This window comes from Phyllostomus hastatus, unplaced genomic scaffold, assembly GCF_019186645.2.
Source record: "Phyllostomus hastatus isolate PE091 unplaced genomic scaffold, TTU_PhHast_1.1 phas_scaffold_78, whole genome shotgun sequence".
Lineage (NCBI taxonomy): Eukaryota > Metazoa > Chordata > Mammalia > Chiroptera > Phyllostomidae > Phyllostomus > Phyllostomus hastatus.
This window is the reverse complement of record NW_025334041.1, coordinates 97,931,161-98,075,339: the sequence shown is the minus strand read 5'-3', so window position 1 is coordinate 98,075,339 and position 144,179 is coordinate 97,931,161. Positions and strand designations below refer to the sequence as shown.

The 144,179-nt window shown below is 38.2% G+C and overlaps 1 protein-coding gene and 1 non-coding gene across 2 annotated transcripts; both read right to left on the bottom strand.

Moving 5' to 3' along the window:
- Positions 1–44,029: 44,029 nt before the first annotated feature.
- On the bottom strand, positions 44,030–44,174 carry LOC123812206. The gene has a single exon (XR_006784497.1). It is a non-coding gene; the product is annotated as a U4 spliceosomal RNA (small nuclear RNA).
- Positions 44,175–59,726: 15,552 nt separating this feature from the next.
- Positions 59,727–124,868, bottom strand: EFEMP1 (EGF containing fibulin extracellular matrix protein 1). The gene is made up of 11 exons (XM_045827694.1): positions 124,754–124,868; positions 123,414–123,501; positions 119,031–119,079; positions 118,447–118,860; positions 76,248–76,370; positions 72,368–72,487; positions 71,270–71,389; positions 69,381–69,500; positions 63,352–63,475; positions 63,073–63,268; positions 59,727–60,350 (listed from the first exon to the last, which is right to left on the bottom strand). The coding sequence occupies exons 2-11, from the start codon at positions 123,495–123,497 to the stop codon at positions 60,189–60,191; spliced, it is 1,512 nt and encodes a 503-aa protein (XP_045683650.1). The 5' UTR covers positions 123,498–123,501; positions 124,754–124,868; the 3' UTR covers positions 59,727–60,188.
- Positions 124,869–144,179: the final 19,311 nt, after the last annotated feature.

Below are 144,179 nucleotides of genomic sequence, written 5' to 3'. Positions count from 1 at the left end.
ACACTATCTTATTGCAAAAGAGACATGGACACAGGGAGAAGTGACTCCTTGAGGGGCATGATTATGATGATTTACCACTTCAGGAGAAATTATAAATACATATTGATTTATAAGATTCCAGCAGCCTGAATTCCTGAACTACAGGAGTAGGAGATCCAGAATGATTAACTCATTAAACATACACATATTGAGAACCTACTTTGTGTTGGCCCTAGGGAATTAAAACATATAATCCCTTATGGAAGCAAGAAAAGGGATACTTTATATTTTTTGTCTTCAGATGCCCTTTTGGATTATGAAATGAGGCTTCTACATAAACAAACAAAGCAACAAATATCTCTTGATTGCCTCCTGTGCTTGGAATTCTGCTATTTATCCCCAAGGAGCTTTGCTAGGAGAGAAATGTAGCAGCTCCTGTGAGTTATTGAGGTTCTCTGCAGATGTGCCTATTGGATCTGGCACTCGTGGCCATAACATCTGCCCTCTAGGTGTTTGATAGGGCATCTGAGTCCTGTGTGACTCCACCTGCCTTTCCCATAACACACTTTACCATATGACAAAGATGCCAGGAGTGAAGTCTTATGTCTTACAATAACTGGAGTATGTGTCAGAAGGAGGTTATGGAATTGTCTGTTTGTACTTTATGTGCAGAACACAGTATTGAACATTGGGTCACACAAACTTAAATAAGATGTAAGAAGGGAAAGTACAAAGCATCTGGCCATCCCTCTCATTTGAAAGATAAGAAAATTGAGACTCACAGATGTTAAGTGACATGATCATGTTAAAATATCTATTTAGCAAAGAACTGCACCTACAGTCTGGGAATTCTGACTTGCTGCTTCATGTTCTTTCCACTGGTGCCTGCCATTTTAGCACATCATATCCTTAAAGAAATAAATAATAATATCTAAATTTTATTGAGAATTAATTAAGTGTGTGCCAAGCAGTGTGCTAAACATAGTTTCCTCAATGAATCTTCATAACAACTGGAGGAATGGATATTGTTAGTTCACCCATTTATAGAAGATGAGAGCTTAAGTAACTTTCCCAAACCCTCAAGATTAAAATTTCAGAGACAGGTTCTCACCCAGGAGTTTGTATTTCAGAGGCTGTGTTCTCAAGCATTGTGCCAGTCCTACTCTGTGAATGATGGTGTCAGTACTGAAAAAGCCAGAGGAGGTTGAGAGCCTGCTGAAGTATCATGGACAATCTTTAGGTACTGAATGAGGAACTGTGCTGGAGACAGAGGACATGCACCTCTGTGGGGTAGAACACAGAGTGTGGCCCATGGTAGAAGCCTTGGCTGAGTTTATTGAATAAATGTCCAAATATCCCATTTCCTGGTGAATAGGCAAATTAGTAGAGTGCACATTATTATTAGAATTTCTCTCTTGAATTGCAGACATTGCTGATGAGAGTCTGGTCGTGAATGAATTTAATCTAACAATTCTATGGCATAGGTAATAGATGCTTCTGTCATATGCCACTTTAGAAATGACTCATAGTTTTGTGGAACATTCATTCATTCATTTGTTCATTCACTTACTGTTTCATTCAAGAAATTGAACAACAGTTATATGCAAAATGATACTGTATTAAGTACTGAGACATTTCAGGGCTACTTTTGGAAGTGGTCTCTACCTTTTAGCTTTGATTATGTCATCCTATTTATCATGGCTCATAGTCCCTGTCTCCCTCCCTCCCTTCCTCCCTCCCTCCCTCCCTCCCTCCCTCCCTCCTTCTTTCCTTCCTTCCTTCCTTCTTTCCTTCTGTAACAACTGAGGTTTACACATTATTATTTAAGTTCACAGCACAAGTAAAATTAGAAGGTTATATATCTGACATGATTTTTGATCTGATATTTTTCAAAGGATCTCAGAAAAAATAAACACAAATCTGTTCTTGGTCAATTTGAAGAAGAATTATTGTTTTATTAAGTAAATTATAGCTAACTGGTAAAAAAACTCTGATACATAATGGCTAAAACATGAAATAAGTTTGTTTGTTGCTCATGTAAAAGTCCGAGTCAGTATTTCTGGGAAACAGGTGGTTCTCCTCTGAGTGGCAATTCAGACACTTAGTTCCCCTCAGCATTGTCACACACATCCACATCAGAACAGGGAAGAGCATCACGGCAGCCCCACATGCTAGGTTCTGACCAGCTAGAAACGGAAGTGGCACCCACCTTTCTGTTAACATTCTTTTGACTAGAACTCAGTTACATGGTCAAACCTAACTGTGAGGGAGCCTGGAAAACACATACTTCTGATGCCCAGAAAAAAAAGAATAGTTGAAATCCCCTGAATTATTTCATTTCTTTCATCATTCACTAACCCTTCTTTAAATCTACTTATTTTCTTGAACTTCCTGTAAATATTTATAAAGATTTTCATTTCATAAAATTAAGAAGTAATATTGTCAAGGTTTTTAAAATCATGTTCAAGCCTTCTGTTTTATTCATGAGAAATATGAGGTCCAGAGGGTTAGATAATTTGCCTAAGGTCCCACAGCTTATTGGCAACAGAGCTGAGACTAGATCTCAGAGGTTTCTTTTTTCTTTTTTTAAAGATTTTATTTATTTATTTTTAGAGAAGGGAAGAGAGGGAGAAAGAGAGGGAGAGAAACATCAGTGTTTGGTTGCCTCTCACATGCCCCCTGCAGGGGCCCTGGCCCACAACTCAGGCATGTGCCCTAGACTGGGAATTGAACCAGTGACCTTGTGGTTCACAGGCTGGCACTCAATCCACTGAGCCACACCAGCCATGGCCTCAGAGGTTTCTTGATATCAATAATATCTACCCATTATCATCCCATTATTATCTATTTATATTTTAGCCCCACCCAGAACAGTTTTGTTGAATTCATTTTATAGAGGGCCTGATATGAATATTATTTATTTATTTAAAATTTAATGTAATGTAACTTAATTTTTCTTGGTCATGGAGGTTCTCACTGTAGCCTTTAGATGGCACAAGTTAGCTAATCCAGGCCTGTTTTGTAGCTATAGTAACCATAGAAAGTTCAAGCCAAGTTTGTGGAAAATGGAAGCACTGGATAAATAAAACACTGGATAATAATTTAAACGAAGTAAACGTGTTATCAGCAAAGTCTTCCAGCATTTAGAATGAGTCTTCTGAATGAGTCTTTATGAACAAGAGTCACATGTTTGGAGTTTTTCCAGGGGCTCTCTAATTATGCCAATGTCAGGAGTCCCAGGAATGAATGACTCCTGGGATAGACTTTGGAATAAGAACTGGAATTGGAGAAGGTTTTCTGAAGCGGATGGAATATAAATCTGTGAGGTAGGAGGCCTCAGTTTTCCACGAGTCCTCAAATATTCAGGGCAAATTTTCTCTTTATTGGCTATGCTACTTGTTGTGGATCCTCATGGCATTTGCTAATTATTTACCTTACCAGAGTGCTCTGAAGACTTTATGATGATGTCAGCAAAGCATTTTATCACCACTGTAGGATGGTGCTGCAAAAAGGTGTTATAATGCTATGCCCTTGTTAGGTCTGTAGCAATTGTTTGTGGAATTGAATTTTCCCTCTGATTTTCTTTTCCTCTTTCTTACTCCTGGAGAGGTTGTAAGCTCTTTTCCTAAGGTGTCAAGGAAAAGTGGTATTTACCCTGTGCTTCTTATGTTAACCAATACTCCTGTAGCCAGTGTGAGGAATCCTAGGCAAATCTACCTTTCTCCTGACGTCTAATTCAGTTCTAAAGACAGCAGCAAAGAAACAAATCATATACAGATGAAGCAATATGAAACTAAAACACTGAGTGACTATTTGAATAATTAGTCTTCCTGTTGTGAGCATATGCAAACAACAATTGTATACACCAAATAGATGAAAATATGTTGAATTGAGGAAGGAGATGGTAAAAATGCTCCTCTGGCATTCAGTTAAAGAGGATGCTGTTTGGTTTCACAGGCTCTAATTTTCAAAGTTCTATGATTTTGGAAAGAGTGTTGGAATCTGAATTAGAGTTTGAATATCCTCATTTCATTTTTTTATGACAATGCCAGTTTACAGGTTTACATAGTAGTATGAGATTGGCAAGGCTAATCATTGGTGTTTCTGGACTCAGCATGGTGGGTCCTCTCTCATTTTGTGTGATATTTTCACTCTCTGCTCACTCTCAGTAGCTATAGTCTTCTTGTTCAGTGACAAAACTCAATCTCTCAAACTTTACAATAAAGTACACGTGACTGATGCCAGCCTCCCATGTTCCTGATTTCCACCAGCTTTTCTTCACCTAGTCTCAACTACCTCCTAAGCTAAAGACATAAAGTTAAAGAGATGTACTATTTTTGTACAAATTTAAACATGATCATTATAAAAAGTCAAATGGTATAGGTAAGTACATCCCAAATCTCATCTCCCAGAGGTAATCACTACAAACACTTTGGTGAAGATTTCTTCCTTATACACATATACATACAAACATGTGCCCAAAAATGGGATATGAAGCTTCCAGGAGGAAGTCTATTCCAACAACTATGTAATTTGCTTTGTGTACCAGTGAGACATCTTATATAACAGGGTCATATCTTAAAGGACATTGTATTCAATTATCCTCTGTGATTTAATGACATCTGTCTTATAAATATACTGAAATACAAAGGCTTATTTCTGATGATTCTCACATTAGAAAATGGTTGAAGTTATGACTAGAAATCCATTTGGTACGCCTTCACAGGTTTTGGTAGGAGAGAACAGACACCTAGTTTTTGCCCTTAGTTCTCCTTTAGGAGAGATAGCAAGTGTGGTTCCTACTGACTACACAAAGGAGAAGAGTTAGAAAATGTTGGGTGTGATTCACTGAAGTGACTAGAAACATCTATGATTCTAGTTTATCAGTCACTATTATGTCTCTTAAAACAGAGTTTTATATCATGAAACTATATTATAGCTTCACCATTTCCTATTAAATTTCAAAACCATATATTTTAATATGGAGAAGTCTTTTGTAGAACATAGAATTCTGTACATCTGATCTCTTGAATATTTTTTACTTCTTGAAGTACTTGCCAATCACTTGTCTTTCAGGCTTAGATTCATTCTCTCCCTTATTCTTATAACCTGGACTCACATTTTTTGTTCTTCTTTCCATTCTGAAGAATAGGGATTTTCATTCAAGTTAATTGGTTGATTACATAATTAAGCCAATTAATAATGTGCCTAGTACACTGCCAGGCACTATAAAGGTTATGAGAAGGGGTAGTGCTGCTTAGTGGTCTAGCACTTGGATTTTGGACTCAGGCTGCCTGGGTTTGCATACCTGTCTGACTAGCTGTGTGTGTACGTGGGCAATTTCATCACTGTAAAGTGAGCATGATTTGATATAATTAATTGAGATAATCTATGTAAACCACTAAGCACAGTACTTGGTACATAATAAAGTCAATAGCTATTATTATTTCGAATTCTTCTTTATTATTTAAGAGTATTAAACACGAAGCCTATCCTAAGGAAATTATCAGTTTGACTGAATTAATATTCATATACAAAACCACCAAGAACAGAGTAAATCGTAAAACTGAGTGATATAGATCATGATATTGGCAATTAAAGCTATAACTGAGGAGGAATTCATGGAGGATGAATGAATTTAGCTGAACCTTGAAAGGTGGGTAAGTTTCAGGTCTGTAAAGAAGAAAGAGAAACAAGATTCCCTTATATAGACAGTATGTGTTAAGTTTATTATTTTTAATTAAATTTTTTTTGAGTAACAAGAGACTTGGGATCCTTCCATGTTTTATGGACAAGCTGCTTCTAGGGCTAGGTTCTGGCAAGACCGGGAACACTATGGCTTCAGGTTCTCAGGATTTGATGAATTTGTTCTGTGGGGATTAATAGAGTACATGAATGAGTAACAGAAATGGTAATTAAGCAATATGATAGGACAGACTGGCATAACAGTGATTAATGGGATGCCTCAGGTGAGAACCAAGGCACAAAGGCAGAACTGAGAGCTCTTGGTGTACCAGAGAAGTATCATTAATCAGCATTACATCATGCTTGAGAGTCGTTTATTGAAATTATAAAATAGGTACTTAAAATAACATTAAAAGCACAATTTTAAACATGCACAACTGATTTTAGTGAAGTACTATGCCAGAAATAAATTCCAACCTTCCAGAGGACTGTACCCCAAGTAAAAGAAAAAAAAGTTGTGCTCCTCAAAGCTGAAAGTATCCCATTGACACAGTGTGGCCCTGCCAACCTTACCTTCTTAAAACGGTTCTTTTCATTGGAAACCACAGTAGAGACCAGCAAAAACAGAAATGAAATCTTGGCAGCGCCTCTTCCTGCCTCATGTGCCTTGTAATGTCAACCCAGCTGTCAGCCAAGGCTGGCTGTTTCTTCCATGCTAGATCGCCAGGGAGAGTGGAAAGGAAGGGGTTCTGGACAATGCACAAGCATCTCTTGAATATGGGATGATCTATGGCATCTACATATCAAAAAGAAAAGATGGGATGTGGGGGTTGATAAGGAAAGGGATCAGTCCTTTCATCTTGAATGGCTATAATGGGGTCATTGAAGTGAGGGTACAGTTCAGCGTCAAGCACTGAATATCAGATGGTTAGACAAGAAGTCAACATCTTTTAGAGCAGATTTTCATTGCTAGTTGGGTATCTCAGAATCTAGGGAAAAGCTCAAGGTTTGGAGAAGGCTTTTCCAAAGTGTCTTTGGAGAGGTGAAGGCAGGGGAAGCAATGTAGTACAGAGCTCATGCGTCAGTCAGGCCCAAGGATCCACCTAGGAAGCTGGCAAGGTCTCATCTGTCACCTACCCACTGCCATGGAAGGCCTCCTCCCCTCAGTTTGAGTACCCCCATCAAGGGACTTGATATTGATTCATCAGAAGTATTTAAATAATTTGGAACTTACTTTTTCTCTTTTCTATTCAGAAAAAAAAAAATTCAAAGCCGTGACTTCACACTAAAACAAAACAAAACAAAACAAAACAAAACAAAACAAAACAAAACAACTTTCTTCTCTTCCCCTATTCTGGTCATATGGATTCAGATTTCTACCTCATTGGAACTACACATATTTTAAAAACCTTGCTTTGGCCCTTGTAGTGAGTTGAATAATGCTCTTGACTGCCCCCAATACTCATATATCTACCTAGGACCCGTGAATATGACCTTATTTGGAAAAGAGTCTTTGCAGATGTAATTAAGTTAGGGATTTTGTGATGATCATTCTGGATTAGGATACACCCTAAATCCAGTGACAAGTGTTCTTAGAAGAAAGGAGGAGACAAAATGTAAGGCAGAAGACTCAAGGAAGAAGTCAATGTAAAGAAGGAGGCAGGGACTGGAATAATATGTCCACAAACCAAGGATGCCAGGAGCCACCGGAAACTAGGAGAGCGGCATAGAGTGGATTCCACCCCCACCCCGGAACCTCCAAAAGAAATGAAACCTTGCTGACACCTTGATTTTGGACTTTTGTCCTCCTGAAGAGAGAATAAATTTGTTATTTTAAGCCACCAAGTTTATGGTAACTTGGTACAGTGCACAGAAAGCTAGTACAGTCTTGAAGAGCTTGCCTCAAGAAGCAATTTTGAGTTGAAGGGGTCCAGGAACTTCCTAATTTGCTGACCTTAGTATCCAGTGATGACCCTCTTCATCTCACTTCTGAAGTCTGAGTTTCTGGGGTGAAGGGGGCAGAGAGCTTTGTTGTGGATGAATGTATGAATCACTCATCCCCTAGTTTTATTGCGGACTGCCATGATACTTCTCTTTTTACTGAAATGAGTGGAAGCTTTTTGTTCCACAACTGATGCCAACCAGCTTGCTAGGAGAGCTGTCAAATCATATGAGTTCAAATAAATGTTTTGATGAATATCTCAATACTATCTAAAAGCACAACGTTTTTAAAATCATCCGTCGTTAAAAGAGCAAGATTCTGGAAACCACAGAAGAGTGCTCTGAATCCTGGTCTCATGAATTTATTCATAAAAATTTATAAGCACATTCAGGGTCTCTGTCTTTCTGGCATTTATGTTCTCTGAAGTCATCCCATTTAGTTCAGTAAACTTTACTTTACTTGGTTTACTCTTTCTTCAAGTTCTTCTCAGTTGATGTATAAAGATCCAGACATCAAAATTGATAAGAAAAAAGGATGACAATTTGCTTTACAGAAGGGCCTTTTGATTTGTAAAAGGATTAAATACATGGTTTATTAATTTGTTTGAAAATATATTTTTGTTGCAGACACTGTTCTATGCACTGGGGATACAGGATTGAACATGGCAACCTTCCTACCCTCAACAAGGTTACTTTCTAATGGGAAAGAGGACACTGAACAGATAAACAATTATATAAATTAATAAACATATAGTATAATATCAAATAATAATAACATAAAGAAGCCCCTCTTCCCACAGTACCTGGACATATTTTGACCTGATATTTCTATCATCTATGACTATTATTTTTTTCAAGGAATCTTGCATCCTCTAAAGGCAACAACTTCCATTTGATCTGCTGATTTCCACTTTTGAACCACCTCAAATCTCTCCAGTGGCCAACATGTTAGTTCTAGAGCATAAATCATGTTATTTTTCTCCTGGCTTTGGCCTTCGGTAGCTTTGCTTGCACTTGAAATAGAATCCAGACTCCTTCAATGTCTTACATTATTTGGCCCTGCCAACCTGTAACCTTGTTTCATTATACTTGTCCTTTTGCTCACTTGTTCAGCCACATTGTTTTTCTCTCAGTTCTTTGAGTACACTCAGGTGTATTACAGGTAGCTTCCTCTATCTGCAATACTTTTCACTCCTTTCCCCTTTAAGTAGATCCCTCCTCTTATTCCTTATCACAGAAATCTATCATAGATTAGAAAAGTATATTTATTTGTTTGGTCCTTGCTCCCTGCCAGTCTTCTCCTGACTTAGCTAATCTGAAACTTCATAAGGGCTGGGATTACAGTTGTGTGTCTAGAAGCTAGGCAACATAGAAACTATAGGCAACTATTTGTTGAGTGGGTTTTTAAAAAAGGAAATGCACTAGTGAATGATCTCTAAACTTTGAATAAATCAACCCATTGCAAAGAGTGCATTACTTAAATTATTTTTATATTAAACTCTATTGCTTTGCACATTTATTATTCTTCAGTCGTTTTGGGCCTACTTTTATAGGTACAGAAAAGAGAATGTTTACTAGAGTTAGGGGATTTGTTGCCTTCAGAGGTACTTTTGTGTTCCTTCTTAATACCAACATGTTGGTTAATAAATAGAAGATAGCCATCTAATAAATATGACTGGCTGTTGATTATATGTATCACTGATAAAATCAGAGATGCTGAGATCATACTTCAACATGTTCTACTAACCAGGTCTCCAGTTTGTTACTATTCAATCTGCCAGTGATCTTTACACACTAAAGATTTCTGTCCCCAGATGGTTTCATCTTCCTTTCAATATGGAAACTTTGGGGGCTGTTAGTGCTACTTGAGGGAGGAGGTGACCCCAAAGCCAGGTCCTCCCTCTTTGTGAAGTCAAAGTTAGAGTTGGGCGCTGTTTCACACCCAATAGGTGCCAGTGCTGGTGGTTCAGAAATGTCTGGCAAAGTCCCTACCTCCTAGAAGGAGCCTTGGGTGGCCTGGTGTCACAGCTCCACTCATGCTATAGTTCATCTCCATTATAAATTAAGTAGGACTTTTTTGACTGATCTGGAAATCTATTAGCACTTCATGACATTGTTTTATTATTTAAAAAATTTTTAAATTGATTTTAGGGAGAGAGAGAGAACATCAATTTGTTGTTCCATTTATTTATGCATTCATTGGTTGATTCTTACATGTGTCCTGATTGGGGATTGAACCTGCAACCTTGGCATATTGGAATGATGTTCTAACTAACTAGACTACTCAGCCAGGGCCATGACATTGTTTTAAATGAAGAATGTAATCAGACGGCCAGATAAAATTTCAAGGAAAATATCAGGACTTAATTCACCACAAAATAAGATTGAAGTTCACTTTTTAAAATTTAAATTATATTTTATTGTTTATGCTATTACTGTTGTCCCATTTTCCCCTTTGCCCCCTTCACCCAGACTAACCCCCACTCCCTCAGGCAATCCCCATACCATTGTCCATACCCATGGGTCATGCATATATATTTTTGGCTACTGTATTCCCTATGCTGTCCTTTACATCCCCATAACTATTCTGCAGCAACAAATTTGTACTTCTTAATCTCTTCACCTGTTTCCTCCATACTTCTGAACCACCTCCAATCTGGCAACCATCAAAATGTTCTCTGTATCTATGATTCTGTCTATGTTCTGCTTGTTTATTTATGTATTTATTTATTTATTTATTTATATTAAATTATTGATAGATATGTATTTATTGCCACTATATTGTTCATAGTTTTGATCTTATTCTTAAAGAAGAACCTTTAACATTTCATATAATACTGGTTTGGTTGTGATGAACTCCTTTAGTTTTTTCTTGTCTGGGAATCTTCTTGTCTGTCCTTCAATTTTAAATTATAGCTTTGATGGGAAGAGTAATCTTGGTTGTAGGTTTTTGCTTTTTATCACTTTGAATATTTCTTGCTATTTCCTTGTAGCCTGCAAACTTTCTTTTGAGAAATCAGCTGACAGTCTTATGGGAACCTCCTTGTAGGTAAATAACTGCTTTTCTCTTGCTGCTTTTAAGATTCTCTCTTTGTATGTAACCTTTGGCATTTTAATTATGATGTGTCTTGGTGAGGACCTCTTTGGGTTCATCTTGTTTATGACTTTCTGTGGTTCCTAGACTTGTATGTCTATTTCCTCTACCACGTTAAGGAATATTTCTGTCATTATTTTTTCAAATAAGTTTTTAATTTCTTGTTCTCTGTCTTCTCCTTCTGGCATCCCCATGATGTGAATGTTGGTATGCTTGAATTTATCTCAGAGGCTCCTTACACTGTCCTCATTTTGGGGGCAGTTATTTCTTCTTGCTTTTCTTGTTGGTTATTTGCTTCCTTATATTCCACATCACTGTTTTGATTCTCAGCTTCATCCACTCTACAGTTATTTCCCTGTAAATTGTTCTTCATTTCAGTTAGCGTATCCTTCATTTCTGAGTGGTTTGTTTTTATGGTTTCCATTTCCTCTTTTATGCTGTTGAAGTTCTCTCTGAGTTCATCTGCTCTCTTCCCCTAAGTTTGTTGAGCATCCTAAGAACTAGTGTTTTGAATTCTGCACCTCGTAGATTGCTTGCCTCCATTTTGCTTAGTTGTTTTTCTAGTTTTTTTGTGTGTGTGTGTTGATCTGTTGGGGGGGTTGATCTGTTCTTTCACTTGGGCTTTGTTTCTTTGTCTCCTCATTTGGGCAGCCTTCCTATGTTTGTTTCTATGGATTGGGTAAAGCTGCTATATGACTCCCGGGCTTGGTAATGTGGCCTAATGTAGTAGGTGTCCTGTAGGGTCCAGTGGCACAGCCTCTCCTATCACCTTCACTATTTTATCCACTGGAGAGGAACAGAAAGCAAATTTTTGGAGTTACTAGGCCAACTTCTAATACTTAGTCAAGAACATTTGAGTTTTATATTTTCTAATTTTTTTGTAATGAAACAATTATTTTTATAAGAAAGGAAAGACATACAGGGAATACAATGGCATAACCATAATTAATGATATAAGGACCACTGTGGTAGAGGCGAGGGCAGGGAATGTACACACTGCTGGGAATCACCTACATGTGACTCTGTCAATCCTTGGAGGAGCTCTTGGACTCAGCCTGAAGAGGAATGGACCTGGTCACTGATATAATCTCTCTAGCCTCAGCTTTGGTCTCTCTCTTTGGAAAATGGTTCTAAGTCTTTTGTTGTTGTTGTTTTATTTTCTCCACCTCCCTCCCATTTCCACCCCCCCCCCCAGTTTTGTCCATGTGTCCTTTATACTTGTTCCTGCAAATCCTTCCCCTTTTCCCCTGAAATTCCCTCCCCTCTCCCCTCTGGTCACTGTCAGCCTGTTCTTAATTTCAGTGTCTTTAAGTATATTTTGCTTGCTTGTTTGTTTTGTTGATTAGATTCCTGTTAAAGGTGAGATCATATGGTATTTGTCTTTCACCGCCTGGCTTATTTCGCTTAGCATAATGCTGGAAAATGGTTCTAACTCTTGAAAGCATATTCTATTCTTAGTTGGACTGTACAAAGGGTGACCAGGGAATGCATTTGCAGCCAGGCTTGGAACTTTCAGATTGTTATGCAAAAACCAACTTTGACCTACTTTCCCCCCACCTCATTTCTATTCTGCTCTTGTGGCTTCTGAAGTACAAACACTGACATTTTGCACTAGGCTTCCCTTTTTTTCATTACTTATTCTAGATATTCAGAAGAGGATTAAGTGAGCCACATAAAATCCTCTTCTGGGGAACCCACTGCTTTACACATGAAAAGAATTAAAATATTAATAGCTTGCATATGTGTGGCACTTAGCAATCTACCAAGTGTTTTCTTTTTTAAAAAATTAAAAAAAAATTAAAGGTGGTAAATACACATAACACAAAGCTTACAATCTTAACTGATTTGGGTGTATAATTCAGTAATAATAAGTATATTCACATTCTTATGCAATCATTGCCATCTTCCATCTCTATAACTCTTCTCATCTTGCAACACTAAAACTCTGTACTCATGAACAATAATATGTTGTGTTCTTATACATTATTTCATATTTCATGCTCTTCTCTAAATGTGGGAGGCAATGTACTATCAGCTCAGTAGTGCACAGTGTTAATGGGAAAAGCTCTCGAATAAGGCTATTTGGTTCAAACTTCATCATCAAGTATTAACTGTTAATGATAGAGCCTGCTTGATCAGCTTGTTGTGAGGATTAAATGAGATCATTTGTAAAATGTTTAGAACATTGTAAATACAAAATACTGGCTGCAATCATCCACATTTTTCAGATAAGAAAAGTAAGACAACTTGAGCAATTTGCCAAAACCCACAGAATTTCTAAATGGCAAGTGGAAACCTGAGCTGTGGTCGATTTGGTGTTCTTTCTTTTATACCTTTAAGAATTAATAAGTCTCAGCTCATTACCAACACAGACAGCATGTAATAATCCAGACTTTAGGCTAGCAAAAGGAGGTGATTTTCCTTGAGCTTTATTTTACATTTTGACTTCACAGACAAGGCCTTGTAAACTTCCTTATCAGCTCTAGAATCCCACGGGAGGTACCACACAGCCTGGCCTTGAGGCATGTTGGGAAACCAGGACAGCAAAAGCTGGGAGGAGGAAACTAGAGGAAGTGTGGGTGAAGGTCAAACAGGAGTAAGGTGAATGTAGTCTAGCTCTAAGTTGGCACTGGAGGCTCAAAGGGAGCTTCTTATGGGGGCCTGGCATAAGAAATGACTTTAAATTGCAGAATAGCAATAGTGAAGGAACCAGGTAAAGCAGGGTTATGTTAGAAAGCCTGTCTCCAAATAAGATAGGCAGGGGACAGGACTTTCGGCAAGATGGAGGCATAGGTGGACGCACCGTACCTCCATGCACAACCAAGATTAGAACAACAACAATTTAGAGCTAGAATAACACCCAGAACTGATAGAGAATTTATCTGAATGGAAGTCGGACAGCCAAGAATTTGAAGTAGACCCGTTCATCCAGACTGGTAGGAGGGGCTGAGAGGAGGAGTGGGCACCGGTCACGGTGGGTGGAGATCGGGGAGAACTGGGCGCATAAGGAAACCGGGAGTGCGTAAGCCTTCCGGGAGGCAGCCGTGGACCCTGAGTATACAAGCGGCGGCTGGCGGACCCAGTGAGGTGGCATTGTGGACCAGGGCAGAGCGTGCAACCCAGGATCCCAGAGAAGGGACTGAGATCCCAGGAGAATGGAGCTACCACCATTGTTCCCTCCTGCCCCCGCCCCCACCCCTGGCCCCACCCCCGCACCCCCACATACAACGTCACAATCTAGCGACTGGGGTGCCCAGCCCCAGTGAACACCTAAGGCTCCGCCCCTCACCGTAACAAGAGCAACCAGTCCAAAAAAAAAGAGGAGAGAGAGAGAGACATGTCTCCAACAGAAGGACAGGTCAGTCCCCCAGGACTCATCCTTTTGAGTGACTAAGAAATAGCCAATCTATCAGATGCACAGTTCAAAACACTGGTGATCAGGAAGCTCACAGAAGTGGTTGATTTTGGGTGCAAATTAGATGAAAAAAATTCAGGTTACCATAAAAGAGATGAAGGAAGATGCACAAGAGAACCAATAGTGAAGGGAAGGAAACTGGGACTCAAAATAATAGAGTGGACCAGAAGGAAGAAAAAAAAACAACCAAACAGGAAAGAATGAAGAAATAAGAATTCAGAAAAAATGAGGAGAAGCTTAGGAACCTCCAGGACATCCTTAAACATTCCAACATCCGAATTATAGGGGTACCAGAAGGGGAAGAGGAAAAGCAACAGATTGAGCACGTATTTGAACAAATAATAAAGGAGAACTTCCCCATTCTGGCAAAGGAAATAGACTTCCAGGAAATCCAGGAAGGTCAGAGAGCCCCAAAGAAGTTGGACCCAAGAAGAAACACACAAAGGCACATCATAATTACATTAGCCAAGGTAAAAATGAAGGAGAGAATCAGCAAGAGATAAGGGGACAGTCACCTACAAAGGAGTTTCCATCAGACTGTCAGCTGATTTCTCAAAAGACCTTACAGGCAAGAAGGAGCTGGAAAGAAATATTCCAAGTCATGAAAGACAAGGACCTACATCCCAGATTGCTCTATCCAGCAAATCTTTCATTTAGAATGGAAGGGCAGATAAAGTGCTTCTCAGATAAGGTCAAGTTAAAGGAGTTCATCATCACCAAGCCCTTATTTTAGGAAATGTTAAAGGGACTTATCTAAGAAAAGAAGATAAAGAAAAAACATGTATAGTAAAAGGACAGCAAACTCACAATTATGAACAACCACACCTAAAGCAAAACCAAAAGAAACTAAGCAAACAACTAGAACAGGAACAGAACCACAGAAATGGAGTTCATATGGAGGGTTAGCAACAGGCGAGTGGGAGGAGGAGAGAGGGGGAAGAGGTACAAAGAATAAGTAGCATAGAATGTAGGTTGAAAATAGATAGGGGGAGGGTAAGAATAGTATGGGAAATGTAGAAGCTAAAGAACTTATAAGTATGACACACGGACATGACTAAAGGGGGGGATATGGGTGGGAGAGGGTCTACAGGGTGGAGGGGAGTGAAGGGGGGGAAAATGGGACAACTGTAATAGCATAATCAATAGAATATATTAAAGAAAAAAAAGATAGGCAGGGGAATAGGATATATTCCAGACCCAAGTTACATGTGTGTGTGCCTAATCAGGTACCTGGGATATATAGCAGGATTCTCTCCTCACCTTCCTGCCCGACTCTTTGTACTAGTGCCCTGGGAATGTGAGAAAAACAGAGGAACCTTTTCTACCCCAAGAGAGGCTAGGAAGAAGAGGAAGAAAGGTGATCTGATCACCTTATAGTTTACAGATTGGTGAGAATGGGACAGAAGGTCTCCTTTCGATGACACCATGGAAGTGCCTGAATCTTTGGCTCTGAGGCATGAGAGCTCTACCAATTATTTCCAGATTCTTCTGGTTTAGGGATTTAAAGCTCTTGGTCAGCATTTGTAAGCATGAAATGGGGGTAGTCATTACATTGTTGGATGCTGCCTTTAGAGCTGGCATGGGGCTAGGACAGTGTAGGAGAGGAGATGTTACAGGAAAGCCTTGCAAGATGAGCTACATACTTCCTCATCCCATTTCCTATTTTTCCCCTGGGATCAACTTTGACCCCTTCCCCCCTTTTTCCTGAACTCGGATATTACCTTCCTCTTCTCCATGGCACACTCTTTGCATATAAGCATGTTCAAGTCATTCATATGATTAAAACAAACAAACAAAACCAGTAAAATGACTTCTCAACTTCAGTTCCCTATCCCTTCTGGTTACTGTTTTTTTTTTTATTTTTAAAAATTATAGTGTACATTTAATACTATTTTGATTACTGTCCTTTATTCTTGCCTCTTTTCATGGTTGTGCTATTCAAAAGGGGGGGGGTGTTTCCATTTGCCAGTTACACTTCCTTACCTCTTAGTCTCTCCCCAATGCACTATAACCCGGCCTCTTACCTCCTCTCTTCATTATGCTTTTCTACAATCCCAAATCCCATGGCCACTTTTTCTCCTTCTGATGATAATGACTGGGTCTGTGTTTTCCACTGTTCTATTCTAATTTCCCAGTAGCACATGGTAGGTGCTCAGTTAATATTTGTTGAATTAAATTGACCTCTCTGTAACATCTGCTACTTTATAATTCTCTTCTTCCTGTTTTTTCACAGGCTTCTTTCTTGCTCTCCTTCCTTGTCTAATTCCCTAACTGTGAGCAGTTCCCAGGGATCTGTCCTTTGGCCCCTACTTTTTTCACTCCATAGACTTTCTCTGGATGATCTAATCTAAACCTGTGGCTTCAACTGTCTACTCTGAGATAATGACTTCCAAATCTGTATCTGAAGCTCAGATACTATATTCTAAATGCCTACTAGAAATCTCCAACTGAAGGTCTGCCATATACCACAAAGACAACATTTTCAGAACTGAATTCATTATCTCTTTTCTCTACCTCCCTTATCTGTGCTTGCTTAGGTCAGGGAATGATACTCACCATGTACGCAGTTGTATAAGCCAAAAGCCTGGAGTTTCATTTCATTCCTTGTTCTTCCTCATCTCTCACATCTCATAAGTCATGAAATCCTACCAATTCTATCTCTTTAATAGCGCTCAGGTCCATCTCTTTTTCTCTAACTCCACTGCTGTCACCAAAGTTCGGGCCACCATCATCTCTCCCTCCATTAAGGAAGTGGCCTCCTCATTGCTGTCTTTGGCTGCTGGCCTTCCTTGGTGTTTTTGCCTTGTTTTCATCCTGCTTGGCATGGATAACTTCTAGTCATCCCTGAAGTTTCACTCCAAGTCACTTTAGGAAACTTTCCTGACTAAGCCCTCCCCACCCCTGAGCCCTAGGATATATTGAGTGTTTCTATTATATGAGTTCCAAGCATTTAAATCATCCTATTATAATTGCTTATTTAATTGCTTAATTGTCTAACTAACCCACTAGATTGTAAATTCTGTTTTGCACTGCTGTATTTTCAGCCCCTAGCACAGAGCTCAGGGCACATAGTTCATAGTAGCACAAAGTATATAGTAAGTAGGTATGCGACAAATATTCATTGCATAAATCAGTGAAAAGATTCTATAAACTGAAGAAACACCATTTTGTAATTCATCTAAATATACACAAGATCAGTAGTTTAGCAAATAAATCTATGGTGTGTGTATAAATGTCCTACTCCCAGTTCGTGTGGTTGATGAACCTCAACTATGTAAATGAAACCTTATTTTCCAAATAAAAATATTTAGTATGAATTGCAGTGTCATAACTTTTGGTGTTCATGGCAACAAGCAACTGCAACAAACAAAATTAGCAAAGAAGCAAAGGTAACAAAACCTCATTTATTCATCCAAATCTTTCCTGTTTAACTCTGCAGTCTTAAGAGTTCAACAAATCAACTGCAAATTTGGTAAGATTCATTGCTTTCCAAGTCCATCTCACGCTCGGGCCTCTTTACTTGTCTCTTTCTGCTGGGAAACTATTTGTCTGAGGAGTAGCCCAGAAAATACTTTTTTCAATGTTAATTACTCAAAGATTAAGAAATGTAAAATAAGAATTATGTAACAGAGGGTTTGCTTTGCTTCTGGATTACTGGGTAGTGACCATGCCTACTTATCCCTGGAAATGCTCATGATGATGTTATTTTATGAATGATAGCTTTTCTTCTTGTATTCCTATGAATAAGATACTAATTTTAATTTTCTTATCCCCATCAATTAAACAGCTTTGTCTAAACCTTCCTGTCCCTGTAATTAAAATTTTGGATTATTTACTATGTATACTGCAATGTGAGAATTGCCAAAGCAGTAGATGTGACCTGGGTCCTCAATCTCTTTGGGAACACTTGACCCAGGCCTTCATGAAGCATGTGGGACAGGAAGTAACTGTAACTAAAGCCTCATTGGCCAGGGTTCCTTCCTACTTCCCACCAACTGGTGTTTTTGGAATTAATATGATCACTTAGATTGAAATTAAATTTGAGTACCTTAACAATGAGGGTGAGTTTATTAGCTGAAAAGCCGGGAGCAGTCGCTTTCTAGAGTTGCAGTACCTAGAACAATTGTTGTATAAATATTTTTAGATTACTACAGTATGTATATAAATCCATTTCAGTATAATCACTGTATTCTTTTTTCCTTCTTTCTTTTTATACAAGATTAATGTTTACCTTTTTTATTAATGTAATATGAGCATACCATTGAATATATAATGTACATATACTATATAAAGTTTTAACATAATAAAACATATATGTATATATAATTTATACTATATAATTGAATTTCTTATTTCTTTTAATCCTCACCTGAGAATATGTTTTTTATTGATTTTAGAGAGAGAGGAAAAGAGAGAGAGAGAGGCAGACAGACATTGATGTAAGAGAGAAACATAGATCAGTTGATCAGTTGCCCTAGGTATGTGCCCTGACTGGGAATTGAACCTGCAACCTTTTGTGTTTGGGATGATGCTGCAACTAACGGAGCCACCTGGCTGGCTAGGGTTATAATTGCATTTCTTATACAATTTCTTAGTTTTTTTGGAACTAATAATTATTTTATATTTTCATTTGCTTACTTTTTATATATTTTGAATTGTGATTGATTCTTTTCTATAAAGTGGCTCTCAATACAGCCTTCCACATGATAAGATCTATAAGATAATCTGCAGTTTTATATTATTTTCTTTCTAGAGAAATCTGTCCTGTTACCTTTAATCTTCCCTTTTCATTCAGGATTGGTTGCTTTTTATAGCTATTATACATCTGTTTACTAGGATTCATTTTGACACCATGCTGCTGAATCTTTTCTTTTCTGGGTTCACTCCTTCATTTTAATGGGGCACATTCTTCAGTAGCTTCCAAAGAAAGGGTGTGAAGGAGTTCGGATGAGACTATTTGTATGTCTGGCAATGACCTTATTTTACCCTCACATAGGTAGATGGTTAAAATTATTTTTCCTCAGAATTTGTCTTGGTCTATTTTTTTATTTTAACTTTTCTTCATGTATATGGAAATTTTTGGCTATTTATTTATCTTTAAGAGTAAGGCATTGCCAGTACTCTTATCTTAAAGATAAAAGTATAGCAAATAAAGATAAGAGTAAGAGTAAGGTGTAGCTCAGTGGATTGAGTGCCGGCCTGTGAACCAAGAGGTCACCAGTTTGATTCCCACTCAGGGTGCACGCCTGGGTTGCAGGCCAGGCCCCCAGTTGGGGGCATGTGAGAGGCAACTGATCGATGTATCTCTCACACATTGATGTTTCTCTCCCTCTCTTTCTTCCTCCCTTCCACTTTCTCCAAAAAAAAAAAAAAACAAGTAAAGCATTCAAAAAGGTTCAGTGCTTGGGGTTCCTTTTTTTGATTGGGGCAAGAGACAGTGAGGCTGATGAGGTGAGTGGAGATGGACCGGGAAAGGCTGTTTTCAAGCAGCCAACTATTGGTCTTTTCAATTCTGTTCTTTTTTGATTTTGTTTATTGTCTCTTTGGGATTTTAAAAATTTCATTTGAAAACTTGTTTAAGTTTGTTTCTTCTCTCTCTTGAAAAGAAAGTACACAAACCTAAACTAATGTTTACTTTTTAAGTATGACTGATATCTCACGTTCTTTATCATTCTCTTGATAATTTAGTTTTAAATTTTCTTTTAAAAATAATTTATTTGACTGGTAGCTATAATTTCATTTCATTTTTTTCTTGCCTTAGTTTGTCAAATTTTCTTTTATGTATGCTTTTGCTATGCAGCTGCAGACACATACAGTATTACTAGCTCTCATTGTTAGTTGGTATTTTCACTACATAGTAACTACATTTCTATTAATAATGTATACTAAAAAGTCACCTTTGTTGACTACCAAGATAATAACCTATCTTTCTCTTGTGTCATACAGAGGTGACAACCAATGGTTTGAGACTTTTCTCTTTCTGATTTCGAAAAGAAAGGTTAATGCCGAATTACATTTTCTTGGAGAGGTAGTTCAAGAAAGCTGATTTATTTTTCTTGCTGTGTGTACTACATCTTATACTATAATATTAACTGCCCTTTGATGCATGATTATTGTACTCATTTTACAGAGTACAACAGAGTAAACAGAACCAAACTCACATATCCAGGGCCAGTGTGGCCAGGATTTAATTCAGGTCTTTCCAACTCTCCAACCTTTGCTTTTCCAACTCAGATATTTCTGGTGAACCTTGTCTGGGTTTTTGCATGTAGCTCTTCTTATTTCCAGGTAAGATGTCCAAAATCATTCCCATTGTGACACTTTCAAATGTCTTCTTAATACCTTTTAGGATATGAAGGCACATTTCATTATCATTTATATCAAATATTTATTGTGTTCCCATACTGCTAAGTGTGGAGGATACCAAGAGCTCTAAGCTAGACTTTTCACTCAAGGATGAGTGATACATAAAAATATCAATAGCCTTTCAAACTAGTACTGATTGCCTGGAAGTTTGTGAATTCTTATTTTTTAAATGATAAATACTTGAAAGTATAATTTTGGGGGGGTGGCGAGGGGAGCTGTCATTCTTTGCAGACTTTTTCTGAGTGAAACTGACTTTCTTTATCCAGATAGTTTTGTTTAGATAGAAATTTAAGAAAAATATTTTTCTAACATTTCACCAATGCTGGCCTTTCTGGTTTTCTTTATACCACTGTTCTTGCAGGTTAGATCGTACAGCTCCACGTTTCAGGTGTGTTTAGTCCTGCACATTGTTTCTATCGCTCGTCTGAGCCAATGATCTTGTTTAGTGCAGGGTTCCCTTGGCATCACTGATTCTTTCCTGTGTCCTTCCAGGCCTGTTGTTTTAAGATCCTTCACTTAAAAAAAAAGTTTCTCTAGTTGAAATCAGTGGTGCCCTACTGGCAGTAGTTTTTCCTTCCAGGGAACATTTGGCCATGTTTGGAGGAGCGTTTTTGGTTTTCACGACTGGTGGTGGTGGTTGGGGGGCTGCTATTGGCATCTCGTAGGCTGAGTCTAGAATTGCTGCTTTGTCTTACTATGCACAAGACAGCCAGCCCACCATAACAAATGATTCTCTGGTCCAAAATGTTAATTAGTAAATTCTGAAATTAACTAAGTAAACAGGAATACTTTACTGAAGACATAAGGCATATGTATTGTTTAGCCGTAAGTTTGAGAACTTCTGGTTTAGATGATTTATAAAGTTTAGGGTACTCACTTTCTTTAGGTGAACAATACTTCTAGCATTAGGTATCTCCTATAGATTCCCATCAGAGGCTCATTTTGAAGCCCTCCTTTCAGTTTCCCCCAGAGACTCTCCAAAATTACAATGGGCACTTTTTTGTTTGATGGAAAACAAAATACAGCAGCCCCCTTTTATGGTTGCAGGTGTTTACTTTGGCACCTAAAACAAGGCTCTCACTCGAGGCATATCTAATAATACATTATTTATAAATCTTAACTATTGCTTTTTTTCCCCCTATTTACTCAAGGGACTTCATAAATCAGTGAATAAAGGAAGGTGACTGCATTTATAAAGTGAACATAATAAGCCTTCATTTTAACTTGGATTTTATCCCTGTTATTGAATGAAAAATATATTCTTAGCCATGTCTCTTTAAGACTTGACCATTTTAAAGGTATTCTCAGCATGAACACACCATGGCATTTGCTCAAGAACTGATTTAGCATGTGTGCTGAGAACTCTCAGGTTGAGAAACTAAACTAGGTCAATTTTTCATTCCCTCTGATTGAACCTCAAGTACTAATAAACACAATAGCATGGGAACGAGGATATTTTTGGTTTGGGGCTTGGTTTGTAGCCTTGGTGAAAGGTAGCTTGTTTTGTTATTTTATTTACTTATTTTTGGTGCTTAGAGTTTGAAGTAAGACATGAAAGGAGTCGGAGAGTTGATGATTTGCACTGAAGTTTTAAAAAGGGAAAAGAGAGGATTTGTGCTTGCTCAGTACTTGCTGAGTGGTGCATCTTAAATCCAAACCCTGCAAACCCCAAGCACTTCCAGAATTCCTGAAGAACTGTGCAGTTGCTATAACCTTCTCATGGTGTCCTATGCACGTGGCCTTCAGAACATGGGAGCATATTCTATTATTAGCATTTAAATCAAATACTTATTGTCTACATAGTTTGCTAGGTATGGAGAATATAGAGAGATGTAAGATGTAGTGTTAACATTGAGAGGATGAATACAATAAAATATTAACAGCTTTTCCAAATTAGAACCTGCTAATGGCAGAAAGAACGGCCCAGGCAGTTCCTGCTATTACAGTTCCCTTTCCGTTCTCATATAGCCAGCCCTACTTTGAGCTAGCTAAAGGGCAAAGTCTGCTGTTCCAGGGATTTGCTTGGTGTTAAACTCTTGCTTCTAGTGTGCTGAGTCCAGCAGATCCTGGCTGTTGGATATCCCATGGACACAGTTTTCTGCCCGTGGCTGGGCCTCCTTGGCCTGGTGATTGACTCTCAGACAGCCTTTTCTGGATTACTGACCTCTGTGCTTTGCCTCTCTCTGCCCTCTGCAGCTTGTGCTGATTTTGTTCTCTCTCATTGGAGAGGTGACAGCCTGTGCTGGCCCTACAGCACTCCTACCAACATGGAGCAGCGGACACCTCCTGCCAGTCTTGTCCCCCCTCCTAGTCATGCTGTCCTTCCTGCCAGGGGAGATATCAGACTTCATGGAGGAGGTGGGACTTCAATTGAATCTTGTGCAAAACAGGGTTTCAAAAAGCTTAAGAGGGGCAATTTGAGAGGGGCACACACAGGGGAGTGGGGAGAGGGAGACTTCATGGAAGTTTTACAGTGGTTCAGGAATAGTGGTAAAGTCCAAGTTGGTGGCAATAAAAAAAGGAGAGTGACACTAGAGATGTTACTAAGGAAGAATTATCTAGACTGCCTGGGCAGAAGGAGAAAAGGGGAAGGACTCCTTAAATTCTTGGAAATGCTAAAGTAAGAATAAAAAGTTTTGTTTAGAAGATAAATGTGACCACCTGGGGGAAAATATGAGAAGCATTGAGGGATCATCTCCCACCAGGATGACCAAATGTCCTGATTTGCATAGGACTGAGAAGGTTCCCTGGACATGGGAGTTTGGGTTTCAAAACAAGAATGGTCCTCAGCAAACAAACCAGTGCCAATATCATATAGTGTGGTGTTGAATAAGCGCTTTTATTTCTTTGGTGGGGGCTCTTTTGACACTCTGAGTCAACTTTGCTTGGGTCATCTGGGGTAGGAATTTCAAATAGTTGGGATTTTAGTCAAAGAGGTTGAGATTTTATGCCCAGGGAAGATTGCTACATGTAAAAGTGGCAGGTGCCTGTGTGAGTGTAGCTAAACTTTATGCCTCCATTTTCATGAGGCAAATTTAAGAAGTAAAATCTTTCATTTTGATGTATTTTCATCCTCTCTCACTAACCTCTTAACCTCTGCCTCCTGAAATCAGAGTTCAGTTTGCATAATTTAAAAGGCTTGTTGGAGGATCACTTCATAAGTTACACAAATGTTTAATGACTATGCTGAAACTAACATAACATTGAATGTCAACTATAACTAAAAAAGGAAAAAAGGAAAAGAGAGGTTTGCTCCATTTATTATTTCTTATAGTGGATGATTTAATACTGAAACGGCTCACAGCAGAAATCAGAGGGATGAAGAGAAGACAAGAGCAAGCAAGAAAGAGAACTTTTAGACTGAACAAATTGATAGCTGATTGTTGAATTCAACTGTACAATACCCCAGAACCAGTATCTGGTAATCCCTCTTTTGTGAGGTTCGGATAAAGAGCTGATGAAGAGCTCAAAGGGCATTCAGCAGCCTAAATTGATGCCTCACATTCATGCACTGATGCTTACGCATTTAAATCAGAAGACTAAGCTTCAGGGTACATTCCAGAACTGATTTACATTTAATGTAGATGTTGTTACAAGGAACTTATTTGGATTTCTAGCCATCTGAAAGCTGAAAGCAATAAATCCAAAGTTTGCTTCTACGGGCTGACATGAAAATCAATGCAAAATGACCACTGATTATTTGATCGTATGGAAAAAGACAAATAAAAATAAAAATTTGTCTAAGTACCTAAGGATAGTGGCCTATTTAATGTAGGGGTGAATAATTCCATGCATATGTTGTTTTATACCCCAATGTAATAACACAGTTAATTTTTATTTTTTTTTATTTTCCAAAGGTTTTATTTATTTATTTTTAGAGGGGAAAGGAGGGAGAAAGAGAGGGAGAGAATCATCAACGTGTGGTTGCCTCTCACACGTCCCCTATTGGTGACCTGGCCCACAACCCAGGCATGTGCCCTGACTGGGAATTGAATCAGCAACCCTTTGATTTGCAGGCTGGCACTCAATCCATTGAGCCACACCAGCGAAGGGTAATAACTGATAGTTTCAAGAGGACTCTAAATCATTAAGAAAAAGTCAAATACATTTACCATATCTTGTCTGAGATCCAAAAAAACTTTTTAGAAAGTTTCTATTAAACTACATTAAAAAGTCTCCCTTTATCTGGAAAATTGACTTCTGTGGAGTACTTTGTTCTGGGAACCATCAACTATGGAAATATTTCAGCATGTTTCAAACAAACAAAATGGAGGAACCAATGTGCTCCAGGCCTCTATGTCAGAATACCACGACCCTGCGTTTCTGAGAAAATGGACATGCAATCTCCCTGTTCAGCGGGGCTGCGCAGCGGATGCTTACTGCAGGACAAAGCCTGATCTTGTAGACACTTTGTGGCCCTGGCTGCCGGCAGAGAGCCATCACAAGCTTTAGTGCAGTCCCAAGGTGCGCATATATTAAAGAAAAAACAAGAGCCATGCTCCAAAATGGCTTATTTAAAATGCAAAGGGTAACAAGAGAGCTACATTTGGGGAAAGCCCAGCTCTCAGAAACAGGAAAGCAATACCAAGTCTTGGTTAAAGTTGCTTGCTCTTGAACTAATTAGCTGGGGATTGAATTCAGCATGAGAAGTCAGAATGTGGGTTAAGAGTGAAGGAAAATGTTATTTTTCCTCTTAGGTACCAGCCTGGCACTTCAGAATGTAGTAGCAGGCAGCACATGAGCTTCAGCCAATCTGGAGACATCAGAAATTGTGAAAAACACTATGGTTGATTGTAGAGGGGCTCCAGAGGTGTAATTTGGGTCAGATGCCTAATAACAGGCATTTTTATCTTCCTAGGTGGTAGACTCTTTGTAATAAGATATGGGTAGATTTGTCATTAAAGAAAAAAAGAGGAATGAATAATACAGAATTCAGTGGAACAGCAAATAATACATTCCCACTGCTTTTGAAATACTATTCCTACCTAATATTAATCTGCTATTGTTTTCTTTCTAATCTCTTTTCTTGTTTTTCTAAGATGAGAGATTTGTGGGAAAATCATACATAAAAGAAGGAAGCCAAGATCTTTTGTTTTTGTTCTACTTGTGAACCTTGAAGAAAGGGGTAGAACTTATGATAAAGTCACATTACCGGTTGATGGCATCCCTCACTGGATACGTGTCCTTAACAGAAGATATCTGCCTTTAAGAAGATTTTCTTAACAGGCCTGTGCTAGACTCAAAATTTTCATGCCTAATTAGCTATGTAAACAAATTTGGAATTTGGGGAATTTTCTATGTCACAAGGGAGTGAAAGTTTATCATCTATTTTGAAGATGGGTTTCCTGCACCCACACCCCCCCCATTTGCAGTGTCTATACTGTCTGAAATCCATTTCTTCTCCGTGGGCTCCCTCTGACTCTGACACTGTGTGCTCTGTGTTCATTCGCTTGTGACTTCTGCATTCAGAAGTGTTCGGAGCCAGAACCAAGGACAGACCACCTCAGGGAGAGTTACACTGCCCACAAAGTGCAGGGCACATTTCAGCAGAGGGCAACCGGCCCTTCAGTCCTACCCTGCCAAAGCCCAACGGTTATGTAAGGTTCCCATGCCCAGATTGCTGCCAAAATTGAGGTTTCTGTGAATTTCTTGTTAGTCCATTGCAGAATGAAAGGAGAGGCAGATAGAGACTGTGCCAAATCAAGAGCTAGGAGAGAAGTGGAATAATGGGGTGTGGCCATCTATCGGCAGAGGGCACCCACCTTATCGTCAGCTGGTGAGGAATCCACGAGGGAGCCAAGGGGCACAGTACAGGTCACCTGCAGGTGGCTTTATCTTCTATGACCCACACAGAATGGCAGAGCTCATTTGAAGCTGTTCCAGGCTTGCTGCTGGGTGTTTCTAATCGTGTGTTTTAATTAATGTTTTTATTGTACTTGGGCCCAGAGGCTGTTTCAACAGACCTGCATATATTTAGAAGTCTCTGAATAAATAAATTTAAAATAAGGGAAAACTGACTCTGCTGGGATAATGAGAGTGATTGTTTCTAAAGAGATAGATTAAAGCTTTAGATTTTTTTCCTTTTTTTTTTTTTTTTTGGCTGGAGATTAATTCTCTGCTATGGCCTGTCACCTAGACACACTTTTTGGGTATAGCTGCATGGCCTTGGGATCTTATTCAGGATATGGCTTTAGAAGTCTATACTATGGATCTTGAGGAAGTTGGGGGCACTATAGAATTTATTGTGTCAATTTTGACCTTAAGAAAATAAAAATTTTAAAGATTTTATTTATTTAATTTAAACTTCTTTTATTATAGTTCAAGTACAGTTGTCTCCATTCCTCCTCCCCCCACTCTGGGCAGGGGTGGAAAGAGAGAGAAGGGAGGGAGAGAGGGGGAGAAAGAGAGGGAGAGTAAAATTTATGTGAGAGAGATACATCAATCAGTTACTTCTCGCAAGTCCCCATCTGGGGACCTGGGCCACAAGCCAGCCATGTGCCCTGACTGGGAATGGAACCAGCGACCTTTCGGTTCATAGGCTGGCACTCAATATACTGAGCCACAGCAGCCAGGGCTGATTTTAAGAAAAAATTTAACAAAGAAATAGGGTTGTTAAATTGGCAGCAAATTTGTGAGGCAACATTTTCTGGGACTAGTGTAGATAGTGTAGATCTCTTCCCACTACTGGAGAGAAGAGGTATTGGAGTAGGCGAGTTCCTTTGACTCCTATTACTGTCGTCTCTCGAGTTTTTGCTCTTTCTTTTAAAAAAGGCTTATTTTTTTCCCCATACATTTTAAGTCAGTGGCACTTTTAAACAGTGGACTCAATTAAATTTAGACAATACTTAGCACCTCTTCGTTCAAGACAGGAGCTAGACTTTATAGAGGAATGAAATGTTTGCAAGTTTAAAGGAAATGTATTTTTAAGATACACCTCGCTTTCTAAATATGTGCTCCATTTTGGAGCAGATGAAAGCATCTTCCGTTCCTTTTTGTCAGAATCCATTACTAGTTGAATTTTCTGGTTGTGATTTTCTCTGGGTCCCAGAGAGCTTGTGAAAGTTACTCAACAACTCCAAGGCTGGAGTGTTAGCAAATTGTCTGGCAATAGTAACAGGTCTGGTCCTGGGCAGAGGATATGAGGTTTTGAAGTTTGTCTGGTTATCCGCCATCACATTTTTGCATATCTTTCCTACTAATGGCACCTCTTTTGTCCCCTTTTCTCCATCTTCAGGTGTCCAAATTCTTCAAAGGGCCCCAAATTAGTGGTTTTTGACCCTAGAGAACATTGAGAACATACTTGTGCCTGGGCCTCATGCCCAAACTATTATGAAAAGTGCTATACTGATTCTGCTGTACTGTTAGGGCTGAGACTATGGTGCCCCTGCCCACATTCAGTGATGTTTCTCCCCGTGCATTTTGGTAAGTTTGCCCTCAGGAAAGTATCTACTTAACCTGCCCTAGTTCCTTGATTGCAGATACTATCAGTTCTGAGATAAGCTACAGACTTAATGGCACCTTTTTGATCTTAAAGAAACCAAACAAATAAAAAAAACATCACCACACTGAAAACACACCTTAATGTTAGGTCATGATATGATTTCAGAAATATTAAAATTTGAAAAACATGTAAATCTTAGAATAAAAAGATTATGATTCTTAATACAATACTGGCTGAGAGTAAAACTTTACCTGTAATTTTTGAGTGTTATCTGTATTGTAAAAGAGGGTATTTTCTAAGCCAAAATATTGCATTTTTTAATGATAAATTTTCAAATTGGATGCTGGGCTAGGGAAGGGTTTCTGAGTCTTGGCATTACTGACAGTTTGGACTGGACAGATCTTGGTGGTGGTGGTGGTGGTGGAGCTGTCCTGAGCATTGTAGAATGTTCAGCAGCATCTCTGTCTCTCTCTGCTAGATGCCAGCAGCAACCCCCGCCCCTCGGCCAATTCCAGCTATGACAACCAAAAATGTGGCCAGACATTGCCATGTGTCCTCTGGGCAGAGTGATAAATTATCCTCAGTTGAGAGCCATTAGGCTAGTGAAATAGATATTTTGGGAGCCACAGCATGTATCGGTTAAGTGTTCAGTTGTAGAGAACAGACCCCACTCTAGCAGGCATAAGCTGGAATGTGTTAACTGGTCTACAGAACTTCTCTAGAGTCTGAAGAAACAGACTCTAGGCTAGTGAGCTTCCAAAAATGAGTCCTAAAGTCACACCACAACTGAGCCATCAAAGGCACTGCTGTGCTGCCTTGGTCTGGTCACTGCCTGTCCAATGGGGAAGCTGTGGTCAGAAAGCCACTTCTGCTCAACTGGAGCATTTACACTCCATCTACAGCAGCAGAATGATGCCTCGTGTCCAGGCTTCCTCTTTGTTTCGCTCAGTCTGAATTCATGTTCTGAAAGTGAATATGAAGACGACAGAGCCTGCATCATACCTGGAGCCCAATTTAGAAGGAATTGTGGGAAAAGCAGTTTTTAGTTTACTGGCCTCTGTAATATACAAGAAGACATTCCAGAGGGAGGTTGGAATAGATTGAATGGGCTCATCTTTAATATCTTCCACAGGGTTCCTTCCAGAAATCCTTAATTCATACTATGGAGTAACCACATATTCTAGGTAATTGGGGTTGGCCCAAATGTCCCCTTTGCTCCCTGTTTACATTTTTTATATTGAGTTTATTTCCTCTCTATTTACATTTTAAATATCAAGTTTCTTTTACTCCACTCTGCTCCCTATTTTCTCTTTGAGAACCATTACTCCTTTTCCCTGATGCTAACTATAGGTTTCCTGAGAACTTGAATAAATTTCATTCTTGGCTTTGTCAACAGACATGACGTGTGAAATGTCTGTGTTGATAGGATGTGAGCTGAGGCCTAGGATATTCAACTAACACCACCTGTATCTCTAGCCACTCAAGACATGGTGGGAATGGATATTCTGGGGCAGAGAATTGTGTCTTTGAATCATAGTTTCTCCATCTAGAAGAACGGAACACTAATTAACATGAACAATCACATTGTCTGATTTGAAGTAAATATTGGTCAGTAACCTTAAGTCTAAGTGGGTAAGAATTAAGCTATGATTTCTGTCTCTGAGTTATAGTGTTTGGCAGTTTTTAAAAAAGTATGGCTAAGCGTAATAAGTGATCACTTATCTGATATATTTTTCTTCTAGTGTATTGCTAAAATCCCCTAATTATTAATTTGCTTTAAGCAATGGGAACTTTGGTCCTAGGTTAAATACCTTAGGAGGGGTAAAAACATCACAAGTCATTTATTCTGTAGTATAGGATTGCCACATAAAATATAAGACAACCAGTTAAATTTGAATTTTAAATAAATAATTACTAATTTTAGTATTAGTATGTCCCAAATATTGCACAGGACATAGTTCTGCTAAAAGGTAATTTGCTGTTTATCTGAAATTCAAATTTAAGTGGTTATCTTGTATTTTTATTTGCTAAGTCTGGTGTGAATGAACTGATCAAGTGATTTCTTCAGAATCCATTTGCTGAGAAGGACGGGGATTAAGAAACATGAGGGCAAGGGACTCTTGAGAAGAAGATGAGCAAGTTGGGTTATCTACGGAGAGGAAGAAAGAAAGCTAAAAACAAACAGGCACCAAACTGGTCCTGGTTCTCATTGACTATTCCTAGACATGCAACCAAATAAAGCCCTGATGTGAAGATAAATCTCTGCGAATGTAGCCACTTTCCTCAAATATTTGGATCTGGTGCCGATGTAGCATTCTGTTGCCCAGGCTGGACAAGCCAAGCTTCGAGGTAAGCAGAAGAGATCAGCAGTGCAGGCACTGGATACCTTGGAGCCTTGTAATCTCGCTTGCACAACCTCCAGATTGCATGGTTTTTGGCTTCAGTGCAGCTGGGCACAATTTCAACGCACATCTATGGAGACCATGTCACAACAACAAAACAAACCAATGTAGCTGCGAGTTACATTAATAGCTTGAAAAAAAAAAACAAGTCAACAGATTTGAAGACTGCTCTGGGAGCTCCTCCCGGGGAGTCAGACTTTGGCAGAAAGAGAGTTTCAGGGCTTCCTTTTGGATACTTTTAAAGCCGAGATTATTCTATATGATCTGAAGCTTGTCTCTTCCCAAAAGTTTTTGTTTGTTTGGAAAGAAACCTTATTTGCTTTATAATTGGTCAACACTAGATCTTCCTGAGGTGCCAAGTGTCTTGTGTGGCATGCAAATTTCTTGTCTTGACAGATATTTTCTCTGCTACAGATGTCCTACCCACACAATGGTACATCCCTTCCTAAGCCCTGACATTGCTGTTGGTCACAAATACAGGGTCCAGCAGAAGTAACACCTGCTTAAGTATGGCTGGTAGGGTAATAATATGGGTGTAATAATTTGTAGTTTTAATTTGATGTCATATTTAATTTGATGTCAGATGTCATACGATGTGCTTGAGTGTGAATTGTTATGTTATAGAATTACATGCTAATGATTTGAAATAAAAGAGTTTATAATAGAAAAGGGGCATTATTTGTGCCAGACACTATATATTGAGCCATATTTTCCAAACCTTCTGTTAATTTAGTCACAGTCTGGTAGCAAATTGGTAGTCAGGAAGAGTTTGCACTTTTTGCAGCAATATCTCACATGACAATTCTAAAGTAATTTGTTGGAGACATCTTGCTCCTTATAGAGAGTACATTAGTACATGTAAATTAAGGCTGGTAGCAGCTTTCACATTACTGAAGTAATAACAAATTGACTTCATAATGTTAGTGTATCAGCAGTGATATATTATAGAATTGTACACCTGAAACCTATATAATTTTATTAACTAATGTCACTCCAATAAATTTAATTAAAAATGTTAGTGGATCAGGCCCAGTAGTGTATGTGGATGGGAGTCTTGCCAATATCAGGAACCTCCTGTGCTCACACATTTTTTATACCTGATTTTTATGGAAAATTTGATTTATATGCCACTAACATCAGGATGTGTGAGTAAATACACTTTGAGGAAGCTGGTGAAGAAAAGGAAAATGAAACATTTTGGAAAAGATCTTCTTAGCTGCTCAATGTGATTTGTTTAAAACAAATATAAGGTATGCTTTATTTTGCATCTCTAATATTTTAATCTGATTTGCAAATATCCTTGGACTACTATATTTTACCTCAAAAGTTTTGTTCCCTATACATATAGTACATTATAACAACACTAACTTTTGCTTTATTTAGTAACTGTAAACTTATGTCTGTAAGAGAATAAAAATGACAAAATTAACAAAACCAACTTCATTTTCCTGATTTTTCTTTGGTTGTCTTTTCATTTCTTTCCCCGCCCCCCGCCCCCAACCTCTTCTGACTCATATCCTGGGTTATCTCAATTTGGGCTTGTTTCCAGAAGTTTTTTTTTTCATTTTCAGTATTTCCCCTTGTTCTTATTTTCTTGTTACTCATTTCCCAACTCTTGTTTCCACATACCTCCCCTTTTCTCTACCATTTCTTTCTGTTTCTCTAGACCTTTGTGGAGAAATACAACCTTCTTTGCTCTTTTGTCATAGACCGTCCATCAGGTTCTGTTCCAAGCCTACTTAAACTATGTGGAACAAATTGCCTAGCTCAAGGAAACACTCCAGTGAGAGGCATGGAAAGAATTGGAACTGTGCATGTGAAAGGGGATGGGCTCTGATCTCTCTTAGTTCCATTTTGCCCTTAGGATGCCATGATGCCATGAAAAGATACTCTTGGGATCAATGGATTAGGTAAAGTCTTTTTGTGCTTTAAGAGTCACCAATTCAAGTATTACAATTTGAGGTTAAGTTATGCTGAACTGAAAAATAAAGACAAAAACTTTCTAAGCCATAAAGAAACTGGGCTCTTTTCAAAGAAGCCAAAAGATCAGTATTGTCAGATGGTCAGAAATCTTTACAGTGTCTGAGAGATTTACTTTCAGAAAGTAAGTAAGCATGGACTGATTAATTCTTAATGCAGGTAATAAGTCTTTAGCTCTGGCACATCCCTACCTGTGTGGTAACTTTATTTATTTATGTATTTATGTATTTATGTATGTATGTATGTATGTATGTATGTATGTATGTACTTATTTATTTAATATTCCCAAAGGAACTAGAGGCCATTGATCTCTGTAGCATTCCATGCCCTGCCTTGTATTTCTGTGACGAGGGCTTTATCTGGGGTGAAAAACCTCCTGCTTTAATGCGACCATGCCCAATATGAGAGCTATTGACAAGGAAAGCTGCAGAGTTGTATGTCACAAGTGAAAATCATAAATTCAAATCTACTTATTTTGTTGAGGAAAAATAATATTTGTTCATTTGTTTCATTGTGCATCTATTCTGTTCCAGGCATGCTGTTAAACTGAACAGTGGTGAGTAAAGCCAGCGATGGGGGCCCCCCATCATGGAGTATAGAATCAGGGGGGACAACAGACGGTAATCACATAATCACACAAGTATATTTTAAATATTATCAGTAATAAGTACTAAAAAGGGAAGTACATGGAGCTATTAGAGTACAGAATGGGTGGGTTTGACATAGTTGTGAAATGGGAGGTGGAGATCTGAAGGAAGAAGAGGATTTATTTGTTTGGTAAGTGCGGTGAGTAGTTCCCCAGAGACAGTAGCCAAGTGTCAAAGCTTTGTGATAGAAGGGATGGAGAGAGAGGGCCAGTGCAGCTGGAATAAAATGAGAATGAGGCAGCAGCAGGGGGCAATATGATGGTGGACAGCAGGGGCCAGATCATCCAGGGACACAAAGGCTATGTTGTGCGTGATTTTGGGCTTTAATCCTAAGGATAGTGAGAAGCAATAAAAATATTTTATTTAGATATTATAAAGGCATCCTATAAATTATTAGAGGAACTAAACCATTTACAACTAAGATATATTTTCTTTTAAAAAACTAATTGTGATTAATGGAGACAACTGTACTTGAACAACAATAAAAAATATTAAAAACAACAAAAAAACTTATTGTGATTAGAACACAACATTAGATCTAATCTATCCTCTTAACCAATTTTAAGTGTATGTTATTGTTGACCACAGGCACATTATAGAGCAGATCTCTGGAGCTTATTCATCTTACTTAGCTGAAACTTTATGATTGCTGATTAATATCTTCTTATTTTCCCACAGCCCCTGGTAACTACCATTCAGTGTTTGACTTTGTGAATTTGACTGTTTCAGATACCTTATATCAATAAGGTGTTTGTCTTTCTGTGTCTAGCTTGTTTCACTTAGCATAATGTCCTCAAGGTCCACCCATGTTATTAAATATTACAGAATTTACAGAATTTCCTTTTTTTTAAAAAAAAAGACTGAATAGCATTCTTTGGTATGTATTGTATATACTACATTTTCCCTCCATTCTTTCATCAATGGATATTTATGTATTTTCCATTTCTTAGCTATTGTACTGCAATAAATATGGAAGTATTATTACCTCTTTGAGATCCCAATTTTAATTTTGGGGGGTATATACATGGGAGTGAAATTGAATAATTTGATAGTTTTATTCTTAATTTTTTTGAAGAACCTCTATACTATTTTCTATAGTGACTACACCACTTTTGCATTTCCACTAACACTATTCAAGAGTTCCATTTTCTCTATATCACAGGTGGCAAACACAAGGCCTACAGGCCGAATCTGACCCTCCACCTTGTTTTATATGGCTGGCACCTTGTTTCTACGCAGCAGCAGTGCCAAACTCCTTGCCCCTAGTTAAGGAGTAGTTACACTTATATAGTCCTAAAATTACATTTGGCCCTTTGAAGGCAACCGTGAGGCTGATGTGGCCCCCGGTGAAAATGAATTTGACACCCCTGCTCTACATCCTCATCAAAACTTGCTGCCTTTTGTTTTGTTTTGTTTTTATAATAGTCATTCTGACATGTATGAGATGACATCACATTGTGGTTTTGATTTGCATTTGCCTGATGATTAGTGGTAAGGAGCATTTTTTCCCACATCTTTGTTGGTCATTTGTCTTTGAAGAAATGTCTATTCAAGTCCTAGGCCCATTTATGAAATCAGATTATTAGTTTTTTTTGTTATTGAATTATAGGAGTTCCTTATATATTTTAGAGATTAATTCTTTTCAGATATATGGTTTAAAAATATTTTCTCCCACTCCATAGGTTGCCTTTTCACTCTGTTGATTTTTTCTTTTCCTGTGCAGAAGCTTATTTTGATGTACTCCCAATTGTTTATTTTTGTTTTTGTTGCCAGTGCCTTTTGTGTCATATCCATAAAATCATTGTCAAGAGCACTTGAAGGTATTCCATTATTTCTTCTTCTAGGAGCTTTACACTTTCTAGCCTTATGTTTGAATTTATTTTTGTTTATGGCATCAGATAAAGGCCCAACTTCATTCTTTTGCATGTATATATTCAGTTTCCCAGCACTACTTCTGGAAGACTATCCTTTCCATCTGTGTATTCTTGGCACCCTTGTCAAAAGTCAATTGACTGTGTGTGGATTTATTTCTGGGCTCTATTCTGTTTCATGGCTCTATTCTGTTTCATGGCTCTATATATCTGCCTTTACGCTAGTACAATGCTTACTGTAGCTTCATAATCTATTTTGAAATCAGGGAATGTGATACCTTCAGCTTTGTTCTTGTTTTTCAGGATTGGTTTGGCTATTTGTGGTCTCATGGTTTCATATGAATTTTAGAATTGTTTTTCTATTTCTGAAAAAATGCATTTGGGATTCTTTTAGAGATTGCATTGAATCTGTTGATCACTTGGAGTAATAAGTGCATTTTAACAATATTAAGTCTTTCCATGAACATGTGATTTATTTCCAGCTGTTTGTGTCTTGTTTATTGCATCAGTGTGTTGCAGTTTTCAGTATATAAATCTTTCCTAATTTCTTTCCAGGTATTTTATTGTTAGGATATAAAAATGCTACTGATTTTTGTATGTTGATGTTAAATCCTGCACCTTTCCTAAACTCCTTTATTAAGTCTAACAGTTTTTAAAGGAATCTTCAGAGTTTTCTGTATTTAAGATTATGCCATCTGCAAGCAGGGATAATTTTACTTTCTCCTTTCCATTTTGTATGTCTTTTATTTTTGATTTTTCTTGTCTAGTTGCTTTGGCTGGGACTTCTGGTACTATGTTAAATAGGTGTGGGAGAATAGGTGTCCTTGCCTTGCTCTCAGTTTTAGAGGAAAATTTTCAAGTTTTTTTGTTATTGCACATACTATTCTTGGGCTTTTCACATATAGTTTTAATTATATTGAGATATTTTTCTTCTGTTCCTAGTTCACTGAGAGTTGTTCTGCAAGGATGTTTAATTTTTTTTTCAATCAGTTTTTAATGCATCTGTTAAGACAATTTTGTAATTTTATTTTTTATTCTGTTGATGTGGTATATCACATTAATTGATTTTCATATGTTGAGTCACCCTTATATCCCAGTGATAAATCCCACTTGGATGTGTTGCATCATCCTTTTACTATGCTGTTGGATTTGGTTTGCTAGTATTTTGTTAAAGATTTTTGAACCTAGCCCTGGCTGGCGTAGCTCAGTGGATTGAGCGTGGGCTGCAAACTAAAGTGTCGCAGGCTCGATTCCCAGTCAGGGTACATGCCTGGGTTGCAGGCCATGACCCCCAGCAACCGCACATTGATGTTTCTCTCTCTCTCTCTTTCTCCCTCCCTTCCCTCTCTAAAAAATAAATAAATAAAATCTAAAAAAAAAAAAGATTTTTGAACCTATATTCATCAGGGATTTTGGTCAGTAGCTAGCTTTCAGTTCTTGTGATGTGTTTGTCTGGCTTTTGTATCAGGATATACTTGAGATATATTTTTGAAGGGTTAATTTATAGTTATGGCTCACCTCCTAGGTAGTTGTATTCCTTAGACAAATCTTATGCTCTCTCTGTGGTCCAGTTATCATGCCAGTATAATGCCCTAATAGACTTTCCAAAGTGGTTATGAGTCTTAATTGATGCAATGGTTGTGAAAACATTGAGAAGGGCAAATTGATAAGCAAGTTACCATAAATATTGTAGTTTTTATGAATGATAGGCAGTCATTACAGGAGAAAAAAAGAAAGAAAGAAAGAAAAGGGAAAGGAAAGGACAAGAAAAAGGAAAGATCTCCAAGATGGCAGCATAGATAAACACAGCTCAGCTCCTAGCACAACCACATAAAGGTTACAACTAAACTATAGAAAACCATCACTCAAAACTGGCAGAAATTGAGTTGAATGGAAGTCCTGCCACCATGGATTAAAAACAAACCACGTTCACCCAGACGGGTAGGAGGGGTGGAAATGCAGACATGAGGAGACATAGAATGGGCTGCTACCATACCCACATATAATGGATAAAAATTGAAAGGGACATCTTGGGAGTGAGAGGTTGCAGCCCCACACCAGGCTCCCCAGCCCAGGGTGCCAGTGCCAGGAAGATAAGTCCTTGCAACTTCTGGCTATAAAAACCAGGGGAGACTGAGTCCATGGAAGAAACTGCTGGATTCCCAAGCTGTTCTTCCTAAAGGGCCTGCACATGGACTTACTCAGACCCACATGCTGAGCTTCAGCACCAGGGCAGCTGTTGGGAACCACCCTGCTTGGTTTCAGAAGCTGTAATCCCCACAAGGCTAAGGCTGAGAAAGTGACCTTTGGACCAGAAGCCACTAAGGAGACAAAGCTTAACTCCCTGGTAGGAATGCTGCTTCTGTTCCCTTTACTTCATCCATAAATGGCCCCCAATGCTTGGTTGGTTAGCCAATGACGGGCAAAATTCCCCAAGGTGGGGAACGACCTAAGATAGGCATGATCAAATGGGAGGCCCCCCCAAGGAAGGACTTGGGGGGCTACAGCAAAAGGGGGTGATGGACCCTTGACCCTCGACTTTGACAAAGCCTGAGTCCTCATTCTGTCTGCGGTAAGTTTCCTAATCTCTTGGGTGCCTTACTTCCCCTGCCTGGTTTAAGCCTGAAACAATGGCAGAGGGTGGTGCAGCCCTGTGCTGGAAAGGGCGGGTTCCCTGGGCAATCAGGCCTAAGAAAGACTATGTGAAATCCTGTGAAACCTGCTTTGTTTAGAATGCTCTCAATTAAATTATAAGTGTCCAAGCAAAAAGTGAGTTTGTTCCTCAAAGTTTTATAGCTCTTTAGCTATCTGACCCTGAATCAAAATGGGCCCTCAGAGTTCTGTGTTATCTATTGTTTGATCCTTACCACCTGACAATGATTAATGAACTTTACCTGTATTCCTGTGCAAAATGAACCTAATGAAAGCCCATTGAGGAAAAGGCTCTTGGCTCTTCTTCTTTGAGAAATTGGCCATCTTTCCTCCCCAGATCACATCTTGGTAGACTTATTCTCACCTGTGGTGGCTGGGAGGGCCCTGTGGGCGGAACCCCCCCTCCCCAGGCTGCAGCGTGCAAAGCACCAGTGGCATACAGGGAGGAACTGAAGTATCTGGTATCAGGAGAAGATATAGGGGACAACTTTCTTCCGGATGAAAAGGCAGGCAGAGGCCATTGTTCCTTGTGTGAGCCCTCCCCACACAGAGCCACAGAGCATGGCAGGAACCATATCTGAGACTCCACCAATCTAGCTCACACTATTTGCCTCACCCTGGTGATTTCCTGAGACTCTGCCCAACCAAACTTAGGGGTCCAACCAAGTGGTTATTAGTGGTTTTTCCTTGTGAATGACTTGTTTTGACTCCTGCTTCTGATCTTTCTAAGTCCTTTCAAACAAGAAGAAGCTGGCCTCAGTGAGCCTGGGTAACTTGCTAAGTGACCCCAGGCCTGGCACTAGCAGTAGCTGGCCTTCATTCATAGTCTAGCCTCACTAGAGCACTTCCAAGCCCAGAACAAGAAGCAGTCAGCTACAGATCACTTTGTAGCTTGTGCCAAGTGGCCCCAGGCAGAACATAAATGAGCACCAGGGCCCTGCTGAAGTAAGCCCTGCTCTGTGGAGTTGGCTCCTGCACAGCTGATCCTCACAGAGGGTGGAGGTTGGTGGTCAGTGGTCACAGGTAGTCCTTGTAGCTGACCTGACCTGGGTAAATCCCTCCCTACCTGCCAACAGCAATTAAGTCTCAACTACAAGAGGAGGATAACACAGCCCATACAGAGGGTGCACCTTGAGTAGCCAGCTTGGGTGATAGAGGAGGCTATGCCACTGGACCTCACAGGACACCTACTACATTAGGCAATGCTACCAAGACAGGGAGTCATAAAAGCTCTACTTAATACATAAAAACAAACACAGGGAAGCTGCCAAAATGAGGAGACAAAGAAACTTGGTCCAAATGAAAGAAAAGATTAAAACTCCAGAATAAGAACTAAAAAAAATGGAAATAAGCAGTCTTTCAGATGCAGAGTTCAAACACTGGTTACAAGGATCCTCAAGGTATTTAGTGAGTACCTCAACAGCATAACAAAGATCCAGACAGAAATGAAGGATACACTAATTGAAACAAAGAACAATTTATTGGGAATCAACAGTAGCTAAGGACCAAATCAATTATTTGGAACATAAGGAAGCAAAAAACAACCAAACAGAACAGCAAGAAGAAAAAAGAATAAAAAAAAATGAGGATAGTATAAGGAGCCTCTGGGACAACTTCAAGCGATATAACATTTGCATCATAGGGTTGCCAGTAAGAGAAGAGAAAGAGCAAGAAATTGGAAACCTATTTGAAAAAATAATGCAAAAAATTTCCCTAATTTGGTGAAGGAAATAGATATACAAGTCCAAGAAGCACAGCAAGTCCAAAACAAGATGGATGCAAAGAGATCCACACCAAGATACGTCATAATCAAAATGCCAAAGGTTAAATGTAAAGAGTGAATCTTCAAAGAAGCAAAAGAAAATCAGGTAGTTACCTACAGAGGAGTTCCCATAAGACTGTCAGCTGATTGCTCAAAACAAACTTTGCAGGCTGGAAAGGAAGGACAAGAAATATTCAGAATGATGAAAAGCAAGGACCTACAACCAATATTACTCTATCCAGCAAAGCTATCATTTAGCATCTAAGGGTAGGTAAATATCTTCTGAGACAAGAAAAAGATAAAGGAGTTCATTCCCACCAGACCATTTTATATGAGATGTTAAAGGAACTTATTTAAGTAAAAGAAGATTAAAACTATGAACAATGGGAGTGTTTACACAATTGGCAATAAATACATATCTATCAACAATTGACTCAAAAAAACAAACTAAGGAAACAAGCAGAACAGAAACAGAGTCATAGATATGAAGAATGGTTTGATGGCTGTCAGAAGAGAGAGGCGTTTGGAGGAATGGGTGAAAAGCTGAATGGGATAAGAAGTACACATTGGTAGTTACAGAATAGTCATGGGAATGTAAAGTACAGTATAGGAAATGGAGTAGCCAAGAACTTATATGCATGACCCATGGACATGGAAAAGTTGTGGGGATTGTCTGAGGGAACGTGGGGTGCTCGGTGGAAAGGAGCAAAGGAAAAAAACTGGGACAATTATAATAGCTTCATAAAATATACTTAAAAATAAATAAACATGTAAGAATTTCAAAAAAAGAAAAAGACGAGGTAGTAGCAGGTTTGCTATGAATTACATGGTGTTGTATGGTACCTTTACCTAAATGAACTTAGTATATGAGAGGGGACTCAAAAAAATGGAATTTATTTATAAAAATTTTTGTGTTTGTTCTTACATGTCTATTCACTCACCTTTGAAATACCTTCATTCAATGCAATACACCTATCAAGACGTTTTTTTCAGTGCTCAAAACAGTTTTTAAACTCGTTGATTTTTATGTCTTTTAATTCTTCTTCCTGTTTTGTTTTATCTCTTTGACATCAGCAAAATGTTTCCATCTGAGGACTTTTTTCATTCAGGGAAACATGAAGTCACTCATCAAGACTAGGTGAATAGGGAGGTGGGGCACAGGAATCATTATTGGTCAAAGAGTCTTGAACATGCAGCACCTTGGGGACAGGTGTGCTTGTAAGTCAGCCATAGTGAGATGAGCACATGTGTTGAAAGAGTCTTCAAAAAAATTCACTGAAGCCAAATGTAGCTCCTTATAACAATGCCAGCTGGGACACTGATACAGAGGAGTTCCTAGAAAACTCATCTATAGGGGGAAGCCTGTAGTACAAGGGGCCCACCCTCCAGAAGATAATTCTGTTTTTTTGTGTCACCCCTCATAAAGGTATTACTAAAACAGCAGAATGGTTGCTAAATTATGATTGAGTGTGTGATAAGAAAGTTTCTTCTTTCTCTATTTCAGGGTGGACTTGTAAATGAGTTGATACTATGTAAATAAAACAAGATATTTTGGTCTCATCTTTGATCTTCCTGGTTTGGTCTTGTCATTTTACTTTATCATATTGACATCAGGGACATTTTGATGCTTATATCTATTCATTTCTGTGCCACTGATAACAATAGTGAAAAGTATCATAGCTATATCTATTGAGTGATTACTAGATGCCAAGGGTTTTTTTAGGTGCTTTACATTTATATTCTCTTATAATTTAACAACTTAATTAAGTATATACCATTATAATTCTAATTTTATAAATGAGAAAACTGAGAAACAGTCAGATAGGTTAAGTAACTTGACCAAGATCATTCCGTCAACAAGGCAGGTAGTTAGTATATGGAGTACAAAAGTGACTAGAAGTATACAAACTGTGCAACAGGATAACCCTTAATGATAGGTTAATCTTGGATTATCTGAGAAAAGTTACTCTTAATGTTATCATGAATCTATAATCAGTTATTTTTAATCAAGATCATAATGAATATCACAAGTGTAAATAATCAATAAGAAATAACAGTGAAAATAATTAGAACTTTACATGATACAATGTGTTATTTACCAAATTTAACAGAAGAATAATATGTTCTTCACAAAATTTAGGTAGCAATATTTCACTTGGTATGAGAAAATTATCACAAAATGGCTGAAGGCACAATCAGTAAAATTTGATCTAGATGAAATCCTAAGTGATAAAATCTTGTAGAATTTAGACCCAAAAAGAATTGGTCTTGAAAATAGTGTCATAAGATAAAAGTAGAAATGGAAAAATTAGAAACACTTTATATATATATATATATAACTTGGGTCAAAATATTACAACGATTTAGTAAAATTTTTTTAGGATGTAGCTTTCTCCATAAAAATGTGGTCAAAACAACACAGAATGAAAATAACTAGATCAAATGTGTGGGATAAATTTATTTTGGGACCTGTTTTCACTTTTTTATATATCTTATCAGCATCTTTTGTAGGGTCTTGTTCATCATAAGTACCTTACTGAAGTAATGTACCATACTTGATATGCTTAGTTTTTCATTCTTTGTTTTCAGATCAAATTTCTACTTATCTTACTTGGAAAATGAGTGAATAAAAATGAACTGTTGTGGACCATATGCTACTTGGAATGGAAGAGCTAAAAAAAGGTTGATCTTTTACATTTAATCAATAAATAACCCTTTTATTTCTGTCTGTAAATAATATGGATACTTGTTTTGGGCTGCTAGTGACTATTCAGACACATTATAGTCACCTAATAAATTCTATTTAATTATATTTACCAAATTAAATTATTCTGTAAGTTGATAGTGAAATTAATTTATAATTTATGACAGTGATTTACAATTTGACACTTTGGAGAATTCTGATCAGCTTAAAAGTATGAGGTAAGTATTTGAAAAAGAAGCCATCTCCTATTTTGGACTTTAAAAAAAATTCAGATTCTGTTTCAAAAAGGGCACACCTGAAGTTATGGTTAATTTGCCATTGGTAAAATATGTAGTAACTATTGGAATTTTTCATTCACCAATAGTGGAAATGAACCCCATTAACAATCTGCTTAGGTTGTTCCAAAACCAAGCACAATTTCCACTAATAATTATGAGAACTGGAACAAGTGATAAATGATTACCAAAAGATACAGATGTTAAATGTTTAATTTGAAAAAAGCAAGCTTCTAGAAAAAATCCAAGTTCTTGAAAAATACTAAAATCTGTGCATAGCCATAGTTGTTAAACTGGATGCAATCTTACATTAATTTGTCATAAAAAATGGCTACTGGGTGAAATGCAACACATCAGTGGAAAGGGCAGCATGAGAACTGGGAGGTGTCAGGTTATTCTACCGTTTTAGGTCAGCAGTTCTACGACATACTGTGAAAGGAGAAATATCTCAAAGTTCATATGCAGAGTGAAATTCTTTTTTTAAGCTCTGGGAAGTCTGTTTGCAAATCAGTCTCATGCCTGTTGCTTATGGTGGGGTATATTAAGCCTAAATCTAGGCAGTGACACGTAGTGATTGAGGTTCCAGCCTCTGGAGCCTGACAGCTAAGGTTCAAATCCTTGCTTTTTCACTTATCAGCCACAGGACCTATGAACAACTGGAAAAATTACTTAAGTTCTTTGAGCCCTGGTTTCCTCACTTCTGAAATGGGATGATAATAATTATATTACTTCACAGAATTGTTGCTAATGCCAGATGTATAATGCATCTAAGAATTCTAATTATTATTATTATTATTATTAGCTTCAGAAGAGAATTTACTGGTTTAGTCCAAATAGCCTTCTTCTCAATTTAATATATAGTTGGTGTTTGGCAAATGTTCTTTCTTACTTAAATCATTCTTAACCTCTATATCCACGTTCTTTATGAAGGCTTCTGAGATAGCTGTGGGCTCTGTGTATGTGTGTGCTTAGGGTTATTAAGATTATAAACTGTAGCATACTATTATATTGTGACATGAGTCTAACATTGCAGATATTGAAACAATAAGAACACAGAGAGAATAAAACTAATTCTGAGAAGGTACTTCATGACCGTAGTAAAGTACCTTTCCTCATGTCACGGCTTGTTTAATTTTGTAGGAATTTATTAACATCTTACTGAGCTGAATTTCTTTAGGCAACGTATTCTAGATAGAAGCTGCCATGAATTTTTACATTTAATTTTCAGCTTTACTATTCTGCCCTTTTACTGTTTATAAAAATCTACCTCTTACACGGCTATTTGTTACTGGTGTTGAGTGTTATCACCATTAAGGACCCGCCATTTTTAAGCTACTCTTCTGGGTGTTGAATAAATATTAGCAAATGTTCTAAATGCCAGGGCCTCTTGAGAACTTAAGAGGAATGTTGCTTAGGCAGGGATAGGGGTAGGGCAGAATAATTTCTGGCTCTGAGAATCAGTGCTCAATGTCTCAAAAAAAAAAAAAGTACCACATTTCACTGCTTTAACTGTTACTATGTTAGTGGCCGAATCTCCCTCAGACTGCCTTGAAATATTCTTTTATGTTGATACTTTGGAGAACAAGAATTCTCCTCTTCTCATTTGAGTTTTGAACTGTGTTTGAAAAGGGAATTCTGGAAAGGCTGGTCTGCAAAGGCATGACAAAGCAAGCCATCAACCTCACCATGAGGTCTCAGCAAGTTGCTTCATGTTTTCCATTTATAGCCTCCTCTTTTCTGTTAGTTCTTTTGAAGCACCCATAAAACAAAATAGGCTCATTAAATTTGAAGGGATAAGTGAACTTGGCAGTTGTGCCTATTCAAATAAGCTTTTTAAAATTTTTTAGATGTTCACACTCTAGAAAAAAAGAACACTCAGAAGACGAATGCCTCTTTCAATTAGCAGTAATCGTGCCTCGGATAAACCTCATTGGCTACGATGTTGCCACTGCGCAAAGCTAGATGAATGCCTCTTTATCAGTGGCTGCTCATGGCTGCCCTTTTGGGGTGAGTGAGAGTAGTTAGGGTCTGGAACATGTGGGCATTTTGCTATAGATCTAGCACTAAACTGGTCATTGAAGTTATTGTCACACTGAAAAGGCAGGATGGCCTCATCACTGCTATTTCAGTCATCAAGTTTATATATGAGGATGAAGACTGACCCTCTCAGTGCTCCCTCCTGGACAATCAAGGGCATTTTTTTATGACTCTTCCCACATGACATGGACTTGTCTTAGCTGTGGCATAAGCAAGAGTTCTGGCCTGTGGACTGACTCTTCCTATCTTTAGAGTTTCTTCTTTTATGAATTGTTTTCTGCAAATTTGGCTCCTTTTCTGCATCTACAGCATCCACATTTTAATGAGCCAGGGAGAATGCCAAGATACGTAAGAGGTGCTTTTAACCCTCGAAAAGTACAGTCAGTAAATGAGTTACCATGTGATGAGTTTAGTAAATCACTAAGTAAATGTGAGGCAATTTGAGTGGATCCTTGAAAGATGGAAAAGTTTCTATGGTTTCTGGTTAAGGAATAGTTTGTTGAAAAGCATAGCAGTGTTTATAGTCAGCAGACACTGTTTTGGTCGTTATTTTATTTGGTCTGAGCAGTGTATGACACTGTTGACCACTTGCTTCATCTTGAAGAATTCTCTTGGCTTCTGTGACACCACTTTTCACTGGGTTTCTTCCTTGTTTCTGACAGACCTTTTTTTTTCAATCTTACCACTAGGTTTCTATGACCAGGTAGATGCTGATGGTGTCTTGCCTGTGCTTCTGGCCAGGCTGATCTCTTAAAGGTCAGACACACGTATCTAACTACCTGCTGTCCCCACTCACATATCCAGTTCTTATTTAGCTACTTTAAGTCCAGCATGTCCAAGGCTAAACTCATTATTTTTCTCCCCAGTTCTGCATCTTTGTTAGTGTTTCTTATCTTAGTAAATAATGTACATTCAGTTATTCAAGTCAGAAACATGGTATAATCTTTCTTTCCTTCTTCCCTCTCCATGTGGTAAACTATCACACCCTTTATATTATAGTTTCTTAATATCTCCTGAATCTGTCCAGGTCTCTCCATTTCCATTATCATCTCCTTGGGTCATCACTCCATCATCTTTTCTTTGGGTGACAGCAGTAGCCGTCTATCTTATATCTTTTCTCCAGCTATTTTTTTTTTACATTGTAGTCAAATGAATCTTTCTAAAACAAAAATATGATCATCGTGTTGTTTCTTTCCTTAAAGGCCCCTGCTAACTCTCCTTTGCCCTAAGAACAGTATCTTAGGGCTACTTGCCTCTCTTGTTTTGGCCCTACTGACCTCTCTTACCTCATCTCTTGCCACCACCACTCAAGCTCCCCGAACTTCAGTCCTTTTGATGTGCATTTGCAATTCACTGACTCACCAGGTGAGTTTTCATGTCTTTAGGACTTTGGGCATGCTGTTCTCTGTCTAGTACATTCTTTTCCCTTGCTCTTTCTATGGCCTCAGCTGGGAAATCACTGTTCATACTAATAGCTTGTTTACTTGTCTATATCCCCTTAGGTCTGTCAACACCTCTTACACAGTTTGGAACATTTTAGATATTCAGTAGATATCTTTTTGGATGTATGAGTTTGTGGTAATGTGTAAGATATCTTTAAGGATTGGCAGATAACACAGTTTAACTGGAATGTAGGATATATGAAGGATAGAAGTGGAAGAGATGAAAGAAAGATGGTTAGGTATCAAGTTGGGTTTCCTGAACACAAATTCTGAGATAAGGATTCAGTGCAAGAAGTTTATTGGGGAATGCTTTTGGGGTCCACTCTTGTAAAGGACTTAGGAAGACAGGATGTGGCAGACAGAGAGGCTGGGCTAAAATGAAGTTGCAATGGAGCTCTAAGCTAATCTCACACGGCATGCAGAAGCTAGCATAACCCTACAAAGTCATCCTGAATTGAGACAAGGGGGCTGGGCCATTGTATACCCCTACCGATCAGTCATGGGTTGTGGGCTGCCTCTAGAGAAGGAGCAAAACTTGGGCCAAGCAGCTCCTTTGGCCAGAGCAGTTTCTGGGGAGGAATTTAACCAAGACCTGTCAGAAGCCAACTGTGGCATCTGGGGGACTGAATGCCTTGGTGCCGAAGGGGGATCTGGGTGGCACACCATAGCTCTATGACATGGGGCATACTTCATGATAAATTGAGGACTTTTACACCTTATTTGATAGGTCTTAGGATGCCATTGAAGGTGTTTACATAGAGAAGTATCATGATTCAGATCTGTATTTAGGAATAGTAATCTGGCTTAGGTGTTTAGATTGAACTGGAGGCAGAGAAATGGGAGATAGAGAAGACTGTGGAAAACTTTTGAAATAGTCCAGGTAAGGAAATAAAGACCCAAGCAAGAGTGTTGGTAGTGGAAGTGCAAAGGGCAGGTAGTTGATTGCAATAGATATGACAATGCTGGAAATCACAGGCCCTGGCCACTGATCACATATGGGAAACATGAAAGAGGAAGGAGACTCCCAGGAGACTCCAAGGTTTGGAGCCTGGCTAAATCTAAGAGTGGTGGTGCTGATAAAAGAAGTTTAAGAAGAATATAGGTTTGTTGATAGATTGGTTGAATTTGCAGGATGGTAGCCACTCAAGTAGAAGTGACCTACAGATGGCTAAGAAGTTTTTCAGGATGACAAAATACACATAAATAAAGTTATATAATGAGATGGTCATGCAGTAAGATAAGTATCAAATGGATATATATATACAGTTGTTGTTAAGAGAAGTCAGAGAAAAGTCACTGTGGCCAAGAAGTCTTCATGGGGCAGGTGGCTTCTGGGTGGGGTCCAGATGGAGGTGCGGGATCTGTGTGTGGGAAGGAGAGATGGGGAGGGAGGAATGATGACATTCTAAATGAGGGGTGATGCTTTGAGTGGAAGCAGAGAAGTAGGAATATACACCACATGTTTAGGAGAGCATGGGTAGAACAATTTGGCTAGAAGAGAGGATTCATTGAAGGAAATTTTTGTTTACAAAGCTGGCAAATTAATTGTGGAGGGTTTCAAATGACAGGCCGAATGGCAGGAAGGTTAGAGGAATTCAGGAGCTTTCTTGTAAACTCTGCCTCTGTTTCTGGAGTTTGATCCTGTCTACTGCCTGAAGGTGCATCTGGGGCTCTCATGTAGAAGGAGACTACTGGCTGAGAGTTCTTTTTCATATAGATTATAGGAAGACGTTAAAGAAAATTCAGCCTGCATGTGTTTCTGAGGCTTTTATATTTACAGTCTTGCTTGGTTTCATGAGGCATGAAGAATCTGCAGCCTAATTGGTCAGCTGGTTTACAGGCTCATCCTGAAAAATAAACATTGTGTATCTGCAAGTGGAAAGTCAGTGTGCGTAATCTAGCTGCCTAGTCACACCTGCCCCAATGTTGTTGAAAACTGACCGAGGGCTATAAAACTGTCAAGAGCCAGGGCCCAAGCAAGCTTCCACATTTAGTAGTTAATTACTGAAGCTACTGGGAAGATAACAGAGCATGCATTTGACTTGCTGGGATCCCTGTTTGCTACGGAAGCATCTGGCAGACTAAGTAGCTTTGTATTTCCTGAACTATTAAAAAAAAACACTTGAGCATGTTATTAAGTTGCAACTGATATCCAACAGCTCTACATTAATGTCTAAGAAGCAAACAAAAGAGTATTTGCTCTTTTTATTCATTGTTCAACCTCACATAATTGATTTCATTTTTTAGTTCATAGAAATGCTTACAGCACTATGAAATTAAAAAAAAAAACATATAGTAAAGTGTCCTTTAGCTGTTTGGTCTAATGTGGGTATGTTTCAGTGATCCACAGAAGACTCACACAAAGGTTGTGTGTTGTATTTTCATTGTTAATTAGAAACTTTAATTGCTTAATGCCTTACTTACTCCACTTGGATCCTTCCTGAGTCTAGCCTAGTTTTGGCAGCTGCCTTGAACATCCCTAGTTTAAATTTTTAATTTCTTTCATAAATACCTTGACTAGACAGGAAGAAGCATCATGTCCAGACCCCATGGTGTGATGTTAAGGGTGCTGAGAAAACTTCCTTATTTCCCAAATTAACTCTCATATAGTTTTCCTTTATTGAGATATCACTGACATGTAACAATACAGGTGTACAACATAAGGCGACCATATTTGTATATATTGTAAAATGATTACCAGAATAAATCTAGTTAACACTCATCATTATGCATAGTTACAGATTATTTTCTTGTGATGAGGACTTTTAAAATCTAGTCTTTTAGTAACTTTCAATATTGCAGTTGTCTTTTATTAGTAATGTTCCTTTAACAGGGATCAAAGATCTTAATGCAATTTATTCACCCATGGCATCTACTAGACTTATCCCTGGTAGATGGAGTTTTTGGTTTAGTGACAGGTTTTTAAAGTTAAGCACAGATAAAATCAGTGGTCACTGAGCAGAAATGAGGTGATCAGGACTGTGAGCTTTGGAGTCAAATTGATCTGGGTTACAGACCTGGCTCCACCACTTCCTACTTGTGTGACTTGGGCAGTGTGTTTCTCTGAAGTTCAGCCTCTTCACCTTTCAAATAGAATGGAAATGCCCATGCCATAAAGTGAGATAGTCTTTGTAAAGAATATCAAGTGTTTAGCACAGTGTAAGGCCACAGTGCATGGCATATAATAGGTGCTCAGTAAATGCTAGCTCTCATTATTATTATTTAAATATCTAGGTGTTAAAAATGCCTTTCTTGAGAAAGGTTACCATAAGCTATACCTTTAAGATGCTTGAAAGCATGTCTTAAATTTTCAGCTGAGGCACTAGCCTAAATTCCTCCTTAGGAGATTAATGTGAACTGCCCAACACCTGAGTCCTTTGCTTCTGATCCTCACTTAACAGATCTGAATCCAACCTGCTCCTGCAGCTTTACCTGTTGAATCTACTGTTTGATGTCTGGTACCTCTTGCCTCTTCTGCTGTGGTAGACAAAGTCTGGCCTCTCCCCTGTTCTCTATCACCAGTTTGGCTTTGCTATGCCACCTCATCTATTCGGGTTGACCCTCTTGACCCAGTTCTGTATTTTGACTTTGCCTTACCCAGTTGGCAATGATGGACCCATTCTGGTGGCTGCATATAGGACACCAAGATGTTAAAATCCTCAGCTAATGGGATTGGTGAACTCTGTACCAAAACACTACTGAACAAGCATCCATACGCAAGATTCTGGTGACTTACTCCCAGATTTGGACTCAGTCTCCCATTTCAGTTTAATGCCCATTTTGTTTAGGGAGCTTTAATAATGGCCTGGCTGTGCTTACTTATCATATTTGCAGGACTCCTATTTATTTTATGAGTTTGCTTTGAACTTTTTAAAAAAGAACTTCTTAGTCTGATGTGAAATTCATTGTAAAAAAAGTAAATTGCAGATATAGAAAAATTTAGAGAGAAGAGAACACACTGTTCTTTTAATTCTATCCCAGAAATAACTATAATTAACATTTGGAGTACTTTTTTTTTGTTTCTGTGCACATATTTATGCAATTGAGATAGCACTAACTGCATTTTCTGCTTAACACTGTATCACAAACAGTCCCTATTCTATAAAAATTCTCTTTATAAACATTTTAATGACTGCATAATATTCTATTACATAGATGTACCATAGTTTTAATTATAGTACATGTAAACTGTTTGGTTAATAGAAATAACATTAAAGTAACCATAATTGTGCATAATCATTTATAAATTTGAAATCCAGTTCTAGTACTTTTTTTATTTGCATAAAGTAATAGTTTTTTTCTTTCTGGCATTCTTGGACAAGGAGTAAACAGCTAGGCCAAGATAATGGTAGGCACTTAAATATTTATTGAATGAATGAAGTATTAAAAAAATGATGTGCCAGCCCTGGCTGGCGTAGCTCAGTGGATTGAGCACGGGCTGGGAACCAAAGTGTCCCAGGTTCGATTCCCAGCCAGGGTACATTCCTGGGTTGCAGGCCATAAACCCCAGCAACCGCACATCGATGTTTCTCTCTCTCTCTCTCTCTATCGCCCTCCCTTCCCTCTCTAAAAATAAATAAATAAAATAAATTAAAAAAAAATGATGTGCCTTCATTAAAAATGAATACCTGGAAGTGTGACACTAAGTAAGGACTCTACTTGCCCTTCAAGACAAGAAGTACATTAAAGAGAAGGGATATAGAAAAAAAATAAATGAAACTAAAAATAAATCTAGGAATTAGAAAACTGTTCTCTGCTGCAGTCAGAATAAAGAATATACCCATTCTCTAGCTTCCCCATGGAGACAGAGACTGGTGGCTAGTGACCAAACCTCTTTGCTCTTCTTCCTGGACACACTGTTAGACTCCATTTCTCAGCCTTTCTCCTAAATGTGGCAAAGGAAGATGAGCAGTTTGTGTAAACCACTTCCAGGCCTTCCCATAAAACGTTCTCATGTTCCATCTGCCATTGAGCCACCTCTTGATATAGGTGAACAAAGTAACCTTGGAAGCCATCTGCTGAAGATGGTAGAGCCCCTGAATGTCAGAAGCTTGGAATCCTGAATCTGTGCTTAGAAACAATTGCCTATTGGGTTATAGGAGACAGAACCCAGGGTCATTTCTGACATGTCCTTATTCCTCACTCTACATCCAATCCATCTTAGAGTCCTTTATTTGTCCTCCATACATGTTGAATCTGTTCTCTTATCTTTATGCTCTCCACCAATACTTTTGTCCAAATTGACGTATCATCCTTTCCTGGGCTGCTGGCATAGCCTTCAAGCATGCATCTTTTCTGCACCCATCACCCACTCTGCCTTTCTAGACTATCAAAACCTGTTTTTCCTCTACTACCTACTTTGGTGCTAGATTCTGCAGGACATATTATATTTTGATAGGAACCCTGGCCTTGAATCTTTGTTCATGCTGTCAAATAAGGTCAATATTGAGATTGGTAGGATTATTAGAAGTTATTTGTATTCCAGACAGGAACTAAACTTAACCATACATAGAAATAACTGTGAATCACATAGATATATCCCACTAAACCCAAACCAAATGTACCTTCTTTTTTTAAACTATGTTTTATTGATAATGTTATTATAGTTGTCCCATTTTTTCTCCCTTTGTCACCCTCCACCTTGCATACCCCCTCCCACCAGCATTCCCCTTTTGGTTCATGTCAATGGGTCATACATATAAGTTCTTCGGCTTCTCCATTTCCCATATTATTCTTAACCTCCCCCTGTCTATTTTGTGCCTATCAGTTATGCTTCTTATTCCCTGTACCTTTTTCCCCATTCTCCTCCCACCCCTCCCCACTGAAAACCTTCCATGTGATCTCCATTTCTGTGATTCTGTTCCTGTTCTAGCTGTTTACTTAGTTTGTTTTTGTTTTTGTTTTTTAGGTTCAGTTGTTCACAGTTGCGAGTTTGTTGTCATTTTACTGTTCATAGTTTTGATCTTTTTTTCTTAGATAAGTCCCTTTAATATTTGATAAATAAGGGTGTGGTGATGATGAGCTCCTTTGACTTTACTTATCTGGGGAGCACTTTATCTGCCCTTCCATTCTAAATGATAACTTTGCCAGATAGAGTAATCTTGGATGTAGATCCTTGCCTTTTGAGACTTCAAATACTTCTTCCCAGCCCCTTCTTATCTGTAAGGTTTCTGTTGAGAAATCAGCTGATGGTCTAATGAGTACTACTTTGTAGGTAACTATCTCCTTTTTTCTTGCAGCTTTTGAGATTCTCTCCCTATCTTTAATCTTGTGTAATTTAATTATAATGTGTCTTGGTGTGTTCCTCCATGGGTCCAACTTCTTTGGAACACTCTGAGCTTCCTGGACTTTCCTGTCTAGTTCCTTTGCCAGATTGGGGAAGTTTTCTTTCATTGTTTTTTTAAAAATAAGTTTTCAATTTCTTGCTCTTCCTCTTCTCCTTTTGGCACCCCTATGATTTGGATGTTGGAATATTTAAAGTTGTCCCAGAGGTTCCTAAGCCTCTTCTCATTTTTTGAATTCTTGTTTCTTCATTATGTTCCAGTCAAATATTTATTCCTTCCTTCTGTTCCTAACCATTGTTTTGAGTCCCAGTTTCCTTCCCTTCACTGTTGGCTCCCTGTACATGTTTCTTCATTTCACTTTGTATAGCTTTTATTTCTTCCTTTATTTTGCAATTGTACTCAATCATTTCTGTGAGCATTCTGATTACCAGTATTTTGAACTTTACATCTGATAGCTTGTCTATGTCCTCATTGCTTAGTTCTTTTTCTGGAGTTTTGATTTGTTCTTTTATTTGGGCCATATTTCTTTGTCTCTGCTTACCTGCTAAGTTGTAAGAGGTGTAGCCTTAGGTATTTGCCAGGACAGGGCAACCCATGTTGCTGCATTGTGGCATTATATGTGGGGGAGGGGTCTGAGAGGGAACAATGCTGCTTGCTGGGCTCTCACCCCACTTTCAGTCACTTCCCTCATTTCCTACAGCAGATTGTGCCCTTTCTGATGATTATTTCTGGGTGGGTGGGTTTGTGTATTTTCTAGGATCCCATGGGTCCCTTCAATGGACTCTCCTGAGAGAGAGGGAGTTTCTCCTGTGCTACAACCCCCACAAATTTTTACAGCCAGAGGTTTTGAGGTGTTAGTTTCCTGAGCTGGAACCCTGGGTTGTGCAGTCTGCCTCACTTCCCATTTGTTCCTTCTGGGTTATCCGCAGGTGAACATGGGATATCTTGGTCTACCAGCTGCCACCTTGCCACGTGTCCTCTCCATTTCTGGCTGTCTGTCTTCTCTGCCCCTCCTACCAGTCTGGATGAATGTTTCTTTTCTAACTCCTTGATTGTCAGACTTCCATACAGTTCAAATTTCTGGCAGTTCTGATTGTTTTTTGTTTTTAAATTGGTTATTATTTTTCTTTTGGTTGTGCAAGAAAGTGAAGTGTATCTACCCACGCCTCCATCTGGGCCAGATCAAAAGTTTTTGTTTTCCAAACGTACCTTCTTCCATGTGCTAGATTTCTGAAAGTACTGTGATTACTTCAGTGACATCCAGCATGAGAAGTGTGCTGTGACAAGGGGGAGGGCCAAAGAAGGACCTAAAAGGATAGAGTAATTCTAACCAATTCAACTAAATGTATTACTTTTGCAAACTTTACAAAAATAATATGACCATGTGACACATTGCTAGGGTCTCTGCAGGGCCTTAGAAGCAACTGCTATAAGGGAAGGGTCTTGAAGCTTTATCTTCATTAGCTTCTCTGAAAATTCACCTTTGAAGGTCATCTGATTATATGTACTACTTTGTGTTGAACTTATGATGTGTTCTGGAATCAGATAAGCTCATAGTATTAACTATAAGATGCAACTTTATGTAATAGCTAATGTATCTTTGCATAATTCAGATCCATGTGTCATAGACATGGTTGGTACCTGATTTGTTAAATGAGTGATACTCAGAGAAGAAACTAGACTAGAAGAAGAGAAAGAGAGAGGGAGAGAGAGAAAAAGATGGAGAACCAATAGGAAAAAGGTCAAGGAAGAGGTTCATATGGTATTGAAGACATTAGGCTAGTTATTCTTACTTCAGGTGTCAGACTCATTAGTGTGCTGACCTCAGTCTGTCAGCAAATGTTGATGCCTGCCACATCGCCTCAGCTGCTTGAGTTTACTGGGGACTGCAGTAGAAATTTCTAGCTCAGTGACAGCATCCCACATCAAGCCAGTGTCTCTCTTTCTCTGTGCCTGAGGACTTTCTTCATTGCTAGAGAGCTTGCCCCCTGCAGGCAGTTACAAAGCGGGTATAGCATTAGTGCCCCTGGGGCAGCCCTCACCATAAGGATGGAAGTTGGTGGATAAATGGACCGGCCTAGGCAGCTTCTGAGGTGAGTTCCACATGATTTCCCAGAGGCTTTCCAGGGAAACTGAGTATCAGTTGCCCGCAGAAATGACCAGTTCATTACCTCATTCATTTATTGGCATCTGTCCCTTTCCTGACTCATTTTCCCCATTTCCTCTCCTATGCTTCCTGAGGTAACCTCTCAAACTACTCACATTCAATTCTTGTGTCAGTCTGCTTTTGGGGCAACACAAACCAAGATACCTGGCTTAAGTAAGTAATTTGCCATTTAAAGGAACATAACCTCAATATTAAAATATAAAAACATGGAATACAGGTTTTGAAGAAAATAAATAATTTGGAGGTACCCCACAAACTCAAAAAAATATTTGTTTGTATTATATGCATCTGTTTAAAAATAATGCTGAGATCTTGAAAAAAGTAATTTAGTTTCTATGGGAAGAAAAGCAAAAGAACTGAATTATTGCATTCAGGTCTTTAAAATTCTCTTCCATTTATATTCCAAGTTTGGCTTATTAAAGAGCTCTGTGCTCCGTTAACATATACATGTGCTTAAAATATACACAGGTTAACTAGACATCTGTGTTGACTGCATATGAGGCAGTTAACTTTTTGCCTTGTTTCTGTTCAATGATTCTGATATTTTAGTCTGCTAGCCAGATGAAACAAGATTGGTTTTTTGGTACCAGATGTGTCACAGTATGAGTTTGTATTTTGCAGGTGCTCCCCCCAGCTGGGAAGATGGAAACTTGCCATCTTTTTGAGATGATGATTCAGGATAGAAATATAAGTGTGTTAAAAATAATTCAACATATTAATGAAGGGCTTTATCCCTTGTGGGCTTCTTATGCATAACATATGAGCAGGCTAACAGCTGTTCTATATTTTAAAAGAAGATTTAGAAAGTTAGAAGTTTTCGTGGGTACTCAAAACATAAGCAACTGCTTGGAGTCATGGAAACAAGATTCAACAATAAACTTGTATTTGTGAGGCTTCCCCCCAAATAATAATCCCACCGGGCTGTGTTCAGGTGGTCTGAGGGTACTGAACAATCCATTTCCAGCATTTGGATTCACTAAATCATCTTTTTTGTAGAGACAGAGTATAGAGATGGCAACATTTAATAGATATGGGAACTAGTTTCCAGCTGATTTCTACCTTCCAATATTTATATTTTAAATCACATTAAAAATTCACACTTATTCTTGCCATTTTACTTAAAATATATTGTGAAAGGACTAAAAGCCCAATTGAGAACTGAGGTGTTAATAAAATACATCTTATCTTATTCCAGGTCTCTAAGCAAAACTCCTTGAGGTGATGATATTCATTGTTTGCCCTTCCAAAAATCATTTAATGAGTATTCCCCAACATCAAGGAATGGCGTAGTCCTTACATTAGCCCCTTACCTTACACTACTCCTGTGGAAGAAAGGACTCTGTGAGCCCTTTGATCCAGCTTCTGACCCAGGAGAGTGTTAGCCTGCTCCATCTTTACCACTGTGACTTGTCCATTTCCCCCGTTCTGACAGCTCCGTCTGGATCTTTAATGATAGGCATTTTTTTTTCTCTTGGAAATTGCTGTTCTCTCAAGTATAGTAGGTCTACACGACTTGTTTCTCGAATTTCAGTTTCTAGAGTTTAACAATATTTTGTGTAACACAATTACTTCTGTTCTCTGGAGTTTTTAAATAGAATAAGTCAGCTGAAGTTGAAGGGAGTAAATAACAATCAGGTTGTATCTATGTTATTTTGACCTCACTGCACGTAAGTATCTGCAGTGGTGAAAACTGGTCATGACAACCAGCAAGCCTGGTCCATGATGTGGGTGGACACTGTGCAGGAAGAAGGCTGGAAGGAAAAGGATGGGTGGTTTGTGTTGAAACTGGGAGTGTGGACAATGAAGAGCCCTAATCTAAGTCATAAGACCTGCATTCTTGGTACAGTGTTCTTGCTCAACAAACTGTATCCTTGAGCAAGTTGTAAAAATAAGGTGGTTTGATGAGGTGACATTTAAGTTTAGGATCCTATTATTATTAAAAAGCATATGTATATGTATAATAATTGGAGATTTTATGTTTGGAGGAGATAGAGGTTGCAAGTGGCCAAAGAAACTAGTTAAGAGGGAAATTTGACAGTAGAAGGGAAGTTATTCTCCTTTTGAGAAGTCTTGACAACCAAGAGTGCTTTCCTAACCATTGTCAGAAAATAACTCTGTTCAGCCAGAGATGATGGAAGGTTCAGAGCCCAAGCATGAACATTAGAATAGTGAAGTGATGGAAATGACTAGTTCAGTTTTCATTACTGAGTAAGAACATGTGTATTTCCCCAGAAGCATGTTTGAAGTGTGGGAACCCTTGGCTGGACTTTTTCACTGGTGAAACAAGGTAAAAGGATTTCCAATTCAACATGACTAATCATATTTCAGTTAGTGTCAGTGGAAAGGAGCAAAAACATTCATAATTTAATACAATGAATTATAAAAATTCTTAATTTAAATTGTAATTTAAAAATTGTTACAGCTAAATTTGGTTATTTCTCATGTCCTTGGCCCCAGTGATGAAATCACATTGCAAAGACCTATTTTGGGGAGGGAACTATTAGTTTTCTCTTCTACCAATGTCCAATAGCCTCTGCATGCAAAGAATACTCAGATGCTTAAAATTGGCAAATAGAGCCATCTTCTCCCAATGCAGCACTGAGGTGGGGGATTAGTTATACTTTATGAAGCTGAAAAAAACCACTCTGTTTGAATAGCCCAGTTTTATGAATAAAAAATAAAGCTAAGTTCTTCACAAAGCTAATTCTCACAGCTGATTGTTAGATGTGAGACTAGACCCTTGGTTCTCCTACACTACATCATGCTGATAGAAGTTGCTCAATAAATGTTTGCTGCTAAATAATAATGACTGATGATGAATTATTCTCATAATTCTCATCTCTGGGAGTTGGTTTCAATCAGTGATTCTCATTGAGGAAGGGAGGTGGGAATCACATGTATTTTCAAAACAAAGTAGGGCTTTGTCTTACTGCTTTGGTATGTTCTTAGAAATGATAGTTACTGTATTTTGAATTTCAAATTACATGAAAAGAAAGCATATGATTGTTCTGTTAACTGAGAATGGTTGTACCTATAACTGAACTCATGCATTTCCAGGATTTTGTGTCTGTCAATTAAAAAAAAAGACTTTTTAAATTTGCTATTCTTTTTAGTTGAAAATGAAACTAAAAAAAATGGGTAATTTAGGCTGTGAAATTAGTCTAGGAATCAGTTTCCTCTTTGACACTCAAGATAAAAAGGAATTTCAGGTAGAAACAACCTACTAACTGATGTTCATCAACTGATGGATTGTCAAACAAATGTAATATACCCACACAATGGAATATTATTCAGTCATACAAAGGAATGAAGTAGTGATGTATGCTACAACATGAATAAACCTTGAGAACATTATGGTAAATGAAAGAAGCCAGACACAGAAGGCCACCTACTGTATGATTCTATTGATATAAAATGTCCAGAATAGGCAAATTCATAAAGACAGAAAGTAGGTTAGTGGTAACTCCTACCAAGGCTTCTGGAAGACAGGAATGGAGAATGACTGCTAATGTGTATGGAGTTTATTTTTAAGTGATAAAAATGTTAGAGACCTAGATAGTGGTGATGTTTGCATAACATTGCACTGTACTAAATGGCACTGAGTTGTACACTTTAAAATGGATTTTATGTGTATTTTACAACAAAAAGGAAAATTCATCAGTGACACTTCAGTACATCTACCCTTTCCATGTGTCTATGATTTTTTAATAGAACTAGGCTTTGGGATTAAGGGGCAACCATCTTGTCTGAAGTTAATGGCTTCTGTAGATCCAGAAAACATACATACATTCATACATATATATATATACATACATAAATACACATATTTATATAATTCTTCAATAATGTAATTATCTTCTATATAATTATATAATAATATATATGTTTAGCAGCCAGGACTTATGCATAGTAATTTCATAAACATTCCTATTTCTTCCATGATCCTCTGTGGAGTTATAGATAAGATACTGTCTTCTTGTTTAAGAGTGAAAAGTCTTAAGGTCTTAGGTTTAAAAAAAGCTTTTACCATTCTTAACTCTGACTTGAGAACTGTGTCTATAAGTAGAAAAATCACTATATTGATTAAAAATGGAAGAGTTTAGATTCAGGCTTAATGTTTCTGGCCTGCAGGTAATCATGTGAACAGGGTGACAGGAACACCCTCCCAAATCCTGCCGTGTCGTAGCTGGCTGTTTTCTGTTCTTCCTTGCCCGGTCCTTGTTCAGGACTTCTCTCATCATCGTTTCTGTGCCTCTCCAGCCTTTAGAAGCTCACCCTGTTTTATGCACACAAGACGTTTGTGTTTTGGTTTTTGGTCTCTTGGGTACACTTTCTTTTTGACAATCACGCCCATTTAGTCGACTCTTGAGAAACGTTTGTTTTGGTGTAAAGGTTACCTGGGGTCAGGGTTTATTCATAGGTATTTTTAAACAGTATGCAAAAGAAAGTTGGCTGAACACCTTTTTGTGGCATGATTTTAATAGTCTTTTTGTTTCCTCGTCTCTAAATTAATTTTAAAAATCAAATGGTTGTGTTTTTTTGGCAGCTATAACTAATTTTTTCCCCAGACATAAAAATTATATTGGCTGTTATAGGTTACCTTAAAAAAACCACCAAAGATTGGGTGATCCTCTAAAAGAATATTTGTTTTTATTTAAAACTATGATACATCAAAGTAAAGGAGTTATATTTTAAACAAGTAAGAAGATATAAAACTTTTTCACAGAATTGGAATGGAGGGTAATTTGCTTTAAGTTCACTGTCATTCTGGAGGCCAAGAATTGGAACCATCACCACTTTCTTTCTTATGAGCACCATATATAAAAATGAGAATTTTAGTTGTAAGTTGGTAAAGTTTTAGGGTTTTAATTTTATTCAGAAATTAAAACTTCTTCAGTAAAATACCTTTTTTTTTCATTTTACTCCACATCTCGAATTTAAGAATGTTATATTTACTCGGCATTATGGACTAAATGTTTGTGTCCACTCAAAATTCATATGTTGAAATTCTAACTCTCAGTGTGATGAAATTAGGAGGTGGGGTGTTTGGGAGGTCATGAGGTCATGAGGGTGAACGCCACATTAGTGGGATTAGTTCTCTTATAAAAGGGACTCCCGAGAGCTCTCCCTCTCTTTCTTCCATGACACGTTATGAGTCCGTAACCCAGAAGAGGGTTCTCACCAGGACCTGACCATGCTGGCACCCTGATCTTGGGCTTCCAGCCTTCAGATTGTAAAAAACAGATTTTTGTGGTTTATAAGCCACCCAGACTATAATTTGTCCTAGCAGCTCCAGCTAAGATACTGTGTTTGCTTCTTCAGGTTAACTGTAATGTGGTTTAGAAGGTATTTGTTTTCTCATCTCCTTCCCATAGATTTCCCAATACAATAATTTTCTAAGGGATACCTCATTCATTTTGGAAATTTTGCTCACTGTTTTTTTTTTACATTCACAATCAAACATTTCTGACAAAATTTAAAATACCCTACAGAAACCAGCATATTGTACAATGATTTATTACTGTGTAATAAACAACTGTGTTGAGACTAATCATGAAAATAAACACAAATGTGGTAGATACTCATTTTCTAAAGAAATATATCTTTATTGACTTTTTCCATTTTCTTACAAAGCAGTTAAAAAACTCATTCTTGAACTTGCTATTCAATGTTATTATGGCTGCCTCCTTATGAGACTTAGTGGGGCTATAGTGAGGTTCCTTAAGCACCACAGAAGACAGTCATTGCTTGGTCCCACTTTTACAGAGAAGATTCCAAGTTTCACTGTATAGAGTATGCTTAGCTCTCTTGAAGACGACCAGTTTAGTGGATTAATGTCTAATTTACATACAGTTATAAAGACAAACTTTGAATCTTTACAGATTAAATGCCCACTTTATACCATGGTGTAATTATTTGAATTATTGGTGAGTGTACAGTATATAGATGTAGATGTACTAGATGTGTCTATAAATAAAATAGTGCTTTAAGGTAACAATATTCTTTGGCTGATTTAAATGCCTAAAGTGGACTCTTTTAAAAGACTAAAATGAAAATGGACCCACTATTATTGTCAGTCTTAACACTGAGCTTGTGCGGAAAGTTCCTATACTGCTGACTGTCAGCATCTCTAGGTCCACGATATACTCTCTTGGTCCTGATAGCGACTTCACCAGCACCAGCATTGCACTGACAGGACTTGTTGGCTAAAGTAAAAGAAAAAAGAGGAAGGGAGAAAATAATTTTTTTTGGATTGACATTTCTATTTTTTTGTGAGTATACCTCCTGTAAGAAATAGGAGAAGAATTTTGAGGGTGGGATAAAATTTACTCCTAGTCTCTTCCTGCTTCCAATTCTTGTGTCTTACCTCTTGTCCACAGTCATTAGTTCCAAGTTACAGGAGCCTGATGTTTTCTTTGTTTTCTATTTGTCCGTCTCTGTTAATGTTCTCTCCACTCTTATTGAATATTTCCAGCCTTTATAGAGACTGGAGTTCAGAGGATAATCTGAGAACTTGAATTGGTGAACGAAGTTGTTGTCTTTCACTTCTCAACATTGTGGATGTGTTTACATTCTAGTAGATGAAGAGACATCTACTGGATGGTACCACTCTATGTGCGGTGCACAGAAGAGTGAACAGACAGCTAAACTCTCTGCTCTTATTACACTCACACTCTAGTGGGTGACCTAGACAAGTGAATATTATGCAAGTGTTGATAAAGGCTGTAAAGAAAAATAGGGCTCAGTAAAGGAGGACAGATATTGGGTGGGATGGGAGGACGATGGTATTGCACCTTGAATTTCATGTAGTACTTCTTTATGATATATCCCCTTTTCTAGGGAAGAAGGTTTTCTCAGTATTCTTCCCAAAAGGAATATAAATAATATCCTGTATAACACAGATCCTTTCAAGGTTCAGGTCCAGGCTCATGACCACCAAGAAATATTCTTTGACTATTCCAGCCCATTTATTAATTCTTGGACCATGGATTTAAACTCAAGCTTTCCCCCTTCTTTTCTCATAGATATTATTTTTTACCACATAGTAATATTTAAAACTCTTTGCAATAAGGAACTATGTATAACATTCACCTAGTATGGAGCTGAGCATGATAGATGCTCAGCTTAATTAAGACCTTCTAATTGATTCTTAGGCATTAAATACCTTCTACACGAATGGAATTTTAGTGGAGAAGTTTTGTAGGATTTGATTCAACAACTTTTTAAATGATGTGATAAGAAATAGTTTTGAAATATCTTTTTATTTTAAATAGTTTTTGTTTCAAATAATTTAATATTACTTAAGTCTAGGATATCAAAATTGGCACTGTTTTAGATCATTCATTAGAAACAAGGATTTTACTTGAGAGAAACACTAAGTGTATTTGAAAACATCAACTCGATGAATGCACTGATATGAATCATAAAACTTTTAGTGCCATGTTTATTGCAAGGAACAAGCATGCTTGAATTTTACTTCACTTTTGTTGATACTGCTAGGAAATTTTATTTTCTTAAATTATAGTTAAAAGTTTAAAGTGGAAAATTATTTTTAAAGAAGATTTCTGGATGAACCTATTTTATTGCCATGGGTTACAAACAATGTTCTTTGTTTGGACTAGAATTATTAAATTCACTGTGTGAAATCCATTCAGAGTAAACTTCTTACATTGTCTAGCCTATCTCAAATTTAAAGCATCAAATGTTACAGAAGTTTATTCTTGGCTATTTAAAAAAAGGATAGGAATATATTGTATTTTGGGTTTGTTTTTTCTCTTCAGAAGTTGGTCATGAGAAATTAATCATTTCTAATTTACTGGCAAAGAGACAGAATCACATAATTCTGGAGCTGGAAGGGAACTTGATATAGCAAAGAACAGCGTAAATGTGTAAACATTAAAAATCTGTAAACTTTACCACAGGGATGAATTTCCTAATTTACTTTTCATATTCTCAAACTGAAATATTGACTTTAAAATTTGATTAAAAATGAAGAGTGCCCAAAGGAGTTTTGAGAAAATTAAAACTGGATGAATAACATCCTTAGTGTGAAACAGTTACCGTAACCTTGTAAACTGCTTGGTGGGGTGCCATCATTTTCACATGAAGTGGTGAGCCATATTTAAAATATGTCAGAATTTTAACCTAAAATAAACTTGCTGAGATTGTGTGTGTGTGGGGAGGAGGGTAGGGGACTGCGTGGCTGAGGCACTAGAGTCAGGGAAATCTAGTTGGAACCTGTTGGAGAGATTGGGGGTGGTGTGAAGAGCAAGTTTAAAGGAAGAGAAGCAGGGGCCCGGGGAAGCAAAAGTAACCCAGGAGACACGGTGAAGAAAGAAATGGCAGAATTCAGAGGAAGATTTCATATAGGCAATGAAAGAAAGGGAAAACACAATGGTGACCTCATACTGTCTGCCTGGAGGTTTGCAAGAGCGGCACGACTATTGACACGCACGCCTGTTGCAGGTGGTTGGGATCACTTCTCAGGGACTTCCTGGTTTTAGTTTGCAAAAGTGTAAATAATCCTGTAAACGTAACAATAAGGACTTCATGATTTTTGAAAAGGTCTCCAGGAATTTTTTTCTGGGTACCATTAAATACCTATCACTAATTTGTAGTATCTATTTGGAGTGTGTGTGTTTGTGTGTGCATGCTTGTTTTGGTGGTCACAGCAACTCCATTAGAGTTTATAGCTTGTTATCCAAGAGACTTTAGAGAAACTACTTAATCTGAGTCTCATTTTTCTCTTCTGTAAAAAAATGGAGGTACATATTTAATGTCTATCTTACAGTGTTACCAAGAGGATTAAATGAGATAATGTGTATAAAAATTCCTTAAATGTTAGCTTTCTTTCCATGTGAACACCACCAAACAACAATAATGAACTTGAACCTTTCTCGACAGCTAAGGCTGTCCTAGGATACTTACTCTTAGGTAGAACTCTCCATTTTCATTTCCAGATTTGAGCTGAAAAGTATTGATAGTGTTGGCATAAATGGTTGTGGCTTGTATCTGGAAGATGTCTGATGGCACAGACCTATCAGATCGGAGGCTCATGTATTTATAGATTATGGCCTGGGGAAGGTCTCGGCACAACGCATTGGAGACTGGGCAAATGCATCGGCTGAAAAGGCAAACAGAAATATTCAATAGCTTGATTTGGTAAGACCAGGAAATTCTCACTTTCTGAAGTTTTGATTTTCTTACTTCTCTGATGCTAGAACATAGGGTTCTTGACAAGGATTTCGTGGGTAACAACGGAAGCCACCATGATAATTCCAACACATTTCATCTTCCCGACACTCATTTGTGGTCTCACACTCATTTATATCTGTAGAGACATAGGGTCAAAGTAAATTAAGTGATTTAAGTAAATTGTTTAAATGACAGATCCAGGTTTTCAAGGAAGGAGGTGTTTGGGAATCTGGACTTACGTTTTTAGATACAAGACTGGATGGGACCTGTGTTCATTGCATTTAATTGAGCCATTGTAGACAGATTGATATGTCTTTCATGATATTTTCTCAAGCACCTATTGTTTATATGTTGAATTCAAAGCCAAATGCTGCTTATATAAAAGTGGAAGATACCGCTTGACTTCAGGGAGGTTATGATTTAGTTAGGAATATAGCTATGACAACAGTTAATTTTAAAATAAAATGGAATTAAATGAGAGATTGATAAGTGCAGTGGAAGATTCAAAGCATAACTGATTAAGTCTTCCTGGGGAACTAGGGAAGGCTGAAGAAGGAGGGGGGCATCTCAACGTGGCTTTGAAGGGTGGTAGTTTAATGGGATTTTCCTGGTTTGGGTGGGGAGGGCCTTCCAGGCTGAGAAAGCAGCAAGCAAAAACTATGAAGAGGGCAGTTTATTGTCTCAGAAGCTTTGGAGAAAGGTAAAGTGTACAAATGTGGTTACAGTAAGCAATAGCATGCTGGTGGAGAGTTCTTACTCTTGGAGTGGATTATACTCTCCAGAGGAAGCACAGCATAGCAATGAAGCTCTAAAGTATTCCACCTTGTAGAGCATAGCTGTTCAAAGACAGTGTGGAAGAAGAGGAACTAAGAAAGGGAGTGTCAGTAATGACAGGCAACCCAGGAAAAAGCAGCACAAGGAAGTCAGAGGGGGAGAGAGTCCTGGGAAGGAGGGCAGTGGACAGGCCAGGCTAGACCGAGACCAATTTGAGATTTGGGAATTAGCAGCTCCCAGATAACACCTGAGAGAACAGTTTCACTAGAGAGCTATTACCTGAACAGCAACAATAATTATATTATTATCTACATCCTTATCTATGTATATTGCCCTTTGCATTTGACTAGTGATTTAGATTTTACCCAGTATAAGCCTTTTCCATATCATTCTTTCCCCACAATTGGATATTTTCATTTGTTAATTTACTCATTGCATAAGTAAATTATCAAATCCTTGCTGCAAGCTAGGCATGGGCTAGTAGCTGGGATATGATCTCTTTCTCCTCTCTGAATTCTCACACCTCAGTTTCTTCTTTTGGACCTTTATTGTGTTCTGCTTTGCATCATTTTTTTTAAACTTTTTTTATTGTTGTTCAAGAACAGTTGTCTCCATTTTCCCCCCACTACTCCCCCCACAGACCCCAGCTATCCCCACCTCCCACCCCTGATCCCGCCTCCCTTGTGTCCTTTATACATGTTCCTGAAAACACTTCCCCCCTTTTCCCTCATTATCCCCTCCCACCTTGCCTCTGGTTACTGTCAGTTTGTCCTTAATTTCAATGTCTCTGGTTATATTTTGCTTGCTTGTTTGTTTTCTGGACAGCTACATGCAAAAAAAAAAAATGAAACTCAGTCACCAACTTACACCATACACAAAAATAAACTCAAAATGGATTAAAGACTTAAATATAAGTCACAACACCATGAAAGCCCTAGAGGAGAACATAGGCAGGAAAACCTCAGACATCCCATGCAGCAATATTTTCACTGATATGTCCCATAGAGCAAGGGACATAAAGGAAAGAATAAACAAATGGGACTTCATCAAAATAGAAAGCTTCTGCACGGCTAAAGAAAACAGTATTAAAATAGAAAGAGAACCAACTGCATGGGAAAACATATTTGCCAATGATACCTCAGACAAGGGCTCCAAAATATATAAAGAACTGACATGACTCCATCCCAGGAAGACAAAAGACCCAATTAAAAAATGGGCAAAAGACTTGAACAGACACTTCTCCAAGGAGGACATTCAGAGGGCCCAAAGCCATATGAAAAGATGCTCAGCATCACTAGCCATTGGAGAGAGATGCAAATTAAAACCACAATGAGATACCACCTCACACCAGTCAGAATGGCCAACATAAACAAATCAACAAACAAGTGTTGGAGAGGATGCAGAGAAAAGGGAACCCTAGTGCACTGTTGGTGGGAATACAGACTGGTGCAGCCACTGTGGAAAACAGTATGCAATTTCCTCATAAAACTAAAAATGGAACTGCCTTTTAACCCAGCAATTTCACTGCTGGGATTATACCCTATGAGCCCTGAAACACCAATGCAAAAGAGCCTATGCACTCTAATGTTCATAGCAGCACAATTTACAATAGCCAAGTGCTGGAAGCAACCTAAGTGCCCATCGGCAAATGAGTGGATCAATAAACTGTGGTACATTTACACAATGGAATTCTGTACAGCAGAGAGAAAGGAGCTTATGCCCTTTGTGACAGCACGGATGGAACTGGAGAGCATTATGCTAAGTGAAAGAAGCCAGGAAGTAACGGACAAATACCATATGATCTCACCTTTAACTAGAACTTAATCAACAAAAGAAAAAAACAAACAAAATATAACCAGAATCATCAAAATTAAGAACAATCTAACAATAACCAGAGGGGAGGGGGGAGGGGGCAGTGGGGAGAAGGGTTTTCAGGAACTACCAGAAAGGACATATGGACAAAACCAAGGGGGAGGGTGGAAGCAAGGGAGGGAGGTGGGTTTGGAGGGGGTGGGGAGAAAATACAGACAACTGTAATTGAACAACAGTAAAATAATTTTAAAAAAAGAAATACACACTGTCTTCACCCTTCTATTATCTTGTAAACTCCCTGAGGGTAAGGGCTCTATTATCTTGTAAACTCCCTGAGGGTAAGGCTCTCGAACATATCTTTATATCTCTTTATCACCTAGATTTAATGCAATTGTGGGCACATGAGTTTTTAAGAAATATATTAAAGTGAACTAAGTTGCTCCTCACACAAACCACATGGAGATAGATGAGAAAGATATTATTTCTATTTGACATGGAGAAAAAACAAATAAGGGTTAAGTAGCTGACCCAAGTTCATACACTTAGTGACAGGCAAGTTTCCATGTAAGGTACTGCAACCTCTAAATGAGAATAATTCCATGTCTTGTCTTTTTTGGGTGGTAGAGAGAGAGAGAGAGAGAGAGAATGAACTTTCTTTAGTTTCCAAAGTGGCTAAAGTAGCTGGCACTCAAAAGAAGACTAGAAAAGCTCTGGGGTTTCCAAGAGTTAGTTACAAGAAGTGTCTTCTTTTGGACTGGCTATGGCTAAAGAAAGAACTGAAATTTCTCAGAAGAAATCACAATTGAATTGTCTTTTCAATATTTTTTACTTTTTTAAAAAAAATAAAGACGCTGTTTAGCTACAGGGAAAAATAAGAGTGGTTTGTAATGTGGAGTCCAACAGCAGCACAAAGAAATTTTATGTAGTAATTTTATGCGTTTGTTGAAAGAAGGTGAAGGGAAGTCAAATAATGTGTATGAATGACACATGGATGTGGACAATGGTGTGGGGATTGACTGTGGGAGTAGGGGGTGGACTGGGTGGAGGGGGGAAGGGGGAAAAATTTGGAAAACTGTAATAGCATAAACAATAAAATATTTAAATAAAAAGAAAAAATATATAATTTCATACATTTCAGTAGTTTAATTTAGAGCCTAGCATAATTGACATCTTAATCATTCTGGAAGGTTTTCCAGAAATTATTAATAATATTAACATATTTGATGAATGTATCTATGTGTATATATATTCTGTCTATATTTTTTGTCCTCTTGTCCCTCTTCTGCCACCCACCCCATTTTAATTTTCAGAAGACTATAGGAATGACAAAAACTATTTCAACCTCAAAATAAACCTTTTAGAGGAATGTAAGAATCCACTCTCCCAGTTTTACCTTAGTCTGTGGTGAGGTTGGGAAGGGATGGTTTTAGTGGGGGAAACCAATTGCTTTGTGCTTTAAAAGTTGGCATAGCCACACATTCTGAAGCTGCATATCTTTGAGATATAACATTCATGAATCCTTTATTTGAAATTTCAGTGCATTTTCACTTTTAATTATAACAGATATTAATGTTTCCAGAGATACAGACTGGGCAGGTAAGATTCTACTGTACATTAATTTGCTCCTGTCTTTCACTGAGTATCAAATCCATTTATGATGAGGAACACACAGACAGTGTTTGAAGAACTCCAGCGAAATTGGTTAAGATGCTCATGTTAAAAGTCCCAGTTAGGGTTCAGAAGGTAAAATCATTGGAATGCAAAGTTTTTTCACAGTTAACATTACAGAGTCTTTAGTAACCTGGAAAGGGGCACAACGTTACTAATTGTGCAGTGGATGTTCATAGTTGGTGGCTGGAATCTGATTGTGCTCATAGTTGGTGGCTGGAATCTAGTTGAACAATCACATGCATACTAATAAATCCCAGGTCAGTGGATGTTCCTCTGAGTTAATATTTTTCTGTAAAGTCATGATACAGACTGAGAATCCTTAGGGTCTCCTTTCTTGATCTTTTCCTTTCCCTTTGTGTCCCCTATCAATTTTTTTTTAAAGATTTTATTTATTTATTTTTAGAGAGGGAAGGGAGGGAGATAGAGAGAGAGAGAGAAACATCAATGTGTGGTTGCTGGGAGTCATGGCCTGCAACCCAGGCATGTACCCTGACTAGGAATCGAACCTGCGACACTTTGGTTCGCAGCCCATGCTCAATCCACTGAGATATGCCAGCCAGGTGTCCCCTATCAATTTTGATTAAAAAAGACTCTCTAGAGAAGATTTGCTACTCATCATACCAATTATTTTTATGTATATTACCAGTATTCCATTTCCCTCCCTCAATTCCCTTTCGAAATGAGAAAGCTGACACTCGAGAAATTTGGTAATTTCTTCAATATTGTACAGATAGAATGCAGTACAGCTAGTACTCAAACAGATTTTCTGTCTTCAAGTTCAGTCATTTCTTTCATTTTCTCATTGCCTTATTAAATGTGTTTGTACTAGCTTTTCCAGGATTATCTACATTTTTGGTTTTATCTGAGCAGTGTTTTCTCTGATCTGCCTTTTCCCTTTTAAGAAAGAAATTTGAAGCTATGTGCAGCATTCATGGTAGTGAGAAGAGAGTGCATACTTTCAAATCTTCACAAGAGACTCTGGCTGAAATCCTGCAATGTAGAGTTACTTCTTCCGCCTATGTGTGTGTGTGAAGATCACTTGAATGTTTGTTTCTAAACAGGATCCCAGGACATTAGCTATTTTTTAAATTTAATATTTTATTGTTTATGTTATTACTGCTTCAATTTTTTTCTCCTTTGCCCCCCTTCCACCCAGCACCCCCCGACTTGTCAAGCCCCATGCCGTTGCCCACGTCCATGGGTCATTCATATATGTTTTTTGACTAACGACATTAGGTATTTTTCAATCAACAGTTTTTTTGCCAAAGAATTCAAGCACACTTCAATATATACATGAGGATAATTTTCTCAAAATCTAAATTACTACCCAATTTATAATCTTGGTGCGTAAGAGAACCAAGACTGGTTTACGGTATGCCTAACCCACATATTAAGCTTATGCTCTGGACTCAAATTCATGGTGAAATATTTTAATAATTGATTCTTTTCTGGTGGATGCTTGGAAGACATATATCATGAAAATTACATAGGCTATATAGAAGGGATATCAATATTTTATTAAAGTTATTTATATTTTAAGAAAAACAATTACTTTAAATTTCAAGGGAAGTAGGTATTAACAGTAAGTATCCTTCTCTTTTTTTTTTTAGTGAATACCCTCTGTATGAGATGTGCATATCTCATAATAAACAGGGAACAAAAAGACCTCGACTTGTATATTCCAGGTGGAAAAAATAAAAAGTCTACAGTAGAGAATCCTATAATTTCTCTCTGTTGTTCCTAGTTAAAACAGAAAATAGCAGCTATAGAAACAATAAACTTACCCTGACATGTTCTGCCTCTCACCAGTTGGTATCCCTGGGGACACATACATGAGAATTTCCCAGGTTCATTGACACATTGATATTGACAAAGGTAGCTTGAGGTTCTGCATTCATCAATGTCTGTTGAATCAGAGAAGAGCAAGGACACAAAATTCAAAAACTACTTTGGTGATTTTTTTTTAGATGAGGTAAGAGAATAAAAGCACTGCAAACTCTGAAATAGAAATACAATACTTTATAACAAGCTCAAGGGCAAATTCTAACAATATTGGCTCATTTCATCTAGAACAGCAACTTGCAACCTTTTTCATCTCATGGCACACATAAACTAATTACTAAAATTCTGTGGCATGCCAAAAAATACATTATATTTTTTGCTGATCTGACAAAAAATAGGTATAATTTTGATCCATTCACACCAGATGGCTATTGTTGTGTTGGCTGTGTCATTTTTTTTAATTTGACAGTCTAAGTCAGGGGTGTCAAACTTATTTTCACGGGGGCCACATCAGCCTTGCAGTTGCCTTTACAGGACCAAATGTAATTTTAGGACTGTATAAATGTATTACTCCTTAACTAGGGGCAAGGAGCTCGGCACTGCTGCTGTGTAGAAACAAGGTGCTGGGTGGGATAAAATAAGGGGGAGGGCCGGATTTGGCCTGTGGGCCTTATGTTTGCCACCTGTGATCTAAGGGAAATGATCAGTGCCCCTGACGAAATAGGTATTGCATGTTTTAATAATTTTTGTGGCACACTAGTGTGCCTCTTGCAGCACACCGTTTGAAATGATCTTCTAGAACTTCATAGCACAGAATTTGTCTTGCCATCAGTTTTGCTCAATCACTGCTGACAGTTGGTCAAATCCTGGACCTGGCCATCTGAGCTGAGCAGAGTGAATGAACTGGTTTGTGGCTGATCCTTTTCACTTTGGGCTCTGCAGACCCATCAAAGGTGCACATTCATATTTGTTTTCTCAGAAATTGGACAGCTTTGTTGCCAAGTTCATCTGATCACTGAACTTTAAGTCCCATTGCTGTGCTAGCTTCTAGAGGTGACATCCTGGCAGGGTCTGGCATTCAGGAGAAAAAGGTTTTGCATTTCTCAATGGTGAGGCCCCTATAATTTGCTTAGAGGGTAGAGGCAGGTGTCCAGAGCCAGTCCCTTTTGGTTTTGAGCACAGTAGCATGATGCAAGGTGTCTCTGGGTGAAGTATGACCTTTGTGGCCCCAAGTTAAGTAGGGAAGGTCCATGAGGAAGTGAGAGGCATCAAGTGTTGATGCACTTCCTCAGGATGTCTTATGTCTTTTAAATTACGCATTGAAACTTGCATGTGCAGTGGACTCTGAAGGCCATCCCTTCAGTTAAAGGCCTTCTTTAGTTATGTGGAAAGTGAAGCCTAGGAAACTTCAGATATGTGCCCAAGGTACACATTAACAGGAATAAGACTAGGGTCCAGGTATCTTGGTTTTTATCCTAATGTTTCTGACATGCAGTCAGCATCTTTCAAACTTAAATGTTCATAACAGTTACCCAGAGTTAGATGTAGAATCTGACTCATTAGGTCTGGGCTGGGACCTGAGATTCTGCATTTCCTGTAAGCTCCCAGAAGGTGCTGATGCTGCTGACCCTTGGATCCCACTTTGAGAAGTGAGACACTGGTGCATACTTCTAATTATTAAACCCACCTTGCATTTAACATTTCAGTCATTTTTTTTCTTCTCCATTTTCTTGATAACATACTAAAAAGTCCATGTTGCAATTGAATTAACTGGACTTTAGGATACAATTTTCATGGATAAAAATTTGTTTTCATAAACAGGTACATAATCAAATAAAAGGATAGCAAAGGGATTGGAGTCTTATTAAGAATTATTTGAAAAATATTTTACCTTCACAGTTGAGCCTGTCGCTACTTAGCTCATATCCTTGGTTACAGTGACAGATGTATGAACCAAGAATGTTGTAGCATTGCTGAGCACATTGATTGCTGGCATCGCATTCATTGATGTCTGAAAGGAGAAGTTATATACATTTATATATTGATGTCTTTAAACATATCTTTGCTCTTTTGTACCTATGTCATTCAATGATAAGTAATTCCCTAGCTGGATTCCTTGCCCTACAGAAGCTCATTGGAGAATATCCATCCAGGTTTCATATTTGTTGAAACAACATCAAAGATCTGTTGTTTCCTTCCTTTAGAAATACCGGAATGACAGTTATTTTGCTGAGAATGACAGTTATTTTATGGTTTGATGAATCTTTCCAAAAGAATTTAATGATTCTAATAAATATACATTCCAGTGTCTATTTTCTTTTATTGTTGTTCAGATGCAAAATGCCAAGTCTATAAATAATTAATATAAGACACTCATACTGATACGGTCTCTCAGCATGCTGTAGTGAAGATTTATCTGTGCTATTTATTACTTTTTAAATGGGTTCTGTTAAATTCCATTGCAATTATAACATAAGCCTTTGAGACCCATACAGAGTTTTGCAATGCTCTAAGGCACTGAAAATATTGTGAAAAGGCATTTTTTCCTGCACTAGATTCTTTCCATGTCATGCCAGTCTCAAAATTGTGTACTGTGACATTGCATTCTGAAAGGGGAGAAGAAGCATGAAAAATCAGATGTGCTTTCAGAGGAATGTTTATGTACTTGAACTTGCTGTAACCCCTTTGGCACCTTCAGCTTTTATATCACACACTGTTGACTAATTGGTGTGTGTATATCAATGGATTTGTATTTTTTATACACCACAGATGAGAACTAAAACCAAGATTAACAAAGTTTTCCATTCACATCTTGAAGTGTTTTAAGAAACAGATTGGTTGCTGTCTTTTCAGCTTTATTCAGGGAAGTTGATGGAAACCAGTTCACTCAACAAAACTGAAGACTAGAATTACTGCAATGCGGCATAGGTTTGCTTTTTTTTGAAGAGAGAGATCAGTTAGTCAGGAAGGCGGTTCCCAAAAGGCTTACCTACACAGGTATAGTTGTTGGCTGCCAACTGGAACCCAGGACTGCACTGGCAATAAAACGATCCTGGCGTGTTCACGCATCTTTGGTGGCAATATGGAGGCATTGCACATTCATCTATATCTAGGTTACCAGGCATACATCACAAAGAGAACTACATTATTGATTATCCACAGCTGTTTGCTCTCAAGCTCTCAGAAAACATTATCTAGAAAACCTACCTAGAGAGGACCTCACTTTAAAAGAGCATAAGGGGACTAATTGGCAAAAGAAGAAAATACAATAAAGATTAAATTTAAAAAGTAATTATGTTCTTTCTTTAAAATTAGGGTAGATGTGTTTTAAATATACTTAGATCTGGCATTCTGCAGTTAAGTGAGATGTTAAGAACAATGACTACATAAACCTGGCTGGGTGGGTTAAGACTTAAAAGAGAGAAAAGTAGTTAAAACTATTTCACATATATATGAGAATGTCAGTTTGAAGACTAAAACCTTTATAAAGATAGAAGTATAAAAGCACTATTGAAGAATTGAGTGAGATGCATAAAATGAAGAGAAAGAAGGAGTAGGTTGTTCTTTAGCTGGTGACTTTGGCACATTCATTTAAACATTCAGTATCTTGGTTCTTACTTTTGTAAAATGTGGATAGTAATGCTTATTATGTGTATCTTACAATGTTTCTGTGAGCATCAAATGAAAGAACACTGTGGAAGGAACAGGATGCTAAACAAAAGTGCCCTTCTGACACATCAATGAAGCGTTCCAGCCATGTCCTTCTCTTATAAGTATTTCCAACCATAAAGCGCTCAGCTGAGAACTTGTAGAGTAGGACTAACATCTTAGAAGCATAATAAAACTACATTAATTCATGACTGTACACGTTGTGACAACTCCGACATGGCACGCATAATTAAACATAACAATTATGCATGGAAAATGTAAGACTATACAGTGACACTATCTTATAGTGAAAAAAAAAGAGTGAAAACAAAACTCTATGCCCAGTTCTTCTGGCACTTTAATGACTAAAAGTGTAGGAGGCATTGTGTTCAAGTAGCCTCAGGGTAATCTGAGTTTGAATCTCAAACTCCTGGCAATTACTAGCTAGGGGTTTACCTCTCCCAGCTTGCGTTTTCTTCTCTGTAAGTAATTGTGCAACAATGGGGTAGAATTATTGGAAGGATTACGTGACATAATGTAGGCAAACTTCCTTACACAAAACAGGTAGAAATAAATGGGGGCTATTATTGATAAGTTACAAAATCTATTGATTTAACTTGAATATTGAAACAAATGACAGTGATTTGCACATGGCTTCCCCTCTCATTTATTTAGGTGTCTGCTCAAATGTCACTTCAGGAAGACCATCTCTGACCATCCCTATAAAATAGCTTCTTCTGTATTATCTATCCCCCTATAGGTTTGTATTTCTTTGTAGCCATTGACACTCCTTGACACTGTTATGTGTTTGTTTGCTTCTGGTCTGTCTCCCTTACTATAATGCATTGCAGATAAGACCTATCTCTTCCTTTTGAGGTGGAGGTGGAGTATTTTTTGTCTGTTCATTGCTGTACACTTAATACCTGGAACAGGTCCTGGCATAGTAGATACTCAATAAACATTAGTTGAATGAATGGAAACATCATACCAACTAAGAGTAATTTTAGCACAGTTCTTCCTAGTACCCAGTGTTACACCCAGATGCAAGTCTCAATGGCTGATATGTATGCATGGTACTTTCTAATAGTTCTATGAGGGCTATGAATCTGTGCAAGATGTCTCAGCACCTAAGACAAGGCCTGGCACATAGTCAACTCTCAATAAATATTCGATGAATAAATGATGTGTGTCTTTATAACCAGTAAACATTCATTGAGCCATTGCTATTTGCTGGCATTGTGTTTAGCATGTTTATAATGATGATAAATGTGCACACGTTCTATCCCTATCTAGTATGGAAGATGGGCATGCAAACAGTTTACTACATAGGATGATGAGACTGACAATAGGAAGGTGTATAAGGGACAGAAGAAACACTGTGCTACTCAAAGTGTGGGCTGCTGACCACGGCTAGTCCATGGACTATTTGGACCAGTCTGTAACAAGTAGGTACAGAAAATGAGAGTAGTTGTTTAGAAATAGCAATTTGGTGTTATCACAACATTTCTATTGTTGTTTGTAGAAGAATTAATATACAACAGATAGGACATCTACAAAAAGGATCCATCAAAATTTGAGAAGTTCTACCTTAGAGGAGGGGGTGACTAATTATATTAGGGTAGATCATGGACAACTTCCCAGAAGAAATGACCCCGAGGTGGGATTTGACAGTTACATAAGAGTTTGCCAGGAGTGCATGTTCCTGGTGCTGAAAGAGCTGATGTAGAGGCACCAAAGCGTGACACTGATGAAGTATGTGGGATAAAGCTGGAGGATTTTTTTTTTTTGTGGGAGAGGGTTGTTAAAAGTTTGGCAAGAATCAGATTAAAGAAGACTTCTTATGCTCTGTTGAGTAATGTAGAAACGATTCTGTGGGTGAGAGGAATACCACATGATGAGACTAAAGAATGTCTCCTCCTACCATATCGAAGAGTTATTACCTTATGTTCCATTCTCTTTCGTTCTTCCATGGTAGTTTGGGTTAGTTCTTTTTCTATACTTTTTATGCTCTCAATTGTTTGTTTTCCTGGCTAATACAGTGGACAAAACTTTGGTGTCTGTGGAGTTTTCCACACAGTGTGTTCCTAAATCACAGCTTCAGTCCTGCAAAGCCTGGGCCCTCCTTGGAGGCCGGGTAGGAACCCCAGCCTCTAGGAACAGCCCATGGCAGGCAGAACTCCACTGGGGCCCTCGAGGAGCTCAGTGTTGACATCTGACATCAACAGCCCACATTCTCAGGCGAAAATGGATGCCGGTTGCCTGTCCCCATATCCTGATCCTCTGTTTCTCAGAGAAAATAAGGACTCTTCACTTCCATGATAAAAGGTGGTATGTAAATCAATGGATGGCGGGAGTCAGTTAAAGAGTTTCAGGCACAGTGCTGGGTCTCATAAATGAGCCCAGAACACTTTAGTTTACCTCTTATTTGCCAGTTGGCGTCCCCATACTGTGTTCTTCCAGTCATTCAAAAACCATGCCTAGAGCATCTACTTGATGGGCACTCTTCAGGAACTGAGACAGCAGTGACACAAACCAGACCTGGCCTCTGCTTTGAGGGAGCTCAAGTAGAGCTCTCAAGTAGAAGCACATGCTGCACTTGGCTTTGCATTCCTAGCACTGCACCTGCTTGCAGCATAAAGAATGTTTATTATGTGAACTCATTGCATAATGATAGCACACAGCAATTCAGCCCATGACCAGGCACTGTCCTAAGCATTCCCGCACATGAGCTTCTGAAGTGGGGCTAGCATTATCTCCATAGTACACAGGGAAAAGTGAGATAGGGAATTTCAGTAACTCACTTAGGGCCTGAACGTGAGTTACGGGTGTTGGTGGGGTTTGAACCACACCATTTGCCTTATAAACTGTTATGCTGAAACCAGTGAATGAACCCCATATCATCAGTGTTTAAGTGTTATGGTCCCCAAATAGCTAATTTAAAATTATTCTCTCAGTTGCTTTCATGGTCCCATTCATACTCCAAATTTCTGCTTTTGCTTAATGTAACGTGTAACCAACACTTTGATGTCCAGAATATATTCAGCCTTTAAAGTTAGTTCTTTTCTTGTGAATGTGAAAAGTGGATTGGCATTCAAAGGAAGGATAAGCAGTTGTTGGCTATCATTCTCCACATAAACGTGAGTGCTTTGTTTTGAATGCCCAAGGTTTAAACAATTAAGATGTTCAAGACAGGACTTTGCTGACTGCACCGTTTTACTTACCCACACACTGCTCTCCTCGCTTCTGGTACCCTGGTGGGCACTGACAGGCAAAGGAACCACGCAAATTGATGCACACTTGGTCAGCTCGACAGTTGTGCGTCCCTGCGGTGCACTCATCTATGTCTGTTAAAGACACGTGGCATGTAAATGGTATGAGTTAGTTGTGAAAATGTTAATATTTCCTCTGTATTGTCATAATACTTTTCCTAAAGAAACTGAGTTTTTAGTTTATTTTTTCAAACATTACTTTGTGGCACTGTTATATTGGAAATATTTAAAATGATAACTTATTTTTAGTGTTCAGAAAATAATTTCATAGATGCCAGTGTGTACCACTCAGATTTAACCAACACTAACAATTTGCTCTGCTTGCCTCAGCTCACTTGATTTTGTTAAGAACTGAAACATATCAGGTCCAGCTAAAGCCTTACTCCACCCTCATCCCTTTACCTACTGTCCTGGTAGGTGTGAACCCTTTCCTGAGAGGTTTTTATGTGTTTAATATACAGAGATGCACCCCTTAGAATATAAAGTATTGGTTTGCATGTTTTAAAATGTAAATAAATTGTGTGATGTGTTTTCTTCCCCAATAAATTGCATTTGAAATAATTTCTATTGATAAATCTCTAAAAATTTGCCCAATAACAGAGTATAAATCAAACTTTAATAATACACATTCCCTGTTTCTCTTTGCAGGTGTGTTCAAACTTTAGGGTAACATGACTGTGTGTATAAGCCTTTCATTGCAAACTTCAAAATGCAAAAGATTTAATTTGGTCATATTCCTCCAGGAGAGATAGGTTGGTGTAGTGTAAAATACATAATTTCCCAAAGCATTTCTATTCTGAAAATAATAGAGTAAAGATGACATAAGGAGTAGGTAGGTTATAGATCTAGAAAAGTAAAAATAATGCTTAGTCATAGTATAATAAATCTGTTATAATAAATTTCTTGGGGATCAAAATGTGATGTGAATATGTGAGTGTATGTTTATATTACCCAATAATTTATAAGTGATATTTGATGTTGCTTTATCTATATCACGTTTGTATTCATTTACATCTCTCTCTCCTCTCTCACATTATGAAGTTAAATAGCACAAATGAAAGGATTATGTGATATTGGCACTTTTTCAACAACTTAAGACTCTAAGTGTCATTGAAAAATATAGCCTTGTAATTCCTTGATGACAAATTGAGCATAAAAACTGTGACAAGCTTAGGGGGTCTTAGAACATCACTGCGGTAGGTCCAGGGTGGTGATTTGGGCCAAGAATCAATAGTAGAAAAATGAGCCATCAGTTAGAATTTATTCTTCAATTCTTGCCCTTCCCTTTAAGAAGCTCAGAATGTTGCCATTCATCTTTCTAATATTTCCAAGGAGAATTACTGCACTTACACTACCCAGTGTAATAATGTAGGAAGTTCAGGCTATGAGAGGGTTGTCCTCAGATACAGGCTTCAGTGAGCTGGGTGTGGAGATGATACGAGAGATTCCAAAAGAATGAGGGAGGGGACATGAAAAATACTCGAGGGATATGTGGCTGTTATTGGATAATAACCTATTAAAGCAACTAATTACATAATTCTTTCAACCTGGTTTTTAAGTTTTGGTGGATTTTTTTGATTATTGTTTTTTATTTTTGTTTTGAAATTTATTATTATTTCCAAATCAGTGATGACAACTCTGTCCTTTTTAGGTACTATACAAAGGTACAGCAATCTTGCTTTGAGATTATCTTTTCTCTTTTGTGTCTTTTATTATTTTCTCATATGCACTTGATGAAAACATTTCTACTGAGGTTTCTTCAGAGCTTTATGACTTGCTAATGCAGAAATGACAGCAGAATTCCTATTGTTTTATGTCAAGAACATTTGCCAGGATTTGCAGTGATAACAGCCCTGAGAGATACTGCAATGTGAGATTCAGATGTGGCAAGTGTCCTCAGTACATGCTGGCAGAAGATCAAGGACGGGCTGGCTGCTGCATTTTCTAAAGGAGGCCTCGCCAGTGACTGAGGCTTCTCTCGGAGACAACTGCGAACTGCCTCCACCCCAGCTACATTCCTGGTGTCCTACAATTTCCTTCCTACTCTCTTGTCGTTCAGTTCTAAGTCTCTTTGATAAACAGAGTAACATTTCTAGTGGAATTAATATATCATTAAATAGATTTTAAACATAAAATCTGTGCTCCCTGGACCTACTCCTCCTTAAGAACAGGTCCATTTATCATCTGAGAAGGATTATTTAATAAAAATATTGGGTGAGTGAAAGTAATTTAATAAAGATGAACAAACAAAAACAACAGAAAACCAAGTGAAATACCACTGCCTCCACTACAATTACATTCTTTTCCTTTCTTTATGAAAGAAAACAAAACAATGAAAACTGCAGTAGGACTCGCCTCACCTAGGGTTGACTGGCAATATTTTTACTACATTTTCTATTTACCTGGATTCGCTTTTATTTTTAATTCTTTCATGGGGGAAACCTCTTGAAATGCAATAAAATACAGTTGTATGAAATCCCCTTTGAGAAATTATTCCAAAGGAGTTGACTGCATGCTTCATCATATACCTGAGCTGTGTCTGCCGGTATATGAACTGACTGTGTTTTCATTTTCGCTTCTCTGACTTGAAGTTAGAATATTTATCCTCTCCTTTGCTCTTAGCAGGTTATCTAATGGATTTCTTTGAATTAGCTTCAATTGGAGTTTATTCCAAAGTAGTTCTGAATAATTCCTCAAACCTAAAGCAGCACTAATTGGAAAAGCCTAGTTGGTAATCTACAATATTTAAGATACAGAAAAATTTTGCCCATATAACACACTAGGTGACTTCATGTTGTGGTCAATTTATTAGTTTACTTAAATAAAACAATTTTACTATTTTGAGTTGCACTTCAAGATCCTGTTACGGCATTCACAAAGTGTATGTCATATTAGAAAGTTACATGAGAATATACAAAGTCATATCAGAATCGTTATACACTGTTAACATCTTTTATGCTTCTCTTTTCCACTTCTATGCATTTTGATTTGTCTTCAGTGTTAGAAAGTTCAATGTGATAAGAAAAAAATCACTAAAATATAAGTCTATGTCAAAAACTCACACAGAAAGTCCACCCTTGTGCAGATGTGCCGGAAGATCTGGCCCTCCTGGGTGTGACTATGAAAGCCCTCTGTGGTGAGAATAATCAGTTGTGGCAAAAGCAACACTTTATTCATAAGGAAAAGTACTCAGGTCAGCCACGATTTTCCTGATAATCTAAGAAAATGTACTCTGGGGAAAGGAGTTTTTGTTTGGTATTTAAGTCCATCTATAATTTTTCCTTGACAGTTAGGCGGCCACTTAACACCTTTCCTGGACCCTGGGACCCACACTCTTTGAGGAGGGGCCTGTTGTCGTACCTGTATTCCTTATCTGTGTTCCTAATGCCCAGCAGAATGCATAAAACATGGCAATTTTTCAGTAAATACGTGTTAATAAATGGATGAATGAATTATGATTGCTGAAAGCTGAGGTCTAGAGTTTAAGGAAAGTAGGGCCAGTGTTTTAGCTCATGGAATTTAACATTTACAAGACAGGTTAACAGGCAAGGTGTGAGAAAAACAGCAAGATGAGCAAGATGTCCGGAGATGACAAAGGACATAAAGCAAGGGCACTGAAAAGTGCAGATGCTATGAGGAATAAGGCAGTACCAGAGAAGGGTGGCTATGGATGGTTTGCCAGAAGGGATGAGTTTTGAGTGGCATTTTGAAGAAGGTGAGGTACGCAGATTGACAGAAATAGGAGGCTCTTTCTAGGCAGAAAGCAGGTTGCATTAGAAAATGCTGAGAAGACAAAAGTGATTTGCATGAGGATGGCTGACAGCCTGGTCATGTAGCTGGAGGAGGGGCTGTGTGTGAGGAGCCTGGTGCAGCGCCTGGTTGAAAGTGCTCCTAAACTGGTAGTTCAAGTCATGAGCAAAATTCAGGGCCTTAAAGGTGAGATTAGAGTTTGGACTGAACACCACAGGGAACAGCTCTGAACCATGTAGACCTAGCCTAATGTAAACATCGCTAAGGAACAAAATAATAGAGTGTGCTTCCTAAAATATCGCAACACGTAAATCAACTCACATTTCATCTTTCAAATGCATTAAGAATAGCTAATGGCAATATTTGGTGATTCCCTCATTTTTCAAAAATGTGCCCATGTTCTCCCTCCTAGTGATTTACACTATTACAGGTCCCTCTCTTGCTGACTTTGGCACCATCATTGCTTTAATAGTCTGATCTTTGCTCAGCTTGCACTCCTAGCCTTTTTACCATACTGACCCCCAGTCTATGCGACTGCATATTTAGTTTTCTCTCCAAGTCAGTGGAGGTAACTATGTCTACATCTTCCTGGTGTCCACTAAGTCCCTGCTTAGGCCGTCATTCTCTATGTTTTTGGCTCTGTCCCTTTAGTCTGACTCATATTTCCCAAATCCCTGACTCATGCAGCTTTCTCTCTCTTATGCAACATTTTAATCTCTGTAATGTTCTTTCCACAATTTGATAATTTACCACAACATGGAATCAGTGTGTTTCATGGTCAAAACTTTTCTGTATCTTAAATGCTGTAGATTACTAATTAGACTTTTCTAATTTGTGCTGCTTTAGGTCTGAGGGATAATTCAGAGCTACTTTGGAATAAGCTACCTTCAAGGAGTGATGAGAATACACTGAAACAGGATGAAGGGGATTGGGATTATTTTGATTCTGTCACCACCTGTGTGGTCCAGGGCCATGGTATCTTTTTCTCTCTGTTTCTCCATCTGTAGAATAGACCGTCTATCCCTAATGATAGTGCACAGATTTTTAAAAAATTGTTCAGAATTTTCAAAATATATCTTTTTGTATCCAGACTGTGTACTTTATTTTACTCTAAGTAAAGCAGCCACATCTTTACTAGTTCTGTGTGGGACACTGTGCCTGCTTTGGCAAGATTATTTGATGGTGCTGTCCCTTGAACTCCTGTAGTTAAAGGAAAGGCAGTGGTTAAATTCAAGTTGCTGCTAATTCTTTATCTGTATGGATTTAAAATTTTGTTATATTTTCCCCAGTCATGCTGATCTAATCTTATAAAGGGAGTAAAGTTGGGGGGCGGGAGAAAGGTTGAGCATTTGTGTTTGCTGTAAGGAGTTGCTTTACTCCTGGACTTTTCTTTCCATTTTCTTTTTCTTTTCTTCTTCATGTTTTTAATGGTTTAGACAGATACCCATCTGCTCGGAGTGATGTATCCTAATCTTTTCTAGGGACAGGACAATAAATTAGTTCTTAGCAAAGTACTCTTTCTACTTACTTTATGAAACTTTTTCAATAAAAGGAACTCACTGGGTGAAGATCTTAGAGTTATTTAGATATTCATCTTATTTTTCAATATAATCCTGGAAGTAGGAAGTATCCCAACAAGAACTGAGGGCATTGAGTTTTACTGCTGCCTCATCCAGTAATGGCTACTGATAACAATAACCTGAGTACATTGTGCTGACTGGAATCTGATGAAGAAGGTAAGTGGTGTTTTATGCACCACTTCCTTTGCAAATTTGTTAAAATTCTAAAATTAATTGGTATAAAAATAGGTAAATGCTTGGCAATCTCTAAACACCTATTATTTGATTAGGAAATCAGATCTACAGACCTCTGAATTAATCCTAATCTCGGCCCTGTGGAATAAATAGGTGATCACATCATCCACAATTACAGGTGAGGCAGGAGGATGTCACTGAAATGTAGATTGGTGAGGTAACCTGCCCAAGGTCACAGAGAGCAGAAATACAAACCCCAAATTTCCATTTTTGCCTCTGCATTTTAGGCTTCCAGAAAGATTTATTTCCTCAAAGTTCTAGATAGCAGCAGCTTTATTGTGGTTATATATATTTAACTTTCCTTAGTGTTAAAGAGAGGATTGTTAATCTGTAGCACCACGATTCCTCTCTCATGTCTCTCTTCTGTGTTAGAACAACATTCATGGCCCTCCAAGTCTTCTGTTTCCCGACTCCTTAGCCAATTATCAACAATTTTTGTCAAAGACTTTCTATTTCCCTTGCTGCTTCTTTCATAGCACTGGAATCAGATTTATCTGGGCCAAATGCCCAGTTCTAGTTAGCTTTACACCCTTCTGAAATTATCAACCAGAATTCACCCAAGCTAAGCAGTTCTAGTGGAGAAAATAAATACTAATATTAAGTAACAAAAGAAGACTGTCTTTGTCCATGGTCAGCAGTAGATTTATAGTTCTAGATTCTTATCTGTTCTGGCAAAACAGATTGTTAATCACTTAGTGTGCTTTAAATGATAAACAAAAATATCACCAAAGTCAACAAATATCAGTCTCCCTGATAGTTCATGTTATTGTTTTAGAAAGTGAAGTTGGAGAGTCACGTGTCCTGAAGTCCTTACCATTGCACTGTGTTTTATTAGAACCTTGAAATACGCTGTTCCCATACAGAAAAAATGTTACATGTGCTTGAAGCTCCTTTTTCCAGCAACAATGATGGATTTGCACTGCAAATCTGGTCTCCTCTGTAGTTAGTGGTGTTCACTTGCAAGATGACTAGATGAGGTTAGACACAGGGTTCATGCATGTGGGGAAGAAAACCAACTGACGTGTTGGGACACTGAACTCATGGCTCCTCTGCATTGTGCACAAACCAAATGAACCAATCAGTCATACACTAAACAGGAGAATGAGCAAGGAAACAAATGCCTTAACTCTCATTTTCAGGCCTTTTTGCACACTGGCAAAGTGAAGCTCATTGGTTTTGGAATCTTAAAGAAAAAACATTTTCTACAAGTAAATAAATAATTGCTAGGTATGCTCTCTGGCAACTGTGAATGTTATACCCAGATAACCTCTCTTTTTTATTCTTAAACTTAATTATCCATCAAGCAAATGTTTGGTAAAAGGTGATGCTAGTATTGGGGATGATATTACAACCAGATTGATATTACAATCTACAACCTTGTGGAGGTAAAACTATATTTTGAAACAAACAGCACCACCAGTCTTTGTCCCAGGGTGGCTTAGTACCAGGAACTAGAGATCCTCAGTGTGAAAATTCAAGCCCATCCCACATAAGCCGTCGACATGGCCTTTGGAAGAATTAGGATACCCCCTTATTACGGGATGCCTATGCACTGACATTTCAATTGTGTTTCCCTGGTGCTCCACTACTTCACTTTGAACCTCCCACACCCTCCCATCCTGAGCTCCAGATCAAACCCCTGGAAAGTGATGAACGGAATGGAGACTGACTGCATTCAACTGAGTCCACCATGCCCTGCCTTTGTGCTGTGATTTGATTCCTGGCCCCCTTTCCTGAGTCCTTACAGCCAGATTAGTCAGTCTCTCTAGCCCAAAGCACACACATTCCTGGCTTACTCCTTCAGGCCAATCATCACTTGAGGTCGCATAAGCCCCCGGCTATGGCAATGCCAATTATAACAAGCATGGCTTGGTGACCTCCTAATCGTATGAGACCAATTACATTATACTTGTTGTTCATTCAACAATAACCAGCTTTTGTGCTCACTAAATTGAGGCATACTACTAAATTTGCTGAGTGTAACTTGGCAATACTTCTCTAAATCATTAACTGCTTAAGGCTTTTGAAATAAAGTATATCTTTGTGCCTCTTGCCTTTAGAACATGTTACCTTCTTGTGTGTATTTTCCTACCCATTTTGTTACATCTTACTTATGTTTCTGTACAATGTTTCCCCGTATGCCACAGGGCCCTTATGTTTTTCTGAATTCCAAATGGAGCAGAGAGAGAATAAAGGGGAGGAGGGGTTACTCAACAAATTTGCACTAGTACCTTTTTACTTTCTCTTTCTGGTTTAAAATTTCAGCCCAATGAAAAGCAATGAGAGCATACATATGTTGGTAAATCTAAATGAATACTGAATACATAAAACAAGAATAGTAAGGTCTTTGGGGGTTTATAATATCTACAGAATAAAAATACATGAGAATAATAGCATATAGATTGGCAGAGGGTAAATAGAGTTGAAATAGTTCAAGGGTCCTTGCAATGTCTGAGAAGAGGTAAAACTACCAGTTAATTTCAGACTTTGATAAGTCAGGGATGCATGTTAGAGTGATCTCCAGGGAAAACACTAAGGAAGAGTAAAAAAGAATGAGACCACAAAGCTACTACAGGAGAAGACAGAATGCAAAATTTCCCATCACTTCAGAGAGAAGGTGAGAAAAGCAAAGAAAGGAACTAACATGTGCTGAGCACATGGGAGGCAAATGCTGACACGGAGGTTCAAACCTGACCATAGCAATGGGCACATTCAACCCGTGTGGTCAATGCTCTTCCTAAAACCCCAACATTCTCAGGTGGGTTAAGAACACAGCACCTACATAAGCTGTTTCAAGAGACACAGATAAAGAAAAAAAGATAAAAAGTATACCATGCAACACTAACCAAAAGCAGTTGGCTTTGCCATATTAATATCTGAGAAAGTTGACTTTAAAGGAAAAAAGATTACTAGAGAATGAAAAGTAATACTGTGTAATGATACAAGTTTTACTTCACTAGGAAAATACAGAAATTATAAATTTAATGACACCTGACTTTAATACAGATAAAACAAAAGTGGATAAAACTAAAGGGAATAATGGATAAACACAATTGCAGTAGGAGATCTAGCATACTTTTCTCAATTAACTATAAGAATAAGCATACATTTTCAGAAATGAGTAGAAAATATGAATAACATGATTAAAAATTTTGAAATAATTGACAATTTAGAACACTGTACAGCATATATAACCTTTTTAGGTATTGAGAGAAACACAGAAAGAAAATGACTATTTGCTGGCCTAGGGTAAGATTAAATAAATTTCAGAAATGACAACATGCAGTTTTTATTCTCTAACTACAATGTGAATAAGATAGAAATAACAGCAGGGAGAGACGGCATGACGCAGAGGTTGGGAAAGTTCTGCACCCCTTCCTGTGTACCCTGCCCTGTGGAACCCTTCCAGCTTTATTATATCCTTTTATAATAAACTGGTAAGTGGTAAGTTAAAGTGAAGATGATAGAAACAACAACAGCAACAACAACAAAACTAGAAAAATCTCCTTATTTTGGAAAAGAAGACACACATTTCAATACAATTTATAGCTTAAAGAAGGTAACAAAGTTAGTATCTGAGGCTTCTTCTTAGTCATGTAGTGCATACACATATATCTTTGTATAGTTGTAAAGACTGCTTTTATAATTTATCCTCTAACATCTGAAACACTTGCTTGATGATAAAAATTTTTTAAAGTGTACAAGAAAAGAGTTCATCTTTAGTGATCTTTTAAAATATCCTCTTCCTTGAGCAAGGAAGCAATTAAGAAATCCTAGACTTGGTAGATCCAAGATAGTGGAGGAGTAAGTGCACATTACCCATACCTGCACTCAGGACCAAACTGGAATTACAACTGAAATATAGAATTATCACCCTGACTAGCTGAAGAGAAGTCTTATAACCAGGAATTTCTAGAAGAAACCACGTCAAGACTGGTAGGAAGGATGGTGTGAAAAGGGCTGCCCCTGCTCCCACAGGCAGCAGCTGAGATTCTAGAGGGACACGTCAGCTGCAAAAGTCCCCCTCGAGGAGCAAGGTGTCTCATCTCCACACCAGGCTCATCAGCCCAGAGCATGAGAGCCAGGAAGAGGCACCTACACAATATGTGGCTGTGAAAATCAGTCTTCCAGGAAGAGATTGAAGTTTTCTGTAGATACAGGTACCTTCTTAAAAAGCCAATGCACAAAATTTTGTTCCCAGCCACTCACCATGGGTTCTGGCAGAGAGAGGGCAGAGTAGGCTACAGTCATGTGAAGAGAGACTGAGGTTTGTGGCTCTGGAGAGAGGGCTGAAGGGACAGCTACCAGGATCCCTAAGCTGAGTTCTTCTCTCACCTGGTAGATGCCATCTTTTGTGGATGGAGCACTCCCTTTCACATGGGCTCCACCTGAGGGAATGCAATAGCCCTACCTTTTTGGCTCCCTATCACCCCGCCCTGTGTAGCTTCTGCCTCACTGAGGAATCATCTGCCTGGGCCAGGCTGTAGAGGTCTGGAAGGACTCAGGTAGTGCTAGTGACTGAGTACTATGGCTCTGGGGTGGGGTCCACTCCCTTTACCTTCCCCCAAGCCTGACTGATACCTCCCCCTTAGAGGAGATCCACTAGCTCCACCCCCTGATTCCCAGTGGCCCAGCCCTGCTGAAATTGGGCTCTGGACAGAATCTGGGACAGCCTGAGTTGTGTGACTCTAGGACAGGGGACATTTTTCCCTTGCACGCCCAATTGGCATAGAGCCCTCCTTCACATGGCCTAATCTTGATCTGTTTGGGCCTAATAAACTCTGCTGGCCTCACCCTGCCAACTCCCTCAGACCCCACTTTACCACAAAGGTGTATAAGCAACCAGGAGGTAGCAGCAAGACTTGATATACCCTGAAGCATTTGCTGAGTGGCCTCAGACCCAGTACTGGCACCAAATTAGAACCTGCATCAATCTGGTGAGCACCACTCGCCCTTACCTGGTGACTCACTGAGAACCTACCTTATATAAATGGAATGTCACTGGAGGCTCTTTCAGCCTAATAGGTAGCAGCCTAATAGGCAGCTAGCAGGCAGAGACAGGCAAAGGTGGATCTTGAGGTTCTTTGGGACTTTTGCTGACATTCCCCTGAGTCCCATATTGGTAAAAGTCAGACTTGGTGTTCAGCTTGGTCCTTCCTGCACACACTTGGGTCCAGCAGAGGCATCCACAAATAGTGGATTGCTTTGTAGCTCCAAACAGGTTGTCCAGGGCCAAAGTCTGCAACTGAAAATGGTCTGCACCAGAGTCCTTCCCAAGAGTCCCAGAACCAACACACCCAGAAGCTAGCTTTAGACAACATCAGAGCAGGATCCTATTAGTCTCACAAGAGGCATATGCAAAGGGAAAACTTGGCAGGCACCAGAACCTATTGAGGCAAACTTCACTTCATGTGGTCAGCACTTGCACAGCAGCTTGTATACTGTGGTCAGGGTGGATCCTCAGAATTAACCAGCCTGAGGGTCACCCTCATGCATGAACATGGCAATAGCAATCAAGACTCATTCACAACAGGAGGCCCCATCTAACCCACAAAAGAGACATTCCTGGAGCATTCAGCTCAAGTGATCAAGTAGACTATGCTACCGGGTCCCACAGGACACCTACTACATAAGGTCACCCAATCAAGACTAGGAGTCATAGCAGCCCTACCTAATACATAGAAACAAAAACAAAGTGTCAGCCAAAATGGGGCAACAAATAAACATGCCCCAAATAAGAGAACAGGAGAAATCTCCGGAAAAAGACCTAAATGAAATGAAGGCAAGCAATTCATCAGATGTAGAGTTAAAAAAAATGGTTATAAGAATGCCCAAGGAATTTAGCAAGAACTAAGACAGGATGACAAAAAGGACATAGAAACTGTAAAAAAGAACAGTTAGAAATGAAGAATACAATATCTGAAATGAAGAATACACGGAAAAGAATGAACAGTAGATTAGAAGAGGCAGAATACTGAATCAGTCATTTGAAAGAAAAGGTAGCAGAAAGCACCCAATAAGACCATTGAAAAGAAAAAAAATAATTAAAAAAATGAGAATAGTTTAAGGGACATTTGGAACAACATGAAGTGTAACACTAACCTCATCATAGGGGTACAAGAAGAAGAAGAGAGAGAGCAAGGGATGGAGAATTGATTTGAAGAAACAATGGCCAAAAAATTCCCTAAAAGATACCCAAGGACCAGAAGTGCAGGGAGTCCCAAACAAGAGGAACCCAAAGAGGCACACACCAAGACACATCATAATTAAAACAGCAAAGGTTAAAGACAGAGAGAGAATTTTAAAAGAAGCAAGAGAAAGAGTTAATTACTATAACAGAGCTCCCATAAGACTGTCAGTGGATTTCTCAACAGAAACATTTCAGACCAGAAGGGATTAACATGAGATATTCAAAGTGATGAAAAGCAATGTCCTACATCAAGACCACTTTATCCAACAAGGCTATCATTTAAAATTGAAGGAGAAGCAAAGAGCTCCCCAGACAGGAAAAAGCTAAAGGGGTTCATCACCACCAAGCCAGTATTACAAGAAATGGTAAAGGGGAAGAAGAAGAAAGAAGAAGAAAGAAGAAAGAAGAGGAAAGAAGAAGAAGAAGAAAAAGAAGAAGAAGAAGAAGAGGAGGAGGAGGAGGAGGAAGAAGAAGAAGAGAAGAAGAAGAAGAAGGAGAAGGAGAAGGAGGAGAAGGAGAAGGAGAAGAGACACAAAGAAACATAGTTAAAAGAATCTAATGGCAATAGATACATACCTATTGATAATCACTTTAAATATAAATGGCTTAAAGGCTTCAGTCAAAAAACATAGGGTAGCTGAATGGATGAAAAAACAAAACACATTTATATATGCTGTCTAGAAGAGACTCACCTTAAAATGAAAGATCACACAGACTAAAAGTAAAGGGATGGAAAAAGATATTTCATAAAAATGGAAATAAAAAAAGGTGGGGTGGCAATACTTATGTCTGACAAAATAGACATTAAAACAAAAGCTATAGTAAGAGACAAAGAAGGATACTACATAATGACAAAGGGAGCAATCCAACAAGAGGATATAACCCTTGTAAACATTTATGCATCCAATATAGGAGCACCTAAATATGTAAAGCAAATCTTGGTGGGCATAAAGGTGAGATTGACAGAAATACAGTCATATTAGGGGATTTTATCACCCCATTGACATCAATGGGTAGACCTTCCAGACAGAAAATTAACAAGAAAATTGTGGCCTTAAATGACACACTAGATCAGAGCATTTCACCCTAAAACAGCAGAATATATATTCTTCTTAAGTGCATAAGGATCAATTTTTAGGTAGTTCACATATTAGGAAAAAACCAAATCTCAATACATTTAAAAATACTGAAATAATATCAAACATTTTCTTGGACCATAATGGTACAAAACTGGAAATCAATCACAAGAAAACATCTGAAAAAGACATAAAGACATGGAAGCTAAATAACATGTTACTAAACAATGAATAGGTTAATAATATCAAGAAAGAAATCAAAAGATATCTTGAAAAAAATGAAAATGGGAACAAACAACTCAAATTCTATAGGATACAGTTAAAGCAGTCCTAAGAGGGAAATTAATAGCATTACAGATCTATCTCAATAAACATAGCATTACAGACCTATCTCAATAAACAAGAAATATCAAGTAAACAATGTAATTTACACTTAAAGGAGCTTGAAAAAGAACAACAAACAAAGTCTAAAGTGAGTAGAAGGAAGGAAATAATAAAGAGCAGAGCAGAAGTAAATAAAGCAGAATCTAAAAAATATAAAAGATCAAGAAAATAAGAGCTTGTTCTTTGAAAAGATAAATAAGATTTACCTTTAAACAGATGCATCAGGAAAACAAGAGAATGTGCTCTCCCAGGAGCATGCCCACATCTTTCTTCCCCCTAGCTGTGCATCTCCTAAACTCTAAGGGTCCTCAGGAGACTTGCAACCAGTGGAGCAATGGGTAGCAGCAGCTCATCCCAAGCTAATCCCTTGAATCTGTCTGAGGGCCTCTTTTTATTGACTTTTCAGTGAGCCAAAGCAGCCCACCTAGGCTCTACTGTGTTGCTTCCTCTATCCTAAGCCCTTCCTTGTTTCACTGTCCCAGTTTTAATAAATGTACTCTCAAAATAAAAAAGGAGAGGACTGAAACAAAATCAGAAGTGGAAGAGGAGATGTAACAACTGACACCAAGAAATACAAAGGGTTGCAAAAAAAATATTATGAACAGTTACAGGCCAACAAATTGGACAATCTGGAAGAAATGGATAAATTCCTAGAAATATACAGTCTTCCAAAACTGAATCAGAAAAAAATAAGAGAATTTGAATAGACAGATTACAACTAGTGAAACTGAAGCAGTAATAAAAAAAAACTCCTTACAAACAAAAGTCCTGGATTGGATGGCTTCACAGGTGAGTTTTACCAAACATGTAAAGAAGAACGAACACCTATCATTCTCAAACTATTCCAAAAAGTTCAAGAGGAGGGGCGACTCCCAAGTTATTTTACGAGGCCAGCATTAGCCTAATTCCAAAACCAGATAAAGACACTACAAAGAAAAAAACATATAGGCCAATATCCCTGATGAATATAGATGGTAAAATCCTCAACAAAATATTAGAAAACTGGATCTAGCAATACATTAAAAAGATCACACACCATGATTAAGTGGGATTTATTCCAGGGATGCAATTTGGTACAATATCTACAAATCAATAGATATAATATACCACATAAACAAAATGAAGATGAAAACCACAAGATCATATCAATAGATGCAGAAAAAGCATTTAATAAATCCAGCACCCATTTATGATAAAAACTCTCAGCAAAGTGGGAATAGAGAGATTGTACCTCCATACAATAAAAGTCATATATGACAAACACACAGCCAACATCATACTCAATGAGCAAACACAAGAGGCATTTCCTTTAAGATCAGGAACAGGACAGAGATGTTCACTTTCACCACTCTAATTCAACATAGTACTGGCAGTACTAGCTACAGCAATCAGACAAAGAAGAAGAAATAAAAGGCATTCCAATTGGAAAGGAAGAAGTAAAACTGTCATTATTTGCAGATGACATGATACTGTATATAAAGAACCCTAAGGATTTCACCAAAAAAATTACAAAAATCAAAAAACCTACTGGAACTGATAAATGAATTCAGCAAAGTAGCAGACTACAAAATAAATATCAAGAAATCAACTGCATTTTTATATGCCAATAATGAACTATCAGAAAGGGAAATAAGGCCCAGGTCATGTTGCTCAGTTGGTTTGAGTGCCATCCTGTACACCAAAAGGTCAGGGCACATACCTAGGTTGCAGATTCGATCCCTAGCTGGGGTGTATGCAGGAGGCAACTGGTCAATGTTTCTCTGTCACATCGATATTCCTCTCTCTCTCTCTCTCAAGTCAATAAAAAAAAATATTCTCAGTTGAGGATTAAAATAAAAAAATAAATAAAAAGAAAGGGAAACTAAGAACACAATCCCATTTATAAGTGCATTAAAAAATACTTAGGAGTAAATTTAACCAAGGATGTAAAAGGCCTGTACTCAGAAAAATTATACAACACTAAATAAAAAAATTGAAGAAGATACAAATAAGTGGAAGCATATATCATGTTAATAGATAGGAAGAATTAACATCAAAATGTCCATACTACCCAAAGCAATCTACAGATTCAGTGCAATTTCTATCAAGATACCAATGGCATATTTTACAGAATTAGAACAAATATTTCAAAAATTTGTATGGAACCACTGAAGACCTCTAATAGCCACAGCACTCTTGAGAAAGAGGAGTGAAGTTGGAGGAATCATGCTACCTGACATCAAACTATACTAGAAGGCCATAGTAATCAGAACAGCATGGTATGGTCATAAAGACAGACAGATATATCAATGGAACATAATAAAGAGCCCAGAAATAAACCCATGTCTTTATAGCCAATTAATATTTGACAAAGGAATCAAGAACATACAATGTGGTAAAGACAATCTCTTCATTAAATGGTGTTGGGAAAAATGGACAGATATATGCAAAAAAATGAAACTAGACCACCTTCTGACACCATACGCAAGAATAAACTCAAAACTAAAGACTTAAATGTTAGGCTCAAAACCATAAAAATCCTAGATGAAAACATAGGCAACAAATTCTCAGACATTTCTCATAGCAATATTTTTTTTTCTGATGTAGCTTCTCAGGCAAGGGGAACAAAAGAAAAAATAAACAAATGGGACTACATCAAACTAAAATGTCTTTGCACAGTGGAGGAAACCATCTACAAAGTGAAAAGACAAACCACTGGATGGGAGAACATATTTGTAATGATACATCTGATAAAGAGTTAACATCCAAAATTTATCACAAATTCATAAAACTCAACACCAAAAATCAAAACAAAATAACAATCAATTAAAGAATAGGCAAAGGACCTGAATATACAGTTCTCCAAAGAGGACATACAGATGGCCAATAGACATATAAGGGCATGCTCATTATCAATAATCATCAGAGAATATAAATTAAAACCACAATATCACCTTATACCTCTCAGAATGGCTATTGTCAATAAATCAACAAACACCAAGTGTCAGTGAGGATGTGGAGAAAAGGGAACCTTTGTGCACTGTGGGTGAGAATACAGATTGGTACAACCACCATGGAAAGCAGTATGGAGATATCTCAAAAAATAGAAATGGAATTGCCTTTTCACCCAGAGATCCCACTTCTGAGAACATATCTGAAGAAACCTGAAACACTAATCTGAAAGAATATATGCACCCTTATGGCCATTGCAACATTATTTGTAATAGCCAAAATTTGGAAGTAGCCCAAATGTCCATCGGGGGATGAATGGGTAAAAAAGCTGTGGTACATTTACACAATGTAATACTACTCAACCATAAAAAAGGACATCTTACCCTTTGTGACAGCATGCATGGACCTGGAGACAATTATGTTAAGTGAAATAAATCAGTCAAAGAAACACAAGTACCATATGATTTCACTTATATGTGGACTCCAATGAACAAAATAAACTAAAAAACAAAATAGAAACAGGTTCATAGATACAGAGAATAGACTGACAGCTGTCAGAGGAGAGGGGATTAGGGGCTGGGTGAAAAAGGTGAAGGGATTAAGAAAAAAAAGCCAAACAAAAAAACAAAAACAAAACTCACAGACCCAGAGAACAGCACGGTGATTACCAGAGGGAAAGGGGTGTGGGGGGAGGGCAGAGAGGGTAAAGGGCAGATAAATGGAGACTTGACTTGGGGTGGTGAACACACAATACAATTTCCAGATGATGTATTATAGAATTGTACTTCTGAAACCTGTATAATTTATAAATCAATGTCACCTCAATAAATTCAATTAAAAATAAAGTTAATTGATTAGCAACTTTAAAAAAAAGAAATCCTAGACTTACTATTCTGTCTTGTGTTGAGAATTTTTTGGAAAGGAAGACTCTGCAAACTTCATCATACTAAGGCACGTGATTATTTAGTAATCAAATTGTTAAATGAGAGCAAGTATCATCTTGTGCCCAAATCTTTAATATATCATTAAACCAAATGAGACTTGATTTCCTGTTTTATTTTTTAAGTTGAAAATATAGTGACCACTTTCCCTAAGTTATTCACGAATTGCCATTCATACTTGAATTTAATTTGCTGATAAATTGTGTTTGACATACATAGGCTGTGGGACCCTCCCTCCCACTTTTCTGAGTTAAAACACTTTTAGTGTTGTAAAGGAAGAGCATTCCAATAACTCCTGAGTATTAGTTCAAGGAGTACCTAAAGGCAATAGGAAATGAAAAAAAAATACTGTTTAGTAAAATTATGGACCCTGTGAGAGTTTCACTTCTAAATATTTCTCAAGCTAATGTGTAAAATAGTCTTTGGGATTTTAGATGAGTTTGTGGGCCTTGTATATCACATTTCCATTGGGGGCAAAAATAAGTTTGGACTCTATGGTCTGCCTGGCAAAAGCCTAGATATTGTTAATATAATGAGAATGGTTTGCACGACATTGATGTAACCAGGCAGCCATGGACTGGAATGCACATGTGTGAACAATGACCACTTCACTGTACTAGTCAGTGAGGGAGGTAGCTGCCATTGAGTGAACATGTTTACATGTGTGGCTGAAACATTCAGAATGACTGAGCACATAGAGCAACAAATCTGCATCAAATTTTGCATGAAACTTGAACATTCTCTGCAGAAACTATTCAGATGATTCAGAAGGCCACAGCTATGGGCAACTGGTGATTGGCAACTTCATCATGACAATGAGCTTGCTCATGCATCCTATCTTGTGTAGAGTGTTTTGGTGAAACATCAAATCACCCAGGTGACTCAGCCCTCATACAGCCCATATTTGACATCCTGAGACCTCTGGCTTTTCCCAAAACTAAAATCACCTTTGAAAGGGAAGAGATTTCAGACCATCAGTGAAATTCAGGAAAGTATGACAGCGCAGTTGATGGAGATTGGGAGAACTGTGTGAGGTTCCAAGGCTCCTACTTTGAAGGGGACTAAGGCATCATTGTTCTATGTACAATGTTTCTTATACCTTCTCCAATAAATGTCTCTGTTTTTCATATGACATGGCTGGATACCTTCTGGATAGACCTCATATACTCAAATATCTCTTTTAGCTTTAAGAATCTAAAATTAAAACTCACTTTGCTGAATTCCTGAATGCTGTTGTAAAAAGTATTCATTTTCTTGCTTTTCTGTCTTCTGCTGTCTTTAACTTAAAATGTTGAATCCCGAGAAACCTGAATAACATGCTCTTGCTTTTGGGGGACCATAACCATAGTTCTCTATATCTTTTCTTCTGTTTTGTTTGTCAGCACTAACTTGTCCGTCCTTCTAATTTATAATCAAAGGAGAGTCTAAAATGGATTCATCTTTCTGGACAGGATTAAATGGCTCTCTGCTAGCAGAGTGAGATCAATAGAAAGTTCTCCTCGATGTTTAAATGCACTACTGTGTACCTGTAAGGTTATATACTTGTTAGGAATTTAGGGTAGCTTAATGCCTGTTTGGCAGCATAGACTCTGAAAGTCTTATGGGGGAACTTGCCCTGTATACATTTTCTATGCCTGTTGAGTACAAAAAGAGATGGATCCGTGCCAGTTATGCAGTTGATGTGCTAAAGGTAGGTGCCAAAATAAGGCAGCCTTTAACAGAACCTCTTTGCATGAATAAACACAGATGAAAAAGTCTATGTTCTTAAATCTGTTATAGACACTTAAAGTGGTTACTGCATGAAGCACATCCATGGAGTCTATCATGTTCCAAGTTTTCGTTTTAGAGGAAAATGGAAAAATTGAGCAATTCATATTATTAACTTTGAAATTAGCCTAGAATTATTTTTTCCTTAGAAATGCAATAATTTGTTTGTGGAAACCTTTAAATGAAAAGCCTTGATTTGGGGCACATATGTGGTTGATGTGGACAACTGTGAGGCCTCCAGAGAGGTGTAAGGAGGTCCTCTGTTAGTGATCTTCAACTATGGGTCTCCTTCTATGGCACTCAGCATTAGAATAATCATTCTATTTTCTCACTGCATCATCTTTGTAAGGTCTAAATTATTTTATTTGAGATCGTATCTTTCTTTAGTTGTTTATGCTAGTTTTTTTTTTCTTAGCCTCATTACACCAAGAATTTACTATACCAGGAATTAGAGTTTATGGGAGAACTTGTTGATCTTTTGAGAAAGTCTGAGAACCACAGAATAAAATTTTTTCTTATGCAACTCACTGACAGGAAGATGTGAAGTATGACTGAGACAGAGAAGTGAGTAAGATCATAGGTTTTAGAGTCAAGTAGGTCTCAGTTCCAGTTCAAGCAACACCACATTTTAGTTATGTGTCCAGAAAGGTTAATTATTTAACCTTTCAGGGTCTCACCATCACATCTGTCAAGTAGGGACAATGCCCATTTCATAATGTTATTGTGAGTGCTACCTGAAATAATATAAAACCAAATGGTACCTGGTGACACTCTGCGCTCAGATAACTAAGTTGGTGTGTATCAAGTTGGTACTTCCATTGTATACAGATGGAAGGAAGCAAGAAAACTGTAGAAAGTCAGATGTTTTAACAGAATTTTCTATTTATTGCTTGAGTATGAGTACATATCCTATCTTCATTTACTTGCTCAGTGTCAGATTTTGAATGTGGTCCATCAGGCCTGAGATCAGCTGGGGGGACACCACAGCACTGAGTGATTTCCCTTGTTCTGCAGTATTCCAGATGAAAGGATTCAAGAGCAGAAAATCAGCCTTTCTTTTTAAAAGTTATTTTTCATGAGAGAAACTGCAAATATTGAAACAAAAGGGATCTGGCAAAACAAAAGAATCTAACATCTTTTACTTTTAGTAATATGTTGTGATATAAAAGGACAGTTGGTGGCAATAGGATCCCTTTATAGAATAGGGTGTTAATGTTTATAAAGATTACTTAGTGAGCACAGCTAAACTAGTGCTCTAATTAGAACCTATATGTAACTTGGAGACAGGACTTTTGTGTGAACAAATTCTATCTGTGAAAAAGTTTTGAAAATATAAATTTCAGCAGTGATATGTTGACTATGTCAAGGACAGTATGATCAGTATCTTTCCAGCAGTGATGAAATTGTAAATCGGAACTAGAGAACAGATAGGGAATATTTTCAAATCTAGTGGAGATAACTGCATGTAAAGTCAGGTCAAATATTTCTGGGTGTTTGTTTATAAGGACCAGGCTCAGAGTTAGACTCTAAGATGAAAAGATTGGATGCCTGGCCTCTCAGATGAGCAAGTCCAAGGGAAATCCCTTGGACTTGCTCATCATTATATCATTTGTAATTAATGAGGCATACATTCAATGTTATTACACAGGAGAGTTTGATTTGGAGTCAACTACACTAGTAATAGAGTAAAACCATGGCATATTAGGGAAATACTCTTTTGGAAAACTAATTTTGATTTCTTTAAACACCAAATGGCTTCCTTCAAATGCTTTCTTTTAGGTGGATGATGTATGTATATATGATAGTCTCTTGTTCCCATATTAAGGGGATAACACAGAATGAAGAAGAAAATGAAGTAATTGAAAGTCAAGGAAAAGCACTGTACTTGTGGTGACAGTATGACAAATGGGCAGGTGGCTAAGCTGTCTGTCTCCATCCTGCATTTCTGACTCCCTTCTATTTAAACATTTGATTTTGCATTCGTCCTTTTTCAACTTTGCCCTAATTGAACAGACCATTCTTTAACTTGAGAGCTCTGAGTGTTGCCACAGCAGAGGTGGTATGAGAACTGTTTCCTGCCCGTCCATAGGCCTTGGGCACCTCAGCACTGGTTTGGGAGTGCTGTTTCCTCTGGCTCCGCACTGTGGCTCCTCAGTGCACCCCAACCATTGGGAGCTCAGCAGGGCTGCCCCTGCCGTCTTCATCTCCTCAGTGAGGCTGGGCTGCTGTCCAGGCCCTCGGGACTCCAACACCTGCCAGCTAATCTTGTGCCTATGCACGCAGATATCAATAAAATGCAGAAGGTCCGGTATGATTGGTTTGAACCTCATTGCGACATAAGAAGTTGTTTCATATAAAAGGAAGTCTTTTCCTTAGACTCCAACTTATCAATGCCATCTTATGTGACCTCCTTCATCAGCCAGGTTACATACCTGTGCAACACACATGTTACCACTAGTGCAACACACATGTTACCACTAGTCTGCCTTTGCTGTGGGCCTCCCTGCAACCCCTCTCCCTGAACAGGACAGACTCCTCTTCAAGGCCCAGCTCATGCCCACCTTCTTTATGCTTCTGTTTCCCGGTTCCTTTGGCCAATGTAAGATCAATACAGAAAACAGCTTTGTCCAGCTGATCTTTGGGACAGCTGCATCCACAAGTGATCTTTGTTAAGAAAGAGGTGTAGCAGAAAACTTGCTGTCTCTGGAAAGTCAACTGCCTTGGAGAGGTCTTGGATGCCTTCTCCCCACCTCACCTTAACTAGAGCCACCTTAAGGATGGAGGGCTGTCCCTTGCACTTTGTCTGGCTCAGAGCACTAGACAAGCTTTGCCCCAACTACCGAATTCAGGCATTCTCCATTAGGAAACCAGCAGCTGGATAAGCATAGGCACACATCAGTGGCCTGCATAAGTTCAAAGCCTCAGTTTGTTGAAGGAACCAGTTGAACTGTCCATTAGGTTTGATGTATAAATTCTATCACTGTTATAATGTGGCAAAAACGCTTAAGATAAATAACACTCAAAGCTTTCTTATTATTTATATAATTATATTGTCACTACAACACATTGTTAAATGAAGTGAATGTGTACAACCTCTTGCAGTTTCTGCAAAGGCTGAGTTATCACTTTACTTTCAAACTAGTCTCCCAGTAAGTTTTAGTAGGGACTTTCAGGTGGAAAAAACCCCAAGTAGTAAAAATCCTTTAAAAGTTAGTTATATTCTGTGTGGGTAAAATTTTAATGTCCTGGGATGCTGCACTAAATGCTGAGTTGATTTTTAAGGCTGTATTTGAATCTTTCTTCAAGCTTTTCCTGAGCTAAGATCTTTTCTCCACACCATTGTATTTGATAAAAATTTAAGCTTACAAACAGATCTGTGCTGTTTGTAGAATTAAAGTCATACTTAATATGCCTTTGAAGCACTGTTATAAGTGGAGAATAAAACCACTCCTAATCAGTTACAATAAAATTACCTAACTTGGTTAGTAAGGTTAGAATTCAAAAATAAGTTGTAAAAGCTAATGAAATATTTACCTCTTTTGTGAACAAAGAGGGTGGACTTCATGCACCTTTGCATAAGAAAGTTTCAAATTGGTAGAGGGCACCTTTCACTTGGAGCAGAGGGACTGTGATTATGTCACTTCCCAGTATCTTCAAGATGACATCCAAACTTTTTAACATCACATGTAGGGGCCCTTCTTGATTGGAGTCTTGCCTACCCTCCTGTGCTGCGCACTGAATCATACAGAACACTCGTTCCCTTCTTCTCTGTCTTCTACTTACAACTTAGTAAATGTTCCAGCATGGAACATTCTTTTTCCTTCCCTATTTCTATACTCTCACAACTTTGGGAAAGGCTAATTCCCACAACTTTCTAAGACAGAGGCCTGCTGTCACCTTCTCTGGGAAGTCTCTAAAAAAGAATCTAAAATGTCACATTCTAGGTACTGTCCACTTCCTCTTAAACTGTGAGTTCTCTGAAGGCCGGACCTGTACGTTTTTATCTTGTATTCTCAGGACCTGTTGTGCTTTGCATACAGTAGTTACTCAGCTCAGGTTTGTTGCATAAGCTCACACTTTAAAATTATGTTTAGGGATCCAGCTCCAGGATACCTAGTCTGTGGTCTTGTGCCACCTTTCAAACTGTAAATAAAGCAAATGTTAAAATTTTCCTTCCCATTTCATAATTCCCAAATCTAATAGAAAATAACAAAGTAAATCCAGACAACTGACATGTCATCTCCGCAGACCCCACTCTTGAGAAGGAAAAGTACAGGCATGACTTGTTTATGGAATGTTCCAGAATGGAAACAAATAGATCGATAAATAGATAGACCAGGTTTTCTCTTTGCAAAATTCTAGCTGTGGATAGTACATCAAAAACAAATAAACAAACAATAAAACAAAAACCAGTATCATGTCAGCGAAGCGAGGAGCTAAATCCAGTTAGAATTCCTTTGGGTTATTCTATAAACTAAACTATATATATATTCTTATGTTCTTGCTCTATTAGCTTAGCTGTCCAGCCACACCCCTATTCCCAAACTGCCATTCCTCTTTTTTTAACTCCGTTTAAATTCTTATTGTTAGACAAAGATAATTTTTAACTGGAAAATCCATTTCCCCTACACAGATCAGGAAACTTGTTCCCCTCTACTTATAATCAGATTATCGCTTAGTTCCTGCTCATGTGCAAATTAGGGGAAAGTGGGCCCATGGATAATTGCCTCTTACTGTAATTTCCTATAATTGTGTAAACTTTATTATAACCAGGGCACTACTCTGCTTAGGTTGTGTTCATTATAGTTTGTAGTGTCACAGCCTTAAACATGTTAAAATAAGAGTAACTGCTATTAAAAGTCTATGTTTAGACATAGTTTATGCTTAGGGACTTATTCTGTATTCTTTCAGTCACATATTATGAACATTTTATAGTTTAATGGGTGTGGGCATGAGGCAGAAAGGCTGACTGTTCAGAAGATCATTTAAGTACTTGTTTTATTCCTAATTGGTTATTTCATAGGACCTGAAGTTATAAAAAGGACCTGAAGGACCTTTTATTTGCAGGACCTGAAGTTATAAAAAGTCTTATTAATTTAGGACCTAGAGAACATTATGCTAAGTGAAATAAGCCAGTCAGAGAAAGACAAATACCATATGATTTCACTCAAATGTGGAATCTAATGAACAAACTGAACTAACAAGCAACATAGAGACAGACTCATAGATAGAGAGCAGGATGACAGCAGTGGAGGATGGTTAGGGAGTGAAGGGATTGAGCAAAAGGAAAAAGGACTCATGGACATGGACAACAGTGTGGTGATTGTAGGGGGAAGGGGGATAAAGGGGATAAGTAGTAATGGAAAAAAATGCAATAAAATAAAAAAATAAAAAGGAATTTCTTATTTACCTTTGTAATACCTGTAATATATTGATAAACAATATTATAAACTGTTTACCTTCCTTGGAGTGGTACTTGTATTAGAATCATCATTGGACTTAAGAGAAGCACTTGCATGCAAAAATGATGAATGTTTGTTAAAAATAGTTTTAAACAAATTATTATAATCCCAAACATAGTTCTTGTGGTTCAATCTCTAATTTGTATGCCTCTTATTAGCAATGTTACTATATGCATAGTAATTGAAAGTTAACACAATTCTTTCCTGAGAAACTCACTTACCTTTCGCTAAATCAGACTAACATATATCCTTTCCATCCCCATTCCTCACCCCAGTCTGTTAGGATGATTTAACGCTTTTAACCATATGTGTATACTCACTTTTCTTCTTCATTTTACAGCTGTCTAGAAGTAGCATTTTCATTATGTCACTCTTTGCTCAGAATCTTTCACTAGTTATGACAGTACTGAATCTAAAAGACTTAAGCAAGAGTCCAAGAATTCCGGGTTCTATATAACTGTTCTCGAATGACTTTTTAAAAAAATCCTTACCCAAAAGTATTTTTATTGAATTTAGAGAGGTGGAGGTGGGGGGCGGGTGGAGAGAGAGAGAAACAAACATCAATGTGAGAAAGAAGCATTGATCGGTTGCCTCCCTATGCACCCTGACTGGGGATCGAATTCTCAACCTAGATATGTGCCCTGACCAGCAACCTTTTGGTGCATGGGATGACACCAACCAACAGGGCCACCTGGCCAGGGCTCCACTGACTCTTCCTGTCTTGTTTCCTGCTGCTCCATAGCAGTCCCCCTTCCCCACTCCAAACAAGGACACAATACTATCATCATTATTTTGTAAACAGGGTTTATACCCAGCAAAGCTGGCCTGTCCAAGAATCATTTAATTTTTAAAAATCTGCCCCTAACTAACCTCTTCAGACAGACTGAAAAGTCCTTGCAAAGAAAAGTGGTATGTAGGTATCTAGAACAATTTGAACACATATTAATTAACTGAATGCATTGCAGCATGAATTGATAAGTGGCTAAAAATTAAATGAATGCATGAGTAGTACAGACTTCAGAGTATTCATGGAAAAATAGATCCTAAATTTACACTAACAATTTGGGGTCTAGTGAGGGAAAGAAAGGTGGAGTACTTGAGAGTCAAGGCTCTTGATATTAAAATTATCCTTTAATGCCTACAGGACAAACAGCAGTGGGCCCACCTGGAATTCTGGAAATAGGCTCTTTTGGTTCCATAATTCCTCTTTTGAGCCCTGTGTGTTTGAGAATTTAAGATCAGCATGAAGTTACGGTGAAGATCTGGCCATACAATGTCTCCCTTTCCTTCTACCCAAGGAGGGTTCATGACCTCATTATTTGAGAAGTGGACTTTCCCCCAAAGCATCTGCCTTTCTGAAAGATTAAGTAAAATGCAGAATGGGGGCAAGGCAGATTCAATCTTACTTAGAGAGTGTGCACCAATTCTGGGGGGAAAAGTCATTGCTGAGTTTTATATATATAGTTTTCTTCTGAACCTTTGAAAAGATCAACTCTGGTTTCAGTTCAATTTTCTTTTTTTCACAATAAACCTACATGGCCACGTCTTCAAATTTGTTCCAGATGGATTCAATCATAGAATGATTGATTACCCACTCAGTTGTGAGCTATGTGGTTAAGCTCAGAAACCTACAACAAACTGGTTTGGAGCCGTGTTTCAAGGTAAGTGGCAGAGAGGATAATCCTCAAACTGTCATTTTAGAGTTAGTGATGAGGAAAGAGGAATTTAGTGGGTCTACTTATGTCAAGAGAATGTATTATTAGTAAATGGATGGCTGAAAATGATGGAATCTTATGAGCATAATGCATTTTTTCCCTCTGGACTTCACAGTAAAGGGAACCAGATATGACTGGCAGCCCCCTTGGGGGCTACCCCAGCTCTCACTGCCTGCTTCATGGGCCAGACCAGTCTCCCCAGGACGCTCCAGGCTGGAGACCAAAGACTGACCTCTATCTGGCTACTGAGGCCTCCATTTATCCTACTACCACACAGCAGGCCTACAGAGGTTTTATTATTGGCATCAGAGACACCTGTGCAAATCTGGAAACTAATTCTTAGGGGTGAGTGAACCAAGGAGAAAGTATTCTACACTCCATACAGAGCTGCATTATGTACTTTGAAAAGCAACTTAAGAACATTTGGTCCATTTCCATGTTCTTTAAGAAAAAAACATCTTTCCTTTGGATTTTACTTACTCCTTTTTATAGCTACATTAGTCTTTATTCTTTCCTTCTGGTTAATTCACAGTTTAGCTACTAGAATATTCTTCTAGGGGAAACTGGATGTGGCTAGTAGCCTTCCCGCATTCCACATAGGTCCTCCTATACACGATTCAACTTTTTGGTTACCATCTTTATTGATTTTCCTAGTTTATCTTTTCCTTTCTCTTAGAGTGCCATTCTACTTCCTATGGCCTTCTGGTTGAAAAACAAGCCACCATTTTGCCTCTTATCAATATACCTACTCCTCAGAATCCCAAGAAAGTTCATTTTGGATTTCATGGCTTCTGAATTTTTAACTATTATACAATGAATTTATTATAATCTTAGGTTATGTTCAGCACATGTCTCCGAGTAGACTTCTGAGGCAAAAGAAAAGAGGTAAACGTATTTAAACATAAAAATGATGATTCTAGGAGCAGGCTTTTGGATAGGCTGTAGAAAGAAACATGTGATCAAAACAGAACAAAGATTTCTATGGGAGAGATGGGGAACATTTCTATGTTTCCCTAACAAACTAAAGTATCACAGATGTCTAGGCCAAAAGTTAACATGAAGCAAGAACAGTTTAAATTTCTTTTATGTAACAGGCATGTAGGTACATGCTATCTGCAAAAATAGAGGGAGTTTTGTGTTTGCTCATAAAGTTTTTGTTTCATGGATATTGTTTATTTGTAGAGTGGAGTAAAGGAGGATTTTAGTAAAAAGAAGTTTTAAAATCAAAGGATATAGTTATAATTATTTAGGAGTGGTTTTGGAAAGGATTGATAGCATTTTAGAAATCCCAGCCCATGGAGAAGAAAAGGCTACATTCACACAAAAGGAGCTCTTAGAAGCAGCAAGGTTCTTCTTTTGGACAGTACTTTGCCTATTTCAACCACACCCATCAGGCTGCATATCTGAATGAGTCATCCAGTCTCCTGCATGCCAGGGGTGGTGGGTGCATTTTGCTCTTTAACTCATATTTTGCATTTAGAAACTATTTAAAATTCTAGGTTTAACTCTAAAGGTTTGGTTGGAATCAATTCAGGGGAGTTTTAATTACAGATTGTGGTAGGCAGCTTCTGACATGACTCCCAATGATGCCAGTCTCCTGGCATTCGTGCCCTTGAATGTGGCTGGATCTAGTGACTAGTTTCTAATGAACAGAATATGGCAAAAGTGATGAGTTGCCACTTCGGTGATTAAGTTACAAAACGCTGTGACTTCAGTCTTATTAGTACTTTCTCTCTTGCCCTGTACTTGCTTACTCTAGTGAAGAAGGCTGACACATTGAAAGATGCTGTTTAGAGAGGGGTATGTGGCAAGGTACTGAGAACTCATGGGGGAAGGCGGCAGGAAGGGAATCCTGCCAGCAACAGTCAGTGAGTGAGCTAGAACGTGGATCCTTTAAGGTCAAGCCTGGAGGCGACTGTGTTTTGGGGAAAGACCCAAAGCCTGAGAACCCAGCCCAGTCACACCTTGACTCTGGACCTAGAGAAACTGTGAGATAATAAATGTTTGTTGTCTTAAGGCCCTAAATTTTAGGGTAATTCTGACATGGCAATAGATAACTGGCTCATAGACCTTCTTATGTGATGAATAATAATGCATAAGCTCAGGAAAGACCGACTGCTTTGTTGTAAGCATGGTTTGAATCTGAGGGTGAAAAAAAAATCCCAAAATGTGAGATGAACAAACTCATAGACTTTAAACAGATTGTTCTTTGCTGAAAGGAACTCATGTTCCCCAAAGAAGGTAGGAAATAGCTTCAAAATCAAGAAAATAATTAATAGCCTGTAACATTTAGTATTGGCACCTTTATATTTAAAAGGGGTTTATATTAATACATGTGAAATATATTTACACACCAAAATAAAAATGACTCCTTTCTGAGCTAGGATTGCAATGGGGTCCTGTGCTGTGGCATGAACCATAATAATTGCCCATGTCATTACCTCGGGAAAAGATTCCAGGGATCTAGCTTTTAAAGCTTCAGTGATTTGGTCCAGACTTTTAGCAAACAACCAGCACAAGGTGTGAACTGTTTTGTCAATAAAGAGTCAGGTCATTAGACCTGTCTGCTTTTTTGTTTCTGAGTCATTAACACTATTATAATCACAGAATGCACCTGCATTCTTCCCAGGGCAGATTTCAACAAGCCCTGGTATGTTTTCCTGATAGATATGCCATTGAGAGACAAAGAAGAACTCCAATCAATAGAAAACTTAAATTCCAGGCAGTATCAATCAAGAACCACAGAGTAACCACACCTCCAAGGCTCGTGACCTAGACAAAGTGTGCTCTCTCCTCTCCTCTCCCCTATTCTTTCTCTCTCTTCTTTCTCTACTAAAATTATGTTGAATAAGAGCTGGAAAGGAAAACTCTTATTTTTAACAACTGAGAAAACAGGCCCAGACAGGTTAACTGGTTTAAATGGTCAGAGTCACTTAGGGAAAGACACAGATGGGAACCTTTGTCTCTTGCTGAGTTTTATGCAGTTTCTGCCACTCTTTGCTGCCAAACACTACTTCCTGGGATCCTCCTGAGTGTTCAAGCATTGAAAACATTCCACTGCATGAGAAAATTCTATTAATTAAGAAGGAGGGGAGATATCTATGTATTACAGCTGTAGCTGTTACCATGGAATTTATATCAGAGAAACAGTATGTAACCAGAGGAGAGAAATATCTTTGGGGGGAAAACACTACAGGCAAATCCATCCAAATTATACTACAGTTTGCTAACTGCAGAAAATAGAGAATGAAGAATCACTAGACCTAACAGCTTCTTGGTGGGAAGAACAAATTGTCAGCTACTGGATGATAGGACCTGTATATATCAGTTAAATCAAGGAGATTGTTAGAAATGTAAAATCTTGGGTTTCATGCCAGACCTACTGATTCATAATCTTCATTTTAACAGGATCTCCAGATAATTGGTATGTTCATTAAACTTTGAGAAACATTGGTCTATCACACATAGTATATAGGAGATTTCCCAAAACATAGTAGACAATTGAATTCTAATCTAAGACTCCCACGGCCAATTTTATAAAAATAGCAAAACTGATTTATTCAGGCATCACCTTTTCTTTTCTCCTTCATCAGTCTTTTGAGGAAAAAGTACATTTATACATATGTACATAGTAATTATAATACTGTTTTAAGAAATACTACAATAGAACTTGTTTTCGATCAGTGCCGTCTTACGCTTGCTCAATGTCCTCTCCTCTCCTCTTTTGCTCTTTTGTATCTTTCTCCCAGTTTCATCCTGCATCTATTTTTATTTTCCTGCCTCTCATTCCTCTTACAGCTAGCTGCCCCTGTCTCTCAGGGTAAGAGTTCTTAGTTTCTGGAAAAGAAAGGTACGGCTCAGCCGTTTGCTCTCCTTTGCTTTTTTTTCTCCACAAGTGTGTGAATACACTCTTGGCCTCTACCCTAATGGGTGTTCACTGCATTTTGATGTTTTCCTTAGATGACTGGTTTCCATACTGAGTTGGTCCTGTGGGGAGAGTGTCACTTTCACTCGAGTCATTAAGCAGAGGAGCCAGGGAAGTCCCACAACTGGCTTCACAGTTTCATCCTAATAATATGTGGCACATAAATTTAAAGTCAATCAATGGGCAACATTTAAATCATAAATTTTTAGTGACTGTAGTTACCCAATTGTAATCTTTGTGGTTAAAAGGTTCACCTAACTGTAACAGAGAAGAAGGAAAGTGGTGTTGTCTTTCTGCTGAATCAGTTGACTTAAAAGTGATATGTCTATTAGAATAATCCTTAAATACAACTCTCCAAATCAACTGCAAAGGCTCAGTGTGAATTTGAGTGTATACTGATTCTTCTTTTTCTAATTCAAGATCTGCGCTGAAGAATAGGCAGACCTGTTGCTTACAGGTAGTTTTGCCTGCTTGAATTCTTAAGCTCATGAGAAAATTCAACACACCATTCAGATTTAATAAAATAATTCATGCAATCTTCCTTATTAGGTCTTCCTTATTTTCTCTTGTCACTAGAAACTGTTCCCTTAAGATGAGATCGGAGAACTGTGTATTTTACCAAGAAAAATATACAGCTAAAATGACTCTGTAGTAGATTCATAATACTTTTGGTAATGTGTAATTCTGCCTACTCCTGACTTTGATATTATAGTCATCTTTTCCAATAATTTTTTAAAACTCTCTATCAGAACCTTTACTGCTTGTGGCCATGTTTTTACAATGACAACTAAATAGCCCAAGCTCTTTTTCTAAGGGTGATATTTTGATAGTCTATTCAAGGTATTAACCATCAGTGATAGCTCAGTTTATTGGAAACTATCATTATGGCATGTTTACACAATCTGTTTTTCTGCTAATATTGAAAATCAATGATAAGATTTTTTAGTTTACTTAGAATTGAACCCTAATTTACAATGGTTGTGCTATCTAACATTTTTTTGAATGAACTATTTTACCAAATAATCTTTCCTAGCTTTTCAGAACAATCATTACCTGCTTAAATCGTACCACAATTTAATTTCCTTCTTTCACTTAGCTTCTTTTTTGTTGGGAACCGCCCTGACTGGTATCAGAGGCTGAAACCCCCGCCTAGCTAAGGCTAAGGGAACGCCCTTGGAACCGTAAGCCAGCAAGGAGATAAAAGCTTATCTTCCTGGAAGGAATGCTGCTTCTGCTGCTTTATTCATAACTGAACCCCAAAAAGCTTGGTCGGTTAGCCAAAGACGGGTAAGATTCCCCATGGGGGGAACGACCTAAGACAGGCACGATCACTTTGGGAGGCCCCCCAAAAGAAGGACTTGGGGGGGGGGCTGCAGCAAAAGGGGGGTGATGGACCCTCGCTCCTCGGCTTTGACATAGCCTGAGTTCTCAGCGTCTGGGAGAAAATCTCCTTATCTCTTGGTTACCTAGTTCCCTTGCTCCACCTAAGCCTGAAACAATGACAGGGTGGTGCAGCTCGGTACTGAGAAGTGCGGATTTCCCAGGGGGTGATCAGGCCTAAGAAAGAACATGTAAATTACTGTGAAACCTCCTTTGTTTAGAATGCTCTCAGTTGAATGAGAAGGGTCTTAGGAGGAAGTTAGTTTGTTCCTCAGTCTTACAGCTCTTTGACCCCAACTCAATAGACCGGCAGAGTTCTTTGTTTTCTATAGTTCCTTACTTCCCCTAATGAGTACTGTACTTTACCTGAATTATTATGCAAAATGATCCCAATAAAAGCAGGTATGGACGGTAAATCAGCGCGCTCCCCACTAGGGGGGGTGGCCATTTTGTCCCTACTTCCCCACAGAAACTAGCTTGTCTCTGTGCATGTGGTGTTTTTTCTCGCGTGTGTTTCGGCGAGCCATCCACAGCGTTCCGTGGTCACTGCTGGCCGGTGACCCATGCGCAACACTTTTTATCATTAGCTTATGTTTTTTCATTCACTAAAGAGGGAGATCATGCACTTGAAGTTCAGAACAAAGCCCTGAATCTCTGCCAGATTGTGTAGGAGGACTTTTTTCTCTGGCTATCTCCCTGGATTAGGATTCTCCTGATATACCAGGTCGTGAACTGTTTTTACAAAAAGGGCCCACAGCTTTTACTGGGAGAGTTTAATTAATCATGAATGACTGTAATTTTCTGCTTTGCACGTTCAATGGGATTTTATGCTTGGCTATCTCCTGACTATATAATTTACCGAAGTTTGAAGAATAAAAGAGTTTGGGGATTCAATGTCAGTTCCAGATAAGTCATTTGCTAATCCAATCTATGATGATCTATCTTAAAAAGTTCATTTTGTTAAAAATTCAGCTGCTTATTATGGAATACAAAGGTGGGTCAGGATGGACTCCCGGTAAATCTCTAAGAAAGATTAGTAAAGAAACAGCCAGGATGCTGCAGAAGTGTAAGGCTATAGAGCCTTAGCGGTTAGGCCTTAATCCTTTCACTTCTATTGTTGACCCTTTCTGTATCCCAGCTAACAAAATTCTTTGTGGATTTTACTAGTGTAGTAGCTGTCCAAGGTGCCCTGTTCTTTTGTGAGAGGTAGAATTTAGAAAGCAGTTTCTAGTGTGGATTTTATGAAAATAGTAAGAGGGGAACTATGTTCTGAATCATTTTAGAGGCATTTATCAACTTTGATCAGTTTTAATTTTGGTATATGTTACTTTCCAACCCCTGAAAAAATGGTGCATTTTATGTTTATGCACCTGTGTATACACGGGCATTAACTTGAGTGAGTATATGTATGCATGCACGTGTGTGAATTAAATAGCTGGAATAAAGTAAATGTAGGCAAGAAAGAGTGCATTCAGCTTGCATAGACAGGGTTTTAAGGTATCTTTTAACAACTTTTGGAATGTCTGTTTCTATCTTAGACGATGTATATCTGACATCACAAAACTGCCCAGGTGAGAACCTGGATAAGGAGAGAAAACCATCTTATAGAACAGTGTCACTTTAGACCTCAATTACAGAAAGCAGTGATTAGAAAAAAGTTCACTGGTGGGGTTTGCAAATTGAATAATGCTGGATATCTAAATGGCTCACATATTTTAGGAGAATGATTAAACTTGACCTAATTCTCTAAGAAGCCTCTTAAAATCAACAGCAATTTGAAGGATTCAAAGCAGACTCTGAGAAATGGAGTTATACTGCTCTTTATAATTTCAGAGTATTAAAAGATGGAGATATTTAAGTTTTTCAGTGAACAGTAGAAGTGTCAACAACAATTGAACAGCATACTCGCTTTGTTAATGCATGTATGAGAGGAGCACTTGCCTGCAAAATATTTCACAAGTGAAATTTAACTAATCCCCATTGAACAAAAATTATACCCTAATCCAGATCGTGATAGACCTGGTCTCCAGGGTGGACACTGAACAAGACCTCTTGAGTTGTTTCCCATTTTAGAACATATTCCACACATGCACTCAAGGAGGAGGGATTAGATTTCTTGCAGCACACACAGACCTTTAGCGTGCAAAGCTTACTTCACTACAGTCCCTGGAGCTTTTTGAGATTTCACCAGATGCACAAGGCAGCTCCAATTCCCATCACGGTTCTCACGTTAGCTGGGCACAGGTAAAGCTATACACACAGCCTTTATGGTTGTGTCTAGTTCCATCCCCTACTTCACAGAGATGCATTCTTGGTTAAATGGCTTGGCAGAAAGTAAACAGATTTTAAGTGTTTTCAATTACTAGCCTTATTTCACCTATAGTTCAAGTATAAGCTATTTATCGGCTTCCAATGGGTCTTCAGTAAGCTGGTTTCTTTCTTCATGGGATCCAAGAAATTCCTTCTGACTTCTCTAGAATTCAACTCTTCCTACTTTGGGACCAGATCAGAACGTTTTTTTAAGTCACCTACACCCAACTAAGTAACATTCCTGTATTCCGCCCTTCATCATTTGAACAAAGTAGATTTTAAAAAGATAGTTTTGGCCTACAGAACGAAATGACCAAGATGGATGTTCTGATCCCTTCTTCCTTTTTTACTCTACACTATTGTGTAGAGCTTCATCAAGTGCCTTGGGTATCTTCACAATATGTGACAGCTCATATAAATACTTACCAGCTTTTTTAAAAAATCAAATATCATAAATATTAATATTTTCTAAATTCAACTGGATTATCATTATTCAGCTTTAGATTTCTAGGAAGCACATATTTGACACAGAGATGCATTCATTGGTTAAACGTCTTGCCAGAAAGTAAACAGATTTCAAGTATTTCCACTTACTAGTTTTGCTCTAGGAGTAACAGTAACCTGTTTATTCACCAATGTTTATTAAAAATCTAATAATCCAAGATATAAATTATAGACTTTATAGCTTCTTCTTTCGAGTACCTTAAACCTTCAAGAATGGGAACAAAATGTTTAAGTCCTCCAAAATTAATGAGAAATTTGATAACATCTATAGTTGGGAAATATACCTTATGTCCATATGCTATGTTATAGTTCATTTTCAAGGATAGTTTCAGAACTCAGAATAAACTTTAAGCCTAAGTTCTCTGATGATTAAAAATCATTCATTTATTCAAACACACACACATCAAACATTTGCTTAGTGCCTATTGATTAATAAGTAAAATGAGACACAGTTCAAGAAGATAGAGCTGGTGGAACACATTGATATTTTGTTGGGAGAGTTAGGAATTGAAGGTGGAATCAGTAATGGATGCTTGCTGTGCAGTGCCTCTGCATCCTGTGAACTTTCTGATTCGTTCCCCTCTACCTACCCCAACCCTTGCTTTGTTAGCATTGCTATCAGCAGCGTGCTGCTTCTGGGGGATTTCCCTGGGAAATCACTGTAAGACATAAAGGGCATGGACACAATGCTGATTTGTGCTTGTTCTGCTTGGCTACAGGACGACTGCTCCCTGTGCTCTTCGGATCTGAATTTCCCCTCATCATTCTATCCTCTCCTAAATGGGGCATTCCAGGGTGAAACCAGACTTTTGCTCTTGACCACATTCCTGGGTACATATTTTTGTTCTCTGTCCAAATATGGACTTTAGTAAATTGTAAGGCTACCCATGTCACACGCTACTGTTACTTCTATTTTTGACAATTCATCATGTACTTCTTGTGATGTACCATGAGTTTACTTTATTGAACTGTTTGTTTCTTTTGGCATTATTTGATAACTCAAGGGGCAATAACACAAAGTTCCCTAAGGATTATGACTACTTCTTTCTCCTTTGATGCTATCAAAGCATCTTACAACAAAAAGTAGTTCTCAAACTTGATTGAGTTTATTGAATATTAATGGAATGGTTTTGTATTCTATTTGATTGACTTCACTTGAAATATTGCCTTGACTAGTATAGATATACACTTATTTGAAAGGAAGTTCAAGTTTTACAGTTTGAGTTAGCCCAATTCTAAAATTTTTCGCCTATTTAGTATTCATTTACATAACACTGATTCACTGTCTCCCTTTCTAAAATCTGTGGTCATATGAAATTGATGGCAATAAACTTTCTATGCTGCTGCCAATATCCTAGCACTCGGCCTTCCTTTCGCGTCATTTCTTCACTTTTTTATTACATATTTACAAATCATTTAGGTTCAAGCTACAAGCCTGCAATTGTGGCTAAATGCTTGCAATGACAGCTGTTTTCTTCTGCCAATATTTGCATGCAGTTTTCTTGATCAGTTTTATTTTTGAGTGCAATTTGCAGTTACCTCCTGGAAAAAGAAGCAGGCTAATGAATTTCAGATGTGGTGTGAATTGCTTATTTGTACATTCATGCAAAATCAAACATATTTGGGGCAAATTTTGTTTACTCTGGTTTCAAAGAATAACATTGTGCCAGTAATTCAACAAGTGCAAAGGCAATCCTTACAAATGGGGCAACTTGTTGATTTCAGAGAATAGAGCTTGAGACTTTCTGCTGGAGAAAGAAATAATGAGCCAGTACCAGTGCACATTCCTGAAGTTACCCAGGTTTGCAATTCTACTCCAATCTGCTTCTTTTTGTTTTTATGGAGATAGGGATTTTTGTTTCTAAAGGGATAGCAAAATTCATTTCACAGATTAAGTGTTAGTTTTAACAAGAATTTTCTTGTCTTTAGTAGCAAGTAAATCTTTGATCAAGTTTAAATTGAAGAGAAGACACTTATGTGAATGAATATTATTTTACTGTCTGATGATATTCATAGAGTCTAAATAGAATGAGATGTCAGCTGTGCCTCTGGTTTTTGATAACCAAAAGATGTTTTAAAACCAAAGTCTGAGTCAAACTCCTCTTTTGTGACTCATGAACTAAACCTCCAAACAGCATTGCCTTATCTCACAAGTTTATACCATGGAGTGTATATATATCTCTTAGCACCAGTCATATTACCATACCCATAACATAACTTAGAGTTTCACTTGCTGACAATTTAAGGGCAGTTACAGTATTGCATGTTTGCAGGTTTTATAGAGAGATGTAAGATCTCTTGTCTTCTGTCTTTTCCTATTCCCCCAGGTTGCATGTATCATGTTCTTGGTTCAGAGATATAGTCCTAACCAGGACTAAGTACAGGTCAGAAAAGCAAACTAGAAATATTCTGTCCCAGAAGCAGAATGTATATTTTTGATGTTTTCTCCCCACTACTTGCCATATTCCTTGTGAGGTATTCTGACCCCGCCCCCTGATATTGGTAGCTAATGCAGCTTCCTGAAATTGAAAGTAAATTAGCACACTGGCTCTCAAACTTGAGCAGGGGTCCAAATTGTGGGATTGTTAGAACACAGATTGCTGAAACCTACCCCCAGAATTTCTGATTCAGTAGGGCTGATGGGCCTTGGGATTTTGCATTTATATGTTATCAGATGATGCCAATGCCTCTAGCCTGGGACCACACTTTAGGAATCATTAAGCTAGGCAGTTATGTAGCACAGTCTCTGGTTGAAGAGTGATCATACTGATATCTTCCATGCTTCTACCTCCAGTAGCTGTCTTCAATTGTTATGAAGGAATTTTAAGGACACTTTCTGACTGTGTATGAACCAGAAATGTATACATATTGTTCACAAGTGTACATTAAAAATGAGTCTTAAGTTAACTAGAAATTTAATGACTATAGTTTTGGAAAGTTAAGTTACGAAACACTGCTATATTTTTCAGGAGGAAATCAATTATTTCTATTATACTGCATCGGCTTATTTAAAAAGTAATTAACCTTTCCCTATAAACTTAACTCCCATTTATTGATGTGGCTTTAGAAAATTTTTAAATATTCAAAGGTAATTAACAATTATTAACAATGAAGAACTGTAAGCAGGCTAAATGCGCATTTTACTTTCTGCTTGATGTATTTCTTTTCTGTTAATATGATAATTTACTCGATTATAGTTTTCCTTTTGCAAAATATCTATTTTCTGAGATCAAAGGTTTTTTTTTGGGGGGGGGCTGCTATATAATTATATGTAACAAAAATTAGGCATTTCCTCACAAACTAACAAAAGCAAGCAGAGACCCTAAGGACATTAGTGAGGATCAACAAAAGGGTGGTGTTTGGAAGGTGTTTGGTAATGACAATGCCTGGTATGCTAAGCCACTTGAATGCACTATAATTTGTAAATCCTCTTCTGGATATGAGATCATTTAAGCTTCAAATAAAAGGAGTCAAAGAAGGATGTCTCTACCATCTGAGCATCTGTACGTGTTAGTTCAAGTTTCTCTTTTTTAAAGGAGATGTATAGGTAATAACTCTTTTTCAAAATAATGTTTTAGTTATCCTTATGTTTATAAAGAAATGTGTGGAAGATAATAGATGGCTCCCAACAGTGTAGGTTTTTCTAGCCGAGTATAAATTTTTGTTCCTTTAGGGTTTATAAAAGGTATTTTAAAAAAGATTTTTAGCTGTTCCTGTGCCATAGGTAAAAAAGATAAAAACAAAATAAAATCATTAAAACTATAGTTAAAATTTTTTAAAATAAAAACTTTGGCAGACAAAACTTTATAGTTGAAGCATGGTATTAAATCTGACTGTGTGGTAAAAACCTTTCCTTGCAGTAATGTGGTGAGATGAGCTAACAATGGTGTGACAGTGACAGGCATCTCAGTAGCGGGTGCGGATGTCTAGGGACCCTCCACATGCAATCTAGGGCAGTGTGGAAACCAGCTCATTGACAGACTGGCCAGTGGGATCCTGACAACTTGAAAGAAAGGCTCTGCCCGGGTACATAAAAGTCAATGAAGGTTAGATTTTGAAAGTTTAAAACAAATTAAAAAAAAAAAAAACAGTCCCATTGATAAACAATGCCTTAACCTGAGGGGAAATAAAAGGCTCTAATATTTGAAGTTTCTCAGTCTTGGCTATGAGGTGCAGGAGATTTGGTTATTGGGGGCTGTGCTGGGGTCGTCACCATTCCATTTGCCCAGGACTGAGGCATTTCCAGGGTTGTGGGGCTTTCAGTTTTCAAACCAGAACAGTCTCAGATAGATAAGGATGTTTGCAAACCCTAGGTTATGCTTTCACATTTCTTACATTATATAATACAAGCCAGACACTGCATTGTGGGTTTGGCTCCACAATCAGCTTCATTAAGCATTTGTATTGAGTTTATTTTTTGATGGCACAGTTTCTTTAGCAAGTTAGTAATGATACCTATAAATCCTGAATGCGTTTAGTAATGGCTTAATTACCGATTATACAAAATACCCTATGTTTAATTTTACAAAAGTTCAATTACATGAACAAATTCCTTCAAAATGGGCAATCAGTGCTTGCTCTTGTCAGTTCCCAAATGGTGTTTTCTTCTTATGAGAATAGGGCTCTTAGAAAGTTATATGTGATTTAAAAAAATCCTTTCTCAACTTGACTTAGTAATCTCTAACTCCATCTCTGTTGAGGGAGATTTCACAGAGACGGTGCACTAAAGATGTAGAAAAATAAAGTGAGTCATCGGTGGGTTACAGCGTATTTCCCATTCATCCAACTTTCTTTTGGGCCAGATGAATATTTGTTGTCTTTGAGGCTGATGATAGCTCATGGAGAAACTATTAATTTATAAAACTTTGTTTACACATGACACCACATATGTAACATTGATACGATCTTCATGTAAATTTATAACTATCGCCCATCATTTGAAATTCTCTGTGTGAGTGGCTTCTTCAGCGTTACACTATGTTAACAAAAATTACCCGAAGAAAAAAGAGCTCACTATGAATTGATATATGGATGCTATGTTGCATTTTAAATCCTTTGTTTTTGCATAAAATTTAAAAGCTCTGGAAAAATTCAAGAAAAGGAGTAAAAGGATCACATTTTCACTAAATGTTAAAACACAGAGAGCTGGTTAAATACATATTAATAAAGGAGAATATATTTAAAAATATATAGTGGCATTTAAAGTATTAGGTGCCATCTATGATTGGTAATAGTGGATTTAAAGGCACAGTTGACTTTAACACTGAAATACAGTACAGATTTCAGCCATTACATAAAGATGTCCTCAGCTTTAGTTTATGTAATAATAAACTGTACCTGATGAAAAATATATGTGGAAAAAAGAAATGATTTTAATACAAATATGACACCTGCAGTCATTCGTTTATTCTGGTCCAGTGGCCGTAGTAAATGTGTTTGGATTATTGGGCCCAAGTATTCAACATTTAAAAGGGAGTGGAGATCTTATTAAAACAGAAGGCTCCTCAAACTCCACAATGATGTCAGTAACTGAGGTCTTTGGAGCACATTATTGTTTTAACCAGAGGTCCCCACAATTTCACATTGGTTATAAAACATGATTTTGTGCTGCTGGCCTGGAATGAGAATGTCATGCATCTGTAGGCAATTAGAAGAGGCTGGACTGCACGTTCGATCCACTCAGTAATACACAGGCGTAAGTGTGACTTATGTTAGTCAGATTTCCTAGACAGATTATCCTGTTATTATCATGTGAAAGAACCCCCTTTTATCAACAATTAAGTAAATCCACATTTGTGGGCACTCTGTAAAATTGTGAGGTGGGAAGAAATCCAATTTAAGCCTTAAGTCATCCAAAACACTTAACACTGCTTCCAATGATGCAGACTGCCCCGCACCAAGGTTTAGAAATTGGCTGAATTATGCAGAAGAGTTGTGTGCAATCAGTAGGTACATATATAACATCTACAATAAGCAAGGCATTTAACAGTTTTAGCTTATAACTATAAAAATTTCCCAAAAGAAGAATTACAAATGTTTTAATATGTGAAAAGTAACTTGCTTTGTAAGATAGTCTAAATCTTTTTAAGAAAAAGTAAACAGGATTTCATTGTTATTATTCACATTTTATGATACGGTTTCTACCAGTGCTTATTGTAAGTAACCAATGAATCTTTAAGTCCTGAATGTATTTTATTCTAGAACTTTTTCACTCGGTTATAGGCATCATTCTTGAATTCCTCAATTGTCAATGATGGACCATAAACTACTTTGAGAAATAAGCCATCCATTTAACTTTTTTTTTTCTCCTAAGTACCAGTAAAATAAACACCTGAAGTGTAAAAATTAATTCAGTATAAAAAGTCCTACATTAAAAATTTCATTAAAACATGTCAGTTTCAGGAAACATACCACCAAACCCTCCAATATAATTATATATTTCAATAACAATTAAAAATTGGTATCTTAAAAACAATCAAGAAGTTTTATCAATATTCACTCAAATACATATACAAAGTAACCTCAGGAAGTTATCTCCTTGACATAATCCTTAAACTAAATATCAGAATATCAAGCAGATGCTGAGGCATTCATCATCAATATTGGAATTCGGACACATGACAGTAACATGAAACAGATGCTGATATGATGGGCTCTCTGAAAAGTGACACCATCACAGCATGGGTTAGCTCTTGCTGTGGGGCACTTAAAATCTGAACACAAATATAAAATAATAAAAGTCAGAGCATGATAGGTTTTCTTACTTCACTTATAAGCCATCTAAAATCTACCATCTTGTATGCGGAAGATACAACTCAACACTGGCGAGTAAGGGGCAGCAGCCTAGGGGACCAGAAGATGCTTTTGCACTTAATGCAGCCGCTAGGGGATCCCACTTGAACCCCTCAGTGTTGAGGGAGGAAGGCACTCTCTTCCTCACCCATGAGCAAGCAGATGGGAAGAACTCCTGGGCCCTTTCCATGGACCAATGTGCCCCAGGCATTGTGGTATGATACAGGGTCTATCTACTCAGTCAACTCTGATGTGAAAAAGGAGTCTGGGACACCTATGGCTTATCTCAGCAACAGTCTCCACATCAGACAGGTCTGGAAGGGATTGTTAAATGGGAAGAGGGAAACAGGATGCCTTAGCACAGTCCAGTTAGCTAATACCCTACATGTCTTCCAAGCCCAAGATTCTTACTGTGTTGCTCGCATGAGTCTATAGCTGTTTCTAGAATACAGAGTGATGTGTACTCTTTGTGAAAATAAACAGAAAAACTCAGGCAGATGGTGCCATAGTGCAAGTGATGTGAATGAAATGTGTTCAAATGAGAGTTTTAGAAGACATAATATGAAGGGGTGAGACTGCCCTCCCTTAAAGGTATGGAGAAGCAGGAGCCCCATTTCTTTAGTCCACAATAAGGAAAAATTGTCAGAGGTAAGTTCAATGGAGAGAGAGCTTGAGAAACCAAAAGGGAATATTTATGGAGTAGCTCAACAGAACAGTTTCATCTTCCCATGAATAACCCAAACTGCTGCTTTGGACAGCTGTGACTCTGGCCCTGCCCACCTGGGCTGGAAGGGCTGGCTCTGCACTCACCGCCTATGTGACCCCTGGTTCTAAAACTTGGCTGCACACTGGAACCACGTGGGGAGCTTTAAAAGTAATGACACCTGGAACCCACCCCTGAGATTGTTATTTAATTGGGCTGGGGTGTAGCTTGGACAGAGAGGAGTTTTGAAGGCTCCCAAGTGACTCTGACTATGTGCAGCTAAGGTTGAGAACCACTGATAACCTGTCTGAGCCACAGTTTCCTCAACAGTAAAATGATGCATATGTGGGCAGCAACTTCCTTTTAAGATTATTGTGATGACAAAACGTGATAATGCAGGCAAAGCATTTAGTGCAATGTCTGGCACATGTGGGAAGCTGTCAAAATTTTGCAAGTTGTTATTTTCACCACAAGGTTAGACACGTTAGTATAAGAAGTCATGCTTACCTTGGCAGATGTTATGCTCACTCTGTTCATAGCCTGTTGCACACTGGATCCGGTGAGAAGGGTTGGAGGGAACGCGCTGAGGATCTGCCGGGTTCCGCCGGATGACAAAATTATTGCGGCTGGTCTGTACTTCTGGGCCTGCGACTGCAGCAGCACTGACCATATAACCAGCCCCAGGCACTGCCGCACTGGTTGCCATGCCACTGGCTGCCATGCCCCCACCTGTAACTGAGGAGGATGCAGCTGCATTTGCAGCTGCACCTATATTTTCAGCTGCTGGTGTTTCTTGCTGAGGTTGTTCATTATTGACAATAATCTGGGCTGTTTTAGGAAGGCAGAGGTATCCTCCATAGTGGTTGACGCATTTCATTCCACCTTTGCAGGCATCTGGGACAATGTCACATTCATCAATATCTGTGGTCAGTAATAACAGAAGTCAGGAATCTTCTTAGGGGGGAAACTGAACATGTACATATAGGCTCATGCCTTTTTGGTGTAATACAAACCAGACAGGAAGAGTGACATGAGATGAAGAGTAACACAGAAAGCTATGTTCAGATGGGGGTTCTTTGAAGTTGGCTCACCTTTGCACTGCTGTCTTACAGGATCCCACTCGTATCCATCTGTGCATTGCTGTGAAGAGAACATCAGGGTGGGCCCAGGAGACAGTTAGTTAGTGTATCCAGTCCCTGGCAAGTCATTCTAAAAGCTTCATTATTATGGCAACAATCTTTGCCCTAGAGTCCCAGATAGATGATGAGATGAGTGGTTTTATATTATCTAGCTTTTCTTTTTTGTTAAAGACAAATCTGAACATTGTCCTATTTCAGGTGTCCCTTCTTAATCACCAGCTGGCTCAGCTCTGCTGTTGTGTATGGTAGAGTTGCCCATGACCATCTTGGAATTCTTCCTTGCCTTGATACTAATCTCCCATCTCTCTGACTGCTCTGCTGTTTTTTGCTTTATTTGCTTCTTCTCCTACATTGTAAATTGCCATCCCCCACCCCGCAAAAGAAAATATTTTCAACGGAGTTCTTTTTTTCAGCCCCTGATTCTTCCTTCTCTCCCTAAGTCCTTTTAGAGCAGACCAGAGCCTGGCTTTCCTTATTATTCCTATTTAGCTGAGTCCAGAGCCTCCCTCACATGTTGGCTTGCCTCCTCACTTCAGTTCCCACAGCTCCTGTTGTTTGCTCACTAGCTGAATCACCTGTCAAGTACCTTCTCACACAAGGCACCATCCTACTCCCTGGGAATCCTAGTCCCTGAACTCAAGCAGTTTATAGGCCAGAAGAAGAGACAGATGGGTAGACAAGCTGGAGCAAGATGTTAGGTGCTACGACACCAGTACGCATGTAGAAAAAGTGGTGGACTCTGACCAGGAATATGGGTGGGCTAAACAGGGTGGAAGGAAATGCCCTATGGGGGAGACCACAAGTGAATGAGGACTTACAAGATAAAAATCGTTTAAGAGTAGAGGAGCTCTAGGTAGTCTTGGGTGGGTAGGGATGAGGTTAGAGAGGTAGGTAGGGCTAAATCTGGGAAGCTTTTCTTTAGGACAGATGGGAACTGAATTCTTACTGAAGCTCAGTGAATCTCAGACTGTGATATGGTTAAGAATCACCACGGTGCTTGTTAAAATGCAGGTTCCTGGTTCCACCCAAAAGATCAAATTGTGAGTAGGAGGCCTGGAATCTGAATTCCTAACAAGCATCCCAGGTGATTCTGATACAGTTCATGGACTAACTTCTTTCTATCTTATTTTATTTGATATTTTACTGAATTTGTTGCAGTGACATTGGTTAATAAAATTACATAGGTTTCAGATATACATTTCTATAACACACCATCTCTATATCGTACTGTGTGTTCACCACCCCAAGTCGAGACTCCTTCCACCACCATTCATCCTCCCTGTACCCTCTTCTACGTCCCCGACTCTCTTCTCCCTCTAATAGTCACCAGACTATTGTCTGCCTGTGAGTTTTTGGTTTTTTGCTTAATCCCTTCACCTTTTTCACCCAGCCCCCTACCCCTCTGCTTTAACAGCTGTCAGTCTGTTCTCTGTATCTGTGAGTCTATTTTTATTTTGTTTGTTACTTTGTTCATTAGATTCCAAATGTAAGTGAAATCATATGGTGTTTGTTTTTCTGTGATTGGCTTATTTCACTTAGCATGGGCTACTTCTTGAGTAAAGAAGTAAGATGCAGGAAGTACAGAGTAAACAAAAAATAAACAAATTTCTTTAATAGAGCTGAGAGTTGCTTATGCATACAACAGACACTTGGCGAGTGGCCAGCTGAATGCAGACAGAGGGGTCAGTGTAGGTATCTTACTGATATCTGAAACCTCACAGGGTAAACAGTAAACTCACTCTATCTCTTAAACTCATTCTTCCTAGTTTCCCAACACTGTTCAAGGTACTACCACCATTCTCAGGATGCAGGTTTACAGTTTTGACATCAGCATTGACTTTCCCAATTATTTTCCTTCAGTTCTGCTGACTTTGTGTTCACCAATATCTACCAATTAGCATAAGCCCTCCTGGCCTCATGAGTAGGCAAGGCTCCTTAGCTGGTCCCCTTATCTCTACATGGTTGCACACAGCCTCCAAGGCAACCTTTCTTGCTCTGTTGGTGCCGCTGTTCCTCCATCCAGGAGATCAGTCGCAGTGGCCTGTGGCCCTCTAATCTCCCATTGCCATCATCTCCAGTTCTCCCTACTACTCAGCTCCAGCCCATCTGACCTTGTCACCTTATGGACTTGTCTTGGTTGTTTTTACTTCTAGACTTTGATTATGCCACTTTTTCTTTTTTTTATTTTCTGATTCAGGTGCCTCTTCAGCCTTTCCAGATTAATCCAAAATCAGTACTTCCTTCAAGAACTAGCCCACAGTTCTAGCTCCTCCAATATGCCAGCACTAACATTAATTATCTCCTTGCTTTTCTACTGCTTTAGCAACTTGAATAATCTGTATAATAATATTATTTGTACTTGCTTAGGAACTTTGTAGTTCTCAACAGTATCTTCCCAGGGTAAATTCCCTGAGGTTAAGGTCTGAATTTTCTTAGTAAACAAATAAGCTCTTTTGAGAGCAATGAGAGCTGCTTGGGCACATGGCAGATACCTGGCGAGCAAACAACTGAACGGACCCTGTCATTGATACAGAGGGGAATGCTATATTGTGGATACAAGCCCGTTCTTCTAAAAAGTTTCTTCCAATGACAGTTCACTTGAATAATCTGTGTGCTCATAGAAAAGACTTTAAGTTTGTTTTAGGTATTTAGTTCCAGTATCTTTAACATGGATCTACTATTATACAAGCCTAGAGTGAATTAAGCTTAACCACTTGCTATGTAGCCTTAAGCAAGTGAGTTACTCAGTCAGACCTTCAATTCTACACTAAGTAAAAGGAACTTTATGCTACTTACCTCATGCTTTGCTGTGAGCATGAAAGGAGATAATCTCTCCACAGTGGGATATTAAAAAAATAGTTACATCTTGTCCTTTAACCATGACTCATTAGGCACACACAATTTGAGAGAGAATAGACCTAATCTTAGCAAAATGTTGGATCTGGGACATCTGTTGTCATAATAGTGAACCTTAGTTAGTAGTTTTAAAATGATAGTGTTTAATCCACAGGGAACTTTCTCTGCTAAAGATGAATAAGATTTAGGTGATTAGCAAAGGGAAGGGGTTATAAAATAAGCAATTATAAAAGCAATAAAATCTTTTATTAGATGAATATAAAAGTGGGTCGCTAATTTAATTTTACCTCCCTGAGAAGGTAGTAAGTTTGGCCCGAATAACAAAACATTTTCATTTGAAGATAAACAACGCATGTATTCATTTTCTCTTCAGCAGAGGAAGCAATTACATTTAGCATTAAGTTAACAAAGTATTTATATTAAACACTATTTGATTTAGAGTTGATCTAAACAACAGCAAGGAGCATTTGCCAGATGGATACCTAACATTCTAGGGATCATATGGCACCAAAAAAGTGAGATGATGTTTATTATCAGTAATTGACATTAGCTCACTTTTGAGTTTTATTTTTAAAAATGTTTCACATTCTTTTAAGTAGGATTACTTAATTTTAAGTTGGAAACAAGTAAAAAAATATGTCTTTCATTCTCTGATCCAGGACAAATAGCATTTTCCTCATAACACTGATTAAAGAGCAGAAAACACAAAACAGAGGTGCAAACCCACCGGAAGTGCCCTCTGTTCTCACCACCTCCATTCCTGGCAGTGGGAGAGTCAGATGATGTTTTCAGTAGTTTAGTAAACACTGGTTATACCCATGTGATTAACTAATTAATCAAATATTATTTGGATATATGATATATTAATTAGAAAATGCAAAATCAAGTTTCACACAATGCATTTGGAAACCACTTGAGCAAATACCATGTCCTGGCAACACATTAAAGTGTACCTCAAGGGCATTTATGTGAGTTATCAGTCATACTATAAATGAATATTAGCCTTGTAGAAACTCAGGAAAGGCCACTTACCTGAGAACAGAAGCTGCATGCACAGATGAGGCAAAGTGCTTTTGTGGTGTTTAACTTTCTTTTTTGACTTGAGTCTTGCTCTGCAGGTTTTGGTTTAATCCGAATGTATACAGGAATCCAGGTTTTCCAATTCCTTATCCCCATTAATTTATTGAATGTGTTGGAAATAGGTAGCTTACTTTGTTTTTTGTTATGAAAGGGGTTTCCTTTTTTGGGCCTTACAGAAATCATTACATTTTGGTCCCTATCTCAACTAGTGACCTAAATGAACGTTTGAAAGTACCACTGGCAATTTACAAGGAATCTTAAACGTACACCATGCCAATGCGTTAACTTATTGCCCTCTACAGGGTGCAGCCCGCACACCTAGGCAGAAGGGGATAAAGTCCCCCTTGTGTCACAGGATCCCGCTGAACCACACTTATCTCAGATTCCATCACCCCTTACCGTGTACGTGATGGTTTCCTCGGTGTCTTGTGACTTGACCAGTGCCAGAGTCAGCATGGTTAGGAAAAGGGCTTTCAACATCATGAATCTCAAAGAAAACACAGGACAAACTGATGCTTAGGACCAGCTGCGGGATAAATAACAAAACTTTAGCTGTGAAGTAACGAGCGAGGAAGGGAGGGTGGCGGAAGCTGAGGCTCCACCACAACCAACTCCCAATACACTTTCTCATCTCCCCTCCCCCTCCTCAACCTTCCCCGCGGCCAAACGAGGCACCGAAGTCGGCAACAGGGCTGCAGAGTTACATTTCATTTCACTCCATTTGGCTGTGCTCAACATATGTAAAGGTATACGGCGTACCTTTTATACTGCACCTACACAACAGGCTCCAGAACGGGGCGGAAGGAAAAGAATAGAGGGTAATTAATTTCAAAAGAGATGGTGCTTTTTATTTATTTATTTATTTAGCGAGAGTGGAGGTGGGGCAGCAAATCTCTTCCCTTGAACATTAAAGCTTTCCTCTATAAGCTCACCTCCAGCTAGTTGAGTTGTTTGCACAGCTCAGTAGAAATACTTGCAAACCAGTATGAATTACCTTGGCCTCAAACTTAAAAAGCGAAACAAAACACCAAAACAAACCTGGGGGGAGGTGGGGAGGAATCTCCTCCCAGTTCTAGAATACCTGCCCCTCAGAGCTCCTTCCCGCATCCCCAGCACAAACTCTCAAAGTGCTATTTCCATGCCGTTCTCCGCGCGCAGCTTTGTTCAAAAGAATCCGGTTGCGTGGAGGAGCGTCTGATTCCCTTGTGCCTTATTAGTCCCTCGGTCTCTGGTATGCTACCTTCAGGACTGGGGCTGCCTAGGGCCGGAACTGGGGGACCACACTGAAGCCAAGGTACCAGTTTCGAGGTGGCCAGCCTGGAGCCCCCAGGGAAGAGAGGTCCCTTTTTTTTAACAGTAGGCTAGCAGGCGGGAGTCTCGGGAGCTGCTCAGTGCTCCAGCTTCTAACCAGCTCCTTTGGAATCCAGGTGCGTCTTAAATCTCTCACATTGGCCCCTTGAGATTTTCAAAACCACGTTTATGGGCAAAACCCTGTCTGATGATTGTTTGCGCGCACACACATGCCCATACAAACAGATGTCACCCTGGTACTCGCACATGCTGACAGATCGCATTCCGAGACCGCACACCTCCACCTCCCTCTCTGCCTGAGACATCCTGCACAGGCTGGGGCAGTTCTCGGGTACACTGCACCCCTCAGGCCACCCTAGTTACTCGCCGGCACGCGGCCCGGGGAGCACTGGGCGCAACGGTGTGACCCCCGAGTCGGGGGTTCCTACCTGCGCGGCCGTGCTGCGCTCCGGACCCAGGCAGCGAGGGGAGAGCGCAGGGGAGGGCAGCCCCGTGGGTCTCAACTGGCGAGGTCTGGCAGCTGCCGCAGCGGCAGGAGGCTGGAGGAGGAGGAGAAAGGGAGGGAAAGGGGAGGGCAAAGGGGGGCGGAGGAGAGGGCTGAAGGAGGCGTGTGGGCTGAGCCAAGCGCTGCAAGCCCGGCGGGAGAGCACGCTGGGGGGCTGATCCGCGCCGTTCTGCCGGGTCTCCCTCCGCCACACCGCCTGACCTTTTATGCCAACCTCTCTTCCCCAGTTCCCAGACATGCAAAACCCCAGGCCGTAGATGGCACATTTGGGATAAGCTATGGGGTTTGAATCAACCTTGGGGATGCCCGGCCGTCCAGGCAATTTCTGGTGCTTGTGGAGGGAAAAAATATCTCTGGAGGAGAGCTTCTAAGAGTCCTGGGAAACTGCTTAACCCCCGTCCCCCATTAATGAATTAAAAAAAAAAATCCCACTCAGAGAACCGATTCTTTTGACTTTTCTTTCAAATGCTTTTTATTTGATTGTTTGGAGTGAAGGAGGGTCTGTTTCCTCAAATGTAGCAAAAGGATAATCCATTCATCAAATATTTGTGACCTACTATGTTCCAGGTGTTGGGAATTGCCCAAATGGAACTCAGGCTAACAAAATTGTGAGGTGGGGTTTGTTTTGGTCTCTCAAACCTCCCTTTTTTTATGGACCCCTTTCCTCACATACTGCCTTTCTTCTCTCCACCGGTTCACTTGTGGGAGTGCCCAATACTGGTCACTCAAAGTTGGGTATTTCACTCTCACCTTTCATACTAATGGTGGAATTTCAAGAATCTGGAGAGAAAAAATTTTTTCCTGGCTTCTTCAAATCATACCACAAAGTTTGAAGTTAGCTCTTGAAGCATTCAACTCTAAAATCAGATGAATAGTTTGCTTCTAAGGCTGTTGTGTCTTCCAAGAAGTGAAGAACCAAATGCAATTTCATTAATACGACAATGTGTAAACTGAAGGCATTAAGTGAGGGCTTTGCCCCAGAGCTGGAGGCAGAGGGTGGGAGGTGGAGGTACTGTTCCTTTTCCTTTTCTGCTGCAGGGAAGGTGGTAGATAGTGCAAGAGACAGGCTGTCAGGTGGATGCCTCTCTTCTCTCCTTATCTTTGGAGTATGCAGTAGATTGACACACCTTGCCAGTCTGGTTGCAAGCCACACAATATTGGGCAAGATCAGAGGAGCTCCACGACCCTGAACCTTACTTGAGTTATGTGGGGTTTTGCCAATAGTACTGATGGTTTTCACTACCAAAATTCGAGTAAGTTTGTTTTCCTAGTCATTAATGAGCTCTAAACTTAAAAAAATATGGATCTTAAATTTTATACAGTAAAAAGATCTGTCCAGACATTTTTAAAATTTCTTTTGAATTCTTTCTACCTATTCTCAATCCTTTCTTCAGAAATAGTGGGTTAAAGCTGCCAGATTTCTATCTCCAGCCTGGAACTCTTCCCATATACCCAACTGCTGACTTCTTATCTTCATCTGTACACCTGCTGGACATTCATTCAGATTTGTAGAAGTCTGCTGATTCTCACCTTCTCTCCCAACCTACTCTCTCCACCTGCTTCATCATCTCAATTAAAAGCAGTTTCACCTTTCTGTTTGTTCAGGTCCAGTATCATGGAGTCATCCCTTCATTTCTTTTTCTCACACACACTGCATTCAATTCTCTAGAAAACTTTGTTGGCTTTATCTTCAAAATATATCCAGAATTGGGCCCTTCTCATCAATTCTTTTGTGAGCAACATGATCTAAGCCACCATGACCTTCCATTTGGATTATGACAACAGCCTCCTACTAGGTCTCCCTGCTTATACCCTTGTTCCTCTGCAATCTTTTCTTGGCATGAGTTCTATAAATGGGATTCTGGAGTATATGTTCTTTTGTGTTGGTTTTCTTCACTTAGGATGTTTTGAAATGCATCCTTGCTGTTATATGTATCAGAAGTTCATTCCTTTTGGTTGCCAGATAGTATTCCATTATAGGACATACCCTAATTTGTTTATCTGGTCACCTGTTGATGGATATTTAGATTGTTTCTGAATAAAGCTGTCATGGAAAATCACATAGAAACCTTTGTATAGATATGTTTTCTGTTCTTTAGGTAAATACTTAGGAGTAGAACTGCTAGGCCATGTGGTAGGGGTATGTTTATTCTCATAAGAAAGTGTCAAACTGTTTCTCAAAATAAATACTATTTTATTTTCTTGTCAGCAATGTGTGAGATTCCATTTGCTCCACATCCTTGCAATACCTAGTAATGTCATTCATAATGGTAGCCATTATTTGGGGTATGTAAGTGGCATCTTAACTGTGGTTTTAGTTTGCATTTCTCTGATGTGTAGTGATATTGAGCCTTTTTAATGTGTTATTGTCCACTAATAGATCTTCTTCTGTGAAGAGTCCTTTTAAATCTTTAAATCATTTCTTTATTTTTTTTGGTCTTACTAGTAGTTGTAATGGTTTTTAAAACATAGTCTTCCTGTAAGTCCTTTGTCAGATATATATATATATTTGAATATTTTCTCCCAGTGTTTACCTTGTCTCTTCATTTTCTTAATGTTGTCTCTTAGAGCAAGCATTTTTAAATTCAATGAAGTTTAATTTATTATTTTTTAAAATTTTGTTTTGTCCTTTTTATGTACTATTTAAAAAATCTTATCTTGGGCAAATCTTTTGTGCTCTCTAAGCTTTAGCTCCTGCCTGGCTGGTGTGGCTCAGTGGACTGAGTGCCAGACTGCAAACTAAGGGGCGCAGATTGGATTCCCAGTCTGGACACAGGCCTGGGTTGTGGGCCAGGCCCCCAGTAGGGGGCACATGAGAGGCAACCACACAATAGTGTTTCTCTTCCTCTCTTTCTCCCTTCTTTCCCCTCTCTCTAAATAAATAAATGAATAAATAAAACCGTAAACTTTAGTTCCTGTTTCTGAAAAAGAGGGAAGATATCACTCTCTGCTTTTTAAGGTTGTGAGAACTGAGTGAGACACTCATGGCAAATATCCAGTACATGTGAATTATTCTTCTTAGATATTGGAACATATGGTATGAGAGGCTATAGTAGACCATTCCTCCATGATGACATAAACTGAGTATTATTTAGGTACGTTCCTATTCCTAACAAAGAGTATTTCCTGATGAGTCTAAAGATGATAAAATCAGTAATGCATTCTCCAGCTATTGCAGTAGACCATTGTCCTGCTGCAGACCAATCAGAACTAAAGGGAAGATCTCTCTTCCATTGTTAGGGGAAAGGCTTTCCAAGCTCACAGTGGAGGGGAGCAATGGAGCCCTTTGCTTTAGTTGCTACTGCCAGCCACATTGCAATGCAGAGGTAAGCCAGCCTGGGCATGAAAGTGGTACTACACGCTGCGCGTGGTACTACACACTGCGCACGGCCAACACATGCAGAGAAGCTGGGTCCCTGACCGTGTGTTCACAGGCCCGACTGACCCTAGGGCCCATGATTCTTTTAGGGGTTCTCCATAACATTTTACTTCTTTTAAAGTCAGAAGGAAAAAGTAGATATCATCCAGCTTGGATTATATTTGTCTTTATACTATTGTAGTCATAAAATACAATTTTTTTTTTTATGGAAGAAAGGGCCCATGAAGGCAAAGCTGCCTAAGGAACCATGAAAGTCGTAATGTGGCCCTTATTTTTGAGGCCTTTTCCAGTTTGTCAGTGAAAGGTCTGTGTTCTGTGAAACCCTTCAGCCCTAGGCAAACTTAAAAGTTCGTAGGAAAGGTATAGTAGAAAGAAAATAGGACAGGCAGCCAGGAGTTCTTGCCTGGACTGTGCCATGTTCTAGCTGGGTGACCATGGCGGTGGCTTCACTTCTTTGAGTCAGTTCTACATAAACGTTAACTGGGGTAACACAGTTAGCTGTAGCTATTATACTGTACTTATCTCTTGTTATCACATTGTAACTTATCCTTAATTTACCACATTGTTTTTGCCTGTTCCTCATTCATTCTCTCTTTTATTAATAAATATCCTGGTTTTTCTTCAGAAAGCAGACCTTGTGGTGGTGGCTGGCCATGACCAAGCTCTGCCTATAAAATGCCCCTAAGTTTTCCAAAGGGAAAACTCCTAGGTCCTAAAAATTAGTGGAAATGACCCAGTGCCAGTACAACTAGAATGTCAAGTCCTAGAACCTGGCAACTGGGGCTGGCGATGTGGCAGAATTACTGTCTTCTGCGGTGGTTTGGGTTGTTTCCGTGTGCTGATGAGACTGGGCATGTGCAGAGTGCCCTGACTGGAAGACAACCTATTCTGCATCAGTTGTCAAGACTCTAGGATTGAGGCCTGTGAACTACAAGGTTGGCCAGGAGCTGGGACATCCACCTGAGCCCCTTTTTCATTAATATCCTTTGCTCACTGATTTTTACTATCCTTGAATCCAGACACCACAGTTTGACTTAGCATATCCGGTCCATATGATTTGTATGGAGCTTATTTTTCCTCTGACTTTTTTGGGGTAAGCATGTGGCCCAGGCTCTGCCATTAGTATCAGATTTCCTATACCCACAATGATTTGTTCAGAAATAATAGCTATACCCTAAGATAACCCCTAGGGAAGGAGCAGTGTAGTATATGGCCTGGATCCAGAGAACCTGGGTTTGAGTCTTACCTGTGTCACTCATTGGCTGTGGGGCCTTGGGAAAGTTACTTAACCTCTTTGGGCCTCAGTTTCCTCACCTATGCAATGAAGGATGAGGGTAATTCCTGTCTTATAGAGCATTTTGTGAGTATTAAATAGCACGCATGTAAAGCCCACAGTGCACGTAGGTATTGCTGCTGTTGTTATGATTAATCATGGTGAGCTATCACTCAATTTAGGCTCTAAGCTTGGTAAATCAGATTCATTGTACAATACAAAAGGATTTACTAAGGTTGAAAATCTTCTTCATATTTTGTTTGTAACTGTCTCTAGTTTATGGTGTTTTAGGAAGAAGCAGGGTCTGGACATTTAATTTGCTACAGTTTGATGACTGGGTTGTAGAAAAGTGTGGCAACATACTGAATGAGCTCCTGAGATGATGGTATTTTTGGGATAAAAATAGCTCCAAGATACCTAAGTTTTTGAATTTCAAATGGCTTATAAAAGTTATACTTTCTTCCTGATAATGAATAGTACCAAATAACACTAATGTAATGCTTACACTGTGTCAGGAACTAAGTACTTCATATGTGACAACTCAACGGTAATATTATTCATGCCTATTTTACTAAATAAGAAATTGAGGCACAGAAGAGTTTAGTAACTTGCCCAGGCCAGGCAGCTAGTGACCATCAGAGTGGGGCGGGGCAATAGCAAGCTGTACCTGATGCCAGACCCCTGCTTGAAATGCTCCTCTGTTATTCCTTCCTCACCACCACCTGAATTTAGGATTGCAGGGACAGAAAAGAAGCACGGATGATTTCTTCTATGTAGTACAACTACAGAGATTCAAACTGATACATAGATTGAGCTGACTGCTGTTAGAGATTGCAATAAATTCAGCTTGCTAAATTGCTGTGAGCTCGGGAGATGCTGAGATTTTAAAGATTTGAAATTCTGTTTGGTGGGGAGAAGAATCACAGTTTCAGAAGAGATTCAGAGATGATGATGACCATTCATTGTGCTTTAAGTCTCTGTGTGCTTTGAAATGTGTATCTGAATCAAAGATATCCTCTCATGTGGCTCAATTCTAAGAGTGGTGGATTAAGGTGCAGGCTAACTGGACCCCTTGCATATCCCTGGCATTCTAGAGACCAGGATATGAATCACAGGATTAGCCTACAATCACTGGCCATGTAGCCAACCAAGCAAAATTTGGGTACAGTTGCATTGTAAAAGTATATTCCCTTATGAAGCTGTTGAATAAGAGGCCAATGCTGGAGTCAGAATTGGCTGTATAAGCCTTTGCTTTTCATAGAAAGTGTTCATTTGTCAAATACTAGTTTTCTTAGTAACATGATAAAAAATGATCACTGACTTTTATAGCTCTGTAACATACTCTTGCAAGAATAACATTGATTAAATTATTTTCTTGGGCTGCTTTCATACTGAGACCTAAAAATTCAATACTTTTGAAAACTAAATTGACCATTATTGTCCATGAAAATATTCTTCTGGTGACTTTACATAAGGATTTCTGTTTTACTTGCTATTACTGAAACAAGTCCTTGGAAGGATAGCCTCTAATATTCTTCTTAGGGCTAAAATTCTTTGATTCTTTCTCTTTGTCACTGAATTGGAGTCAGCACAAGGCTAAGAGAAAAGATGAATTTAAGTGGGTTTTCTGAAGATGCTAAGTCTTTTCTAACACATACACACATCGTTATAAACCTGTACACAGAAGATAATGTTTATTTTTAAATTGATTTCTAAAATAGCCCCAAACATGAACCCATGTCTCTGGTGGCCTGTGCCTCACAAGAGGACTCATTGAAAACCATGGAGGTTGGATCGCAGCCTTGGCCTCAAAGAATATTGGCAAATTTGCATTTATGTGACATTAATTTGCCTCAAGCATGTCATTGGTGAGTTCTTTGTTTTAGTGAGTGCCAGATGTATTCTTCTGAATATATTTGGTGAAACTCTATTCCTGAATGCCAAATGGACATGGGAAAACTTTCAGTCATCTGGAGCTTGTAAATTGTTCTGAAATTTTTGGAATTTTATTGAAGGCTTGATTTCATCATAGAGCAGAGAATACCTTGGATGAATAAAAAGCAAATCAATCAGAAATGATTGGAACCAGTAATTAGAATTTCCCTGGAGAGATAAAATGTATGATGTAAATCCACTGCCTTGCAAAAAAATTGCTTTCTAATAAGTTATCAGATCTTATAGAGCAACTTCAGATGCGGACACAGATGTGAAGCTTTATTTTGTTTTTAGCTACAAGTTTCTTCTCCCTCTCTCCTTTCAAACTTAGCTTTTCCGGAAACTTTATTTGGCTAATCAAAGCTGATGGGGTTTCAAGATGATTGTCTTATAGAGCAGAAAACTAGAAATAATATACCTGGAAATTAGTAATTATATTTCAATATGTAATTTGAAGAAACTGATTGTCATTCTCCCCCACTTTTGTTAGTTTGGAATCTTTTCATGTTTTGTTGGCTTTTATAATTTTTGATGTTCTACTTGCTAACTTATTTTACCTTACTTGAATTATTTTTTCTTCACTTTGTGGGTTATTATTAAAATAGAAAATCCTCCTCATCTATCTTTTTTTAATACTTAATCTTGTGCCTTGATACCGATTACAGGTACCAAAATTGGTTTTTAAATGTCTTCAAAACATTTATATTAATTTTTTAAGAAGCAATGGTTCAAACAAAATAAAACACATTGTGTACATTGAAATCTAGAATTTAAAAAAGTGTGTCATAGCATTAGTAATATTGATTTATAACTTTTTTCTTGGTATGTCATATCTTAGAGCAACGGCACTGCTTAGACCAAAGCCTAAGCTGTAATGGAGGCTATTTTTTCTCTGCTCTTAGAGGAATGTTAAGGTATAAATTATTTTGATAAACTAGCATTAACATCTTTCTCACTGTGGAATGTAAAAAGCAAAAAAAAAAACACCCCACCTTTCTACTTGGAATTACAGTATGCTGCTAATGGAAAAAAATATATAAGAAATGACATATCTGACATTTATTGTTGATTAAGTAGGGTAAATGTGGAAACTCTATTTAAGGTAAGAGGTTAAAAGTTTACATATCCACAAGGGAGATATTGCAAAGATAGTGCTTAGGTTTAAGTGTTTTTTTTTTTAAATAACTGTTCAAACAGATGCTTCAATTATAATTTTTTAAAAAGCCAGGAGTTATAAAACACTTGAATTTTTTCAATTTGTTGGAAGAATGGCAGAATCCGAAAGGAGTTTCTGATCTGATTTAAGATAAATGAATTCATTTTATGGTTAAAAGGAAAAATAAGAAAAAGGGAATATTAGCACCCATTGCTCCAACTCCATCATGAAACTTGGAACTTAGATGACTTGTCCAAGTTAATCCTAGTTGGTGGCAGAGCCATGGACTAGAACCAGGTGTCCTGATTCCTCATCTTTGGAGCATTCGACTTCCCTGCCCTATCTCTTTATCTGCAGCTTCTTTTGTGTATTTGACGTAATTTTCATTATCATCATCCATCCACATAACATGAATTGAGCATTTGACTGGGGCATGTTTCCAGACTTAGGGAGATGTTGGGTGGAGCTGACATGTACATGTACAGAATTAAATGGGTGTTACCTCTCTCTCTTGTGCTAAGCTGTGATCTTCTTGAAGGCAGAACTACCATATTTTGCCATGTATATTGTGCACATTTTGCCCAAATTTTTGAGGGAAAATAAGGATGCACCTTCTACAAGGGTAGTACTAACTTCATATCTATATAAATGTTTTTAATTCTTTTATTTATACTTATGCATTAAAAGTATAACTCCAGACAGCAATAATATATCTGTATGCAAAATAATACCCTGGAATACAATAATTGGTTTTGTTTCTCAATATAAATAAATAAAAATTTGAATTAAAAAATTAAAATGGAAGATTTTTTTCCTGAAAGTTTGGGCCAAGAACGTGGGTGTGCAGTATACACAGGAGTGCATTATACATGGTGAAATATGGTATGCTTGTCCACCTGCCTTCCAGTCCACAGTGCAGAACATGGTCTATGAAACTTTACACAGAGTGCACTCTGCCTCAGCAAATTTCTCCACCTGCTCTTTCCTACAAATCCTCTGGTCTGTTTGATTTCTGTCCCATTGCCTCCTCCTAGGAGTCCCCCTCTCAGCCTCCACCTCATTTGGAATGACAGTTCACCTGGTCAGCCTGACTTGGATTTTGGTATCTTTCCTAGAAATTACCTGTTATATTATTTCAGCTGATCACTGTGCTCCATGAACTTTGGGCAAAAGTGACCCCCCTCCCCATATCTGCCAGGGCTTTAAGCTTCCTGATCACTGCCTGTGTATACTATACTAATGCTTAAGTCCCATCTGCCTGGGAACTGAAATTGTTAGTTACATTTTTGTATTAACGAGGAAACGAGGATAGCCTGGCACTTGTTAGACATTCAACAGATATTTGTAGAATGAATATCAGAAACACTTATTAGTGTCATTTTTGTCTTCATCCTTTTCATCTTTTTATTGACTGTTTACCTGGGAGAGATGATATTAAGCACTGCGTGTGATGTCAAATGACACATGGTTAAACTGATCACACTTAGATACTTAAATAAAACTTAATCTTGAACCTTCAGATAGCTGCTTTAAATATCTGCCAAATTCTGTGAAAAACTGCTGATTTTTCCTCTTCTCTGTGTATTATGAAGACTTAGTTTGGATATAAGTTTTTGCTTTATTAACAGATAATTTTCTCTTCTAAGGAACTATCTAATCAGTGAAAAAAATGGGGTTGTGTTGTGTACAGATGTGAATTTCTATCAAATAGTCTTCTTTCAAACACTCTTAGAAATTCTAGGCTGAAGCTAACTAATAAATGGCAATTTGAAAATGATATATGAATCAGCTATATTTTAGAAAAATAGTCCTTATTTTTCTTCTGTAGAAGTACAGGTTCTGGCATAAAAATAACACCCCTTTTTATTATAAAATCTTTTATTACAAAATCATAAGCATGTAATTCTGTAACATAACAATATCACACTCAAGCACACCATATGATATTTTAGGTGAAATGTTCAAATTAAAACTACAAATTATTATACCCATATTATTACCCTACCAACCAGATTCAAGTAGGCATTACTTCTGGCAGACCCTGTATATTAAAAGAGTGTAACAACAGGTTTAATAGTGACAATTCTGATTAGCAGCTTTTTGCCAGTGATTTACTAACATTTAAAAGGAATTTATTATTTTTCTAAACATTCTGTAGTTTCCTTCATTCTAATTACTTTATAAACAATATTTGTTTTTTTAAAAAATAATATATGCTCAATACAGACATTTAAAAATATATGAAACATAAAGATGTAAGTTAAAATCTGAAATGAATCCATATAAAATTCATAATGAAAATGACTTAAATATTATCACTCTAAGAGACAATCAGTGTTAACATTTGGTTGTATTTCTTTCTAGATCTGTCTGTATGTTCATTCACTCTATCTTAACCTTTCTTCCCATATTTATTCTATGTGTATATGCTAATAACAATGATGTTATTTTGGAGCATATACATTATACATATGTATAAGATTTTATTTTTATTTTTTTAAAGCTTTTATTTATTTATTTTTAGACAGAGGGTGAGGGGGGGAGGAAGAGAGGGAGAGAAACAGCAATATGTGGTTGCCTCTCGCACGTCCTCCACCAGGGACCTGGCCTGCAACCCAGGCATGTGGTCTGACTGGGAATCTAACCGATGACCCTTTGGCTCACAGGCCAGCCCTCAATCCACTGAGCCACACCAGCCCAGGCAACACATGTACGAGATCTTATATATTGATTTTTTTTGTCTCTCAACATTGTATTTTAAACATTTCCTCATATTTTGTAATGTTTTATAAAGCTTGTATTTGATTTTCTTATGACTAATCTTTAGTGCTAGGTTCTGGTCATTACTGAATTGGATGACTGGATAATAATCACGCTGTACTTTAGTTGATTGAAAGGAAGTTGATTAACAGGAAAATTATCCTTTTCATTTTATGATACTTACAGATTGGAGTAAACACTTGTCTGTACTATGGCAGCACCATGTGTATTTCTGTTTTTATTATGTTGACTTACCATCTATGATTCTCACATATATGTGTGTCTGTATGTCTGTCTCACCTATAGGACAAAAACTCCTTGAGGGTCAGGTCATGTTAATTTTGATATCCTCTGCTCTCAGATGAGTGGCTATAGTTTGTTCTTCATATGTGTTTATTAAAGAAAATGAAGAAATGGAGGCCCAGGAACATGAAGTCGTCCCAGAGAGTAGAACTTATCTAGACCTCTTTGCTGGAGGGCAGGGCTAGTCTCCGTAGTTTCTTTGTTACCGAAGTTAACTGTAGGCCACCACACACCTGCATTGATAATAATATCTGTTTTCTAGTCTTTCTAGTCTTGGTGTCTGTTTTTTACTGCAGGATCTTCAGTGCCAAATTTGCTCCTTCTGGGAAAGGCAGGTTTGGGTGAAGGGTTGTGGGAGGCTTGGGAGTGTGTTACATGGGCTTAAGAATGCATCCTTCTTACTTCTGCTGACAGCTGAGAGCTACTGTGCCTGCAAAGTGACATAACTCTCTTGGGGATGAAGCCTGAGGTATTCCATTGGTCAGTGCAGCTTCCACAGGTGGGCTGGAGCCCATGAGGTTTCATAATGAACTGCTTTCCGGAGTTTCCAATGCTCTGAAACTGCCCTGCACTCATGCAGAAGTGGGGGAAATGTCTCATGGTGTCTCTTGAGCCACATTTTGCCATACGAGCACCAAAGTGGTATCACACTGGACATCACAACTGAAACGGTCATTAGCATAAACAGTTTCTCAAATCAGAACCTTTCCTTAGGAATCAAAGGGTGAGGCTTTGGTCAAGGGGACAAATCTGAGTGGCCATACTACCTCAGGACATGCTGCTACCCTCCTTTCTTCCTCCTTGGACTACTGTGTTTTTATTATTGAATCAAACTTCTTGGGCTCTCTCTAGGAATCTCCTTTCCATAGGCCCACCCTCCCTGTTCACCAGACTCATATACCTGAATTTCAGTGGAAAACATGGTATATGTATTTCTATGTCAAATTATACATTAGTCTGCAAGGATGATCTACTGGTTAGTGATGAGGATAGAAAAGATTTTGAACTTCCACAGAGTCAAGAATCTTTGAACAATTGTTATTCTACCTACAGGCTAGTTCTTATTGGTATGCCTAATGCCTATCACTTTTCCTCTCTTCCCCATAGCATCTACTGTGTGTCTTTCCTCCCTACCATGTTTCAGCCCCTCATTTTATTTTTCTACAGCATGCTGAGGAAAGTCCATTTTCTTAAACCAACATTATTGCATTTACATAGAATAGGTAACAACGGGGTCACAGAAAATAAGGCTAGTCCTGTCCCTTTCATTCTTACTAATTTTTCTATAAAGAGCCTTGAAACTGGAGTTGAACAAGTTAAGAATTAGTTTCAATGAAATGAAACATTTCAGAGTCATATAAAAAGAACTGGATTCCTGTCTTCTATATTTTAAAGGATCACTTTTCAGACCTGTCTTATTCCCATAGTCTCATGTTTATCAATGGTCCTGCAACATTAAACAGACCCTAAATCTTGAATTCTTTGACCTTGTGTACTATTCATGTTTTTTAATGAATATACTTTGGAGCTGGAGCTTTAATCCTATTCCACTATCATATGGATGAAGAAATTTATTTGAAAACACACACATTTAATAGAAGAACTGGGTCTGGAATCCTTTTTTTTTTTTTGACAGTATACAATATTCACCCCTATAAAATATTACCTATAATATTTATCCCTTCATTTTTCTTGAATGTCTGCTTCACTCCAGGCCCCGGGCTGGGTGTCAGGGGATGCAGAGAAGAAAGCCCAATCTCTGACCTGCCCTCATTTTGGAGGGGAGACAGATAATGCTTACACCTCTCTGAAGGAATCAAAGGGTTTTTTTGAGACACATGCTACACTTATTTGTAAGACAGTTGTTCAGGTCTTGGAAGCAGTTTATAAGAACAGAAGGAAATTATGAAAGCATAGTATTGGGGTGTTCAGAGATGCAGGTCTCTTTTTTCTAGTAACAAGCTGCTGTCAAGTGTTCATTACACCTGCACCAAGCTCCAGCAGGGCAGGGGCTGTTTTGTGCCTTTCCGCTTTTGTGCCGATGCTTGCCTTGGAATAGGTTCTCAACAAAAGTGTGTTGGGTGCATTACTGAGTAAATAGCGTTTTCTTGGAAGCTGTGGTTTAGTTGAAGAATCTCACTGAACACCCTGATGATACTATGAGGAATATGGCTCCCTTCCTGTCACCCTCTGATCAAGAGTGATTCTCTTCAACAAATGCATAGCAGCTACCTTTTGTGATTCTGTTTTGCTACCATTTTCCTTGGACAGTTGAAAAATCTGAAGAGACTGCTTGCTTAATGAACCTCGAAAATACAGTAGGGTTAATTTATGTATGTTTTTGTCTTTGCAATTAGAACTTCTAAAGCACAAATTTATGAAAACAAGGGTTCATGTTTTAGTCTTTTGATTCATGATTTCATTTAGACAACAGAATTGAGATTTTAAACACAGAATATTTAAGATACCACCAAACTCAAAAGTCCTTTGCAAATGAAAGTGAATGTGTATATCTATTATTTGTAAGTGGTAATACATTAAGTCTGACTAGCTTCCACTCTGTGGAGGTACCATGTATATGAGAAAGCTCTTAGTCATATATTTAAAACTGACTGATAGACTGTTCCTAAATTATAAAGTCACTATAAAACCAGTGGCTGTATGCTCTTCAAATAGTCTGCTAAGTCAGTAAATTCTATGAGAAATAAAACTAGTTACCAAACCATTTATGGACAGCAATGTATACTAAATTATTGGCTTTATTGCCATAGAAAGATAGAAGTATTTAATTTGGTGATAAGTTTTAATTAGGTGATTATGTGCTGATTAAATGGTGATATATTTTATTTGAAATGATTAAGTATGTTTGGTTGCTATAATTGAATTTTATGGTTAGAAAGTAAAACAGCCAAATGTCTCTGTGAAATCATCTGGTTGGTTTGTGTGTATGGATGTGTGCTATTTATTTATTTTTTAAGATTGTTTTAAAAAATTGTATCGATCCCTTAGTTTTTCTACAAATATTTGTAGAACACCTGCTGTGTACTCAGCATTGAGTTTCCCACTATTGCCCCTAAGGGCATCACAGTCCTGAGGGGTGTCAAACGTGCAAGCAGGAAGTGATGACGCCATGGGATGGAGCAGCACAGAGAGCACAAGGAAGCGGAGAATAACACTACACTGGGAGGTCACGGGGGCTTGCTTCCTGGAAGGAAGGATGTTTAAGACAAGTTCTTAGGTGTCAGGTTAGCCAGGGCAGGGCACGAAGGAACCAGCCTTTTGTAGAAGTTTCAGCAAGTTTCCAGGGGTGCTGTACGCAGTTCGGTATGAACGGGGTAGTGAGAGCAAGGTCGGGTAGGAAAAGGGGAGTTGAGGCTGGAGACACAAACTGGGGTCGGGTCAGGAGACTCTTGGTCGCCACCCTAGCAATCTGGGCTACACGGCTCTGTATACGTGGGTTGCAAGTACGTGTGTCTCGAACTGAAACGTGTTGACTGAATTTAGAACCAGAAGTCATATTTGACCTTGAAGAGGGCACTTTAGTGGGAGGAGTGGAAATGGATACCAGACTGCAGCACGTTGAAAAGTGAATGAAAAATGACAGAATAGAGACAGTGGTTGCTGTCTCAAGGAGTTGATTTGACTTATGAAACATTTGAAGTTTGTATGTCACTAAACATATAGGATTAGTTTAGAATTATAGGTTGGCTACAATAACAGATGATAGAGTTACCATCATATACCTTTCTTGATATATGTTAATTTTATTTTCCAAGAGTATTGTGAAGAAAATAGTGTTAGGTGATAAAAATGTTTCCTCCAAAGTGTCTTTTTATGGTCAAGGCTAACTCAAGAATTATGGTATATCTGCTTGAGATCTGCTAAATTCCTATGAAGTTCTGTCTCAGTGACTCATTAAGTGAACTTAAGAGTAGTTATAGTTACTGCTATAAAGAAAGCTGGTCACAAGAATCTAATTTTTGAAAATAGCTTATTCACTTTATATAAAAATTCATGACATTATAAAAGACACTAGCTACAGGATTTCCTTGCCTCTTTTATACATGTAAAATTATTTGATTAATAAAAATTCTGCTTTCACAATATTCTGCAAAGCAGCCCGCCCATACTGTAAGTACCATGTTGCCTATCTTTCAGCACAGATTTTTTTTTCAGGCTACATGCATTAAAAGTGAAAAGGATAGATGATGCTTCTGATGTTGAATTGCTATCAGGGGTGGATTTACCATGAAGTTAATGAAACTTCAGAGTCCCCTCACTTGCACAAGCTTTTATCTAATTTTGTATTTTTAATTTCTAAGACCTTGCACCTAATTTTGTATTCATAACTTTTGTGTTCTTTTTTCTTAAAGAGAGCCCCCAAAATGTATAAGTTTCAAACCAATAAAAATATGGTTCTGCCATGATTTCTCTGTACTAGATGATCCTTAGATCAAGAATCTCATGGTAAAGATTTGAAGCTTCTACTTGGAACTTTACCAGGAAAACTGGAGAAGTAAACTACCGGAGGGAGAAGCATACACTCTTAAATTTTAAACAGGCAATAAGGAACAGAGAACCAACAAAGCAAAAAATTCCTACAACTAAACCATTTCACTTTGTCTGCTTGTGGCTTTGTGATCTAGCAAGAGGCCAGAATTTTTGAGGCTTATTGTGAGCTACACTTAAATTAATCTTCACAACAATGCTGTGAAACATTGCTGTTTGCATTGTATAGATGAGGAAGCTGGGGCCTTGAATGCTGAGCTTGATCTGACCCTACCTGTTAAGCATACATTTAACTTTGCTGTGTATTGTTCCAGTGGCCAATATTAAGCAGTCAGATTTGCTACCTGAACAAAATTAACTCGTCATAGAGAAATATGTCTAAAGGCAAATGCCCTTGGTCATAAGGGAATTATTAGAAGCCATGGCTGCCTCTGTGTGACCACACAAGAAAAGGGACCCCAAGCACTTCAAGCGTACGTCTATCTGTGGCTTCATTAGTATATGAGCATGTTAAAAAGTGCCTGGTACGCAGAACATAGTTTATTTTCATGTTTCAAATCTGAAATCTTATTTATAGAAAAATTAAAAAGCCAACATCTGGGATCAGGCAGAATTGACTTAGAATTAGTAAATTTTTCTTTTAGGTGAATTTAGTTGATTTTGTCTTTGTTGTTTATTCTTTTCTGATTATAAAATTTTCTTTAGAAGTTTGGTGGGAAAGGGGGTTGAAACAACTGAATTTTTGAAGGCTCTTATCACCCTATAATGTTACTGTATAATGCTGGTTAAAGTCTCTGCATTTTGTAAATTACCAAAAAAAAACCCCTGCTGTTAGAAATTTACCAAATCATTTTATAGCTGAACGAGTTGCTTCTGAATGTTATGTTTAACCCAACAGCTGACAGATTTATTCCTCCAATAACCTCCCACCCTTGCCCCTCTAACCCCCCTACCTACTAATTTTGTCTTATTTAGTCATGAATAAACAACATTTGTGATTACAGTTTGTGATGGCTCTTGGGATCTGTGAGATGCTCTCAACTGGAATTTAAATTTCCGCAAGCAGTAATCCAATTTGTCAGATTTTGGGATCTTAGCCATGTATGCTTAGCATTATTCAATCACCAGAGTCATATCTCTAGGAAAGAACAGGTCTCGCCACATAAATTCAGTCTCTGAATGAAAGCCAGCATGAGTCAAACAGACACAACTAATTGGGTCTTCACTGTAAAGAACTGTAAAGAGCATTTGTTAGCAAGTTGTGGCATAATTGTTCATTATCTGATAGAAAACTCTATTGGGAAAATGTTTTACTATGAAAATATAAAATATATGAGTTGGGGGTACTCATTGGGAGGTTTAAACCATGCTTTAAATGTAACAGAAATCTTGGACTCTGGAGACTAGGGCATCAAATTTGAAATAAAAATTAAAGTATTTTGGACTGATTAAGTTTGTCTTTTAATTACGGCATGGCTTAATGTGTTTAATTAAATATACCAGCACTTATGTGAAAGGTAGAGCTGGGTAATTTTACTTTGAACTTAAGCCACCTGTCTCCCTGAAATTTTCATTCTCTCATTTCCTCTTTTAATACATGCATAGTTATTTAGAGAAAGGGTGAACATCAGGATTGACCTTTAATTTCTACAGTATTTTCAGGGTCCTAATAGAAGTGCCACCTTGGTAGGTTGCTCTTTGGATTGAATACTTTTTCTCCAGGCAAAGGGGACCATATAACTACTGGGAATGAAGTGTAGGCTATAATTCTGAGTCATTTGTTGATGTAGGCTATGTTCCAAACAATGAACTGGAGGTGAAAGTCCCCATGTCCTATTACTAATCCCCATGGTCTCTTAGGTTCCTTTTGTTTTTCTTCTCATTACATTATTAACTGTAGAGTGTCAGGGGATATATCAGACTCCCATAATGGAAGCACATGTATAAACAATTTACAACTTAAAAATTCCTCATCCTAAATGTAGGGTTCTCGTATTTAATGTATACCATCATTGAACTCTAGATAACTTTTTAAAAATATGTTATATTTCTGCAGATTTTCCAATTTGTTCCCTGATATTAGATTTTAATTTTTATGACTTCCTTACTCTGTTGTATTAAATTGTGGCCACAGTAGGGAGTTTAAAAGTCATTTAACTAGTGGCTTCCATTGCATTCTGTCGTTGGATAGTCTTGTGTTGTATTCCATAGTACCTCTTCTTGAACCTCAGCATCTTCCCTTTGAAAAGTGAGAGATTCGCCACAAAGAGAAATGTCAAGTTTAAACACTCATAATGGTATTACCCCTGGTGCTGTTTACACACAATATTATTTTTGTAAGTACTACATTTAAAGTGTTTTTATTTAAAAATTATTCCTTATATGTGATTATTGTAGAAGGTAAGAAAATAATGACAAGCAAAAGGACAAATTCAAATTACCTCAAATTCTACCAACCAGAGGTAACAAGTAATAACATTATCATTTTGATGTGTATCATCTAATATCTGAGTTTTTACACACACATATATGCATATATACATACATCTATACATCTATATGTATATATAATGATGTCATACTGTGTCCACTTATATTACAACTGTTTTTTCCATTTAATATTATTATCAACATATTTTCCTGTTCACAGTGAGGTATCTATACTATCATTTAATGAAGGGGTGTCCAACCCCTGGCCCACAAGCCACATGCCGCCCAGGATGGCTATGAATGTGGCCCAACACAAAATCATAAATTTACTTAAAACATTAGTTTTATTACTAAGTTTTATTACTTAGATATGTACATTTTATATATTAGTGATCATGAACTGGAGACTTGCTCAATGATTGTAAAAGATAATCAGAAGGGCCACTGCATAATTAGGGTTATTATATGAGGAATTTTTTGCTTATCTGTGGTGGCAGATATCATAAAAATTATTCACAGACCTTTTTGTTGCTCATCAGTTCTTGTTAGTGTTTGTGTATTTACTGTGTGGCCTAAGACAACTGTTCTTCCAGTGTGGCCCAGAGATGCCAGGGGTGGCCCACTGGACACCTCTGATCTAATGGTTGCTGATGTGATGTTGTATAGATTGCTATAATTTATTTGGTGAATTCTTAATTATTGGATTTTCAAATTGTTTCCAATCTTACATTGTTATAAAAAGTTTTCTACTTGGTGTCTTTATACATAAATATTGTGCATTTAACTGTTTATTTCCTTAAGATGAATTTCTAGAAGCATAATTCCTAGGTGAAAAGTAAACATATAGTAAAGCTGTGTATCTGTTGCTAAATTGTTCCCTAGAAATAATATATCAATATATAGTCCCTCCTATTGAATGAGTGATTTTTTTATCTCATACTATTCTTTTCTTTTACTCTTTGACATCCTCACAATTGAAAATGCCATCACATGGTTCCTTTCCTTTCATTCATTACTAGTAATATTTAATGCCTTTTTATGTATTTACTTGCTTGCACATCTTTAATTTTTAAAATGGATTTTCTGTTTCAATATTTTAGGCTATTCAATAGCCTAATCTTTGATTAGATATACTGTAGGATTTAAAAAGTGTAATAACTCTTTGTGTATTAGATTTGATAAAAGATTTTTTACTTTGTCATTGGCCTTTTAGTGTCTGTGATATTTTTGATATATAGTTTAAATGTTTAGCTTTTATTTTAAAAATTAAATGTATCTGTACAAGAGAACACATAAATGCTACATCTATCTATCTATACTCTTTGAATAATAATCATTAAGCAAGTAACCCTGTATTCACATTCCATTGAAGAATGGTACATTCCTAAAACTTTTTAAGTTTCTATGAGCTCTTATCATATTACACGTCCTCTTCTTTCCAGAGGTAACCAATTTCCTTAATTTTGTTTTTGTTTTCTTTATGGTTTTATCACATATAGGCAATTCTTAATGTATGATTTAATTTTCTATAGTTTTGAACTATGTTAACTAGAATTATACTTTATGAATTCTTTGTGACTTCTTTTTATTTTTTTAATTAAACA

Excerpts from the sequence above, each read along its gene's own strand:
- EFEMP1 (XM_045827694.1), bottom strand. The coding sequence starts at position 123,497 with ATGATGTTGAAAGCCCTTTTCCTAACCATGCTGACTCTGGCACTGGTC. Across the intron at positions 72,488-76,247 it reads GCGAGGAGAGCAGTGTGTGG|ATATAGATGAATGTGCAATG; the intron begins GTAAGTAAAACG and ends CTGGTAACCTAG. Across the intron at positions 71,390-72,367 it reads CAACAACTATACCTGTGTAG|ACATCAATGAATGCGATGCC; the intron begins GTAAGCCTTTTG and ends TTCTCCTTTCAG.